At 31.6% G+C, this 144,179-nt stretch overlaps 4 protein-coding genes across 16 annotated transcripts in view; 3 read left to right on the forward strand and 1 right to left on the reverse strand.

Annotated features, from left to right (window-relative positions):
* Nucleotides 1-9,749, forward strand: part of LOC139488213 (uncharacterized protein MAL13P1.304-like) — a 25,574-nt gene extending 15,825 nt beyond the window's left edge. For all 4 annotated transcript variants that reach the window (XM_071273681.1, XM_071273682.1, XM_071273683.1 and 1 more), the window contains 5 exons: nt 1-1,673; nt 3,180-3,273; nt 4,378-4,427; nt 6,842-6,895; nt 7,297-9,749. The exon at nt 1-1,673 is cut by the window's left edge and continues 2,143 nt beyond it. In XM_071273681.1, the coding sequence (XP_071129782.1) occupies nt 1-1,673; nt 3,180-3,273; nt 4,378-4,427; nt 6,842-6,886 (1,862 nt within the window). In that variant the 3' untranslated portion in view covers nt 6,887-6,895; nt 7,297-9,749. The remainder of the gene's footprint in view (nt 1,674-3,179; nt 3,274-4,377; nt 4,428-6,841; nt 6,896-7,296) is intronic.
* A 13,239-nt stretch (nt 9,750-22,988) lies between these two features.
* On the forward strand, nt 22,989-72,091 carry LOC139488217 (myosin heavy chain, non-muscle-like). 10 transcript variants are annotated; one of them, XM_071273697.1, is made up of 41 exons: nt 23,030-23,856; nt 24,992-25,148; nt 29,356-29,383; nt 36,550-36,673; nt 37,459-37,491; nt 39,144-39,161; nt 41,270-41,362; nt 42,073-42,136; nt 42,600-42,698; nt 43,224-43,367; nt 43,950-44,045; nt 44,426-44,544; nt 45,098-45,250; nt 46,152-46,181; nt 48,036-48,206; nt 48,757-48,921; nt 49,209-49,323; nt 53,219-53,400; nt 53,888-54,079; nt 54,632-54,792; nt 55,220-55,328; nt 55,635-55,838; nt 56,183-56,331; nt 56,873-57,143; nt 57,677-57,825; nt 58,475-58,619; nt 58,990-59,202; nt 59,520-59,726; nt 60,260-60,364; nt 61,157-61,309; nt 61,715-61,882; nt 62,241-62,353; nt 62,850-63,030; nt 63,903-64,115; nt 64,275-64,654; nt 64,994-65,117; nt 65,784-65,992; nt 66,727-66,835; nt 67,270-67,439; nt 69,788-69,802; nt 70,898-71,136. In XM_071273697.1, coding segments are annotated over exons 1-41 (5,886 nt in total). In that variant the 5' UTR covers nt 23,030-23,502; the 3' UTR covers nt 70,899-71,136. The 10 variants fall into 10 exon arrangements, with proteins under 10 accessions (XP_071129797.1, XP_071129794.1, XP_071129790.1 ...); XM_071273688.1 differs by lacking the exon at nt 69,788-69,802 and having other exon boundaries at nt 70,898-72,091; XM_071273690.1 differs by lacking the exon at nt 69,788-69,802 and having other exon boundaries at nt 46,152-46,166; nt 70,898-72,091.
* A 4,084-nt stretch (nt 72,092-76,175) lies between these two features.
* LOC139488219 (lysophospholipid acyltransferase 7-like) lies at nt 76,176-91,075 on the forward strand. Its single transcript, XM_071273699.1, has 8 exons — nt 76,176-76,435; nt 79,865-79,991; nt 82,325-82,487; nt 85,233-85,384; nt 85,867-86,075; nt 87,351-87,530; nt 88,121-89,541; nt 90,518-91,075. The coding sequence occupies exons 1-7, from the start codon at nt 76,206-76,208 to the stop codon at nt 88,464-88,466; spliced, it is 1,407 nt and encodes a 468-aa protein (XP_071129800.1). The 5' UTR covers nt 76,176-76,205; the 3' UTR covers nt 88,467-89,541; nt 90,518-91,075.
* Nucleotides 91,076-91,104: 29 nt separating this feature from the next.
* Nucleotides 91,105-97,700, reverse strand: LOC139488220 (carbohydrate sulfotransferase 15-like). Its single transcript, XM_071273700.1, has 7 exons — nt 97,484-97,700; nt 94,465-94,690; nt 93,852-93,959; nt 93,535-93,691; nt 92,766-92,925; nt 92,339-92,486; nt 91,105-91,474 (listed from the first exon to the last, which is right to left on the reverse strand). The coding sequence occupies exons 1-7, from the start codon at nt 97,676-97,678 to the stop codon at nt 91,290-91,292; spliced, it is 1,179 nt and encodes a 392-aa protein (XP_071129801.1). The 5' UTR covers nt 97,679-97,700; the 3' UTR covers nt 91,105-91,289.
* Nucleotides 97,701-144,179: the final 46,479 nt, after the last annotated feature.

The following is a 144,179-nucleotide window of genomic DNA, read 5'->3' on the forward strand; positions in this document are numbered from 1 at the left end:
TGAAGTACACGTATAGTAGGTACAGTAAAATTCATCGTGACATCAACTCACATGTATCTGTATCAGATAATGATACTTTTGATATCTCTGATGAAGAAAGTCTTGATCGGAATAGTTTAGATAGTGACATGAGTAAAGGATTTGACTGTGATATTATACAGTCTCTTCCTAAAACTGTAAATGGCCCTGGTTCAAACCCAGGACATAGGAAGAAAAATTCAGGATCTAAGCCATTTAAGAACAGATGCAGTAGAAATGTCATTTCTGATACTCTTGGACAAGGATCAAAAGATAAGTCTGAAAACCAAAAAGGAAATGGTCGTTCTAAAAGAAGAAGAACTGCCACTTCCAAGTATGGAGATGAAATGTATTTAGGGGATGATTTTGCACTAGATTCTGAAGAAGAAACTAAGATTGAAAGAAAAAGCAAAAGGAAACGTAAACCTAGTGGTGATACATCATGTGTAAGGGCAAACACAAAAGTCAAATCAGAAGATGTTAATCTTGATTCAGATGATGTAGAAGAAAATGACAAAAAATGTAAGAAAAATGAAAAAACTGAGACTAAATTTAATTGCATTATTAAATCAGAAGAAATTATTTTAGATTCAGATGAAGAAGAAGAAACTGGCAAAATAGATCAAGGTAAACAAAAAATGAGTGTTGATCAAAAGTTGCCAAACAAAACTTATAAAGAACCTGATATTTTAGTGTCAGTTGAAGAACCAGAAGTTGAAAAGACTATAGCTACTAGAAGAAAAAGTAAACTAAGTGGTGATATCAAATCGAAGGTGCAAATCAAAGAAGAAAATGAAGACTCACAAATGGATTCCTTAGATTCAAAGGAAATCTGTATCGATATAATAGACAGTTCTGATAACCTAGGTGATGGTTCTGATATTATAACATTTAAGCCTATAACTAAACAATCCTCCTCGTTTCTTCCAGTGGCTTCAACCTCAAAATCTCAGTGTGAAAACAAACCTTTAGTGCAAAAATCTAAACCTCGAACTAAATCGAAACTAAAAGTTTCAAAAGCTGGTAAATCAAAGTCTCGTGGAAAATTGCTAGATGACTCAATTAAAAATATGAAATTAAAAAAAACAATGAACTTGATGAAACAGAATGGAAAAAAGAAGCCTGAGGTGCCAGTTAAAGAAAAAGGTCCTATTCTTAGGATCAAAGATTCTGGGACACCAAAAGAAAAGTGTTCAGTTGTCAATCAGCTCATAGAAGAGAATAGTGATAAAACTGCCAAAAATAAGAGGTCTACAGTGCGGGTTTCAACAGTACAAGTGTCTAAATTACCTTCTGAAAAGTCTGTTCATGTGCCTGCTTCACTTGCAGGAGAGAACACTTCATGGGTTTGTGCTTTATGTAAGAAACATAGTAGTTACAAATTTTTAGGAGATTTATTTGGACCATATTATACGGAAGGTAACTTACCGGAGGACGAGGGCAGTGGTTCTATGGACAAAAAAGGTAAACAAAAAAGACAAAGTGTTAGTGTTGATTCAAAGTCTAATTCCAAAGGCAGGCGAAAAAGTAAGGACTCCATGAAACCTAACGAGATTTGGGTTCATGAAGACTGTGCTGCATGGGCTGATGGAGTCCTGTTGATTGGTGCCAAAATGTATGGTCTACAAGAAGCCACAGATATAGCTTCTTCTACAGTGAGTATAATCGTTCAGGTATCTAGGGTTTTTTTTTTTTTTTTGTTTAAGCTACCAGTGATTACAAAATTGATTTACTTTGGTTTGCAGTCATGCAGTATGATAAATTAAAAAAAAAAATAGCGATAAAAGTCATTATATCAAAGATGAAAATATGTTTCATCTATCATGATCAGTACAATTGAGGAGAAGTAGGATTAAAAATTAAAGAAAAATTAATTTTAAGATAGGAATCCAACAACAAAAATATATGAAGGTCAGTATGTCAGGGTGTATTAAAATGTGAATGGCATGCCTATAACATGTATAATACTGCATTAAAACTCCATTTTAGGACTTTGTTTTTGTTTACTATGTTTGAGATTTAATGTCTGGGTTTAATCAAAGATCAAAAGTATATTTAATTAGATGTAATAGATGTAAATTGACTACTTTAAACATCTCTCCTAGGCTTAAATACAATGAAAATACTGTCTCATACACAAACAATTTGGAGACCTTATAATTAATGTTCTAGTTTTGAATGATATCTTTTTGACATACATGTGACTTTTCTGTAACAAATACATGTTGTTTTGACATGTTGTATGACCTGAACATTATTATCACTCCAGTTGTAATGTTAATGTACAAGATAAGATTTGTTCCTCAGTAACTAACAATAATTGATAGTCAACAATATATATATATAGATTTATGTAAGGAGACATGCATTCAAATATTTATAAAACATATGGCCTTAACCTTTATTTCAGAGTTCATTCACTTTTAAGAAAATATTGAATACTATAGTGTTTAGTGTGGCAGCTCTTGTTTTTATTAACAGTTCAAGGTTTTTACTAGCAGTTAATAAAACTGCTTTTCATTTATATGAGGATAGATACAAGGAAGGTTTGACACAAAACTTGAAAAGGGTTCAGCTTCCCTCTGTCAGTTTTCAACATAATCACCTTTTGGTATATTCAGATAAACTTATTCCTGGTGTAGTTACATCACGATCAGACTGTTCATGAAAAATAATACTTTTTATATCAGAAAGAAAACTCTGGTTTTATGAAAAAATGCAATTATGGATTGTATTCCTATAAAACATGATAAAAAACAAACAAACCAACCAAGTTGATTGACAAATTACAGTTCAGAGGAGTGGGAAAAGTACAACAACCCATGATAAAAAGTACATTTTAATATTAAAAAGATTTAAAAAGCTGTGGTATTCATGAGTGCAAATGAGACAACTCTCTATCCAAGTCACCATTTGTAAAAGTTAACCATTATCATGATTATTAGTACAGCCTTTAACACAGAGCCTTGCAATTGGTTGACACCAAACCTCAAGCTATAATTATAAAGGGCCCCAAAAATGATAAGTGTTAGCCCATTCCAACAGGAAAACCAAGGGTCTAATCTATAAAAAACAAAAAAAAACACTTAAATGCATATTTGTAACATATTTTAGATATTTTATAAATATGCATATATACATGTAACATAATTTATTTGCAGGTTTGTACATATTGTAAAGAAACTGGTGCTATGGTAGGCTGTCTACATAAAGGTTGTTCCCAAAAATTCCATTATTACTGTGGCATTGAATCAGGTAAAGTTCATTCTTCAGTATTGCAAATAAGTTTCAAAATTGTCTAATGAAATATAATATATCAAAGGATTTTTATTTTATCATGAAACATGAGGCTTACTTTTTCTGTTTTTCACAATATCTTTTGTTTACTGTTAGTTTACAAGTTTTAATATAAGATTTAGAGAAAAGAAACTGCATTCTCCGAATAAGAAGAGATGTAGGTATAAGTCAATGAGACATCAACTCGATAACATACAAAAAACAACAACTTAAAAAGATCAATTAGCCATTATATGGTCTTTCACAAAAGACAGGTGTCTATATCATTAGATGTCAAGCTTTTGATGGGCGAAGGGGCTTAGAAGTGTAAATAAATACATGTCTATGTTTTTAAAAAAAGCTTTAAGGAATTCTTATTTGGTTGTTTTATCAATTGATAATAATTGTCTCGCCTTGACGGAGTCAAAAAGCAAGACCAAGGTATGCTGTTTCCGGTTTCGTTGACAGCGACAACACTGTATTAGTTTGTGATTAGGTCTAGTTTATGGTGAATGGCAAGTGGTAGGTCAATAATATTTGGTATGCAGTTGTATAAGCATTGGCACATCTCATTTCCATGGAGATTATTTGGTTATGCCCCCTCAGTTATGGTCTATTGACTTCGAAACTTTTGCTTATTTTACATGTATTAGTTTGTGAATATATCAGTTTAAGATGAACTGCTTACGTTAAGTCAATGATATTTGGTATGCAAATTTATTGGCATTTGCAAGTATTGTTTCCATGTAGATTATATGGCCCCACCCCCTCTTCATGGTTCATTGACTTTGAAACTTTTACATAGTTTACAAGTTAAAATGTTTGTATTTAGATTTGGGAACAGCTTATAATAAGTCAATGGTATTTGGTATGCAATTGTATTAGCATTGGCACATTCCATTTACATGGAGATTGTTTAGCCATATAACTCAGTCATGGTTCATTGACTTTGAATATTTGCATAACTTCTGTATTAGATGTTAGAGTATAGCTATTTGGATTTCAACATTTGCATAATCAAAATTACAAAAAGGCGAGACATATCTGTGATAACAGTTTATTGTACATATTTATATTTTTTAGGTTGTTTCTTAGATGAAGAAAACTATTCCCTTCTATGTCCAAAACATAGAGTAAGTAAAATTGTACAGTTAGTTATCCAATTTAGATTTGAATTAACGGATAATTTAATGAAGCATTTTATAACCATAAGTACACACTACCAACTGACAACTGTCATAAAAAAAAGGTACTGGAGGAAATAAGAATCAGCCTGTCTTATGTAGTGGCGGATCCAGGGGGAGGGTTCTGGGGGTTGAAACCCCCCCCCCCCCCCCCCCACTGTTGTCCTTGGTTGGGAACCCCCCTTTTTAAAATGGCTGGATCCGCCCCTGTTATGTCTGTTTGTCTGTCCTAAGGTACACAAATTTGAAACCTGTATCTAATTTGAACAAAATTTTCAGCATTAAGGGGGCTCGTGGGTCTAAATCAAATTTTTTATTTAATATAGGATTTCTCTATATTTTTCTATAAGTGAACTTTATCTTATACTTAATAGAAAAATGAGATAAAAAAATTGGGTCACCGTTCATTTACGCTCACAATCTGCCTTGAAAAGAAGCATACATTTTTGTTAATGTCCTTTTTTTCTGTTGAACTAATAGGAGAAATAGCGGTAATATCGAAATAAAAAAAGAACTAGATTACAGAAATCACTTAAATTTTACAATTATATAGTTTATGTACAGCGTATTTGAAAACAAAAATAAAAAAATATAGGTCACTGATGAGTTAAAAGAGATATTTCAATTGTAATGCAAAAAATGCCATTTTTGCACCAAAAGGAGACAATTTGGAGCTTTTTCAATGATATGTACATTTTAAAATTCATCTGGGACCAACACAAATTGATTTTTTTGAATTATTTTTGTACCATATAATAAAGTAACAACTACTGAAGGTAATAAATAAAATTTGTAATGAAAAATTAATGTTTTTTAATTTTTTTCTGTAATCTTATACCCGCGAGCCTCCTTAAAGACTTTTCTAGAAGTGTTCCCTGATTTTACAGAATTTGATACTATTGAATCTGCACTTAGTATTCAAAACTACTCATACATGCCTGATCAGATGACTTGAAACTTTGTACATTGTAATATCAAATTAATATTTAAGTAGGACATGATCACATCCTAGTAATGCCCCTTTGAACTTTTTTTTCCTAGTCACTCAATTTCAGTATGCACCTTGGGGGAGCCACTTTTAATATATGCTTCTTCAAATGATATGTACATTGTAACCAGAAGATTAGTAAACAAGTAGTGCATCCAAGGCCTTTGACAAGTCCTAGAGTTATTCCCCTTTCCATGTTGAAATTTTTAAAAAGATTCGGAATGCTTTTTGTGGAGGTGCATGAAACTTTATACATGAAAAATCTTTAATTTTTAAAATGGAAAGTCCTCTGTTGAACTGCAAATTTTAAGAGTATGCTATTCAGAACTTAATAATAATTGTTGATCTATATTTTTGACATTTGAATGATACATTGATGAACCATCTATTACACATCATTGATATTAATATATTAATAAAAAGAATATGAATAGCTTACCTAAGAGGGGAGCCAGGGAGTTACCATGTATTTGTCCTGCTTTGCCACAATCTTTTTAGTCTACTGATGAAGTTGAATGGGACTTTTAAGTTAGCTCTAGGTCTATCTTTCAGTCCAGAAAATTAGTTTTCAACATTTTTTTTGTCATTCTAAAGATATTGACTTGATATTTGTTATAAAGTTTATATATAGGACAATGTATTGCAGTGCAATATTCACAGGAAATAAATTTCACTGAAATGTCCTTTTGGGTAGGGCTGTGGCTCATAACCAAATATAAAAAGGAAGATTTCAAACTGATATAATTTTGTAGTTATTCACTAGTTGTATTAAAGTTAAAGGACCGGAGAAATTATTTTAAATGAAGTCTACATATTTAAAATATGTGTTTTTCTCCAGGCTAAAACATATGCCATATGGTGTCATTATATATTGATGAATATGAGTTATCATATTGATATATGTTCTATCTAACTTAAACAAATGAATAATAAATAATAGGTTAATTCATTGAAATTTAATCCCTTCTGTTTGTTATTTATCTTTCAAATTTTTCGTTTTGAGATGCAAGCAATTTACATCTTAATTTTTCATTCAATATATATTTATATATGTGTACCTTATATTAAAGGGGTAATCCATATGGGTGGTGTTGTAAATAAATTAAAATTTATGAAAAGCATATTTAAGATGATTTTCTATAGATAAAATCAAGATATATAAAATATGAGATGATGGGTGGGGAAAATTGTGTTGTAAATACACAACATGATGGAAGCTTCTTAAAAGTGCCAAGTGTGAATTATGTGTAATTTATAAGGTTACATTTTTCTCTGATTAAATATCGAATAATTTACAATTACTTTATGTTTAAAGGAAGATGATTAAAATAGAGGTCAATTCAGATTTTTTTTTTTTTTTTTTTTTTTTTTGCAGGATAAAAGATTGAAATCAGCAGAAGCAAAGTCCTTCAAGACTTGAACCAGGCCTGTAAGTGTTTAGATTGAGCTGACATCTATTAGCACTTCTCAGAAAGTAATGACAGAATGGTTAAATAAGACTTTTAAAGTTGGATATCATATTTTAAGCAAATATATGTCCCTTCACATGTTATAAATCTGAAGGCAAGTGGCATTTAAGAAAGCAGGGATTTTAAATTGTTTGCTAGTGCTTTTACAAACTAGTCAAGCTGATAATGAATCAATGCTACCACACACAACCAAGTTTTTTACAATACACTCAGTTTAATATTTAGGTGGTATTTAATTTAAATGTTATACATGGAAGTAGTAACAACGAATGTATTCATAAGCAAGATGTAAAAACATTGAATGAACACATTGCAATTTTACTGTTAACGTTCAATCAGATTTCATTGAAATATTTTTCAGGTAACCTCAGCTGGTAAAATTATAGAACTGATGGTCACTATACCATTTGATCTGTCATTGAGACAACTAAAGACAACAGATGAGAACAGAGAACAGAATAACACAGAATTATGGCGTCTCTGCAGAAGACAGAAGAAGACCAAACTTTATGTTTTGTTTTACATTGTGTCTTTCAAACTGTTTGTCATTTAAACTGGTTGTTTTAAAATAGATTATTTTTTTTTGGAGTATGTGACACCAGCATGCTTTGTGAATAGAGCTTCCACAGACCGTTAAGACACTGTTTTGCCTTTGTAATGCATTCAGTGGTTGACATTTTATTAGCTTTTATGTTCTTAGGAGAGTAGGGCTTATAAGGTATCGTCCTCACTCAGTAAACATCAGTACAAGTTTCAATCAAATTTAGATCAACCTTTTTTTTCAAGGTTTGTTAATTAATATGCTTCAAATTAAAAACTTTATATCTTTGTTAGAAAACATTTACTGAATTTTATTGGAATTAAGGCTAAGTAATATACATATACTAGAATACTATTAAAACAAATAGCTTTACCATTCTTCAAAATGTTTGAATGCATTCATTTACAAATATAACAGTGAGTAGTCCGTATAAGAAACTTGAATAAGCATTAAAGGTTCATTTATCTTTTCTTTGATTTAAGGAAAATTGCACTTAAGGGAAATTATATGATACATTTTACATTTTCTTCTTTGATCACAAACATCCAGTTCATAAATTATTTTTATAATTCATGGTTATTTCTTATCTACTTAAACTCTTAAAATTGATTATTTTATTATGGCTATATGAATATAAGGATATTTCTAACTTAAACTCTGTAATATGTAAATGGTTCATATTTAGTATAAATGTATGTCGGAGAAACATATTGAGTATTTTTAAGGTCATGAAGTTTGAGTTTATTTGTTATGTTTAATAACAAATTGAATTAAATTGAGGTTACATGAAATTTTTTTTTACATTTAAAAGCTATGATAGATTTTGGAATGTCTTTTTTTGAGGGTATGTTGAAAATATGATTTGAATAGATGAATACATTGTATACTGTTGTAAAAATTTTACCTTGAAGATTTTTTTTTTAAATACAAAGATTGGGCCAATTAAATTATCCAGTGAAAATATAGAAAAATGTTTTGGATGAAACCTGCTGTGTATACAATATAAGGTCAATGTATGCAAATTATTAACTTTCTGGTGTGAGGCTTAGGAAATGGGGAACAGCGGGTTTTACTGAACTATTCAACGATCCCCATTCTTAATACAAGATAGTTATATTATCTGACATTGACCTGATAGTGTTTTCACTCTGCAATTAAAATGACAACAATTTTAGTTATGAAGTTGTTAATACAGAAACAAAACTTTTTTTTTATCCCTGAACAAGCCCAAAATTATGAAGAAAAGTCATGTGATATGAAATCAATGTTGCCCAAAATATCACTAATACTATATTTAGTTGTTTAAGAAAACAGGAAGTGTTCTAACTACAGTATAAATATTTCTTTAATGATATGTGCAAACATTTGTGATACACATTTATTGATTGTATTATTTATGTAGGATTTCATACATCTCCTACAATTTTAACAGTATTCGAAATAGGTAACCAGTTAAAGTTTAGGTTACCAGTATTAAATTAAGGTTTATTTGGTCTTTCATTTATTTAACATACATTCCCTTCTTTTTCAATCAATATTCTGAGATACACTTGATATCCTATTTAACTTACACAAAGAAGTTCAGTTATATGAAAAAGTCGTGTAGTATATTTTGTAAAATATATTTGGCACATACATATAGTATCGGTAAACATACAAATATGCATACTGTTAAAGATAATATTATCATTATATTCATTTATTAGCATTGTTGAGGCACAGTTTATTACACCAAATTAAACTCATTGAGAATTTATTGAAACTCAAGTTTTAGATCTCTGTTCTTGTTATTTGAATGGGTACAATGACTTAAAATATATTCTCCCTGACTTTAAACCTTGTTAGTACTTATAAAATTATCTAGAATTGTCATCATACATTTTTTACACACTATGTAACAATGCCTTGATTATTATATAATGTTTAACGAATATGGAAATGCTTTGGCATGATTATAAGGCATTATGAGTTTTGGTTTTAGATCTTTTGTAGTTTCATATACCTGCCATAAAGCTTAATACTAGTACAGTTTTGTTTCATTTTCACATTATCTTAATAAGTTCCGCCAATTGTGTATTCTTTGCTGTATGAGTATGACCTGGTGTCTTATGACTGATAAACTGTTTGAAACAGAGATTAACAGTGCTTTCATATAGAAATGTCACAAAATGTTTAAGCTTTATCTTCTCATTTTACAGAGACATATTATTTTGTCTTGTATGTTTAAGTCTATTTATGTACAAACTTCTTAATAAAATAAGAAAATTCATTAACATTAGTGTCATTTATATTTTACATAATTAAACCTGTAGGAAATTATTATAATTTTCAATTTTATAGTGGGATTAAGTTTTTTGTATAAGGCTTGTTCATTTTAAAGATTCACAAAGTTGGAATTGGAAAAGTTTGATAAAAGAAGTAAGAAATTCCCTTATTTGATGATTTTGATAACATTCAGGTTATGAAGATAGGAAGATGTGGTAAGATTACCAATGAGAAATCTCCGTTAGAGACCAAATGACATTGAAGTTAAAAACTGTTGATCACTGTACATCCTTCAACAGTGATCTCTAAAAAAAAAATACCTACTAAAATATAGGTTATTCACCACAGGTTAGTTTACTTTTAAAAAAAAAAAAGAAGTAAAAAATGCAAGTTACTGAGGATGAAACCAAAACATATCTTGAACTTTTTATGGAACCATTTTTGTCTCCCTTTGACAGAGTTAAAAAGCGAGTCATAGGTATGCTGTTTCAGGCACCAACAATGTATTAGTTTGTGATTAGGTCTAGTTAATGGTGAACCACTAGTGGTAAGTCAATGATATTTGGTATGCAGTTGCATTGGCATTGGCATATCTCTTCACCATGGAGAATATTTGGCCCTGCTCCCTTAGTTATGGTTTTTTGACTTTGAAATTTTGTATAGTTTACATGAATAAGTTTGTTTAAAGGGAACTACTTATGACAAGTCCATGGTATTTGGTATGCAATTATATTAGTATTGGCACATCTCATTTCCATGGAGATTATTTTGAAATTAAAAAAAGGCGAGACATATCTCTTATGTTAACAGTTTATTGCACAATTGATTATGATCTGTTTTTATACAACCGCAAAATAAAAAAAAAAATGGTCGTTATATTGATATCACATCGTCGTCGTCAGCCTCATCTGAAGACGGAAGGTTTCTGGATTATAACTTTAGATAAGTAAATAGAAATCAATAAAATTTTAACACAATGTTTGTAACCACAGTAGAAAGGTTGGGATTTATTTTGAGGGTTATGGTCCCAATGGTTTAGAAATTAGGGGCCCAAAAACAAGTACTTCTATAGTTTCAGGACAATAAGTTGTGTATAAGTATTTCAATTGCTCTGATATTGTACCACAATGTTCATACCATAAAGTAGAAGGTTGAGATTTATTTTAAGGGTTATGGGGCAAACAGTCTAGGAATTAAGGGCCAAAAACAAAACATTTTTGTAGTTTCAGACAATAACTTATGTAGAACAGTATGGATCTCTCTGACATTGTACCACAAGGTTCCATATAACGAAGGGAAGGCTTTCATTTAGTTTGGGGTTAATATTCCTGAACATTAGGAATAAGGGGCCAAGAAAGGGCCAAAAAGAAGCATTTTTCTAGATTACAGGCAATAACTTGGGTTTAGGTGAATGGATCTCTCTGAAATTATGCTTCAAGGTTTCTTACTACAAAGAAAAGGCTGGTATTTAGTTTTGGGGTTCTTGCTCCAAGGTGGGAGGGGGTTTCAATAAGTGAGGGGTCCAAATAAGGATTGTAGTTCAGTCAATTACTTGTGTTTAAGTGTATAAATCTCCCTGAAATTATACCACAAGTTTCCATACTACAAAGGGAGGGTTATGGGGGTTAGGGCTCAAATCATTAAGCAATTAGGGGAAAAAAAAGGGGGGTAAATGGGTTTTTCTGGTTAAAGGACAAGTTATACAATTTAAAAGCAGTGTAAGGGAGGTAATGCAATTAAGATTTAAAGAATACTGTTATACATATGTTTGATTACTTGATTACCTCCCTTACACTGCTTGTTTTCAAAAGATTGAAGAAGAAATCTTCAATTGCACAGTATTGTGCAATAGATTTGTCAGATCTTTGACCACATTTATATTGTGACAAAAACCTATATTATGTCAAAAATTTGATCACAATCCAAATTCAGACAGTATCAAGCTTGAATATTGTGACCAAATTTGCCCCAACTGTTTAGGGTTTCGACCACTGCGGTCATATAAAGCTGCGCCCTGCGGAGCACCTGGTTGATTTCTGCTTCCCGAAACATGGGAGAAACTTTTAATTGTGAAGCGATTTTCAGGTTTTTGCAGTTAATTGCTATTCATCCCACAGATATTTGCTCTTGCAGGAAAATGAAAACATGTCTATCCTTGCATGTTTTCTCTCCTTTTCCTCAAACTTGATGTAAGTCTTATGACCAAAAGTTTGGGATGCAACATGAAAAGTGTCTAAGTAGATGGTCAAAATCACATACAGTAAACTTAAAATTGCTCCTTGAAGGTCCATCTGCACTGTGTGTCATCACCACCGGAAAATGGGTACCAACAAAGCAGAGAAAATGGAAAAAAATAAATAAACAAGTTAAGAATTCCTTTAATTTGAATTATTCTACTATTTTGTTGGGGTTGTCGCTTTTGAAACAAGTTACTGTTATATATGGCTTTATTAGCTCACCTGTCCCGAAGGGACAAGTGAGCTTATGCCATCACTTGGCGTCCGTCGTCGTCCGTCGTCTGTCGTCCGTCGTCTGTCATCGTCTGTCGTCGTAAACTATTTCAAGAATCTTCTCCTCTGAAACTATTGGGCCAAATACTTTCAAACTTTAACTGAATAATCCTTAGGGTATTTAATTTATAAATTGTATCCGAAGTTTTGATCTATCAACAAACATGGTCGCCATTGCTAAAAATAGAACATAGGGGGCAAATGCAGTTTTTGGCTTATAACTCAAAAACCAAAGCATTTAGAGCAAATCTGACATGGGGTAATATTGTTTATCAGGTCAAGATCTATCTGCCCTGAAATTTTCAGATGAATCAGACAACCCGTTGTTGGGTTGCTGCCCCTGAATTGGTAATTTTAAGGAAATTTTGCTGTTTTTGGTTATTATCTTGAATATTATTATAGATAGAGATAAACTGTAAACAGCAATAATGTTCAGCAAAGTAAGATTTACAAATAAGTCAACATGACGGAAATGGTCAGTTGACCCCTTTAGGAGTTATTGCCCTTTATAGTCAATTTTTAACCATTTTTCGTAAATCTTAGTAATCTTTTACAAAAATCTTCTCCTCTGAAACTACTGGGCCAAATACTTCCAAACTTTAATTGAATGTTCCTTAGGGTATCTAGTTTGTAAATTGTATCCGAAGTTATGATCTATCAACAAACATGGTCGCCATTGCTAAAAATAGAACATAGGGGTCAAATGCAGTTTTTGGCTTATAACTCAAAAACCAAAGCATTTAGAGCAAATCTGACGTGTGGAATATTGTTTATCAGGTCAAGATCTATCTGCCCTGAAATTTTCAGATGAATCAGACAACCTGTTGTTGGGTTGCTGCCCCTGAATTGGTAATTTTAAGGAAATTTTGCTGTTTTTGGTTATTATCTTGAATATTATTATAGATAGAGATAAACTGTAAACAGGAATAATGTTCAGCAAAGTAAGATTTACAAATAAGTCAACATGACGGAAATGGTCAGTTGACCCCTTTAGGAGTTATTGCCCTTTATAGTCAATTTTTAACCATTTTTCGTAAATCTTAGTAATCTTTTACAAAAATCTTCTCCTCTGAAACTACTGGGCCAAATACTTCCAAACTTTAACTGAATGTTCCTTAGGGTATCTAGTTTGTAAATTGTATCCGAAGTTGTGATCTATCAACAAACATGGTCGCCATTGCTAAAAATAGAACATAGGGGTCAAATGCAGTTTTTGGCTTATAACTCAAAAACCAAAGCATTTAGAGCAAATCTGACATGGGATAATATTGTTTATCAGGTCAAGATCTATCTGCCCTGAAATTTTCAGATGAATCAGACAACCTGTTGTTGGGTTACTGCCCCTGAATTGGTAATTTTAAAGAAATTTTGCTGTTTTTGGTTATTATCTTGAATATTATTATAGATAGAGATAAACTGTAAACAGCAATAATGTTCAGCAAAGTAAGATTTACAAATAAGTCAGCATGACGGAAATGGTCAGTTGACCCCTTTAGGAGTTATTGCCCTTTATAGTAAATTTTTAACCATTTTTCGTAAATCTTAGTAATCTTTTACAAAAATCTTCTCCTCTGAAACTACTGGGCCAAATACTTCCAAACTTTAACTGAATGTTCCTTAGGGTATCTAGTTTGTAAATTGTATCCGAAGTTATGATCTATCAACAAACATGGTCGCCATTGCTAAAAATAGAACATAGGGGTCAAATGCAGTTTTTGGCTTATAACTCAAAAACCAAAGCATTTAGAGCAAATCTGACGTGGGTAATATTGTTTATCAGGTCAAGATCTATCTGTCCTGAAATTTTCAGATGAATCAGACAACCTGTTGTTGGGTTGCTGCCCCTGAATTGATAATTTTTGCGGAAATTTTGCTGTTTTTGTTTATTATCTTGAATATAATTATAGATAGAAATAAACTGTAAACAGCAATAATGTTCAGCAAAGTAAGATCGTCAATTAAGTCAATTTGACCAAAATTGTCAATTGACCCCTTAAGGAGTTATTGCCCTTTAAAGACTTTTTTCACAATTTGTTCATCATGTTGACTTACTTTAAAAAATCTTCTCCTTTGAAACTGCTGTATCAATTTCAGCCAAACTTAGGCTACATGAGTTTCAGAGTATCTAGTATAAATTTTATCTTTTATTTCCTTGTATGTCAAGAAACATAGCTCCTATGGCTAAAATAGAACATAGGAGAAAATGATTATTTTTTTTGGCTTTTGAAGAAAATAGGACGATCCAAAAAACATTTAAATAAATTGAAAAGCCAAAATAATCATTGATGAGAGATTTAACCAAAAGAATTAAGGTGAGCGATTCAGGCTCTTGAGAGCCTCTTGTTTTTTTTATACCAACAAGTAGCAAACAAAGAAAAGATTTTGAGTAATACTCCAAAACTGTGCACTTGGTACCAGAAAATTTCGAGGTCAAGATTTTATAGAGACGATTTTACTCCTATGTCCTATCATGGTCCAATTGCTATTTTGCTAATCAATTTCTTGTCTCCACTCTCATCTAGGAAGTGCATCTAATAAAAATATATTATATGGAGAGGATTTATGGTGAGACCTTGACAGCTAGATCTGGTGACCTAGCTGATGCTCCGGTATCCCAGTTATGTCAGAATATACAATTTAGATCAACAATACTTTATGTATGGACTTCTTGTGATTATATATACTTTTACGAAGATGTGGTATGAGTGCCAATGAGAAAACTCTCCATCCAAGTTACAATTTATAAGAGTAAACCATTAAAGGTGTAAGTACGGTCTTCAACAGCAAGCTATAAAGGGCCCAAAAATAATTAGTGTAAAACCATTCAAATGGGATAACCACTGGTCTAATCTACATAAAAAATTCTCCTTTTGTGTCTGCTTAATTTTATACGTTTTCAAATTTTATTTTTTTCTGGCCAACCAAAAGCTTTCCTTTTGGCCATATATTTCAGTGACTTCTTAAACACTTTGCCAAGCCCAACTGTCTATTACAGCAAAATTTTTATGACTTTTTTTTAATATGATACTTCAGTTTCGATGTAGTTACAACTTTCTTTTTGTTTGATTTGGGAAACATAAACTCCTTTACCTTGTTATTGTGTGAATCTGGGGACTGTTAACTCAAAGTGAACTGGGACATGAAACTGAAAGATGATACATTACGTTTGGTGATGCTTTTAAACTCTAAAGAAATTGTTCATGTGACACTAGCTTAAAACAGGATGGTCAGAGGCGGATTTAGGGAGGAGGGCAGGGGGCCCGCCGCCCGCCCCCCCCCCCCTTTTCTGGGAAAAAAATTGTCAGTGGGCCCCCATTTATTAAAATTTCTGGATCCGCCACTGATTGATGGTTATGGACAACAATAATGGTATTCCACATGCTGTACGTGCATGTTTAATAATTGACATGGAACAATTTGATAGGTCCCTTTACAGATCTTTACACTGGATTGATTCAGACAAAAAAACACTATATTTCTATTTTCATGACAGACTGCTTTGCACACGAGATGGCCATTCGGATATGTCCTGGTTTTAGACCTGAGACAGACATTTTCAGTCACATTTCATCCTTTCAGGTATTAATCGAATGCTTGTTGTGTAGATCTATAATAGGTTACTTAAAGTTACTATATAGTATATAAGATATGTTATGAAAATTAAATTGTATTGACAGAGACATATATACATGTATATATGTCTCTGGTATAGATAACTTATATTTTAAATTGTATTGATATCTTATATATTAAATTGTATTGATATCTTATATATTAAATGAGATATCTTGAAATTCGAATAAATAGAAAACGGCTTGCCATAATGGTAAATACGTAATTTTCTGATGACCTCCTGAAATGTCTATTCTTTTATGCACCATTTGTGGGCATTATGTATTTCTGTCTGTGCGTCCGTCCGTTCGTCCATTCGTTCGTCCGTCTGTCCCGCAACAGGTTAAAGTTTTAGGTCAAGATAGTTTTTTGAAGTTGAAGTTTAATCAATGTGATATGATCTTTTTAATTTTAATGCCAAATAAGAGTTTTTACCCCAATTTCACGGTCCACTGAACATCAAGAATGATAGTGCGAGTTTTTAAATGATCAGAAATCGTGTGATCAGTTTAGGAGTGGATATTTCCTCATCTTCATCCCGTATACAGCTATTTAAATCTGTGACGGCCAATTGCAATGAGTGTGTAGGTTCAGGAAATATCTTTGGTTAGCTTGCTTCCTAGCTGATTTGCGAAGGCATTATTAAATTAGGTAAACTACCCTCCTTTAAAATATTTATGTTTGATTTTCCGTATTTTACTAACAAATGTATGGACTAAGTTTTCTTCCAGTTCACATAACATTCACTCTGTGGTAAAAGTTTTCAAATTAAGATAACTTTCTTCCAGCATCCTGCTTTCATGGATTTTACCAAACTTGCATAGATCTGGTTAATGATCAAAACAATGACAAGGTATCCACAGGAAAGTTTAAGATTGTTTTTCTGAATTTTTCTGTATTTCTCTATCAACCTTTCATACATCTACATTAACACTTTAGTTTTTCACATTTAAATTACTTTTTAAACCATCATGGGTTCATGAGTCTTTTGTAGACGCGCGTCTGGCACTAAGGGAGCTACCATTTGATTTTTATGGGGGGGCTAGGATGAAATTTAAAAAAAATAGGCAGGACAGGAGTTTTGAGTAAAAAAAAAGGCAGGATGAGCATCTTGGCAAAAAAAAAAAGGCAGGATGACAATTTGGGTAAAAAAAGTCAGGATAAACTAGTAAAAAAAAAGGCAGGACCGAATAGAGTAAAAAATAAAAAGGCAGGACAGAGATTACAACTAAAAAAAAAAGCAGGACAAAATTTTTCATCCTAGCCCCCCCATAAAAATCATATGGTAGCTCCCTAATACAAAATTTCAATCCTGGTATCTATGATGATATAAAAAAAAGAAGATGTGATGCGATTGCCAATGAGACAACTCTCCACAAGAGACCAAAATGACACTTAAATTTATAACAACTATAGGTCACCGTACGGCTTTCAACAATAAGCAAAGCCCATACCACATAGTCAGCTATAAAAAGCCCCGAAATGACAATGTAAAACAATTCAAACGAAAAAAACGGCTCCTGACTTGGGACAGGCACATAAATAAATTTACATGAGTTTATTTTTAGCTCACCTGGCCCGAAGGGCCAAGTGAGCTTTTCTCATCACTTGGCGTCCGTCGTCCGTCGTCGTCCGTCGTCGTCCGTCGTCGTCTGTCGTCGTCCGTCGTCGTTAACTTTTACAAAAATCTTCTCCTCTGAAACTACTGGGCCAAATCAAACCAAACTTGGCCACAATCATCATTGGGGTATCTAGTTTAAAAAATGTGTGGCGTGACCCGGTCAACCAACCAAGATGGCCGCCACGGCTAAAAATAGAACATAGGGGTAAAATGCAGTTTTTGGCTTATAACTCAAAAACCAAAGCATTTAGAGCAAATCTGACAGGGGATAAAAATGTTTATCAGGTCAAGATCTATCTGCCCTGAAATTTTCAGATGAATCGGTCAATCGGTTGTTGGGTTGCTGCCCCTGAATTGGTAATTTTGAAGAAATTTTGCTGTTTTTGGTTATTATCTTGAATATTATTATAGTTAGAGATAAACTGTAAACAGCAATAATGTTCAGCAAAGTAAGATCTACAAATAAGTCAACATGACCAAAATGGTCAGTTGACCCGTTTAGGAGTTATTGCCCTTTATAGTCAATTTTTAACCATTTTTCGTAAATTAAAGTAATCTTTTACAAAAATCTTCTCCTCTGAAACTACTTGGCCAAATTAATCCAAACTTGGCCACAATCATCTTTGGGGTATCTAGTTTAAAAAATGTGTGGCGTGACCTGGTCAACCAACCAAGATGGCCGCCACGGCTAAAAATAGAACAAAGGGGTAAAATGCAGTTTTTGGCTTATAACTCAAAAACCAAAGCATTTTGAAGAAATCTGACAGGGATAAAAATGTTTATCAGGTCAAGATCTATCTGCCCTAACATTTTCAGATGAATCGGTCAATCGGTTGTTGGGTTGTTGCCCCTGAATTGGTAATTTTGAGGAAATTTTGCTGTTTTTGGTTATTATCTTGAATATTATTATAGATAGAGATAAACTGTAAACAGCAATAATGTTCAGCAAAGTAAGATCTACAAATAAGTCAACATGACCAAAATGGTCAGTTGACCCGTTTAGGAGTTATTGCCCTTTATAGTCAATTTTTAACCATTTTTCGTAAATTAAAGTAATCTTTTACAAAAATCTTCTCCTCTGAAACTACTTGGCCAAATTAATCCAAACTTGGCCACAATCATCTTTGGGGTATCTAGTTTAAAAAATGTGTGGCGTGACCTGGTCAACCAACTAAGATGGCCGCCACCGCTAAAAATAGAACATAGGGGTAAAATGCAGTTTTTGGCTTATAACTCAAAAACCAAAGCATTTTGAGGAAATCTGACAGGGGATAAAAATGTTTATCAGGTCAAGAACTATCTGCCCTGAAATTTTCAGATGAATCGGTCAATCGGTTGTTGGGTTGCTGCCCCTGAATTGGTAATTTTGAAGAAATTTTGCTGTTTTTGGTTATTATCTTGAATATTATTATAGTTAGAGATAAACTGTAAACAGCAATAATGTTCAGCAAAGTAAGATCTACAAATAAGTCAATATGACCTAAATGGTCAATTGATCCCTTAAGGAGTTATTGCCCTTTATAGTCAATTTTTAACAATTTTCATTAATTTGGTAAATTTATGTAAATTTTTACCAAATATAGTTCTCTGTTACTAATGGGCAAAGTTCATGATAGATATAATTGTAAGAAGCAAAATCGTTCAGTAAAGTAAGAACTTCAAACACATCACCATCACCAAAATACAATTTTGTCATGAATCCATTTGTGTCCTTTGTTTAATATGCACATAGACCAAGGTGAGCGACACAGGCTCTTTAGAGCCTCTAGTTATAAAATATGATAAAACTGTTAATCTATTATGTGCATTCTCCTATCACACTGAAATCATAGACAACAGCAACAGAAGGCGTAGAGACTGGGTTCGCGGAACATTTTCATTTCATTGAAAAGGCAAACGAACGATCTCCATGGCTTTTGTATTGTGACAATTGACCCAATAAACGATTCATTAGTGACTGTGCTATACGGAGGCGCCGTCGTTCACGCCAACTGATAAAATGAAAAATGGAAATTGGGAAAGTATCAAAGAGACAACGACTCGAACAAAGAGCAGAAACAGCTGAAAGCCACCAATGGGTCTTCAATACAGCGAGAAAATCCCGCACACGGAAGCGTGCGTTAGCTGTCCTCTAAACAAAAATGTGTTATAGGTCAGTGATAATGGACGTCATACTAAACTCCAAAATATACAAATGCACCAAAATTCAATTCATATAAGACTAACAAAATCCAGAGGCTACTCACTTGGGGCAGGCGCAAAAAAAAAAGCAACACGGTTAAACATGTTTTTGATATCTCAACCCTCCCCTATACATCTAGCCAATGTAGAAAAACAAACACACAGTAATACTAATAAATGTTTAAAAACTTTAACCACAGACTGTATATATATGTAATAATAACTGGGACGGAGAAAAGCCAAGTCCATTTATATAAAAATAAGTATATGGACAAAAAGGATTTTTTACAAAATTTACTTCTGGATGCTATCTCATGATCATAAACAAACTTCTGTCAAAGTTTGCTAGAAATCCATGATATTTTTAGAAAGATACTGCAATTTCATTAAATTTAACTTGGCCATAGAGTGAATATTTGTGGACGACGCCACCGCCACCACCAATGACGACGCCGACGACGGAATATCTATGTCTCACTTTTCGGCGACAAATGTCGCAAACAAATTATGACGATTTGAATTAACGCAATGTAAGGCGTGGCATTTCAAGTCATGCTTTTGACGATAATATTATTTATAAACCAAACAAATTTAGGAGTTGTCTTTCAAATATGACTCCTTGGATTTTTACACTTTTTGCTCAAGGTTATTATTATAGTGATGTTGTTCAATCTTTAGCTGTATATACCGGGTGTTTTGGAGATTACTATACTATTACAATACTACCTACCAAATCAAAATGAACATAAACATTGTAAAAATCTATTCGCTAATTTCTGGTGTGAAGAAATACTAAAACGTGTCTTTTGCTTTTATGTATAGCTTGAGTACGGCATTGTACACGACTGGCCTGTATTCCTGTATTGGTTGTTAGTTTCTTAACTTCCAGTGGCAAATATTTCATGTATGTTCAGGACAAATCCGTGTACTGCTCGTGATGTTAATATATAAAATATTCTATTACTTCGTTATTTTAGAACTTAATGCTTAATTTCTTGTATCGTTTTTATCATATGTTTACATGTACGTTTTTATCATATGTTAATATGTACGTTTTTATCAAATGTTTATATGTACGTTTTTATCATATGTACGTTTTTATCATGAGTTTATATATACGTTTTTATCATATGTTTATATGTACGTTTTTATCATATGTTTATATGTACGTTTTTATCATATGTTTATATACACGTTTTTATCATATGTTTATATATACGTTTTTATCATATGTTTATATGTACGTTTTTATCATATGTTTATATGTACGTTTTTGTTTCGAGATTACAAAGAGAGTTATCATAGAGTTAAGTTTAAACCCGAAACATTTTCAGTGGCCTGTCGTAGATCAGGAACCTCGTCAGTGGTTTACGTATGCCATAATCTTAAATGTTTATATATATATATATATATATATAAATGGGTATTACTTTACACAGAAACAAACACTTACCATTGCTTACAAACAAAATATGACATGCAATTCGTGTTCGTAATTCATAGACTATCTACTAGATATTTGCTTGAATTTTATCAGAGTTATCCTTCTTTGACTTCGGTTTTGTTTGTAAGAATGGTTTTTGTTCGTGTTTTTTTTTATACCATCACATATACCATCGGCACATTTTTTTTTCAGACAGAAAACTTTTATTTTATGCAACACTTGTATACATACTTAAAGTATTCATATTTTCAACGCCTACAATTTTCAAGCTCAAGTACGAGAGGTATGAAATGACTGACACAGATAACCAGTGGAGATATGTGTCATTTTTCGCAGACATAGTTCCATTCTCCTTTTATCTATTATGGTATCACTTATTGTGACTTGCAACCCGCTGTTTCTTGTCGTTCATGAGTGCCAGCTCTACAGCTGGAAAGCAGGTATCGGTGTTGCCTAGTAATTGAAAAGCAGGAACTGGCTACCCAACCGTCCACCGTCTGTGTATGGTTCGTGCTGCTCCATTTACAGTTTCTTTGCAATGTTTTGTAGACTATTTTTTGCTGTTTTTCGTGTTTTTTATTTCCTTCTCCCAAAGGTTCTTGGTGTTGTTTTTTTATTTATTTGGTTCTGGTTATAATTGTCAGATCATAATTTAAGGTACACCAGTTCTAATCTTTTGAAATGATATTTCACCTCGACAAGCCGGTTACTTAATTTTGTTCTACTTTGAAACTTCAACGTCAAAACTGTAATTTTGATAATGATTTCAGAAATTATAATCAACCCGTCATGCAATAGATGTTGTTTCACTGTATCAAGTCATGGAAGAAATATTCTGTAACATTATTCCCACTGGAACAAATATTACAGTAATTGACTTACTTGACTTGACTTAATCCACTTCGTCCCAAGGGGGACATAGGGCGACTACAGTTTCTCTCCATTTCTTCCTGTCCATGGCTGTTCGTTTTGATTCTTTCCAGGTCTTCCCAATTTTACTCAGCTCGGTTGTAAGTCCTCTACGCCAGGTGTTTTTTGGCCACCCCCTTTTTGGATGTCCTTATGGTTCCATTCTAGGGCTTGCTGCCTTGGAGATGTTTGTGTCTTTTTTTCTGAGGGTATTCCCGATCCACTTCCACTTTCTTGTTCTTATTTTCTGAGTTGTTGGCTGTTGTTTGGTTCGTCTCCATAACTCATTATTGGCCATATTTTGTTTGGCCATCTGATGTTGGGGATGTTTCTCAAACATTTATTGACAAAAGTTTGGATTGATTTGATAGATGAAACTGTTTCTCTCCAGGTTTCTGATCCGTATTAAAGTACAGATTTGACATTGTGGTAATGTTAAGGATATTTACTTTTGTTCCAGCAGGAAACAATATTTGGAATTGTTTCGCTATGATCTTCTATATAAAAAAAGTTTCCAAGGGAATTTCTGTGAGGCGGAAAAAATATTTGTTGAAAGCCAACCCAGCAATTAAGATAAGGACATCAAAACCAGCTGACTCTGACTATTAGAATTAAGATCTTATATACGCTATATGTCACGATTGTCACAAAGTTTTATTAAAAAGATACAAAACTCTGTTCACTAAGTTTTGATCACGTTTATACTTGGCTAAAAAATATCATAAAGAATAAAATAAAAAACAAAGGATAATAAACATAATTCCGACCCTATTTTACCCTGGTTCTATTGTAGCAGACATATAATACAAATTTTTGATGTCTCTGTTTATACTTGTACTAACAGTATAATAGTCCCAGTTTTATCCGACACAAACAGTTGTTATTTATTAAACTGAGACAGCCAAGACCGTCGAGGACTCAACTTCCACATGTGACAATAGTATTGATCAGTTCCACTACACCTTTTTCTATGATATCATAATGACATTGCCGTGCGTAATCACAATTTCCGGGTTAGACCATGATATTTTGCGACCCAAAGAATGTCATTGATCATATAATTTAATGTCTTTGGAATTTAAACGTAGAAGGGGCGTGTCACTAATTTATTTTTCATTATAAGTTAGGTTGTGTAAAAGAATATTTGCTTGTTCAAAATAGTTTTTTATGTGACAAAAAGAAGAATTGAAAACATATTCACTCAGGAAACGTTTATTTTTAGCACATGAACTTTCCCTGTTGCACCTAGGAGTCACGTGACTACTCTCTGATTCAAGTTTTCTCGTTCTTTCAACCAAGGCGGGCGGCGGCCCAAAAACAGATTTGAATGTGTCTTATAAGTGTAGTTTTTTGTACATGAAAAGGGATTATATCAGTAATTTAAATCTTAAGGATAAAAGACATTTATTTAGCTTCAAGAGACATTGAAGTTTGCATTACTTTGGGTAGTTTCTTTCTGAAATAAAAGGCCGACAACATTGAAAATGGCGGACGACCCTTACGGAAGCGTGAGTGCACAAGAGTTGCAGTATTTGGCTGTTGATAGAAATACTATCAATGATCCTATGATCCAGGCAGAATGGGCTTCCAAAAAATTGATATGGGTCCCCCATGAGCAGCATGGATTCTGTGCTGCATGTGTAAAAGGCGAACATGGAGAAGAAATGGAAGTGGAGTTGGAAGAATCCGGAAAAAGAGTTCGGGTTCACAGGGATGATTGTCAGAAAATGAATCCTCCTAAATTTAACAAAGTCGAGGATATGGCAGAACTGACCTGTCTAAATGAGGCATCTGTATTGTTTAACCTGAAAGACCGGTACTACTCTGGTTTGATTTATGTAAGTAATGGATATTATATTAAATCAGTTGGCTTGGTATCATTTTAAGCTGTCTCTTGGTTGAAATACTGATATCAATGTGCAAAAAATGTATCATAAGACGATTTAACAATGACTACGATATAAAAAACCATTTAGTTCTCTGCATTAGGTTAAATATAACCTATCACTATTTCTTTGCTACGACTGGACAGCACAGGGGACACACAATCATTCTCATTAAAATATCTGATGCCATTGCCTTTAAAGTGTCTTAAACTCCACAAGAGGGTAAGATCTATGCCTTCTTTAATCATACACTTGACATAGTCTGACAGGTGCGTAATTCTGTTCATCTGATCAATATTACGTTCAAGTACTAAATTATACACACCAAAAAAACAAAAAGCACAGAAAAATTAAGCAACCCAGACCATGATTGGTTAGGCAGCATGACCGAGTAGTAGTAGTTTACCAGATGCTTGCTAGATTCAGTCTTCACCTACCAGTCCAGATTTGTAAAACTGCTGTAATAATTATCTTCACATAGACCTCCAACTTGGCAACAAAAGTGTAGTCCTTTTTTGTCAATATCATATGATTCAGTAGAAAACTACAATACATCGATATAAGAAGATGAACATGTATGCATGCATAATGGTATAGAAGTCAACTGTGTTAAAAACTGGAAAACAATCTTAACAGAGGTGGTTGCATGGCAAATGCCAATTCAAATCTGAGGTCAATTATAGTAAAGTCCTGAAACTAGAAATTAGTGTCATTGTTAGCTGTTGTTAGATAAATTACATTAATGTAAAAAAGAAAGGACACTTGCTTGCCCTAGAAAAAGTTTGGTAAAAGTCAGTTAATCATAGAATTTTATCCACTAAAAATTCATAAGCAAGACCAGGTACTCAACATTATTTTAACCACAATATGACTACATCCTGAAGTAAAGCTTCAAAGAATTGATTCTTAAGTTGTGCTCTTACATGTACAGTGTATATGATCTGGTTTCACTATAAATCGAATTGCATGCAATCGTATTATGTTTTTATAAACTTTTTCTTGTTGCATTCAATGTACACTGTAGATACCATAATTACTACACAGGTAGATGTTTTATAATGAATTATAATTGATTCTTTCTTTTCAGACATACTCAGGTTTATTTTGTGTTGTTGTAAATCCATACAAGAGATTACCAATTTACACAGATAAAGTAATAGAACTTTACAAAGGAAAGAAACGCCATGAAGTCCCCCCTCATGTGTTTGCCATCACAGACACCGCATATAGAAGCATGTTGCAAGGTAAATTGTTAAGACACTTTTCTGTGCCAGTCTAATGATGGGTTTACATTTGAATTTATAGGCTTGCTGTCCTTGTTAATCTTGTGCCAAAAAAGGCAAATGTTTGCACTTAGATAACAGTTTTTTAAGCAGTGTTAAACAGATTTTGTAGTAACATTACTTTAAATAACTACAGTGTCTTTCACATGTCTAGTAATAAAATAAAATCTACGCCTCTATCCTGAAATGAGCCTCGCAAGCCATATTACAAATGTAATTTTAAGACAATCTATTATGCAAGTTTTGCAGTTTACTTACCAGTATTGACCGCTTTTTTGCCAACATTGTATTTTATCTTTGTGTCACTTTGACTATGAATTTGTTCTGGCTTCATATCCAAAACTTCTATTTTAAACCAGTTTCAAGATTTCATTAAAACTTACATGTACATAGCTAGTACAAATGTATACATATACTGATATACTTTTATGGCATTATACTTTTTGTGTTCCAAAACAAAAAGTAGACTTTGTCATATCTACAAAATGGGGTAGGGTAGTCATCTTGTATGTGCTGGTGGTATGAATGTATCTTTTCCTAAACTGTAAGATGGATTTCTGTGAAGTTGAAACTTGGTCTATATTTCCAACATTTGCCCTTTGTTTTGTTTTTGATGAGATATTTTTGGGTGCTTGCATTTACATCACTATATCCACATAAATCAGGCTATTGAGTATATGACAAGTTATACTGAAAACAATTGAGTTGTTCCAATGTATCTTCTCCATATTTGGTGTATAAAGATTTACCTTTTAGACCATCGAACATAAGAGGCACATCTCTTTAAATTTAATTAATATATGTGTTATATCCTTTACATGCATATTAATGTAGTCAAGGCAGATTTAATATGATGTTTCAGTTTCTGATTAAATGCATCCTATAAGTATAAATGTATGCACATACATGCACAGATATAAAAATAATAAGTAAGGAGATATATACAATGTACATGTATACCCACGACAAACATGTTGAAACTGAAATTTCCAATTTTCATACACTTTGTTTACAAAATGATTGAGATTTACAATTTCTAGGTAATAAAGTATTCACCTGTTTACCTTGTATCTGTTTAGCTAGGTCATTGTTATTTGTCTTTAATATTATAAGCATTTACTAATAGATTTTTATAGTAAAGATCATTATGGTCAAATGGTTAGCTTGATTACTTGTTAATTTCAATAATGTTTGAATCTCTGTAATATGTAAATGTTTACATTATTCTTATGTAAGAAATTTAAGAAGTTATTTAATGACTAGTTTATTATCTGTAAATGTTTATTTCTGACCTGACATTTTAATCTGACATTCTCGTTTTAAATATTAACAGATGGATGTTCCTCTGTTGATTTATCTGGCAACTTTATCAGATTTAAAGAAAAAATAAAAGCATTCCAAAATGACATGAAGGGTTTAAAACAGCTATAAATACATTTTACAAGAAATAAATGCACATTGATGTATGTGCATGCAGTGAATGCTTTAAAGTTTCCATACACACTTTTTGCAACTAAAAGTCCTCTAGTAAGTCTTTGCTTTATACATGTACTTGAATATATACACATCAAGAATTGTTTTTGGCTGTAATAATTTTTATGCCCCACCTACGATAGTAGAGGGGCATTGTGTTTTCTGGTCTGTGGCTCCGTTCGTTCGTCTGTGCGTCCGTTCAGGTTAAAGTTTTTGGTCAAGGTAGTTAAGGATAGTGCGAGTGGGGCATCCATGTACTTTGGACACATTCTTGTTATTAGATATCATTTTACATTTAGTAATCAATTACAGTGTAGATGGAGTTGTCCTTTTTATCTTTTTAGAAATTTTAGAAGAATTGTCCATCAGATTGACCATTTCTTTAATCATTGACGGGTTATATTTTCAAGACCAATGGCCAGTATATGTCTCTTTCATAGATGTTATATTCTGATAAATATTCTTTGAATTATTTTGATAAGTATTCTTAAAACTTATTTTTAGATTGCAGAATTTATATATTTTTGCCATCTGGTATAGGACTGATAACAAATTTCGAGAGGGATTTGAAGAAAACTTTTAGTAGACTTAAATTTTTTTGTTAAATTATAAATTTGTGATGATGATTGAAGACTGGATACATGTAGTGGGATTTCTATTTAAAAGAAAGTATGCATGAAAGGCAAATGTACAAAAATGTATATTGCAACCTTATGTTTTCTTTACATGAGTTGTGCTACAACCACATTTCATATCTTCCTTTATTAAATTAATCATTACAAATAAAATGCTAAACCTTGTTAAGGTTATTCTTCAGATAATAACCTACTGATACATGTACATGTAAGCAGTTCAGCCTACATGTAGTACATGTAAGGATAGTAATGTTACTACTTAAATACTGGGTCAAGAGATCAAGTGTCCATAGTCCTATAAAAGATGAGTTTGGATCTGTGAGATTTGTTAAAATCAACTACTAATTGTTGGATATCTTTAAATAAATGTATAAAATGTATGACCCTGTAAACATTTTATCTTTGGGAAATAACTTAGTCCAATTAGTTGTCAAGCTGTGTTGATCTTAGGCCCCATGTGAATGCGATACATGTACATGTGAAATGTAATTGTTGAAAGCCTACATGTACCGGGTAGGTACAGGTGCAGATCAAGCCTTTATTTGTAAAAGTTCTGGTTCCTATGTCAGATGTTGAGGTAAACGTCTGTATAATATATAAACAAGAGTAATTGTTTGTACACTTATCAGGTATGAAAATGTTATCTCTGGAGGAATGTGATAAAGTTTAGGTAAGAGGATGAGAAGGTTAGATCAATCAATACTATAATCTAAAGTATAATAAAACAGGTTCTCTTAGTGTGTAGAGCAATCAATACACTAATCCTAATGAAAGTTTACAGGTACATCTTCAAGGCTTGGCTTATATGTACTTTTACATGTAGTATGTGTTGAATATTTAAAAACTGATTTTGTTGTGTCCGTGTGATATTTGAAATTTGTCCAGTTTCACCTGTACAATTTTCTATTTTTTCTGAATAAACATCAATAAAACACTTCAGACAATTTTCTCAGAAACTGGAAGGAGTATAATAATAGACAACAAATACATAAAAGCATATGTCTTTCTCGAAGATAAGATTCTGTATGCATTCCCTTAACATGTAACATCATAAGATAATTGTTTTATTAGAAGCCATATCAGGAAGCCTGACATAAGAAGATAAAGTTCCTGTACACTTAAAAACACTAAATACTTATTTAATCAACTTCTTCAAGTATAAACTATTTGTCAGTGAAACTATTTAGCCTGAGGGGAAGTTGTCTTCCCAGCTTAGCGAAAATATTTCCTGTTTGTTCATGTATAGACCATACTTTCACCTTTTAAGTTGTTTAAACATGGATTTTGTAACCCTAGAACACTTTTGCTGAATGAGATATTTTTATTTCAGACTTGATAATTTTTTTTTATTTAAATGGCCATGCTTATTATATTTCTATACATACGTGTAAAATGTAAACTCCATCCCTAAAGTTATTGCTGAGACTTGTTACGAGAGAGAAATTCTGCCGACACATTCATTTTATTTTACAAAGATTATTGTTTTCACAGTCTGCAATAAAATCTTTTCCAACCACTAGTCCAAAGACCAATATTCAGACATTTTCCTTACATGCCTAAACAAAGTTTTGCAAATATTTGGATAGAATTTGTTTTTCACTAGTCTGGGTCATCTGACTAGTGGCTAACAGTGCAAGCTGGATATTAACATATAAATATGCATATTTCTGTAAATACTTGTCAATAAAAAGAACACTAAATGAATTTACTTTCCCTCACCAGATTGATTGCTTTAGAGTTAGAAAACTGTCTTTGTTTACTTATTCATACACCTTATCACTAGTCCTGGCTGACCTGGCCGCTTGAACTTTTGATGCATACAACAATCACTTTTCCATTGTTGCGTCAGATATTATGTTTTATGACGTCAAAATTTTACGTGAACCTGTGTGATATCCAGTAATGGCGGACAAATAGGGATAAGGTGTATTGTTTTTAGGGGTACATTTGTATATGACAATACATGTATATAACTTGTAGAACAGAGTAACAGGGTTTTGTAACTTTGACCTAGCAGTAACTTTTGGAAATTATTGAATGATTTGCTTATTTCTTTTCAGATAGAGAAGATCAGTCCATTCTTTGCACGTATGTATTGTATGAAATAAAAACATATTTCACTGATCTTGAGAAATATCAGATCTCTCAAAGAAGCTTAAATTATATATCTGTGAGGATTTGAAACTTTATAAGATCCTGACGGCCTCTTTAGAGATTAATTCTTAAAATATAAGCGTATACTGTTCGACAGTTATTTTTCAACCAATCCCAGTCACGCTTTCCAAATAGACCAGCAAAACTTAAGTTTGTTCCTAAATAAGAAGAATCTAAATAAGAACCATATTCATTTGTTAAATTTGTCAATGGTAGATTTTGGAAGCCATTGCAAATTAGTGGTTGCTTTTGGACTGGACTTTTTTTAAGCGAAAACCAAAGCGGAGAGATAACATGTTTATCTTTTGTTTTATAACATTGTTTATCTCACAATTGACCTTTTAAAACTTCCAGATTTCAATGCTAGCTCTGATCACTTGGTTCTGTTGATCTCTGACTTTTTTGACAAATAATTTTTCAAAGAAATTTGGTTTTGATATATCTGGTGATCGCAGTTCAATCTTTCATTTTCTGGAATGTGTTTCTCTTGGACTTATTTGACAGCAGATTTGTCTTATGACAATGATCTTCATCCTCCATAAAGTCTAAGTTATTTATGATCTTTTATAAACAAAATGATGTCAATGTCATTTTACAAGAAGTTTTTATAATAGAAAAGCTCCTATATAGAAATTTATGACTGATATAAAAATATTATATTTGTTGACTTGGTATGATGTAGCTTTGGGCTGAAGTGGTCTCTGTCATAACGGTTATTCAACCTATACATGTAGCCAGGTACAAGAGTGATTAATGATGACTTGTTTTTACTGAAAATACCGAAACTTCACATTTTGGACATTGCATTGGAAAATCATTCCAGTGTCTTTAAATCAGTAACCACCACTTCAGGCTATACATACATGTAACAAACTTTGAAATTTTAACTTTTTAAAAGATCCTTACATGTAGTATTATTGTGTATTTTTCACTAGATGTTTTTGCAAAGTTGGAAAAAAAAGCCATATACATTAATCAAAATAGTCTCATTAGCTTTTGGCTTTAGCAGACCTTCTTGTTGTCATAGTTTTAAAACTTTACATATTAAGATAAATGTTAGAATAGAAGTTCTAAAAACATATCCTTATCCTTGTTAATTGAAAAAAAAAGGTGTTTATAAACTTTCAAATACATATATATGCAAGACAACTGTGATTAAAAATAATGTAAAGACAGAAAAATCTTCATATGTTTTATAATGCACTTGACATTTTCATTTCAGTGTTGGTCATTTTGTATCGAATAACATGAGCATGTTAAAATAACATATCTAATTATATACCCTCTAAATACCCTATTATTATTCTTGTTTATATATGTCATAGTAAAGCCCGAAGGAAGAAGATCTTAATTGTCAACATACATGATTGTATTTGACCCATTTTAAAATAATGACCACTTAAATTTAAAGTCTTAACCGGCTATTTGTTTATGGTCATCTCACATTTCAGACCTGGACATCCTAGATATTTTGCTGAGCTTTTAAATTAAATCTTCCAACAAGATAAACTTTTGATAGTTAGATTGCAAAGGAATGTATATGAACCACACCAGCGTATTATATCTATGATAGGTCTAATTTACACATACAATGGTTACATTGAAGCACTGCCATGGACCAAATTTAAATGTGTTTGATGTAGTTTCAAATCAATCTACTTGAATTTTGTTTTGAACACTATCAAAATACTCACTATTGGGGGAAATAAAACATGTTAATTGAATGAATTCAATGGAAATTACTTAGGCCTAGAATATTGAAAGTTTTGCAGAAAAATGGATTAAGATAATTGAAATGATAGACAAGTTTTCTAGCCATATGGCAAAGGGTATTTAATCATGAAGGTCACTTTAGGAATACACTGTTTCTGGTTGACTTGAAAATTATTTTATAATCAAAAATATATGAAATAAATGTTATTGGAAAAGATAAATATAGTAAAATTTATAAACAAACTTTTAAAATGTTTTTTTTTTTATGGTCCATTGAAATAAATATATTATAAACTTTGCCTATCATTAAATTTGCATGTGGTACACAATAAAAGGGTGTAAGATGATAAAATGATAAAGGAGTCATTTAAAAATCTAAATTAAATTTTATTCAAAATGTTTTTATCCATATTCATAGTCCAGACTTGAAAATATTTTGCTTATCCCATAAAATAGACAAACATGCTCTCAGAATTATTCAAGCATTACATATAAAGCATATATAGTGGTTGACATTCCAGAAATACGTCACACAATATAATAAATATTTAAATATTCTTGATCTAATGATATAATAATAATGGGTCAGCTGTGTGTCTTTTACCTTTAACTGATAGTAACGTAATGACTCATTAGTAAGTCTTGCCTTATATGGAAAAATAACTACCGATAGGCAGGTAGCACGATAGGCAGGTAGCACATCTGCGGTTGAAATGTTGACGAAACTTCTATCAACCACCTCAGTGTTTTATGGTTCTTATAACAGTGACATATCACTTTGGGTCATAAATTATTACAATTTCATGTTGCACTTATTTTTTTATGTCTAGATTTTATCTAATGGGATGTTTACCTTTAGATAAGTACATTCATGACTGCTGTCATTTGTGTTATTGAAAAAAGGGTTAAACTGAGGTAAAAATTGATTACACATGAACTTGACAGACGACACAAAATGTAGTGGGATGATAGTCCTATTGAATAATTAATTGCCATTTTAACTATTCAATGAAAGGCTAGTTTAAAGTTTTGTGAAGATAAATTTATAAAAATATTGTCTGGAGAAATAAGAAATTAAAATTTCAATTGACCATTGGGTGCGTTTTGAAAAGAACCATTGTTATCTCTTTCCATTCAGGCTACAGACAGGTGAAAAATTCTGAAAACACTCCAATGTACTTAGACTGTTTAAATCCTGTTGACCAACCCTTAAGCCCAAGACTTGTATTTACAGGAAAAGATAGTAATTTATAAAAATGCAAGAAGAGAAATAGTGTAAACTTTAGTAAAACTTCATACCTATAATAACAAAACCAAGGAAATAAGTTTTTTTAACAAAAAGTTCTAAGACAACCATTGTGGCACTATCGGTCTTATTGTCTAAGTTGAAGCAGGATCTTTATGTCCTTCTGGAGCACCTGAGACCACCCTTAGTATTTGGTATAGTTGGATTCTGTTGCCCAGTCTGAAGTCTTTTATGAAGTGGTTTGTAGACTTATGGTCCTTGACACTTGTACTATTCTTGAGTTATATCCCTTTATAATGTTATATGCAAGCAGGGGCATCATCTCTGTCGCATGGAAAAATTCTCCATTTATTTTTCATTTAAAAGAAGATTATCAATAGCAAATAGATAGCAAATATAACAAACATTTAAAAATTTTATAATATAAAGAAGCTTGTTGGCCTTGTATATGTTTTAAAGCGGACTTTAAACAGGATGAAGAAAATCACATATTTCCTTAATTATATTTTAAACCTGTGGTTAACATGGTTGATTATCTATAATCACTTTGTTCATTGGCAGCATGTTTTAATTTACAAACGGAAATATTGTATGTTTTCATATCCTTTTTCTCTTCTCAGACCTCAATAAACATCCAAATGAAGTGGTGCTCATATTCAGGTGTGTTACACCTTCAGCAAGGCACGTCTACTGCATCCTGCATAAATCTGTATCAAATATCTATGTCCAATTCCACATCTATCTAAATAGCCTTGTAAATTTAGAATTTGATCAATAAAGGTTGTCACTTTCTGACAATGAGGCTGGTAATCAATCTAAACTTAATATCACATAAGGTATGGAAATGAAAAGAGCTGAATCTGCATTTAATCAGAGAATTGGTTCCATGTCTTCATTAGAATAGATTAGCACCTACATCAAAGTCATTTTACTGATGATTGACTGGAAATTGATCACTTTCATCTGGTATTGATGGAGGGATGATTTTATATCTGTTTGAGCACCCTTATCTCAATCTTTTCATATTTCATATTGTTAGGAGAATTTTATGATATTTGTGACATCCAAGTGTTTAGTAAAGTGATGATATAGGACTTTCCCTGTACTTTAAATGTCACAAACAACATTGTTTACAGCTAAAAATGTATGTTTATGGTTTAACAATGACCCACATGATGACCTTTTTACTGTGAATGTTGATAAAAAATGCAAATATTGGCTTTTTCAGAAAAAAAACAAACATTATCTATTTTCTGATCTGTATACAAATTTAGGTCGTAAATGGTAATGATTCAATTGTTGTAAAGATTGCTATCATATTGTGTGTCTCGTTTGTATTGTGTGTAACAGGTGCCCTATGAGGTTAATGGAATATTGTTTTAAAAGTACTTGACTTTAAACCTACTTGAAACTCTTAGTGACTTGAGTTTAGCTATCCCTTGTAAAGAGCAACATGTCATTGGCCAACCAAGCTAAAAGTACAGGTGTATTTATTTACCCAATTTATAATTAAATTTGTAGTCTTGTGGTAAAATTACATGTATTTGACAAAGTAAAGTAGATTTCCCCTTAACATTTGTATATGGCATCGTCTAGTCTTATATTTGAATTGTTTTTAACCTAGTTTTTTTGTATAAGTTATGTAGAAAATTAGATAAGATTCCGTTTAGACAGAATAATGATTCAGGATATGATTTGATTCATTGGTATTAGATAGGATGTTGACTCATGTTTATAGCATACAACAGATTGTAGTCTGTCATTAGGAGTGTAATAGTAACATGTTATATGTAAAGATCATATGTAATTAGGTCCTTCATTAAAATACTAATTATCATCTTTGTTAAGAAGAGAGACATAGATATATACATGTTGACACCCTTTGAACTCTTGTGACTTTAGGATGGTAATTTAAGTTAGGATGAATAAATACATTGAATTGATTGGTTTATCGATTATATAAAACAAATTCCCTTTTAAAAAAAGTTCTGACAGAATTAGATTACATATTGATTGACTAAATAAGCTAGTACAGTATTCTAGAGGATGTGAGTGCACTTAACCTCTAAGTGATTTCTCAGTGTTTATAGTCAAATAACTTGACTTGAAAAGACTTATGATTTTTCTAAGGTTCTACATAACATCAAATTGAAGAACATGAATTGTACTTTTATTTTCCGTGAATGGTCACATGATACCCCTGTCCCTCCTTCATCTTGACTCCCTTTTATCCTCATACCTTTGAATTTGTGCTTCATGTTTATGGGTGTTTGTAGGATGCCTTTGATTATCCTGCAGACTTAGTAATCAGCTATTTGAAAAGAAATAAAAATAGACCAAATGAGAAACACAATTCAAAGAAATATTGATTTAAATGATTCTCAAATGCCCATCCCTTATAACTTCCTGCAATTGATAAATAAGTTAGCATTTATTCTATCAGAGAAACTTTTTTCTGGAGTATTTTTTAAATTCCTTGCAACGTTTTCAATTAAAATGTCAAAAATACAAAATATGTTATATTCCATGCATTCATTAATAGCCCATGAATCTTGACATATTAAATATGAAATGGCTGTTTTATGATAGAAAAATATAATTTATATGTAAGATAGCATATTATAATTATATTAACTACACCTGTGTATACACTACAGGTTCTAAAAAGATTGATTGTGTTCTCATATTTTCTCATTTATTAACCTATGTAATAGACATAAAAAAATGTGCAGGTCATTGGACCCCTATAGATTATAACTCTTGTGTATTCATAAAGGATATTGATATTTAAATTGTACTGTACAGTTTAAATTCCCTGAGTGGGCTGAAATTTGTCTGTTGTAAATAAGTTACATGTCAGATTGTGCATTGCATATTTACATGTCTGCCCATTTAAAATTGACTATTCTATAAGACAGACCTGGTTTTTATCAGAATTTATAACTTTATGTTAACACATTGGATCACCTTTCATGATTGTTCATATAGTTCTGTTGATTAAGCATAATCTGCTTTTGAGTGCAAGTTTTTATTTTGCAATGTTAATTGTTCATCATATCCTGCTATTTTTAAGTACAAACTTCATCTGCAGACATAGCAATGTTTCCCTAATTCTGATCAGAATCACACAAATGGAAGTTTTTAACGACCTTGACTGGCTATACAGCCCTTGCACGGACGGTATGATCAGAATCCCAGGACCAGTTGATTATTTATTTATGATCCATATTTGGTCATTTAATCTCAATTTGTGCTTAATTGGTAAAAAATCAATTAGGGAGCCAACTTTTTCATGTGTATTTATGTCTTTGACATTATGAAATAATGACCAATGAAAGAGAAATATGAGATTGGGAACAGCTGATCCCTATAGGTAGTTTTGAATGCCCTGACAGACTATATATGTATAAAAACAATTCCCTGACAAATGACACCACCTGTATATTAAACAACTGTTAGGTTTTAATGTTTTCTGTACCTGGTAAACATATATTTTAAAAGCTGTAAATTCCACAATAATGTCTTTGTTGTCATTGAAAAATGCTTGCTGAATGAAAGAAAATAATTATATTTTTGTACACATAATTGACATCTGTAAGCAACATAACTTATTCAAGTTACGTAATACAGTTAACTCTGGTTCAAACATTTTTAACTAGCATTCTGAAGTTTATATGAATGCCTGGTTTAGAAGATTTTTACTTTATAATTCATGTGTCTGGTTTACATTAGGTTGCTTTTTTTCCCTTTCATTTGAATCGGTATTTGAAGTTGTGAAGAAGGAAAATAAGCTGGTTCAAATTACAATTAAACATGAATAAGAGCAACATCTATATAGATCTTCTTCAAGAATACCATTATTGCAAACAAATAACAGGACATGTTATGTTTTATAGACGTTCATATTAATCACACATTTCTTGGTTTTATAATTTTATTCGTCCCCCCCTATGCCTTATCCACACAATAAGGACTGCCATGAAATTGCACAATAGTGTTGAATGTGAAGTTTTACACCAATCAATCAAAGTAGACCATGTCTAAACCTGAGCTGTATTACGAATGTATATCAAACCATTGGTGTGACATAATCTGAACATTGTATTGCATGTGTTTGTATATATATTCTTTTATTTTGTAGAGGAGAGTCTGGAGCAGGTAAAACCGAGAACACTAAGAAAGTTATCCAATACTTAGCCTATGTAGCAGCATCTAACAGAACTACTTCACAACAACGTTCATCAGTATCTAATTTACATATACCCGTAAGTATATCAGCTTGGACGGTTGATGGTTGTAGCAAGTCGTGGTTGGTTTGGTTTGGAGTGGATTTGTTTTGATTTAATCTTATTAACGACAAACTGAACTATATTTACAAAGGAAAAAAGGGGAAGCAATAAATCTAATCTTTTTGGGAATGCAAAGTTTTAAAACTCATTAAAGAAGGTTCATTTTCACTATCAGTTTTTCTGTCAAGATAACTTTTTAAGTTATAATGAATGCAGATCCTACAAGATTCAGTTGTTAAATGTTGATGGTGTAATGTATAAAGCAACTTGCTATTATTACATGTTGTTGCCTATGAATTCACAAAAAAGGAGCAATTAGTTAAGAAGTTTTAGTTTGCACATGATTGCCAGTTGTATATTAAGCACATTGGTTATGGGATATTAGAAACAAATTGCTGTGATAAATATATTCGTATCGTAGAAATAGTAGATTTATGCTAATTTGTATTCAGGCCTCTATATTGAATGGAAAAGTAGTGGGAATATAGCTTTTCTGCCAATTAGCAATTTTTAAACATGTCTCTTTTAGTGCCATAGTGGTCTTTGAGTAATGAATATTCCTTGCAAAATTGTCATTGAGTATTGAATTTTGTCTTTCATAATTGTCCATGAGTATTGAACTAGCCTTTTATCAGGAATGATTTTACCACAAATATTTTGTTCCAATTTAGAAAAAAAATCTGAAAAAAGTCTTGTATATCACTGGTCCTTTTGGAGAGGTTTGAAATTCTTTACAATAAAATTGTGCTGTTTATTTAAAGGGTAGTTCAAGTGGGTCAGATCACCATCATTTGGTAGGTGATAGTAGACTTTTATGTTTTAACCTTTAGAACTGTTTCATTCAACAAGGGAAGTAACTGATTCTGCAGGGTATTTCTCAGCTGTTGAAATTTTTTAGTCTTATCTGAATTAGAGAAAAAAAGGACATCAAATTTCTAGTATATTTTTTCATTACCTGTAACCCTGCAAAATTAGATATTCACAAACATAAGTGTATGTTGTTAACTAAATATGTCCAGATTTATGTCTCCATATTGGTGCATGTGTCATAAATAGTTCAGTGTTTATCAATTGCATGTTGTGTTAATAACATGTGCAGTTGTCGAAAACTAATGTTTTAAAACCCAAGGATATAAAATTACTCATACATATTTGTACTCAAGAAAAAATGCACGCATCACAGCTTTTTAAGAATGGCTGTTTGTGTATGTAAAATACTATAAGCTTTTTACCAGGTGAGAAATATTGAGATACGAGGTGTCAGATATGCTTTTGATGAGTTTAAATTCAAGATTGAAATATACAAAATGTAAGTTTCAAGGTCACATCCCAGTCATTCATTTTGTCTACTCGAGCTGCTATTCAACAAGTTGGTTAAAATTCCAAGTTATTACAATTATGTAATATGAAATTATCAATGATATGCATTTAGTTTGGAAGTGCCAGAGGATAGGTGCCTGATTGATGTAGAAGAAAGAAATTTAATTTTTGGTCTGACTCATCATACACCAGTATACAAATTTTCACAGTTCATTAGAGAAGGAATATGCTATAGGGAAAAGTTTTAAAAATATCTATATTTATAATAAATTGTAAGGAAATATTTATATCAATATCATAGTTATCTGTTCTCATCATACATGCTAATGATTTAAATCTGGTCTATTGTGGCTAAATGTTTCAGTGAATAAAAAAAAAATAGCTATCAGAATGTCAATTTTTGTTACCATTTCTGTACAGTCCTACTTACCTACAGAATGTCATTGTTTGTATATAACAAAGATAACGTTATTTTTTTGTTGGTAAATAGTCAGGGACTACCGGTACTAGTAATGCATTCGTACAGGTGAGTTTAACGACGTCTGCACGATCTACATAAATGTACTGAAAATCTTGAACCCGATATTTAAACACTGTTATCTGAAGAAAATATTATGCCAGCTCATTTTCATTTTGACAGTGAATCTGACAATATCCTACTTTCATCCCTGGCATATGAACATGACGGAATATCTCAAACGTAGCATGGTACAGCAGTACAGAATGCATGCGTGGCTTTGCTTCTTTTTTCTTCTCTCATTGTGTGATAGAAGTAGAAATTAAAATGGAAATTGGTTTTAAAAAATATTGGCTAGTTCACTACAGCGCACATCTGTAATAAGTAAAGAAAAATTATATTCTTCTTGATTTATTCGTTAAATTTGACAACTTCTTTTAATTTTTATTATGACAACTTCAAATATTTATAAAACTATCTTACACAATTTTCCATGGATAATCTATTATATAATGTAATCACAAATCTGTTAAAATTTCTGATCAGTAAAGCTTACTATATAGTATTACATTTCTTGTTAATGAAAATATCAGTATATAAAGCATGAGTAAATTATTGATTTTGTAAAGCATGAATAATATTTCTTGTTTCTTTTCTGTCTTGTGATAGCACAAGGATGTAAACCTTGTAAGTACTTTTTATCAAAGGGAGACAACTCTTGTTTGAAATAATCAAGAGGCATTGAACACTAAAATGATTTTATGAAAACTCCAACTAAGGTTAGGTGTTAAAATCCACCAGTGTTTAAGGCCTTTAAATCGTCCGGGAAATTGAGATTTGGACTGTAGAAATAATTTGTTGACAAAAGAATTTTGGATTAACCCATTTTGTCCATTTTCAAATCCTGCTAATGAATGTATCTATGCCTTTCCTCCCCAATTCCTGTAAACGAGGGAATGGAGAGCTGAAAACTTTCATAGATTATTTAAAACGGCTTTATGAACCTGCAAGGGGATATTTTGGGGGTGGTATCCCATAGCAAATACTGACTTTGCTATTTTCATCTAGATATTTCAAACCAATCAATCCAATGGTAAAATTATTGTGCAACTCTTATTTATTTCATGATGAAAGATACATATTTAAGGGTGTTTCAAATCCCAGTTTTATGGGAAAGAGGTATATATCTTTAGACCTGAGATTACATCTACAGTAAATATGCCTTGGATGCTCAGTCCTAAAACATTTATATCTGTCACCTGTTAATTTCAATGCCTCTTGTTGTTTTTAAAGTGCTCTAAAATTGGTGTGCTTGTGTAACATTTTTTTTTTTTAGTGTTACAAATTAAATGTTAAACAAATTTGCATTGGAAGGTCCATTGGTGTAAAAGTTGAATCGGTCCCATTATTCTTAAAATAAAAATCAGAGTTATTCAGAGTATTTGCCATAGAAACACAAATCACAGTGGCTCAGAATTTTAATATTTGAACAAAGATAAATTATTTTATTTTGCACTTATTCTTGCAAACTTAAAGAACTATGACCAATTAAATATTCCTTGGAAATTATCAGTTCGTAATAAAGAAAAGGATCAAAATAAATTGAAAAGAAAGGGCAAGTGTCTACCACTGGCACTTTAAATTTGATATCCCATAAAGCTCCCAATCGACACTATCAAGTAAAGGTTCAGATAAGTTTTATTTAACAATTGTTATTGCATAAGAGGAGACATATTAAATCTGTCTACCTTTCTTTAAAGTAAATGCTAAAATTTTCAATTTGAGTTGATGGATTATTTATGTGTTTGCTTATTGTGTGAAATTTTATAAGTGAAAATGTTGTTTGTCAGAATATATTCAGATAATGTTAATCCTTGATGTTTATGGTAAACTGCAAATCAATTTGCATGTTTTAAAATTTCGTAAACTTATAAATGAAAATTTATTAGGTGTGTCATCTTTAACAAGACCACAAAACTTTCATCTGACAGTGATTAAACAATCAAAACCACACACACATGTATATGGTTAATCATTATTACAAACAATTGATTTGTTAATTCATTCATGTCTTCTAATTTCTAAAGAGATATGAACCACTTGTAGTATTGTCTTCAATAATTTGAAAACAGGTTGATAGTACCAACTTAAGGTTAATTGATTGCAATATGAAACTTTTAACAACATATATACTCAAATTACATTAAATGATGTAAACAGGGCATTTAAAATACAATAAACATGAAGAAATATGACAGCACATAAAAAAAAATGAAATCCGATTTTTGAGAAAATAACATGCAAAAAAAACCCAAAAAAAACCCAAACTGAATAACTCCTGAAAACTATGCATGAGAAATTATGTAAATTTGTATTTGTTTGAAGAAAAAGTGAATGAATATATCTTGCATCTGTTATTCTAACACCTGCATTCACATGTGTTTAATTGTTTCTTGTAGAAAATCAAATCTTTGGTATTTGTTGTTGAATAAGTGATTTGTTTTAGAAATTATCAATTCAACTCTGCATGGCTCTGAGGGAGAAAACTATGATAATGAAGTATTACCTACGGAGAATGAAAATGAACAAATGATATTACAAATGATTGTTGTTTATTACCGTAAGAATGAATTGCCTTCCACGGATGCCAAAATGTTCTGAAGAATTTATATTTTTGCTTCTTATTGACAAACTGAGACTGCAACCTAACAACAAAAAATACTATTAATACTGATGTTAAATATTTGTGAATTTTTTATTAGAATATGCATTTATTTTTTGTTTTTAAATTTTAGGGAGAATTAGAAAACCAGTTGTTACAAGCTAACCCTATCTTAGAAGCATTTGGAAATGCCAAAACCATTAAGAATGACAACTCATCTAGATTTGTAAGTAAAAGTACTTTAATAAGGGTATAATGAGACAGCAACCCAACAACACTAAACCAAATGTAGTTTAACACTTAAAACCTTTAAAGACAAAAAACTAAGACATTGCCATCTATTGTCCTAGAAGAGGGCATAACAAAAAATAAGTTCAGAATAAACTCAGTTTTAATGATATAAACATATATTAAAGCAACAAAATCACAGCTTTATGTGAAACATCAATACTTTCAATAGTACTACATGTATATCGAAGAAAAGAAAGCTACTGTTCAATGCTATATTCTGTCTAGTGAAACAATATTGGCCTTGCCATCAAGTACCAGTTTTCATAATGAGATATATGCTTATACACAGGAAAAATTGCAACATATGTTTTTCATATGTTTTCAAAACATGAAAAACATGAAAATCAAATGTTTTTCATATGTTTTCCACGTTTTCAAAAACATATGTTTTCATGTCGGGCCTAAACATATGTTTACATTTGTTTTCAAACATATGAAAAACATATGTTGCAATTTTTCCTATGTAGTTTCAATATGTAAATGACTTCAACACAATTGTGATACTTCCTGTAAGGAGATCTTTTCTAGAATATGAATAATAAAGAACATATGAAAAAGCCTTAAATATTTGGAACAAGATATGTGGGTAAAGTATTGTTACAATTTTGTATGATATAGGTTTAATTTGTATGTTTTATATTTCAGGGTAAATTTATCAGAATCAACTTTGACTTATCAGGTTACATATCTGGAGCTAACATAGAGACATGTATCCTTTACATTTAATAAAACTAGCACTGTAGGGATGAGCTATAGAACAGACATAACTCAAATGATTTATTTTGAGTTGGTATTGATTGAAATTTTATGTCACTGGTCATTTTCTGGGTAGACAGAAAAAGGGGGAAAATTATGCATACAGAGAGTATTTTTTTACAAAAAAAACTCATTTACCTTTAAAAAAAAATAGAGGTTAACATAAAGTTGCAAGTGTTTAGTATTAGTTGTTAATTATTGAATTCTGCAATTTGATATCAAAGATCTTTTCTAAATACATTTGTAGTTTTTGTTTTTGCTTAAATATTAGTATTTTATTACCATTTTAGGTCCAAAACAAGATGGTTATGCTACCATTTAATCTTTTAAGTAGAGGGCAATGAAAAAGGAAATGATTTTAGTCTTCTTTGTAAACTACATATAGTTCAGCTTTTATACCTTAACCAAATGTACAGATCTGTTAGAGAAATCAAGAGCAGTAAGACAGGCCCCTGATGAGAGATCCTTCCATATCTTCTACCAGTTCCTTACTGGTGCTACACCACAACAAAGAAGTAAGTCACACTAACACAAATAATAATACAATTATATTAGTCAATATGACCTCCATCCATTAAATATGTATTCTTAATTTTAAATTCCTATCATGTATAGCAGCTTGCAAATAAAAAAACCTAGATATTTATTTGACTTTCACTCTGTTAACTCCCGATAAGTTTTTTTAAGAAAAGAGTTATCTAACATTCATAAAGTACATTTTGTTAAACTTTTTAGAGATGTCTCATATTCAATCAGATTTAATTTCCAGAGAAATACTTTCACAGACAAATTTTTTAATTACTGCTTTCTTATCAATGTCAAAATCAGAAGTATTAAAGATATTTTCATCATTCTTAGAAAAGCTGAGTGGATAAACATCACAACAACTAAAAAAGAAACTTATCCCTGAAGTCTAACTTGATTACAGCATATCCAGAGGTCAAATTAATCAGACTTATATTAGTGTTTGCTGATCAAAAATAACATTAATAAATAAACACAAATATCTTTTCTAAATTTGAAATATTTTATTTTTCCAGAGGAATTCCTGTTAGATGACTTTAAGAACTACCGTTTTATGACAATGGGCAGAGTACCTGTACAAGGTGTTGATGATACAGCTGAGTTCAGATCAACAATTGAAGCCATGACAATCATGGGAATCTCACCTGAAGATCAAGCAGGTACTTTTGTAGTGCTATTCTTTTAAGAAAATGAATCAAGACATAACAGATGTGGGTGTTGTTGTATATATGTAGTATTTGCTTTTTTTTAAAATCACTTTTTGTTAAGGGTTGAAATTCTATATAAATGAGCTGATCATATTTGCTTCTGCTGTGGAAAAAAGCACCTGAACATTTTAGTGATGATTTTTTTTTTTTGCAATTCTGGAAAGGATTATTTTTACAACAGTGGAATCTTAATAAGCCTTTAGCATTCTTTCCTCACTTACAGTTAGTGGTATCAAGTTTATAAAGTGAATCAGAATTATTATTTTGTCAGAACAAATAAAAAATTGTTAATTTATTTAATTTTAATTACAAAAACAGTAAAATGTGGGACGATGAAATGCAAAGCTGTGATAGTTCCCCTTTAAAACAACATGGTCAATCTTCATTAATAAATTGAAAATGAATCTCACTATGGTATACTGGTTTATAAGCAATGTTTTTCTTCATGAAACAAACCTTTATAGATCAAATGCACTTTAAACTATAAAATGTCAATGTTTTAAATAAGACAATATTATATACTTATATTTTCAGCCATTCTGAGAGTTATTTCGGCAGTACTTATGTTTGGTAATATGACATTCAAGCAAGAAAGAAGCAGTGATCAAGCTACAATGCCTGATGATACAGGTAAGTTATAGTACCAAAAATATGTGTCTAATAAAGGAACCTTCAATGTATTGTTTTTATAATGGCTACTAAAAATGTACAGGCAAACCTGTATTGAACACATGTTTTTCTTTGTGATTATATTGGTTTTATTAGCTTTTATGGAAATTAGGATTAGGTACAAATATTAAGATGACCACTGAAAAGAGTTGAATTATATAGAGAAGGGTTTGGGTGTGTCTGAAAGTTGCTGTAAAAGGTGGGTAATTGTTGAGACCGGTTTGACTGTATATGTCATTATCAAACAAGAATGGTTTTAGTATTACTTGTTGATTACATGAAAACCAAACTTGTGTATACTTAAATTATTTCTGTTTCTAATTGCTACTTTAATTTTTCAGTTGCCCAGAAATCATGCCACTTACTTGGTCTCTCAGTAACGACCATGGTCCAGGCATTCCTTAGACCTAAAATTAAAGTTGGTAGAGATCAAGTTACTAAGGCCCAAACCAAAGAGCAGGTGAGACACAAATAAAAAAAAATACTGATATTTAACCCAAGAGTAGTCATTTCTATTAAAAAGACAAATGTCTTCCTCTACTGCAAGATTTTAAACTTTGATTACTCACCTGTCTTCAGTATAAAAACTGGCTAGTATTGAATAAATCCCTGAAAATGTAGATGCTGAGTAATGTTTTATTGTATACTGTGTCTTAGTTCTTAATGGAAATAATAGATACGTTGAGAAATGGATGAAGAAATCATATATCAATTTAATAAGTTAGTTTTGTGATCAATTTAATTTGTGACATTTTAGAAAAAAAGAAGAAAAATAAATGAAATTTTCATCAGGAATTTGTCAAACTTGGTTCTTCTCTAAAAAAAAAATGATTGTGAAGTCTGCTACAAGAGGACTTTACATAAAAGAAAGTATCCAAGAAATAAATAAGGTTACAGTAGTTTTACCTCAGACTCTTGAAAGGAAACAATCTGGTTCATAACATTGATTTCAACAATTCATCATATTCATTTTATTTTCAGCCATAATCATGTTCATTTTTGCATTTTGCCAGGTTGAATTTGCAACAGAAGCTATTGCCAAAGCCTGTTATGAAAGAATGTTTAGATGGTTGGTAACTAGAATTAACAGATCATTAGATAGAACAAAAAGACAGGGAGCTTCATTCATTGGTATCCTGGATATAGCAGGATTTGAAATCTTTAAGGTGGGTTTATATTCTATCTGTAGGCTCATTTTCATGTGTACAGTATACAGACATAAGATTAGGTGAAGGACTATATATTGTTATGTTATACATGTACCTATTGCTGCTGTCCATAAGCATATTGTTTTAGTTAATATTTGTGGTCATGGCTTTTGAGTATTAAAGGAAAATTTATGATCAAAACCTTATTTGTAAGATTCAAAGTTTAAATTCTAAATCTGCGAGTTTTTGAGTGTCATGTTAAGGGGAATATCAAAAGAATTTCCTTGCAGGTAGTAATATTTGTGTAATTTTTAAAAGAAAAACATTGACAAAGACGAATTCCATATTTTTATTTAGAGAGGAATTCACTCTTATTGAAGAGAATAGATTTTAAATTTCTCTTGGCATACTTGTATTTCTTTAAGTTGTATATAATTTTTATTAATAAGTTCTAAAGCTCAAAAGCAGATATATTTTTAATAAGATGTGAGACCAGATGGAAACCAGTATAGGTTAGTTAGTGTGAGATTTAAAGTCAAAATAGGTCTACAGATAAATTGTGTTTATTATTTATTTTTTGATTTTTACTATATAATTAGTTAGAAATGAGATTGTAATTAATGTTATGTTGCTGTTAGTCATATTTATCAGTAGTATGTTAAAGAAAAAAGAGCAGAAAATATATCTTTATTAAAACAATGTATGCTTCTGAAAGGTCACAGTCAACAATAGTTAATTGGTTACTTTCCAATATATTTTTTTATGTTTTTTTTTTCAATTAAAATTCAGGCAGGTTGCAATTCTATCCAAGGGAAATTTAAAACAATTTGAAGAAAGGTTGACTGTGACAAAATAACACATGTATATATATGTATATTAGACATGTAAACTGACATATGTGTTGTCTGTTTACCCACAGCGGGCAGAAGGCAAGGTAACCAATGCTCCGGTAAATTTGTTATGATTTGTTTCTGAAGCATGTGTGTTATAATGTCCAGTTTTGTTTTGAAGATAGACCTGCTATAAACCTGCTGTTAAACTTGGTTTCTAATTACTCTTTTGAACATTGGCTGTTCTTTTTGTCTGTTATATCAATTCTAATATTTGTATTAGGCTTTTGAAATTACAAATATTTGACCTGAAGCATCATTGAAGAGACATATGTTGAAGTGCACATCTTGTGCAGTAAAATTGGTACTTGATAATTATCAGCTATGAATTCTGCTCAACAACCATAACATTTTAAAGTGAAATAAGTGTGCATAGTATCCATTGTTTTATAGCAAAATTGTTAAGTGAATAAACTATTGCAGAGGTTTATAGCAGGAAAATAGTGACTCTTGAACTAGGTAATATTTAAGCAAATGTACCAACCCTCTTCCAAAAGTAAACTTATGTACCAGTTATATTTTTCCAGTACAGCCTTATAAACTCAAGAAAGTGTATTATTTAAATAATTCACAAATCTTTATGCATTGCACTGTATATTTTTGATTTTGGGGAAATTTTTGTTAACCACTGAGAAGAGACATCAAGCCATATAAATTATAGTTTCTCAATATACACTGAAGTAGACTGAACTTTTGTAGTTGTGTGTGCGTGTGTGTATTAATGAGATTGTGTATTGTCTCTGCTTTATGTATCTTGATAATTTAAATATACCTAGAATAACTGACTTCAGTAGACTATTATCTTAAAAAATTGCTCAAAACAAATTAAAATATAATTGATCAGGAGAAAAGGTTTAATGACACTATTATTAAATGATATATTTGATAAGAGCAAGACATAGATGTGTGTAGTGGAAGTCATGACTTACTAGGAATGATTATGGACCCATAATGTACAGAAATGTTTTTCCTCAAAGAAGATATTTCAAATTGCTTTTTACCTTAAACAGAAAGAGTATTATTAATTTTTGAGGGAGTCAAAATAAGAAAATTAAGTCTTTGGTCTGGTTGTTTAATACAGGCTGACCAAGGAAATTCTGGCAATTCATTACAAAATTCTAAAATACTTGTAAACCATAAGAATCTGTAGGATCTAAGATTTGCTAATTGTTCTAATTTTACTTTTGATGTTATTTGTGATTGTCATAGTTAATAATTTTATCAATGTGTTTTATGGCTGGAATGCTAAATGGATTTTTTTGTTTAGGATTTTATACAGTGTTGTCAGTTGACATTAAAATAAATATAGCTTTTTTTTTCGTTTTATTAGAATAATAGTTTTTATTTTATTTTTTTACTTTGAATGACAAACTAACATTTTTTTATATAGAATCTAATGTCCTTTTTGACACAACAAATAACAGTGAAATAAACTGTTAGAAATTTTTTGATATTTTATATATTTTTTGATATTTATTTTGTAATTTTGAATCTGTACATTTGTTAAGTGTTGAATTGCATGGAAAGGCATGTTATGTTCAGAACTCAAAGAAAGTTTTTAGTGTGTTTCTGAAAACAAAATAATATAGTATTCTTTATAGTTAAAAAATTGTATGGTTGCAATATGGCAAAGAAATTACTGCTTTTTAAACAAGTAAATTTATGATTAGAATTACATTCTTAAAAATTCTTTTAGAAATATATTCAAATGTAGTTTACTACAGTTTTTGGTGAATGTTCACTAAACAAAAATCATCTTTTAAATGTCACTAATATAATCCTCAATGAATTAAGTTTGAGTATTGAGTGTATATAATTAATGTTAGTTAAATGGATATATACTAAAATTGATAAGTTTTAACAATGATTCTAAAAATTGGCCTTTTTCTATAATTCTCCCTTTTATCTTGCAGATGAACTCCTTTGAACAGTTGTGCATCAATTACACCAATGAAAAGCTTCAGCAGTTGTTTAACCACACCATGTTCATCTTGGAACAAGAGGAATACCAAAGAGAAGGAATTGAATGGAAATTTATTGATTTCGGTTTAGATTTACAACCTACCATTGATTTATTAGAAAAGGTTGGTGGTATTTAAATTTACAACATTCCATTGATTTATGAGAAAAAGTCTGTGTTATATTAGATGCACAACCTGTCATTTATTTATTAGAAATTGTTGGTGTTATTTTCATTTTCACTTGTTCATATAGACAGACAGATAATTGATTGAAACATACAAAGCAAAATCAATAAGATATTTAAACATGAATTTTGATATACACCTTGAATTACTCCTAAAAATGAATTCAAATAAAGACATATTTAAAAAAAACATGGAAAGCGAAAAAAAAATGTTGCTTATGTTTGCAGATTATAAGTGTGACAATAACTGCCTGAAATACACACAGACATGAACAATTTTCCAAATTCTAAGAAGTTTGTATTTAATCCAAAAAATTTAGAGATTTCTGTTGCCAATCAGGTATCACACATTTAAGGATATATCTATTATGATAATGTTAAGATTGCATATTATAAGTTATTGATGTCCACCTTTCTTACCTCAGATTTCTTATGTAATTGAATATTTTAGGTAAAACAGTAAACTAAATGAATTTTCTTTTTTATAGCCAATGGGTGTTCTTGCCTTATTAGATGAAGAGTGCTGGTTTCCTAAAGCTACAGATAAATCTTTCATTGAGAAAGTTGTTTCCCAACATTCCCAACACCCCAAGTTCAGAAAACCAGACTTCAGGGCAGACGCTGACTTTAGTCTTATCCATTATGCTGGACAGGTATTGATTAATGTTTAATCTTTTTTTGTTTTTCCCTGGTTTATTTTAATGAAGGAAATGCCAAATTGACAGTTTGTTATGTAATACTTTAGGACCTTTACATTTTGGAAAGTAGTATATTGATGATTTCTGGCTAAAAATATTAAATAAGGTACCTCTTGGAACCTATAATTTCAGATGCTCATAACAAAATAATGAATATGAATTTAGACCTGTTTTTAATATTAACCAATTTTGCACATTTGAAAATCATTTTATTTTTGTTTTATTATTATTTTGTTTTACAGGTGGATTACAGTGCCCAACAGTGGTTGATGAAGAACATGGACCCTCTTAATGAAAATGTGGTATCCCTTCTACAGAATTCCTCAGATTCTTTTGTTAGTGCTATTTGGAAGGATGGTAAGTTTGATGAAAATGATTAAAAAAATGGTCAAGCGATTATCACAAGCTTATCAAATATAGGATATCCCAAAATACATAATTAGACAGCCTTGATGTTTTGGCTTATGATTTGCAGAAATATAAAGTCTAGAAATGAATTTACATGACCTGGTAGTCGTGCAACCGTTTACCGTAACATGTAAATCAGTTGAATAAAGTTTACCATAACTAAGAAAAATTGATACTGGAAAGATATACTACAAATACAGAATAACTCTTATTTGCTGGATACCGTATAACTTTTATCTACCAGGAGCTGTTAATTGTTTGTTTTGGCACATCCTATTTTTTATATGCATTATCACAAGGTTATCTGATGTGAAAAAAGGAACATGCATGGAAGCTAAGTAGATTAGAAAAAGGTCTTCATTGCAGAATTTGTAAAGTAGATTGAAATTATACCAAAGTTTTGAAAAATATTTTACTTGAACAATATTAAATCGTGTTTGTCTGTAACATATTGGAACATTAAAGTTAAATGTGTGGTCATTTAAATAATATTCTGAAATAAAATGTTGATGTAGATTCTATTAAATGTGTGTTATTGAAGATGAAGATCATTTTGTTCTAGTTTGTCCAGCTTATAGATCTGTGTGAACACATTTTTTACCAAAGTATCATTGTTTTTGGCCTATTTAATAATCATTTTTTGTATTCAATTTAAGCTGATAGTAAGTCTAGCACATTAAATTATGTTATCATATAAAATCTGCATGGAATATTAGATCTCATAGTTTCATAACTTCACATTTTTCATAGTATTTTACTATTTTTTCCTGCTGTCAACCATGTTTTATGTTATGTAATATTATACAATTATTGACAATTGACAAGGTTGGTACAATGATTTATTCATAGAGGCCAACAACTGAGAGTGACTGTCATATCTGTGGGGTTGATAAGTCATTGTTTTAACCCATATCAAGAGTCAACAATTGTTTTATTATTTGACTTTTTTCCTTCTCTAATTATCTAGTATTTGCACAAGATCCTTTTTAACTGCTCTTTTTTTATACACTGTATATATCAACTAGTTTTGCATTTGCTAACTTTCATTTTCATAAGTTGAGGTTTACTAAAAAAAAAAGTACACTAAAAAAAAGAGAAAAAGAAATTCCATAGAAAAAAATATGAAAAATAAAAACAAACAAGAATTTGCATGATTACATAAACCCACTGACATTGCCTTGGAATATCTATATTTAGGTACACAATAGTTGATCCAAATCTTATGTTAACCTCTCAAGATCTCTTTCTGTGAATATAATGTTTTATCAGAGAAGACTGTATGCTTTTTGCCAATGAGAAAAGAGAAATATTTTAGTCATATGATAAATGTTGTTAATTTTGCCTTAGTATGTTAATTTTGCAATATGGATTAATTTATTAATTTAAAAGTGAATTTTATAGTCTAAATATATAAGAATATGTGCAAAAATGGTGGTTTTACAAATGTACTTACTTAATTGCTGTAGCCAGTAAAAGAAAAATCAAGATTTTAACAAAGTATCAATGAATTGTGATTTTTGTCGAGCCTTCGACTTAAGTCGAAAAAGCGAGACATAGCGATCCTATATTCCGTCGTCGTCGGCGGCGGCGGCGTCCACAAATATTCACTCTGTGGTTAAAGTTTTTGAAATTTTAATAACTTTCTTAAACTATCCTTGAATTGTACGAAACTTTGACAGAAGCTTGTTTATGATCAGGAGATAGTATCCAGAAGTAAATTTTGTAAAAATAAAATTCCATTTTTTCCGTATTTTACTTACAAATGGACTTAGTTTTTTCTGCGGGGAAACATTACATTCACTCTGTGGTTTAAGTTTTTAAAATTTTAATAACTTTCTTAAACTATCCTGGAAATGTACAAAACTTGGCCAGAAGCTTGTTTATGATCAGGAGATAGTATCCAGAAGTAAATTTTGTAAAAATAAAATTCCATTTTTTCCGTATTTTACTTATAAATGGACTTAGTTTTTCTGCCAGGAAACATTACATTCACTCTGTGGTTAAAGTTTTTAAAATTTTAATAACTTTCTTAAACTATCCTGGAATTGTAAGAAACTTGGCCAGAAGCTTGTTTATGATCAGAAGATAGTATCCAGATGTAAATTTTGTAAAAATAAAATTCCATTTTTCCCGTATTTTACTTATAAATGGACTTAGTTTTTCTTCCAGCTAACATTACATACAGTCTGCAGTTAAAGTATTTAAAACATTTTTAAGATTCTTAAACTAGCCTGGATTTTTACCAAACTTGGACAGAAGCTTCTGACAATCAAAAGATAGTATCGAGAGGAATAATTTTATTGATTTTTTTCATTATTTTTGATGAGTGTGTGATTAACAGCAAAAGTAGGCGAGACACTGGGTTCCGCGGAACCCTTACAAATTTTTTTTCTATGCAATTAACAGAAAAGCCACATGTCAGGCGATGCAAATGAGTTTTACATTAAATGAATAGAAAATTAACCGATTGGGTATTACGTTATTAAGTTAGGTTTTGTACATTGTTGACAACTTCTATGTTATTTGGTCTCTGGTAGAGAGTTGTCTCCTTGGCATTCATAAAACATCTTCTTATTTCTATATTAACTGTATCTGAAGATGATACAAAGATATCTTTAATCTGATCTAGATTTCTGTTTAATTCCTTTGAAAATCTTACTGTACAAATATAGTTCAAACTGATGTATCTTTCTAATTGTTTATTAAAATATAGAATATTAGTAGAATAAGTCTGGTGATTTAGCTAAAATATATGGAAATAAAATATAGAATGAATTTGGTTTTACAGCTGAGTTTGTTGGTAATATTATATATTGATAGTAATGTTGTGGTGTTCCATTGAGATTGTTGGTAATAAGATATTAACAGAATTTTTTTGATGTTACAACTGAAAAAGTTGGTAAAAAGATATTTATAGAACTAAGTTTACAGTTGTGATTGCTTGTAATTAAATATTTATTATAGAATTAAATTGGTTTAACAGCCAAGTTTGTCCCTAATGATACTGTAAATTCAGCAATTATTGTGTGCATTTATTACTGCCATTTTAGAATAGTGAACAAAAATGTAGTATCAATTATTGTGATTTCAACTAAAAAACTGCATACAGCTATATCAGATATCAGATATCAGAATGATATCATTGCTATAAACACTGAGTCACATTATTTCTATCAATTAAAATCTTGCTATTTCTGAATTTACAGTAGATATTTATAGAAATAATCGAGTGTTTCAGCTGAGATTGTCATTAATAAGATATTGATAGATTTTATTTGGTATTTTAACTGAGTTTGTGTGTAATAAGATATTAATAGATTTTATTTAGTTTTACAACTAAGATTGTTGGTAATAATATATATTAATTGATTGAATTTGGATTTTAATCTGAGATTGTTTTTATAACATAGTAATAATTTGGTGCTTCAGCTGAGATAGTTGGTTATGATAGATTATCAATGTTTTTCAAACAAGAGGTTGGTTTTTAGCTACAATCTCGTTGAATGGTGACAGCCCTAAGATGAGATGTTGCTATGAAACATCAATGAGTTTGAAAGACCATTGATAACTTAATCACTATTTTGCCTATTACATCGTTGACATTAACATTGACAAAGGCATGTATGCACTTAGTTTCTGACAATTATTTCTATCTCAAGCTAATAGCATGATTTGAAAAGATCAAAGGAAAAATATGCAACATAGCGATAATATTAGATATTAATAGATTTGATTTGGTGTTACAGCTGAGGTTGTTTGTTATAAGATATTAATAGATTTGATTTGTTGTTATAGCTGAGGTTGTTTGTTAAAAGATATTTATAGATGTACTTTTGTGTTACAGCTGAGATTGTTGGTATGGGAGCTACAGCAGGAGGAGATACAATGTTTGGTTCAAGGACCAGAAAGGGAATGTTCCGTACTGTTGGACAATTGTATAAAGAGCAATTGGCCAAACTAATGGCTACTCTACGCAACACAAATCCTAATTTCGTCAGATGTATCATTCCAAATCATGAAAAGAAGGTATTATGATCAGAATATTGCAAAGTATAAACCTTTTTGATAATTGTCAAGTCTACTTGACATTTTATTTTATTGTAATATAGACTTATTTCTCGACAGGTCCAACTAGTATTTTAACAAAATTGCAAAATAAGTTCAGTTATCAGAAAAAAAACTAAATTGCACCAATTTGGTATGGTAATTTATATCTTTAATTTGTTGCAATATCTTTCAAATTAAAAAAGACAGTTATTCAGATGTTGAGTTTACAAAGCACCAAAAATTGTGTCCAACATTATAGAATGTCATGATATGTAGATATTCAATTTTGATTTACACATGTTCAACTTTCCATCAAGATCTAAAATAGTAATTATTGATGTGAAGAATAGGATAAGAGAAAATGCTCATTGAGGGTCTTTCATTATAGATGTTGATTTGAATGTTTAAACCTTGGAATTTTCTCTCAAAGGATATGAAAAGTAAAATCTGTTATTTTATGTTGTAGGCTGGTAAAATAGATTCACCTTTAGTATTAGAACAGTTAAGATGTAATGGTGTATTAGAAGGTATTAGAATCTGTAGGCAAGGATTCCCCAACAGAATTTTGTTCCAAGAATTCCGTCAAAGATATGAAATATTATGTCCAAATACCATTCCAAAGGGATTTATGGATGGAAAAAAAGCTGTAGAAAGAATGGTAGGTTTTTAACTATATTGATATTAACTACATTTTGTTTGTGTGATTGAAATGATTGTAAAATTCTGAATAACAGAAATGTCTTGAATAATTTACGGCTTACTTGTGAACTACAATTCAAATTATCATGTGTTTATAAAAAAAAAAACCAAAAAAAAACCACCTACCAGAAGTTTGAACCAATATTAATTAATTAAAATATTTGATTAGAAGACCAATTTTGTGCATGCATATTCTGGAAGTTTCACTCTTAATATGGTAAATGTTCTGTGTACTGCAAAATTGTTTGCAAAGAACAAGCAAAGGCTGAAGGCAAACAATATTGTGGTGTATTTCTGATTTTAGGGTATTAAAGATTTTATTACCCTACCTTTTACACAATTGTTAGGGGGCCTATTGAATTCTGATCTGTGTATCCATAAGTCTGTAAGTTCTTTTGTCCCATATGAGGTTTAAGGTAGTATACCATCAAATTGTGGTCATGTCAACTTGGAACTTATTTGAATGAAATTCTAGAAAACAAGATGTTAAGTTTTAATATGAATATTTCAGATCCAGGCGCTAGAATTAGATCCTAACCTGTACAGAGTAGGACAAAGTAAGATTTTTTTCAGAGCTGGTGTATTGGCTCACCTTGAGGAGGAAAGAGATCTCAAATTGACAGATGTAATTATTCAGTTCCAGTCATTGTGTAGAGGTTTAATAGCTAGAAGGTAAGACTCAATTAGGCATAGACTCACTTTGAACATAAAAATAAGATGTGGTATGATTGCCAATGAGACAACTCTCTGTCAGAGATTAAATAACGTAGGAGAGCCAATGTTTAAATTTGGTTAATAGGAGGATAAAAGTGTTCCTTTTAAAATAAACCTGATCATAATTTAACTGAAATACTGTAAAATCAGAAATTAATGTCAAGTACAAAAAAGATATTTTAACAAAAGTAAAGAAAAAAAAATGAAAGAAACATTCCCTGACCTAAAAAGATATTTTGCCTAATTCAACCAACATTGATGTCTACTTTTATATTTGCTGATTTAACAGTTTCTGACTACATCATGAACTTTCCCAACAAAAAATTGTAGACAAAAACTACAATAAGAGAAAGGATTTAGTAACTAAGGGGATTTGTATTTACAGAAATTACCAGAAACGATTACAACAACTTAGTGCAATAAGAGTTATCCAGAGAAATTGTGCAGCTTATCTCAAGCTAAGAAACTGGGCATGGTGGAGACTTTTTACAAAGGTAATAGAAGTTTGCATTCACAACTCAAACCAGGTTTTGTTTTTATGCCATTGATTGATCAACAAAACTACAACAAAAAAACAATTAAAGAATTTTAAGAAAATACTTATTTTAAAGGCTTTAAGTGAAGTATACCTAAATGACCTTAAGAATATTGTATAAGAATCAGATAGCATTCTTTCCCAAACTATAAGATATTAGTTAAACTAAATACTAATGTATTATTATGATGATGTCCAAATCATTGAAATGTGATACTGACTCTCGTGAAGTGTTTTGATAATCATATGTTTTATTGTAACATAGGTGAAACCATTGTTGCCTGTAACAGGTCAGGAGGAGAAATTAACAGTAAAGGAGGAAGAACTGAGAAAAGTTGTTGAAGCGTTTGATAGGTCGAAAGCAGAAGTGCAGGAATTAGAGCGGAAATATGCTCAAATTATAGAGGAGAAATCTATCTTAGCAGAACAACTACAGGCAGAGACAGAAATGTGTGCAGAGGCAGAAGAGGTAAATTTTGAAGATCAAAATTTTTACAAATTGTTTTCATTATTGCAAGTGGCAGCAAGTTTGTTTTATTTAAAATATCGGAATAGTCATGTCATTTTTGTTACGTTAATAGCTGCATAAAAATGGCTAAAATTCAGTATGATACATCAATATAAATCGAAAGATTGCTTTTTGTGAATGCTTCATGATATTATATATCACCACTCTAAATCATGTAGAATGTCTCTGAAATAAAGAGGAATTGGTGCAATAAGGGTTTATTACATTTTCTCTTTAGTTTTTTTTTTTTTTTAAAGAGATAAAATCATATGTTGAAGTTAAACAATGTCTTCTCTTTGATATAGTCTCGATCAAGAATGTCAGCAAAGAAACAAGAGTTAGAGGATATTTTACATGACCTTGAACTCCGGATAGAGGAGGAGGAAGAAAAATGCAATCAACTGATTGATGAACGGAAAAAATTTATGCAAACTGTTGCTGACTTAGAAGAACAGTAGGTTTATAGTTAGCAAATAATGTTTTGTTTGATATTACTGTAAAATATTGAAATCAAGTAGGGATAGAGGGAAACTTTTAAATGGGAAATCGATAAACAAGCAAATTGAAACTACAAATTGGCCTTTGTTTCGCATAAACACACGGGAAAAGCAGTATTTTCAAAACTAAATAATAATTTGTTTCCAGAAGAAAATAACCAGACATTAAGACCATGCCAAATCCAAATCTTGTTTGGGATTCCCTGCTTGTTGGAAAAAGTCACCAAGAAAAATATTCTTTAAACCTGCATCCAATGTGTTCAGAATTTTTATTTCAAAATTTTTAAGTAAGTTGTGCATTTGACACAAATCAAGAGCTACATGTTAACAAATAAAATTAAACACGTCTTCAAGAGTGATTATTCATTTAGCCAAAATTTTAATGCAGAACATGTTTTTCGAAAATGTTTAGGATAGTTGTTATACATTTTGAGTTCTTTTCAAGTAATATGTTTTAATGTCAATATGACTTTCAATGTATGTTGATTTGTAATTCAGGTTAGAAGAAGAGGAACAAGCTAGACAAAAACTTCAATTAGAGAAAGTGTCAGCGGATTCTAAAATCAAGAAATTAGAAGAGGACCTGGCTATTCAGGATGATGGCAACCAAAAACTGTCTAAAGAAAGACGTTTCTTAGAGGAGAGAGTCAGTGAAATTCAAACACAACTTGTGGAGGAAGAGGAAAAATCAAAACAAATGACAAAATTGAAAAATAAATATGAACAAATTATTAAAGAATTAGAAGAAAAACTTAGGAAAGAACAACAGGTATACTTCTTATTTTATATCCATTCTAGTGAAAGCTGGTTGTATGTAATATTCATTTTGTTTAAAGACCATATTGCAGGTAATTGTCGCGGATGTAAAATTTCGCAAAATATTTTGGCGCATTCAAAACTAATATCAATACCTTGCATGTACACTTTTAAATTGGTGGAATTTATTTTGGCGATTTTATTCAATCCGTGAAAAATTAACACCCCACGAAAATAACTTGTATACGGTAACAGACACTACCTCTGTAACTTCTGAAGTGATTACATCCAAACTTGATATTTTATGTGGGTTTTGTTATTATCAAATCTGTATAAACTGAAAGTAAGACAAACCTGTAATTTGTGACAAATTATCAATATATAAAAGAATAGTTTAAAAATAACAGCTTGTGCATGCAAAAAAAATTCAGATGAAGGAAGTAGATAATTTGAACATTAAATAGTTGAAATTATCTAAGCTGAGTATCACAGATTTTATAATTTTTTAAAATTTACTTAAATTAATATTTTTATTATTTCCTTCAGGCTAGGCAAGAATTAGAAAAAATAAAGAGACGATTAGAGTCTGAACTAAATGATCTTAGAGAACAATTAAATGAAAAGAGGCAACAAGTTGAAGATCTACAATACCAATTATCTAAGAGAGAAGAAGAGGTTCAACATGCTCTTCAGAGGTAAAAGTTGTGATGAATACTGTAAACCAACTTATCTTTGTGGATACTTTATGTCGTGTTTTTCCCTTTTAATCAGATTCTGGGCAATTAAATTTCACGATTTTAACATATTCTTGATGTAATTAAATAAGGAAAGGTTCATGTTTATAAATTTTGTGATATTTTTCTTCTGGCAAAAGTTGCGAAAATAAATCGCTTTCTAAGTTTAGTTGGTTTACAGTATATATCAAGTGTTAAAAGGGAGATTTGGTAAGGAAAGCATGGGACACTTGGATTATGTAATATTTCTCATAAGAAATTGTCTGTCTGACAACTTTGTAAAGGGCAGTATACCTAATGATTTTCTGATTACCTACCAAATTCAAAATGTTAACTTAAAAGAATATTAATAGAATAAGAAACCTTCTTGCTTGCGATGAGTACATTAACATGGGTAAAAAAAACTAGCATAAGTTTGCACAATTGAGATGATGAAATTCAAGATTTTTGATAAAATGAGTTGTACACAGGTGTATATAGAAATAAAAACAATTTTAAGGAATCAAAATCCATGGTATCTTTATTGTAACGAATAACAGGTTAGAAAATAAAAGGATTAATTATAGCTACAAATGCCTTTATACTAAAAGTAATTGTCTTTATTTTTTAGTGCTGAAGAAGAAAGTGTCAGTAAAGCTTCCTCAATGAAACAAATGAGAGAGGTACAGAACCAAATTCAAGAACTACAGGAAGACTTGGAGGCCGAGCGGGAGAGTCGGAACAGGGCAGAAAAACAAAAAAGGGATATTAGTGAGGTAAACATATAAAAATAAAGAGTTGTGCTAATGAGGCAACTATTCTCAACATTCAATTGATGAAGATAAAAGCAATTTTAGGTAACAGTATGGCCTTCATAATGATATAAACATATACCATATAGTTAACTTAAGAAGGCCCCAACATGAAATTATAGGAAACAAGATTTAAGTGAAGACAAAGGAATGAAAATTAATTTCATCAAAACAAAAATATAATTTTTGAAAAACACAAAAAGAACAAAATGTATTATTGAGATAGGGAAAATATAACTCTGTATATGATAAAAAGTTTGCTATTCTATGCTAGTTATCTTCAGTTATTAGATTTAGTTATAAAGGAAATAAGATGGTTGTGTCTAATTTTTAGGAATTAGAGGCTTTGAAAACAGAATTTGAAGAATCATTAGATGCTACAGCTGCTGTACAAGAACTTAGAAATAAACGTGAAGAGGAACTTAGAGACTTAAAAAAGGCCTTAGAAGATTCACAAAAGAAATATGAAGGCAATTTGTATGAAGCCAGATCAAAACATAACCAACAAAATGAAACATTAAATGAAGAATTAGAAAATGTTAAAAAGGTAAGTGATATTTCTTAAATATATTCTTTATTCCACAAAGCAATACAGCTTATAGGTATTAATTTTTATCAGATATAGTCCAGGGTAAATGTTAGGAAAGACAAAATAGAAAAATTTAGAGCATAAATAGTAAATTGGATACAATAGAAAACTAATGTTAACTATTATTTTGAATTAATCTAGTTAAGAAAGAAAAATGATTAAGAACTTCACTTTTTTTTTACTAAAATTTTGATAATGAAAATTATGGGAAAAAAATAAAAACATAACTAGTGAAATACATTATCACAAATTGCACTTGTCTTTTTTTTTTATAGAGTAAATCTTCACTAGAAAAAATGAAACAGACATTAGAACATGAAAATGCAGATTTAGCAAATGATTTAAAGGCTGTTCAAATGGCTAAACAAGAATCAGAACGTAAACGTCGACAAGCAGAACAGCAGGCTCAGGAGTTGACAGTCAAATTAACCGAAATGGAGAGAGTGAAAGGTGATTCAACTGATAGGGCATCAAAACTCCAGGTTAGTTCAAATTGCTCAGGGGCGGATCCAGGAAAAAGGGGGTGTTCCATCTATATTCATTCATCACCAATGATTAGAATCGAAATATAATCATTAGTCAAGAAGCAAATTTCAATATATATATATATACTACAATATAAGTTTTGGTACATAAAATTTTATAAATGCATATACTTTATATCGATTATTGTTGATTCAATTGTTTTAGGAGATATTTATTATATTTTACATCACATTTCTGCCCTTGACAATTGTGAAATTTTTTTGTTTTGTTGTCTTATGTATTCTTTTAAAAAATGTATTAATTTTTAGGCAATTTAAATTCTTAGTCATGTGGGATAGGTAAAAATGAAATCACTATGCACACTGTATAATCAAACCACTCCATTTACACTTTAACTTATGAAATACTATTAGTAAAGTACCATTGCTTCATTATTTTGCAAAACAACATTTTCATTGCGGAAGTAAAAATTGAATAAAAAAGTAAATATTTTGTCTGTATAAATTATTATAATTATATTACTTTACAGAATGAGTTGGACCAAGTTACTGCACAATTGGAGCAAACTGATGCCAAATTGTTACAAGTCGGTGCCAAGAACTCCTCTCTAGAAGCTCAGCTGGCTGAAGCTAACGTAAGTCATCTTTAAAACAAATTGGTGAAAGAGATAGAACCAGTAACCACTAGTCCTGCCTTGAGGGATTATCTCTGTATGTTGAAAATGCATAAATAATGAGACAACCAGTCTGCACCAAAAACTTTTTAGTCCGAAGACCAATATTCTGACATTTTTCTTATTGGTCCAAACAAAGTTTTGCAAAAACTCACTAGTCTGAAAGAAATTTTACTAGTCTGGGGCATCAGACAAGTAGCTAACTGTGCAAACTGGACAACAGCGCTCTTAATTTATTGCAAAGGAGTGATGGGGATCACAATTTTAAAATTTTGATACAGAAATGCAGGAGAACTCGCAAAAATATTCTTCAGAACCCCCAAAAATCTCTCTGATTTTAATATATATTTGTTAGCTTCAAATCAGTGTTCTATTCTATATATGTTACATCATAGATATCCCAAATCTATGTCCCTTTTTCAACAGGATATGCACTGTCCTATGAGTTGTATCAAAACTTTAAAATACCTTATGCTTGAAGATATCTGTAATGTTGTAAACTATATAAAAGTGCCAACTTTTTACATTTTTTTCCCTATTAAATGGAAAACGTGCTTGTCATTTATCATATTTTATCATAACTGGATTTCTTTTTAATATCAAATGAACTTTTAATGTATGGAGGTGCAAAAGATATGAAATCAATAATAACTTTTAAATTCTGATAATGTCAGGAATTATTTTCACTTTTTTGTCTGTTCAGTTGAATGTTTTCAGTTTTCAAGGGTTAACAAAAATTTATATTGCTTTCAGGAACAATTGCAAGAGGAGACCAAAGGTAAATTGGCAGTTCAGTCCCGGTTACGACAAGCCGAGGATGACAACCAAGCATTGAAGGACCAATTAGAGGAGGAAGAAGATCAAAAAGCAGCATTCCAAAAACAATTATCTGATATGCAAATAAAGGTTAGTAGGAGGAATCTATTACAGTACATTAAGTCAAAGAATCTGAAAATATGTGAGAGAATGCGATGTGCAAACATATAAAAATTTTATAAAAAAACATATTTTAAGTCTCCTGTAAAGTTACTGCAGAAATGCCTTCAAATTTTCTTAATAAAAAAAAAAAGAATACCATCAGCATATAATGGTTGATGTATTTACCTTCCAGCTATGCAGAATGTCATGAACTTGTTTATTCAACACCATTTACAGTTTCTTAAAAGTATTGAAATTTCTAGTAATTTTCTACAGTAATCAGTGGATGAATCTTATCTTTTTCAATGAGAGCAGACATGTCTTAATATTCTCTATATAAATATATGAACATTTTATCTGTTTAAACTATTAATTTATTAAAATGATCACTAGGTAACAGAATATAAGAAGAAAGCTGAAGATGAAACCAAAGTACAAGAAGCCTTGGAAGAATACAAGAAAAAGACAGACAGAGAAATGGAGGCAATGAATGCCAAATTAGAAGAAGCTAAAGCAATAAATGACAGATTGGAAAAATCCAAAAAGAAACTACAGCAAGAGGTAATATACTGTTAATGAAAAACAACTGATTTACTTTTTAAATTGGCATTGATTTCCTCTTGTAGTTTGATTTTTCTGTTATTATTTGCAATTACATGACATAAATTTGAAAGGTCTTTGTTTGCTTATTCAACTTTACAATATAGTTAATGTATCAATGTTCTTCAAATTCTGTGAAAGTGTTATTGCTGTTAACTTTTTTTAAGTGTACCTAGTCTTTAAGCTAAAACTACCACCTTTAAGCTAAAACTACAACCAAAATTTATCTCTTAAATTTAATTTTCATGTACCCTGTCTTTAAGCTAAAACTTCAACCAATATTTATCTCTAATTTACATTTCTTGTTTGCTGTTTTCAGGTAGAGGATGCTAATGTAGAATTGGAGAGTCAAAGGTCAGCATTTACACAGAGCGAAAGAAAACAGAGGAAGTTTGACCAGTCATTAGCAGAAGAAAAGGCAGTTTCTGAGAAGTAAGTCTTATCTTAACAAATATTGAATGAGCAAATGTATTAGATAATTCATTAACAAAGAATTGCTACGGCTGACCTTTGAAAAATGTAAAAATGTTCAATGTATTTATATAATGATCTTCATAGTCTTTAACTGTAAGTAGGTTAAGTTTTTAAAAGTTTTAAGTTAGTTATATGAAGATGGATTGCATGTGGTTTGGGCTTACAAATGAAACCATCTAATGACATCCAGAAAGCTTTGCCCTTTCACAATACCAATTGTTAAATTTTTTGTTCATGTTGCAGTTTGAATTTATGTACTTTGAATTCATTTAAATACTGTAGTTACCAATTTATTGCAGAGTTAAGAAACCTAAGTTATATTGTAGATAATTGAATTAATGTTTTATTCACAAATTCTTTGATTACTTTTACCAAGACTTCAATATTTAAATAAAATATAATGTTTAAAAAAGAAAGATCTGATGGATAAAGTAGAATCTTTGTATTTTATCAGATTAGCACAAGAGAGAGATTTGGCTGAGAGAGATAGCAGAGAAAAAGAAACAAAGATCCTGAACTTGACTAGAGAATTAGATGAATTAAGGGAATTGTTTGACAAACAGAAATCTTTGACTACATCACAACAGAGAGAGCTGGACGACCTAATGTCCTCTAAGGATGATGTTGGCAAGAGTGTAAGATTGAACTCTTTTAGTACTAAGATTTACACTATATATACAGTACACAGAAGTCTGTACTTGGTCTCATTCTTTGGTGAATCAATAAAGCTTCAAATGTCAATATGTTTACTTGCAAAACTTTTTGAAGTGCTTTAAAACAAAGGCAAGGAAATTAAAGCAAAAATGTCCCAGGCACATGCTTTGAAATTTGTTTTTCATCGTAAAGATAGACATTGCTTTCTTGTACCAACATAGGTAAATTGGTCAAAATAACCTTATTGACAGGAAATTTTGTCAGATTTCAATTTTTTACTTTTCACTATATTAGTTTTTATATGACAGCAAAAAAAATTGGGTTGTATAATGGTATGTTGTTGTCATCCAAAGACACATTTGGTTTCCAGACAATCACTTTAGTTTAAGTAAATGGATCCCTATGAATTTTTTTTAAGAAGGTTCAGTAACAGAAAAGGAAGGTTGGGATTGTTTTTTTTGGGTTATGATACCAACAGTTTAGGAATTAGTGGCCAAAAACAAGCATGTTTGTACTTTCTGGACAACTACTTGTGTGTAAGTCTATAAATCTCTCTGACATTGTACCACAAGGTTCCATGTCACAAGGGAAGGCTGGGATTGAGGTTGGGGAATTGTCCCAAACATGCATGAAGGGCACAAAAAAAAAGGCCTAAAACCAGCCATAATGCAAAAAATTGGATCACAATCCAAATTCAGACTGTATCAAGCTTGAATATTGTGTCCAAATTTGACCCAACTCTTCAGGGTAAGACTTCTATGGTCCAATCAGATTGACTCAGCGAAGCATTTTATTATATTTGGATAGTTTCCAAAATGTTAGGTGCATATTAAAATGTCAATCGTAATTATAGGTTCATGACCTTGAAAAAGCAAAGAGAGCAATGGATGCCATGCTAGAAGAGCAGAAACAGAAGATAGAGGAGCTGGAAGATGATCTGCAGACAACAGAAGATGCCAAGTTACGTTTGGAAGTCAACATGCAGGCCATGCGGGCTCAATTTGAAAGGGACTTACTTGGTAAAGAAGAAACTGTTGAAGAACAAAAGAAATCACTTCTGAGACAGGTAGTTACTTTTTTTAATAAGCAAGTTTCAAAAATCATTCATAAATTTTAAGCCAAATAGTTCCAGTGACTTTTTACTTATGTAAGTTGACGTTCATAACAAAAAGACAGCACATTTAGAAGGTCAAACATTCTGTAATTTGTTTTTAACCATTTTCAGTTGAGAGAAATGGAGGCTGAATTAGAAGATGAACGTAAACAGAGAGCTAATGCTGTTAACAGCAGAAAGAAATTAGAAAATGACATTAAGGATCTTCAACAACAAGCAGAGTTAGCAATCCGTGTAAAGGAAGATGCTGTCAAACAGCTCAAACGTGTACAGGCTCAGATGAAGGACAATCAAAGAGAACTTGATGACGCTCGCCAGAGTCGGGATGAAATGCAAGCCTCCATGAAGGATATAGAAAGGAAACTGAAGAATTATGAAGCTGATGTACTGAAATTACAAGAAGATTTGGCAGCTTCTGAGAGACAGAGAAGAAATGCTGAGGCTGAAAGAGATGAGCTTCAAGATGAGATTGGTAGCAGTGCTGCCGGAAGGTAAGTTATTAGTAGCAATAGCTGATATTTTAATTTAAGAGTTAATATTCTTGTACTTGCTGAAAAAAACATTATAAGACTTTCTAAAGGATTCTTCAGAAAATCAATAAGATCATGACTCTTTACCTATTTCTTCAATAACCCATTCTGGGCTATTTGTTAAATAAAGCATAATGTTGTAAACTTATTTAGCAAGTACAAAAAGCTATGTCAGGATTTAAGTTCTTTTTGAATGTATTTTAGACATCTGTGTGCTAAACCAATATTTGCATATAATAGCAGTTTTACTCTACCATATCCAGAATAGTTTAAGTAATTTTAGAAATAATTGTATTTTAGATCTGCATTCCTGGATGAAAAGAGGAAGTTTGAAGCTCGTATTGCACAGTTGGAGGATGAATTAGAAGATGAACAAACCAATAGTGAAAGCTTGGTAGACAAAGCTAGACGAAGTCAGTTACAGGTAAAGTTTCAGCTGATTTTATGTTTAAAAATATGATTTGCAAAAGGTTTATAAGATTAAGAATAAAAGAGTACATTTTCATGATCCATTTGGTTTGCATTCATCTTGAACACGACAATCGGAGGAGCCACCCTTTACTGGTTGTTTTCCAAATTTCCATGGGTTATACGGCTCAAACTTGCATTTTAATAACAGTTCTATAGATTTGTTCTAAAATTTACCAAAGTATATATTTTCAATAAATACACCTGATGCCAGTTCAAATGGAAAAAAATAATCATGAAAACTGCCCACATTGGTTTTTGTCTCGCTTGACAGAGTCAAAAAGCGAGACATAGGTACGCTGTTTCTGGCGGCAGCGGCGTCAACAATGTATTAGTTTGTGATTAGGTCTAGTTTATGGTGAACCACTAGTGGTAAGTCAAAGATATTTGGTAACCAGTTGTACAAGTATTGGCACATCTCATTACCATGGAGATTATTTGGCCCTACCCCCTCAGTTATTGTCTATTGACTTTGAATATTTGCAAAACTTGCATGTTATAGTGGTGCTATTTTAATTTGAACATTTGCATTATCGAAATTACAAAAAAGCAAGACATATCTCTGTGATAATACGTTTATTTTACATGGCCATTCAACTTTCATTTCTTTTCGTACACATAGGTAGATCAGCTGACAGCTGACTTGAATTCTGAGAAGACCGTAACACAGAAATTAGACAACCAAAGGACTTCATTGGAAAGACAGAATAAGGAAATGAAGGAGAAATTAAATGAATTAGAAAACACATTACGTACTAGAACTAAAGCTACTATTGCATCATTAGAAGGAAAGATTAGTAGTCTAGAAGAACAATTAGATATAGAATCCAAGTAAGTTTACTATTGCATCTCTAGATGGAAAGATTAGTAGTCTAGAATAACAATTAGATATAGAATCCAAGTAATTTAACTATTGCATCTCTAGACGGAAAGATATGTAGTCTAGAAGAACAATTAGATATAGAATCCAAGTAAGTTAACTATTGCATCTCTAGACGGAAAGATTAGTAGTCTAGAAGAACAATTAGATATAGAATCCAAGTAAGTTAACTATTGCATCTCTAGACGGAAAGATTAGTAGTCTAGAAGAACAATTACATGTAGATATAGAATCCAAGCAAGTTTACAATGGGGAATTTGATTCTTTATTTATCTATCCATTTGTCCCATGGATATTTTTCTTAGCATCTTTCTCTTGATCTACATTACAAAGATTTCTGAAAATTGGTTTCAGGATTTATATGAGTCTGCTATACTATGTAATGCGTTTTCAGATTCATCACTCAACAACTTCCTGTTCACCTTTTTATTTCAGCAGGGGTGTCATTAGTGAGCTTCTTCACTTGTTGTATTTTTTTGACTTGAGAATATAGCTATAGGATTATAAAAGAGGAAAACCTAATACAATTTTTACCAATATGGCAAAACATTAAAGCTGAAAATTGACACCCTTACAATTGTACTTAAATGGATTTTGGGATAATTTCAGATATTGATACATTGATATTTTAAACCGTACATAGTTTAATCAGTCTCTTCATAGTATTAAATATATTCTATTATAGAGAAAGAAATGCTATGCAAAAGGTTAATCGTAGATTAGAAAGGAAATTTAAAGAAATGACTGTACAAGCTGAGGAAGAGAGACGTCATGCTGATCAAAACAAAGAACAGGTATGCTTGATTAGTTTTATCATACCTTTGATAAATGGGAAATATAACTTGTACAGAATAATGTAATTAAGGCCATTTATTGTACTTTTTCAGAGAGGGCATGGATACAACAGAATGAATTTTGTATTACATGTAATAGGATCAATTTTTAAGATATTCTGAAAGAACTATTAAACACAGAATTGTTAAGAAATAATGCATGGATGGGAACTACATGATTTTGTTTAATGTTGCAAAGCTTCCAAAACAGACATTATAAATGAGTTATCTGATAGTGTAGTTTTAAAAAAATCTGATTCATCTCCATAGGTTTTTAAGTCTGAATATTGAAATTAAATGTCTAGTAATAAAAAAATAAAATTTTTATCTTCTAGTTTAAATTGAATTTCAGTGTCTTTATGTACTAGCAATAACTATGATTTTATGATGTTTAGGCTGATAAAATGATGAACCGTGTTAAAGCTCTGAAACGTCAAGTTGATGAAGCTGAAGAAGAAATTACACGGTTGAATGCACAAAAGAGAAAGATACAGAGAGAATTAGATGAACAAATGGAACAAAATGAAACAGCTTCTAGAGAAATTAATCAATTAAAGAAATACAGGTGAGAACAAATTGAATCTGCTGATATCTCAGTTTTATCATCAAAATTGTGCTCAAGATATCATGTTTGGAAATGGTAAAGATATGGAGTCTGTTAACATGATAAACAAGAGAGTAAATATAATTTAAAATGAAAAAATCATTAAGGTCTGTTAAAAGTAAAATGTTTGGGGTAAGCTCATATTGATTTTAAGTTATTGTTTCCACCATTTGCATGAGGATTACACAGCAGTATAAATTAACACATAGTTGCATGTTATTTAACTGTTTTGAATATTTACACACATATTTTGAAAAGCACTGTGTTCAAATGTGATCTGTAAGATTATTTATGTGTGTGGATACCAATTTTGATGGTGTTTTTTTCCAGAATAGTGTCAATTCCAAAGGTTGCAATGGTTATTGCCTACATTGCATGCTTCAAGTTGAAGTTGGGTATCCTATTGCCTCAATCAAATCAAAAATCTGAACACCTTCAAATAATAATTGCATTTTCTACATTGTGAAACTAGGTCAATTCTCAGTTGAATTTTCAATAGAGAGAGGCTATTCTGTGTAATTTATTTTTCGAACAATTTTATAGCCAGAGCCTTTAATTTTTTTTTATGCTGCCTCAGCAAGTATCTCATTTGAAACGAGTTTACCTAGTCTTTTATCTCCATGTACAAAATGTCAGTTAGTACAATTTGGTTTTATTTATGAGTTGATTCAGAGATTTTTCTGTATTTCAACAATTTTAATAGTTTGATAAATTCTATATCTTCAGGTCTGATCGCTACATTCACTCTTTGAGATACATGTAAATAACAGTGTATATATTGTTTTTAATTTGTGTGACAAATTTCATAACTTCTAAAACATTTATACTAGAATTTTAAATTAAAAATGTGTTGGATTTCATATCAAATTTATGTGATGTTATTTCTGTAGATAAAAGTTTGACTGTATTACACAATATTTGAAAGGAAACTTTTAAAAATAAGTTTAAGCTGTGATTGATTGACCTTTACACCACATGTTTATAAGTGAATGTGTAATAATACTGTTTAAGGATGTATGACAATGTAATAACCAATATTACATTGTTATAGTAGATAACAGTGGAATGTTAATATAGAAATAACATTACAAAGTTCTAACATATATTTATCTATAAATGGTGTGTAGTTGTGGCTTCAGATATATGTTTATGTGTGACTTACAAAAACTTTTGAGATGACCCATTAGTTACTGTACTTTAATAAAATTCAATTGATCCAATGAAATTCATAAAACAAGATATCATTAAAATTCAATTAAAACAGTTCAAATTTCAGATGTAAATGAGAATGAGAAGTTTTCATTTCATGTTGAATATTTGAAATGGAATCAACAAAATGTAAGAGTACACTTGTTGTGATTTAATTTATTGATTGTTGTCTCTCTAACATCACATTGACACACAGTGGATTAATATTGCCACACATTTCTTATATGCAGCCCTTTGTTTGAAATAAACTTTGATAAATTTATAACATGCTGCCATAAAGTTTTTTGTTCAATGTAAACTTTGTCTAAAAATATATAAAACAGTGGATCCAATGAACTATTACTTGTCTTTCAACTCCATTTCATCTAGGAGATGAGTACAACCCTAGAGGAATTCAATATTGATCTAATGATGATCAAAATTCTGATCATTAAACTGTACATGATGGTTGAAACCATGCTGAATTCATACAAAAAGTACATAAAGTGAACATATGAAACTTAAAATGGCTAAATAGAGAATAATGTATAGTTTTTGTTGGTAATGAAATGATAGTATCTGACTGACAGTGTAATTAGTAGAGAGGTGTTGGTCCTTTTGAATATTTCAATAATTGAACTATCAATTGCAAAATAGAAAGCATCTATGAATTGGCATGATTGTTGAACGAGTTTTATGTTCTTCAAATTATAATGAACTTGAGAAAGTATTTTCCCATTTAAACAGGACTAAACAATATTTTCAATACTCTTAAAAACCTTTGATTTGTTATAATTTAATTTATTTTTCATCTCAGAAAGAATTAATTTAAAAATCTGAAAAAGAAATTGAAACCATCAAGGTATTCCCTAAAATATGAATAAAGCTACCCTGATCCCAATGTAGCCCTCTCTAATAAGCTTCTTTGGAAAGATTGTAAACAAAATGACATGTTATGGTTTCTTGCATCGGAAGTGTAGTTTGACCACTAAGCTAATAAAGCTCTAAGATGGAACTGAAGTTGAAAACATGAAAATGTCATTAATATTGTATCCACTGTAAAATCTGAAGTGATCTGTAAGGCAGTGATCACATTTATAAAGATTTGATATTATTCTTAGTGTTAATGCGAAATGGTAAGTTCTTTGCATGTTGCATTATCCACATGCCCGTTTCTGCAAATTTGTTTGGTAAAATGTTAATCATTTGTGCATGGATTTTTTTTCCTCAAAAAGCTTATTTAATATTACGTTTTTTTCTTCAAAATTCTGTTTATACCTCAATTTTTATTATATTTAATATGACAAATGTTTAACACTTTACAAGACATTTACTTTAAATAGCATATTTGAAGTGTATTTGCTTGAACATCAATAAATTAATCAAATAAAATCCTTCTTTCAATTATTTATTGATTATCAGTTGTATATTTCCTTTGCCAAAAAATTCGCTCTGCATATGGTAGCAGTTTTAGTTGGTATGCCTAGCAGTTTTGTTGGCAGATCTTTATACAAATTAATTTTGCATATAGCATCACCAAGCTTGAGCATCCATGATTGGATAATAGTATCTTTTTGGCTAGAAAAATAACGTGCACATAACTTGTAACTTTCATGAATAAAGAAGTGCAAAAGGCTTCATTAAAATAAAACTATGTTCATCTTTTTGTGTTGCCTTTCTATGTTGTATGAATGTCATGTGTGTTTAATTTTTCTTGCTGTGCCTAAACTTTGTGTAGTGTATATGTATATTGATCATAGTAATATAAAGTATTTAATTAATATAAAATGCATTGATCTATTAATAAACTTTTAGTTCAGTACCGAAAAGGTATAAACTTGATGTTTTATATAAAAATAATTTATTGTAAACTTTTTGTATAGAAGAAAAGTTGAACTTAAAATGTCATTTGGAATTGAAATTCATTCAATGCATTATTTGTTCGGAAATTTTTTGTCACACATGGACATGTATCTGTTTTGGGGAATATTTGGCAGTTATTGTTTCGTATGGAGGTGAAGTCGAAATCACCTTTTCAGTCTCTTCTCCATAAATATGTCTTGGAGGTTAAATGATGTCTGTAAACCTTTTTTGCATGTTTGAAACACTAAACTAATGAAGGATTTGTCACAAATTACTTACAGCATGGGTAGAGCATGATTTTGGAAATATTTTCTGATGATTTACATTTTAACCAGCGTTTTAATGTTTATTATTATCATTATTTTTAGACCAAGTGCTTCAAGAGCTGGATCTCGTTCAACTGTCCTGTCTTCCCTTAGAGCTGGTGATCTTGATGATGACGATGATGCTGATGACACTAAAGAAAATGCCGAAGCATAACCATAATAACTATTATACTTAATTATTTAGTTGTTTATATTATTTAAATGTTATTATAGCTCTCACAGCTTTGCCGATAAAAACAAATTTTGTTTTTGTTTTCTTTTTTGTATGGTCTCATGTGACCTTTGTTTTGTTAAATTTATGTGAATGAAGTATTTTTATACAAAAGAGATCTGTAAGCCTTTGTTAGGTTTTCTATAGAAAGTGTGCCAAGTATGGTCAAGTTGCAAAGCAGATATTAAATTTAGAAAAAGCATTTTTTTATGGCAGTGCTATGGATATTATTGCTTATAACAATATTTATGTATATTATGAATCATATTTCATGTTTTTGAAAATATTATTATATATTATAATTGAATATATTATTGTCAGGATTTCCATCTGCTGAAGATCTTATGAAAAACTAAAATTGAAATTTTAAGAAAAAAAAAAAGATTCATGTCTGCAAAATGCAATATTCTATCAAGTGCTATATAACTATTAAATAGTTGCTATTGAGTTGTATATATATTAGAAAAGTTTCATCTTTATATGGACCATTTGTCTAGTACCTCTAGAGACACATGAAGGCTCACCATGGGCTGTATTTAGGGCCTTCTTATGTGATTGAAAAGTAACATTCTTGACATTCTTAACAGTATTTATTTCATATCAGAAACCATTTGTTGACAATTTGAAATGCTGGAATTTCATTTTTTATTAGTAGGCAATAATTTTGCTATTTAAATATTCTTCCTAATGATTAATTTGGGGGAATAAGGTAAAATGAAGAATGTTTCATGTACATTAGTTTCCTAACCTAGAACCATTTTTCATACATGCATTCCAGCAGAGTTTTATTTGTCCACAATATAATCTTATTTTTATAAATTGTTAGTGATCGGTCAGTGATATGCAATGGAATATAGGGAACAATATTTTGAGTATTTTTTTGTCATCTTTTTTTTTTTGTATAAATTGATATACATTGATTATTTAGATATTTAATAAAACATTGCTTATTGCTAGCTAAAATAATATTCATGGTGATAGCTCTGCTATTTGGATGGACATCTTGAATAAAGAAATGTAACCAATTACTTGTGTTTGATTTTACTGGTTGGTATTTGTCATCATTAAGAAAGCAGAAAAAGGCTATGTGGGCCTTTAACCATATTGAAATAATATTTACAATATAGGAATAAGGAGATCTTGTATGATTGACAAATATCCAAAGTTCAAATGAAGTTGATGAAAGCAAGTATAGGCAACCATACAGCATTCAACAATGAGAAAACCCATTTCGTATGGTTGTCTTTAAAAGGCCTCAACAATGTAAAATATGAAACAATTCAATTAAGAAAACTAATGGCCTAATTTATAAAAAAAAAACATAAAAAATTTCACCAAAACAAATATGACAGATGTGAACGAATGACAACCACTGAACTACAGGCTCCTGAATAAGAACAAACACAAAGAATGTTGCTGGGTTAAACAAGTTTGTGTGTGCTCAACCCTACCTCAAACCTGGAACAGTTGTGTAATACATCTTACAAAAACAGAGTGGATGTGGACGGGTACTTAAATATCCCAACAACAAAAAGACAGACCTGAGAGTACTCACAATTACTTGCAGCTGGTTCAAAGCCAAGATCAAGTAACAAAAAAAATCCTGTATTGAAGACAAAATATCAATCATTATAATGATTATACATCCAACATCCAATGGATTTAGTGTCGAGGTATAATTAACATTCAGAGAAAAAAATGGCCTACTGCAATGCCAATATACAGATATCAACAGATTGTAGTACAGTGAAAGTACATGTATGTAATATTTGGTATGGTTTTGAATTACTGGTAACGAGCATTTCTTCTGTCTAAAATTAAAAGACACCCTAATTTCATCAAAAAGACAAAATAAACAGGAATTTGGACATTAGTATGTCATAAAACAATAATTATTTTGAGGGCCTCAGGGAAGATTAGTTATTGTAACTAACTGTGTTTACCCTCTTTAAATAAAGAATTTATTATTATTATTATTATTATAGTCTGTCCAAGATTTTATATGACCGCAAACAAATTTTTGTGTCTTTATAATGGTATCATTTCGTCTGCGTCATCGTCTGAAGACACATTTTGTTTTTGGACAATAACTTTTGTTTAAGTGAATGGATCTCTATAATTTTTTACCAGTAGGTTCAATACCACTAATAGAAGGTTGGGATTGATTTTGTGGGTTCTGGTCCCAATAGTTTAGGAATTAGTGGGCCAAAAAGGGGGCCCAAAATAAGCATTTTTGTAGTTTTCAAACAATAACTTGTGTTTAAGTGTATGAATCTCTTTGAAATTATACCACAAGTTTCCATATCATGAAGGTATGGTTAGTATAGTATTGACTTTGGGGGTTATCGCTCAACATTGTTTAGAATTAGGGGAAAAAGGGGAAAAACTAGGTTTTTCTGATCATATCAATGTACAATTAAGACAATTTAAACGCAGTGTAAGAGAGGTAACTCAAAAACATTTAACATTACAATGTTGGGTATGTTCTGATTTAACTCCCTTACACTTCTTGTAAATTATGTATAAAGAAAAACTTATTGCAAAAAAAAAGGGGAGGGGTAGCTTTTTTCAAATTTTTTACCCAAATTTCTCAAATTCCAAATTTTTAAAAAGTTTGAAGAAGAAATCTTCAATTGCACAATATTGCACAATAGATTTGTAAGATCTTGACATTTATTTGGTGTCAGAAACTCATATTATATCATCAAGCTTGAATGTTGTGTACATACTTGCCCCAACTGTTCAGGGTTCGACCTCTGCGGTCGTATAAAGCTGCGCCCTGCGGAGCACCTGGTTTATTATTATTAGAGACACACCAGAATAAGTTCTTATGACACCGTTAAGAATTAACATTGCAGGAGTACTCAATTGAAGGTCAATTACTGTCCTTATTCAGTAGGCTAAGGGATATCACTTGGAATTTCATACAGTTTACCAAATCTCCCACAAACTGATCAACTGGTAAAATATTTAACAAATTGCTTCAGTAAGAGTTGTTAGTTTAAAGTGAGTGCAGTGAACTAAAAAATTATACTGACCATGGTGTCTGTCAAAAAATTCTCAGTTTTAATTAAGTTGTTAAAAGAATCATATCATACAAGCTTTATATGAAACAAAAAAGACCAGCTTGTATTGAGCTTTCTAACTCCTGACATCCATCCAACTAATAATGAATAGTTTACTGAGGACTGGAAAAACTAACAACCAAGTAGCAATTTTAAAAAAGCACACAAAGCATACCAGTAAAATAAAACAAATGTACTGAAATAATGCAATAAAACCTGTCTGTGGAGCAGTGTACTAACTTGCAAGATAAGATCCCCATACCTTGTGGATTCTGCACTGATAAGTGCCAATAAATTTGTATCTTACTGTTATGTTGCTTTACATTTGAGCCTAATAATAAAAAACGTGGCGCTAAGCTGATCGTTATTTAAATTTTCCACATTCATTAATTTATTCTTCTTGCATACAATATAGATCAGAAGATGAGGTATAAGTGCCAATGAGACAACTCTCCATCCAAAATCACAATGAAAGTTTTTTTTTAAGTCAACAATTATAGGTCAAAGTAAGGTCTTCAACCATGAGCCTTAGCTCGCACAGAACAGCAAGCTATAAAGGGTCCAAAATGACTTGCATTAAACAATTCAAACAGGAACACCAACAGTCTAATCTGTATGAAAAAAACACATACACCATGAACCACCACAGGTTTTAAATCAATCTAAAACTCTAAAACTATATAACAGTAGAATAAAATTCCATTATATTAATGACAGCAATTGGTGAACAAAACAAACAGACAAAATATGAGACGTTATTTGACATAACACTGGTTCAGAGACGTTTAAGTCTGAGTAGCAGCTGCAAACTCTACCGAATGAGTTGGAAAATATATCTGGTGAAATCGATATATTGTGCTACTAAGCTTAAAGTTGAGGAAATTGATAATTTCAAAATTAAAATCCTCTCGTTTGTTATATATATTCTGTTATGGATTTAGGTGACATCCTATGTCAAATTCGAGGTATAAGTATGAAAATGATGCAGTGGAAGCCGTGTCTGTTGTTTTAATTTTTAGCTCTGAAAGATAGACAATAGACAATATTTCTTAACACAAACACATTTATATTAAAGGGTTATGGCATACAGTATTGAAACATATTGAGTATATTCTGAAAGATATATATAAATGGATTATCCAATCAGAAAAGTTTGGATTGTTAATGGAAAGAACATTGTCAATACATTTAAATGTGAATTATAGTATAACTAATCGCCGTATTTGAATATAAAAAATAAGACAACGCGTGACCGAACGACACATGGATTAAACAAGTGAGCAGCTGAATAAAAGCATGTTAATATAAAAGTTTGGAATGATGCCATAGATTGATAGACAGTTCCATATGGTCTTGATGCCTCGTAACCAGATCTTCTCTTCCCATACTTTGTCGTGGTATAACAGCTATGCCGTAATTTGTACGTAATATAATAAGTATTTCTTTAATTGCCGTTATCAAATTCTTTCAAGAATCCAAACTGAATTTATATACTTTTTTATGCCACGATTCCCATACTTCGGATTTTTAGTGCTAGTATAGTTTAAACTGTTTAAGTAGGGTGTTGCAAGAGAATTGAGTCGTTGTCCATATATCTGTGTTTATTTCCAATTCAGTCATCAGCGGTTGGCATAAATATTTACGACAAGTATTGTGTAGGATTGCTACGGATGATTCTGGTGACAACAAATGTAGGCGTGTTATACATCATTGTAAAGATAAATCAATTTAGATTTACGATATAACAAGTTTTAGTGGGAATGACAGTCTAGAAAGCGGTATATATAACGGAATTTCGTCACCGCCTGACATTTTTCACTAAAGACATTTTTCTAAAACGCAAGTTAAGTACCTTGTGTTATATTAAGGTAAATAGGAATTTTTTTTCTGAGACAAGTGCCTGTGAGCTCTTTTCATAACTTTCATATGCGGGTCGAGATGAAAATTTTGGTTAACTTTTGGGCGATTTTTTGGAAAGTGGGGCGAGTTGGTGAAAAGGTGGGTCGATTTGCTAGTGGGGCGAGTTGTCTTACTTTCGGAGAATACTATTCTAAATTAGAAGTTTTAATCTCCAATGTGGAGGCGTTTTTGGAAAATGCAGGACGACGTGATTTATGGAATTATACTGGTTGTGTCTTTTGGCATTGGACTATTTGTTAGACAAATAACAGACCCAGACAGAAAGAGACTACTATGTAGTATAGCAGGCGCTGTTCTTGCTGTTGTGAACTGTCACATACATATTTACCACTCCCTGGTATTGGTAATCGGAAGTTGTCTACTGATAAAAATCTGTGGACCAAGGTATATAAAAGGGTGTTTATATGGGTTTCTGGAACCATTTATTCCAAAATTCAAATCATACATATATATTAATTCAAGATCGATGAATGAAAGCTGATATGAAGTACTCTATGTTATTGTTAAAAACTGTAGTAGTGAGTATCTATGTATGTACTTCGAGATTCTGCCAATTTAGACGCACCCCTTGATTGACTGCAAGGGTACAGGGAGTGTCCCTAAGGATTAATGGAGATGTGTCCTTTACAATATTATCCCATCACCAGAACAATCCCCACCAAAAACCGCCCAAGGGAGCGTGTAGGACACCGGGAAGTCTGTTATTATGGTGGAGGAAGCTGAAGCACTCGGAGAGAACCACCGGGCCACTCGGTGGAAACAGACAAACCAGAGAGATATCAGAAGATTGATCTCCAGGTCAAAATAGGGGACAACTTTGACCAACCGAGGCCCCCAAAGTACCCATTCTAGTTTAAACTCCGGTCTGGGTACCAGAGATGTGTGTGAGAGGGTGAAAATTACCCTTCTGATGTACTGATATTTTTAGCAGTGAGTGAGAATCGAACTCGGGACCTTCAGCACTGTAGCCATCGGTCTTAACCACTAGACCACAAACTCACAAAGTAGCTTTCCTAAGCTTCGGCTTCCTAAGTATATATATGCTGTCTGCTTATTTCCTTGTTCAGGGTAGTTATTGAAATAAAGTAGATTGAAGGGTAGTTGTGATTCTGTTGCTAGCTTGACTTTGCAGATTTTTCTTTTGTGCCCTTTACATTTAAATCTTAAAGTCTAACTAGTAACAGACAAATGATGGAACCACTGGCACTAACATAAACAAACAAGCAGACATCCCACGGCCCCAGCTTGTCTGAAAAAAAACACCTTTGGACATCAAACTAATAGTTATCAAGCCTGCCAACACAACCCACTTTTGGAGTCTGTACCAAGTCAGGCTATTGCTACATACATATATCTTATCTTATCTATATATGATATAATATAATATAAATAGGAAGCAATTTCTAATAAAACATACTAATTAATTTGATTGGATTTGTTTCTCAGATAATGAAAGTACAATGTCAGCTATTTCAGATGTTTAAAATGATAGTTTTAGTATGTATCTGTCCATTTGTCAGGCTACATGTGACCTTGTTGATAATGTACAGTTCATGAAAGACCTTGCTCTTAAAAATGTTTAACTTAAAAAAAATCAATCATATTCATTACATATAATGCAGTAGTCAAGAAATTTCAGTGTTTTTACTCATCATCTCATGTTTTGAGTACTCAGTAACAGTTGTTACATGTACAAAGTACTTATTCTTGGATAATGAGTGGATGATGGAGTAGATTCAATCTACAAATTAGCATTCAAAATATTTAGGTTAAATACAGAACTTATAAATCTGTAACTACATTTTTATACGACCGCAAATTTTGAAAAAAATTTCGTCGTATATTGCTATCACGTTGGCGTCGTCGTCGTCGTCGTCGTCGTCCGGCGTCCGAATACTTTTAGTTTTCGCACTCTAACTTTAGTAAAAGTGAATGGAAATCTATGAAATTTTAACACAAGGTTTATGACCACAAAAGGAAGGTTGGTATTGATTTTGGGAGTTTTGGTCCCAACATTTTAGGAATTAGGGGCCAAAAAGGGCCCAAATAAGCATTTTCTTGGTTTTCGCACTATAACTTTAGTTTAAGTTAATAGAAATCTATGAAATTTTGACACAAGGTTTATGACCACAAAAGAACGGTTGGGATTGATTTTGGGAGTTTTGGTCTCAACAGTTTAGGAATTAGGGGCCAAAAAAGGGCCCAAATAAGCATTATTCTTGGTTTTCGCACAATAACATTAGTTTAAGTAAATAGAAATCAATGAAATTTAAACACAATGTTAATGACTACAAAAGGAAGGTTGGTATTGATTTTGGGAGTTTAGGTCCCAACAGTTTAGGAATTAGGGGCCAAAAAGGGACCCAAATAAGCATTTTTCTTGGTTTTTGCACCATAACGTTAGTATAAGTAAATAGAAATCTATGAAATTTAAACACAAGGTTTATGACCATAAAAGAAAGGTTGGGTTTGATTTTGGGAGTTTTGGTCCCAACATAATAAGGGGCCCAAAGGGTCCAAAATTAAACTTTTGTTTGATTTCATCAAAATTGAATAATTGGGGTTCTTTGATATGCTGAATCTAACTGTCATGACTGTGTATGTAGATTCTTAACTTTTGGTCCCGTTTTCAAATTGGTCTACATTAAGGTCCAAAGGGTCCAAAATTAAACTTAGTTTGATTTTGACAAAAAATGAATCAGTTAGGTTCTTTGATATGCTGAATCTAAAAATGTACTTAGATTCTTGATTATTTGCCCAGTTTTCAAGTTGGTCCAAATCGGGGTCCAAAATTAAACTTTGTTTGATTTCATCAAAAATTGAATAAATGGGGTTCTTTGATATACCAAATCTAACTGTGTATGTAGATTCTTCATTTTTGGTCCTGTTTTCAAATTGGTCTACACTAAAGTCCAAAGGGTCCAAAATTAAACTTAGTCTGATTTTAACAAAAATTGAAATCTTGAAGTTCTTTGATATGCTGAATCCAAAAATGTACTTAGATTTTTTATTATGGGCCCAGTTTTCAAGTTGGTCCAAATCAGGATCTAAAATTATTATATTAAGTATTGTGCAATAGCAAGTCTTTTCAATTGCACAGTATTGCGCAATGGCAAGAAATATCTAATTGCACAATATTGTGAAATAGCAAATTTTTTTTTAATTAGAGTTATCTTTCTTTGTCCAGAATAGTAAGCAAGAAATATCTAATTGCAAAATATTGTGCAATAGCAAGATTTTTTTTTAATTGGAGTTATCTTTCTTTGTCCAGAATCAACTTAAATCTTTGTTATATACAATATACAATGTATATTCACTTTTTACTACCAACTGATAAATTAAAATAATCTTTACCATTCAGTGATAACAAGCAGTTTTTTTACATCTTAATATTTTATGATGTATTTAAATGAGTAGTTATTGTTGCAAACTCCATTAGAAATTTTAATTGAGATTAGTTTTGGAATAAGGGAAAGGGGGATGTGATTAAAAAAAATGGGTTCAATTTTTCTCATTTGAAATTTCATAAATAAAAATGAAAATTTCTTCAAACATTTTTTTGAGAGGATTAATATTCAACAGCATAGTGAATTGCTCTAAGAGAAACAAAAATTTTAAGTTCATTAGAACACATTCATTCTGTGTCAGAAACCTATGCTGTGTCAACTATTTAATCACAATCCAAATTTAGAGCTGAATCCAGCTTGAATGTTGTGTCCATACTTGCCCTAACCGTTCAGGGTTCAACCTCTGCGGTCGTATAAAGCTACGCCCTGCGGACCATCTGGTTAACATATTGTTTTGTTTTTTCAGAAAATGTCAGCTGTTTGGATATATATGGTGTTTTGGGTACCTTGTTTTCTTTAGAACTTGTCATCATTTTGGTTTACCTAAGCCATCACCAGTGTCCAATGCATTGCAGTTATTTTTAACATTGAAGGTAAGTTGTTGCATAACAAAATCTCAGCCACAAATTTCACGCAGATATTTAGAATAGGATCAAGAGCCTACACAGTTGTATTAACAAAATAAAAACACACAAAACATAATGGATTAGGTAAAGAATATTTTCTAAGTTTTTTTTCGCATGTAGCACTTTTCATGAATGGCTATAATGAGCTGTTGTCATCACTTGGCTGCAACTGAATTGACACGAAACAAAGCCATAACAATCCTAAGGATCTCTAGATTCAAAAATGTTTGATTTTTTCATATGACCACTGCTACCAAAAACATAAAGATGTGCACATACTTTGTGTTGTGCACTATTTCTAATACCATGGCTACTCTTTTTAGCTCACCTGGCCCAAAGGGCCAAGTGAGCTTTTCCCATCACTTTGCGTCCGTCGTCGTTTACTTTTACAAAAATCTTCTCCTCTGAAACTACTGAGCAAAATTAAACAAAACTTGACCACAATCATCATTGGGGTATCTAGTTTTAAAAATGTGTCCGGTGACCCGGCCAACCAACCAAGATGACCGCCATGGCTAAAAATAGAACATAGGGGTAAAATGCAGTTTTTGGTTTATAACTCAAAAACCATTTATAGCAAATCTGACATGGGGTAAAATTGTTTATCAGGTCAAGATCTATCTGCCCTGAAATTTTCAGATGAATCGGACAACCCGTTGTTGGGTTGCTGCCCCTAAATTGGTAGTTTTAAGGAAATTTTACTGTTTTTGGTTATTATCTTGAATATTATTATAGTTAGAGATAAACTTTAAACAGCAATAATGTTCAGCAAAGTAAGATTTACAAATAAGTCAAACATGACCGAAATGGTCAGTTGACCTCTTTAGGAGTTATTGCCCTTTTATAGTCAATTTTTAACCATTTTTCGTAAATCTTAGTAATCTTTTACAAAAATCTTCTCCTCTGAAACTACTGGGCCAAATTAATCCAAACTTGGCCACAATCATCATTGGGGTATCTAGTTTAAAAAATGTGTGGCGTGACCCTGCCAACCAACCAAGATGGCTGCCATGGCTAAAAATAGAACATAGGGGTAAAATGTAGATTTTGGCTTACAACTCTAAAACCAAAGCATTTAGAGCAAACCTGATATGGGGTAAAATAATCTATTAGGTCAGGATCTATCTGCCCTAAAATTTTCAGACAAATCGGACAACCTGTTGTTGGGTTGCTGCCCCTGAATTAGTAATTTAAGGAAATTTTGCAGTTTTTGCTTATTATCTTGAATATTATTATAGATAAAGATAAACTGTTAGCAGCAATAATGTTCAGCAAAGTATGATCTACAAATAAGTCAACATGACCAAAATTGTCAGTTGACCTATTAAGGAGGTATTGCCCTTTATAGTCAATTTTTAACCATTTTTCTAAAATTTTAGTATTCTTTTAGAAAATCTTCTCCTCTGAAACTACTGGGCCAAATTTAACCAAACTTGGCCACAATCATCATTTGGGTATCTAGTTTTAAAAATGTGTTGCATGACCCTGCCAACCAACCAAGATGGCCGCCATGGCTAAAAATAGTACATAGGGGCGAAATGTAGATTTTGTCTTATATATCTGAAACCAAAGCATTTAGGCAAATCTGACAGGGGATAAATTGTTTATCAGGTCAAGATCTATCTGTCCTGAATATTCAGACAAAACAGACAACCTGTTGTTGGGTTGCTGCCCCAGAACTAGTAATTTTCAGGAAATTTTGCAGTTTTTGGTTATTATCTTGAATATTATAATAGATAAAGATAAACTGTAAACAGCAATAATGTTCAGCAAAGTAAGATCTACAAATAAGTCAACATGACCAAAATTGTCAGTTGACCCATTAAGGAGTTATTGCCCTTTATAGTCATTTTTTTCACAATTTTCATAAATTTTTGTAAATTTTTGTAAATTTTTAGAATATATTTTCCACTGTAATTACTTTGCCAAGTTCATTATAGATAGAGATAATTATAGCAAGAAGAATGTCCAGTAAAGGAAGATCTAAAAACACATCATGATCACCAAAACACAATTTGGTCATGAATTTATCTGTGTCCATTGTTTAATATGCACATAGACCATAGTTTTGAATATATAATGCTAAACACAACAACATTTTAATATCATTCCAGGTGTCATGCTTTTGACATAATGTGGATATAGAACTATTTATAAAATAACATATTTTTAATTCAGAAATTATCATGATTATTGATTGCATTTTTTGTTGTAATTTTTGAACAGGTTGAAGGTAGAACAAAAATGTGAGAATTATGATTGCCATTACAGGGAACTAAGAATATGTTATTCATTTACAGCTGGTTGCATTAGGTTTTGAGATACATGATACTCATGAATTGTCTAAGAAAGGTGATACTCAAGAGGAGGAAGAATCAACTCTTCAGAGAAAGTACAGAAGTATTTACCCATCTTCATTAGATATACTACAGTACTCATATTGTTATATAGGACTGTTTACAGGTCAGTATAATGTTTTATGTTGTGTCCTTGCAAGCTGTAAACTGTAGGTAGAGTTTCTACAGAGAGAGTGGGGATGGTTTGCACAAAACTGTGTTTCCTTGAAAGAATATAAATGAATAAATGACAATAACCCAACAATGAAAATAACCGAAAGACAACTTATGATTAACATGCAGTCAGAACATTAGACCTGTATAATACAATATATCATGCTCTATATCACCTGAGTCCTAACAGTTGTTAACATAATAAACAAATCAGTTGTTTCCTGTGAAGTTTAATCAGTGGACAAAAGATACATTTACATTATTAAAAGAACTTGCAATGAAAGTCTGTATGGAAAAAAACCCTCTGTAATAAAGGTATATAAGATGAGAAAAACACCAGAAAAAACTACTCAATACCATATCAAAGTACGTTAGGAGTAGTCAAAAAAGCTCAAACTTAACCTGCTGTTATGAAATCATGCTGTGAGAAATACACTGGAATATCAGTGGCATACAAATATTAATGTCATAAACATATAGAGGAAGACATGATCATGTGCTATGCGTAGAACAAACCAGAACAGAACTTCATACACAAAATCAAACAGAAACTTTTAGTTTTGTTTTAACTATGATATAGCAAATTGTTTTTTTTTTATACCAGCCTGAAATACTAGACTAAATAATTGAACAACTATGATTAAAATCTTAAGCAACAAGTCAATTGGGTCAAAAAGATTTAGGACACTTCCTTAAAATTTTGACCAATTTATGTTATCTATATCCCTGTTGTAAAAGTCAACAATAGACAAGTGTCTACAAAATATGTCCTGATCTGACACCATAAATCTTTAAAAATTGTGGGAACAATATGGGTTTTTTGAAAAAGTTTAGTTTATTGTGCACTGGTTAATGATTTATTATTAACTTCCAGATTGAAAATACGTGTAGAAGTCATTTAAACTGAGATATAAAAAATTGGAAATTCAGTGTGGCTTTAATGATCAAGAAAAGTGAAGCTTTTGATCAGAGGGTTTTAGGTTTTTCATCCAATTCTTAAAGGAAGAATATTGGTATAAAAAGTATGGCTTTCTCCTACAAGAATGCATTAGAAATAGAAAAAAAATAGAAACATCTAGGTCAATTTTACAAAACTTTTTATACAATACAATACAATACAATATTTTTATTGTCAATCAAGGACGCCCTAAGAGAGCAGTATAATTACAAACAATTCATTACAATGATTATTATTAATTCTTAATGGTATATAATGACAAAATAAAGAATAGAGAAAATAAACAGAAAAGCAAAATTAAAACCGCAGATATTTATATATATTCAACATATAAAAATGGTATTCAACTGTTAATGGATACCATTAGTGCCATAAAAGTTAAATTTGGTCTGAATGATTCACTGGGTCAGTAAATTGGCATCATTTACATTTTTTATCAAATTATCCCTCTCAGTCTAGAGACTGATTATTAAATTACATAGGTGTTTTAGAACTTCTAGATTCTCACAACCCATTAGCTATATAAACATATTTTCATTGTTACATTTCTTTAGATTAGGATAAGAAATATAAAGTTCTTTAATAAATGTTATTCTATATGTTTCTAATTTTTTTGCATCGTAGGAGAAAGTGGATCTCATCTTCCACCTCCTCCTCACAAAGTTTACAAATACGCTCATGAGCTGGGATGTTTTTGTGCCTTCCTGTTTCAATTGCAAGTTGATGGTGCCCAATTCTTAGTTTTGTTAATGCCTGCCTTTGTTTAGAGTTAAGCAGGTTTAAATAGGGTTCAAAATCGAAATTGAAAATAAACGAAATGTACAAAGTTTATTTTTTTAGTTATTAATACTTCTTACATCATTAAAAATGTTAATTTTCCATTCTTTAATATACAATCCTTTAAGTTTTCCCATGACTATTTTTTTAATACAATATTTACTCTTATGTAGTAAACTGTTGGGAGTGAGATCCAGAAGCTCCAAAACTTTAATAATATAACTATACCATGAAGTGTGACCTTTTTCGTGTAGGTTTTTGGATAGTGCCAGTGCTTTATTTAGTAAAATGTCTTCAGATTTTTCTATAGTTATCCAATATTTAAGGATGCTTAATAAAATAGACAATTGTATTGGTAAATGTCGCACTTCTGCCATGACAGCATTATTTGTGCTCTTTCTGTTCACACCAAGTGTATATTTACAACTTTTTACATTCAATTTTTCAAGTATAAAATCATTACATAGTTTATGAAAAGAAGATGAATCCTCGAGTTTCGAGGGACTGCCAGCACCCCATATTTCTGATCCATACAGTAAAATTGGATTATATACATGTACAAAACAATTTGAGATACCTGTTTTGAGGTGTTGGTTAACCCTTAAAACAGAATACTAGTACATATAAAGTAGATATATTGAGTTCTCACATCTCTGTTTACTGATATATTCAAAGAAATGTTAAGATTGTTGCACCACACCCTGAGACCACACCCTGCTACCTGCTATAAATACAGTGTACACAGTATGATCTGTTTTACTTATTGCTATCTAACAATTTGCAATTGTGTACATTTGTACATCAGGATTTTGTCATCATTTTATTTTGCTATTGCAATGGAGTGAACTACTGCTGTCATGTACAGAAGATTTTGATCTGATACTGTTAATTAATCTGACATACCAAAAGTTTGTAATAGGGTCTATGTACACAGATATTAGGTAAAAGAAAATGTTATTTCAGGTCCATATTACAAGTACAGAACCTATGAAGATTTCATACAAAATAGGAACTCTCCAAACATACCAGTAAAAGAGTTTGTTATAGAGAGGTTAAAGTATATCCCTGTGATAGCTGTTACATTTCTGGGAATGTCCCATTTCTTCAGTATTCAGGTAATTTTACCTTGTTAATCAGATAAATGTGTGACTTGTATATGTCAGACACTCAAATAAAATACTGGGTTTGAATGACACCACAATGGTTCCTGTACGATATGGGGCTCATAATACAAAATATCTGACACCACAATGGTTCCTGTACAATATGGGGCTCATAATACAAAATATCTGACACCACAATGGTTCCTGTACAATATGGGGCTCATAATACAAAATATCTGACACCACTATGTAAAGGTCATTGTTATAGGACATCAATAGTTTAAGCGGTGCATATTCTTGGGTCAACCAGCGCAGATTTCCAAATAGTGATAAGGTGTATTAAAACCATTAGGAAATTGTTTAATGTGAATTTATGCTAGTGACATCTGTATAAGACTTATTTTATATAGAAGATGGATGTGACTTATGGTTTGTCTGTAACTTAAGAAAAGAAAACTACTTAATTTTGATGTTATGTTTTAAATTTGTTACAGTATGTAGAAACAGAAGAATTTTTTGAGCATCCATTTTGGTTCCGATTATTTTATATGGTGCCTATGTTTATGATATTCCGTACCAGACTTTACATGGCCTGGCTGGTATCAGAGAGTATGTGCATGACTTCTTCATTAGGGGCCTACCCAGTAGAGGCAAAGGCAAAATATGGCCAGGGTCCTACTGATCTCTCAGGTCTTGACCAAAGGTAGTGTATTCATTGTAGAAAATGTAAATATGTAACATTTTATAAATTTTGAATGATCGAAGCACCTTTTTAGAATTAATAATTACTTCCTTCATCAGGATTGTTCTAAACCAAATATTTGAAATCCGAGAAGATATTAATATCTGAATACATGAAGAGCTATACAAACCACACAAACCTAAAAAGAATTAAAAATATCATTATTAAAAATTTAGTCTGATGCAGTAGTAAACTAGTAACCTTAGAAACACTACATTTTCATAACAAATGATGTTGATGAAATGAATATGAAACTGGTTAAATGCATAGTATTTTGGTTGGTATTATGCCAAACATATAACCTCATTGTTATAAACCATACAATACAAATAAAGATTTATTTTGATGATTTTAACATTTACAATTCAAGAGTTATTCCCCTTAGTTTCCTTAACATTAGAAATTTGAAGGTTTCCTGCTGATAATAAAAGATAAATTATTTTTTTTTTGTTTCTGGATAATTTATAGACCACTAAATATTTTTTTTTAATGATGATGGTCCCAACCGTTTAGGAATTAAGGGTCCGAATGGGGCCCAAAACTAGTATTTTTGTAGTTTCACGATAATAACTTGTGATTGCTCTGAAATTCTTCCTTAATGTTAAGTATCACAAGTAGAAGGTTATAATTCATTTTAGGGGTTATGGGGCTGACATTTTAGGTATTATGGGCCCAAAAGGGGCCAAAATCAAGCATTTTTTCTAGTTTCCAGACAATAACTTGTGTTTAAGTCTATGGATCTCTCTGAAATTGTACTACAAGGTTCCATACTACAATGGAAAAGCTGGAATTGAGTTTTGGGGTTATTGCAACAATGGGGGGTTTCAAAAAGTTTAGGGTGGGATTTTTCTTAAGGGATTCATATTTTTTTTCAAAATTTTGAATTTTTTAAAAGTAATCTTCAATTGCACAGTATTGGGCAATAGATTTGTAAGATCTTTGCCTAATTTTATTTTGTGTCAGAAACCTATATTATGTCAAATATTTGATCCCAATCCTAATTCAGACAGTACCAAGCTTGAATATTGTGTCCAATTTGCCCCAACTGTTCAGGGTTTTGACCTCTACGGTTGTATCAGGCTGCGCTCAGTGAAGCATTTTATTTTTCATAGAAATGACGACAGGTCATGGCTTATTTATTAAATGTTTTGTGACTGATTTTTGTCTTAAATACATATTTGATTATTTGCCCCTTAATGTTTTAAAAGCAAACATAAATAAATCCTTTTTTTTTAGTTTATCAACATCTAAATCCGACCAGAAGTATGATTACCAGACAGTGTATAATTTAAGTATTTACGGATGTGAATTAGGAAGGACAACCAGAGAAGGATTACGTAGCTGGAATATGACTGTTCAGTACTGGTTAGCAGCATTTGTTCATCGAAGAATACCAAAACATCTTAAAAGTTATGGGTAAATATTTACTGGATAACTATATCAATGATATTTACTTGCCTAATACCAATTTGATTGGATTCATTTGTCATATTAGTCATATGTGTATTTCTTTTTTAGCCATGGTTTTTTGACTGTTTTATTTTCGATTAATGAGTTTGAATGTCCCTCTGATTTCTCACGCCCCTCTTTTAATATATGCACTACCACAGGGAACATACATACATATATACATGTAATTGTAATAAGACTTAGGCAAATAGAAAAATGTTGAAATTAAAACAATGAAAGAACTAGCATAACTGACCTGAAGTGTACGAAAAAAAAATACTGTAAATTCAGAAATATATGCATGCGCTTATGAAATCTTAACTAATGCAATCACAAAAAATTTATGATGGAAAAGCCGTTATGAAAGTTTCTAATTTTGCAAACCTGACATTCACATTTTTCACAATAATAAAAAACGTCTGTTAGTATCTTTAGGAGCACTCTTTGATGGAAGAGAAATGCTATAATGTGAGAGAAAAAGAACAGAGCATGATCTTTTTGACTTCAGTTGATTAATTCTAAACTTGTATATGATATCATATTTTTTCCTATTTCAGAGTTGCCATTACAATGGCGGTGAGTGCCTTTTGGCATGGTATACATCCTGGATATTACCTCAGTTTCATGTTAGTTCCCGTTATAGTGTTTGCAGAGGATGCCATGATTTCAGCATTCCGTAAAAACAGTTCCGAACAAATACAATATTGGTTTGACTGGGCTTGTTTGTTTTTTAAAATGAGAGGGTTTGATTACATGTGTATGGGATTTTTGTTACTTAAACTTGACTTAACTTTAGCATATTGGCAATCCATCTTTTTTATAGGACATTTAGTTCCCATATTATTTATTATAATTTCTAAAATATTTAAACCTAAGAGGAAAAAAGAAGAAAAGAAAGAATAAGATATTATGAAATTTTTACATGGAATATTTTTTTTTAATTCTGTATACAATTGTTTATATAATTTTTTCTATACATATACACTTATAATATATCAGGCTTTAAATTGTTGAAAAGAAATACATGCACAACAGAAACAGTTCTAAGAATACAAATAAAGGTTATCAGAGATATCATTTCATAATTGCAACACAAGGCTAGGAATAAGTATGTAGTACATTTGTACTGTGCAATATAAATAATGAAAAATTGTAATTACAGGAAATCAGCAAAAGTAATTGAAAAATGTTTAGCTACAAAGTTTTAAGTTTGCTGATCTTTCCTTATCCTGAAGATTATATAATTGTTATAAGAATGGCATAATGATTTTTTTTTAATTTCCAAAAAATTAACAGGGCTTAGTAAGTCAATACATTCATTTATCTATTGTGCCTAAATGACTTACAGCCGATTTCAATGAGTGTGTAGACAAAGGTAATATCTTTGGTTAGCTTGCTTGCTAGCTGAACCGTGAAGTCATTGTTAGGTCCGGTAAACTACTCTCCTTTAAGAGTAGACTAGTCCGACATGTAACCAATCTATCTGTCTGTTGGTCTATGCTATATTGAAAGGAGGGTAGTATACCTGAGCTAATAATAACTTCAAGGTTCAGCTTACAAGCAAGCTAAGTTAACTTAAGATATTACCTTTGTCTACACACTCGATGAAATCGGCTGTTAGCCCAAATAAAGACTGAGATCAGGTTCGACATCTGACTGCACTATGGGGGTGAAACACATGAAATGTTTGCTGCTGTTTTGGAAATAAATTGTGTTAACATATTTTTTTGTGACTAAGGCATTGGTTAAAGCCTTGCAGAACAAAATAAAGTAATTGCAGCACTTACTACTGCAGAAATACTGTGAGAGATCACATACATATCACAGAATTCAGTTTCATATAGATGAATAATGAAATTTTCACTTTTATTGTAATTTAACCGTAATATAGGAATGAAAGAGTAAATCGTTGAAGTATTGAAATTGACTTAAACAATATAAATTAAATGTATCGATTCATTTCACATCATGTAATTAGGCCAGGATTTTTTAATTTGTTGGTTTACGGATCCGCCGACACCATTTTGCCGATTTCCAGAATAAAAATAAAATTGATTTTTCATGTTTTTTTATTCCCCCCGACCCTAACAAATGCATTATCCGTGAAAAATTAAAATATTCTCTTTTTATGAAATGATTGCATCTATCACTAACAAAATTAATAACACTTTCTGTACAGTGAAAAACTAAAACTTCCAGTTTACGTTTCTAAAAATAGAGAAATCAATTTTAACTGACCTTGAAATGTTGTTTGCGCAAATAATTTTGCAAAACAAAACCTGTGTTTGAAACCAATTACACAATAAGTTCGTTTCCCGTATTTGTCATCAGTCTGTAAGATGATAGAAATAGACTTGTCCAAATGTGGACAGGTGGAAGACATCAAGTTAAAGTACTGAATATTAAATAATCATTTGGAATTTTCTTGTTTCATAGATAATAAAAAAATACCGTCCATTTGGATAAAAATGGGATTGCATGACAACAGATTAAGCCGATATTCGTGTTTTTCCATTGGACGAGTCTATTACGTTTTTGAAACATGTGTTGAAACTTATTTTCGTACAACGATTTTACATTTTTTTCTTTATCAGTTTTCCTGCTTGAAGATCATAATTCACCAAGTTTTCTGGAATTAATTAAGAGCTACGTGAATCTGTTTTTCTTGTTTGTGAAATGACGATTTAATTTCGTCTTTGTGCGTGTACCCCCCTTTTTTACGGGACATTATTAGAATGTCATGCGATGTTTATGACAGCTGAGCAATAAAATTTCATCGAACTAAAATTAAAGAAATGATAACAAAATAGCATAACAAACATATTGTTAGAAAGGTGAAATATATATTTATTTTGCATATAATTTTTTTTCTTTTTTTTTCCCGACTGACCGACCTGACTTTTTCATGGGGAAAATCCGTAAACCAACAAATTAAAAAACCCTGACCTTATAAGATTTGATGTGTATTTTTTGCAAATAAATGGTGTAATTCAATATTTATCATGTTAAACTTGTAATGCTTGATAAAAAGTAAATATAGCATTGCTGTTGTCTTGAAGCTTGCCACATATCTTTAATTTGCATTTTTCTTCACTAGTCAATTCTTGTAAAAATTGAGCAGTTGTATAATGTAATGTGTTTGCTATAAAATCATTATTTTCAATAGAATATTATGTTAATGTTTGAAATTATAAGCCATAATAACATGTTTAAATCATGTCTCTGTAAACCAATTTAAAATGCATATATTCAGGACATTCCAAATTTCAGTCATGTCTGGGTATTTGGCAGTATACTAAGTGACAACACAAATTATTGTTTTCCATAGAAGACATCAAGTAACTACTAGCCTCTAGTAAAACATTGACAGCTTACTGTACAGTTCTATTTCCATAACCTTATATGATATGACAATTGTATCACTGATATTATGAATATTTGTACTGTAACACTTACATTGCTCATTATTTGAAAGAAGGCATTTAAATGAACAATAAAAGCATTTCAAGACATATAATCTTAATTTATTTTTGTATTTGGTAATTCAGGAGCATGATCAAGTAATTAGGTTTATGAACCTCTTGTACTGCCCCAAAATAAGGGTTAGGATCAAATTACACTACTATTCGCCTTCATGGAAGGACTTTTATTTGTGAACATAAATCAGGTGTGGCCTTTATCTCAGTGGTCAATGTGATGCACTGTCATTTGTCCTGTTGTTGTCCATCAGGTGTCCCACATAAATCTGGAGTTGTTCAGTAAATGTACTAGATCTTCATTGTAAGGCTTGTAAAACTTATTTAGTAAATCTTTTGTTCGTTTATGCATTGGTCCCTGTTTTTTCTTGAGTGTTGTTTTATAAGCTTTTTCTATTTTGACTATTCTGTCAAGATCAATTTCAGATAGTTCTTCTGAAAAATTATATTCAATTTATATTGACATGTGTTGCTTTCAAATTTGTCCTAACTAGGATAAGTGATAGAATGTAGATAAGTAAATTTGCAATCAAATAAGAGATGGTCAATAGAAAGCTGTATTTCATTGTTAATAGTATTTGTTATAAAAGCAGAATGGTAATGCAGGACAATGGGAATGAGTCAAGACAAATCGAAAAAACAAAAAAGAGACATCTTTCACTTATTCGAATACACCACACAATTTCCATTGTGTTTGATCAAAGCATTTCTAATTTTTGTACAATATGTGAACAGACTGACATATGTACAAGGCTAGACTTTTGTATGGATTATCTAGCTATTCTTCTTTATGAAATAGGAGTTTTACTTAGTGCTTATTTGAATAACATTGCTGTCTAACATTCTGAGACATTTGTAAAGTCTAGACACTGTAAAAAAAAAAAAGAATATGTAACTTGAATATAATTATGGTTAGTGAAGCAGTCAATTAGAGTTATTGGACTTTTCATGTCGGATTCTATGCAATTTTTCACACTTACTCTTGTATGTATGGATTGATTTCCTCAAACTTTACATAGTTGTTGGGATTGCTTAAAGGAAGCGGCGTTTCAATTTCAGTATTACTAGACTATATGTAAGATTTAAATACATTTTTCACATGTTTTACTAGTATTATAACTTGAGTATGCTTGGATCTATATACTTAAATCAAAATGTTTTTGTTGGAATTAGTGCAAGTAAAACACTTTTTGATAAGATATATGACTTTTGGCTAAGAGATATCGATCTGGGGTCTGTAATCTCAATATTAATTATCATTGAAATTTAACTAATACTAATTGCTAACAGTAAGGTTACCCAGTTGCAGGAACTTGAAAATCTGTTTTAAAGTTCCTTTTATATTTTCTGCATAGTCTTCAGTCTTTAGAAACAAGATTTGTTCTTTAGGGAATACTTTCAACCATTCTTTAAGGTAGACTGCATAAAATCCTACATGTATTCTAGCCTGAAAAATATTGGAAATAGTATTTTCAGTTCAGATTTGTGGATAGATAAAGTAGTAACAGATGTTATTTATGAATTTGTAGATTGTGTATTATCAATTGAAAATATAGATGAGAACAAAATATGTGTATCTTAATACTAAAATGAATACAAAAGAAAAGATGAAAATTAAAAAAAAAATATTGGTAAAACCGTTGACTTCAACATAAAACATAAAAAAAACATAACTTGGAAATAAAGATGATTTTTATTTGGAAAAAGCCAGTGGCATCTATGTTACCTTATACATGGCAATATGTTTCCTATCATACAAACAGGATTCCAATGTTCTCCTTTTCATACAATACTTGAGAAAAGTGATAGAGAATTGAACAGCATCATGGAATCCTTTACTCGTTCTTGTCTGACCAAGTTTTAGGAACATGTAATCAGAATATAATCTGTAATGAAAAAATAATTCAGATTAATGTGTATGTCCTCTATATTTTCAATTTTTATTTGAATGTTTTTATTTTCTATTTCGAAATTTAAGTTAGTTTGTTTGTTTGTTACCTTTGAATGCAAATGATGTTTGTTTCTGATGGTAAACAGTAAGACTCGTCATTTCACATATTGAACGTGAAAATAACATTTTGTTTTAAAATTTTGTGTGTGTGAAGAACTTTTTCCGAATTTACCTTCAAACGGAATTATCAAACCATTAATAGAATTTGATAGCCAGAGATGGTGTACAAAATATATAGAAATGGTCATATTTTTTTAAAAATTTCAATTGGACATTACCATGGGTTGCTGTTGTAATTGTATATGGGTTTCTCCTGCTGTATCTTTACGGCCATATAATAAAATATTATTAGATTAATATGACAAATACACTGGACTAGACAGTCAACTCGGTAAACAGTTGTAATAACCGGTTTATAAGAGAGAGAGAGAAATAAAAGACTTCTATTTCTTTATTGGTTAATTTTTTCTTTTTAATCATGTATGTATTTTTTTTTATTAGCCATTACAAAATTACATCAACTTAAATGCATCAACTTACATACCTACTGGTTGGATCTCTGACTATAATGATCAGTTTAACTTTTGGATTCATATGATGCATTAAGTGTGGTGTTAATATTTTAGGATGGTTTAATCGATGGTTTTGTTTGATGTTTTTCCAACCTGTGAAATCCCAAAAATCCATTGGTGTCCCATCACCTATATTGAAAATAAATATTTATAGGGTTTAAAAATTCATTTATAAAATTGACCCGTAAACTGACAAAAACCTTAGAGGCTTATACTAGAAATAGTTTGTATAATAGTCTTAGTGAAAATAGATAACTACCTTAATATAAACAAGTTTAATGAACCATACCTGTAACTAGCTTATTGTTGCTTGAGATATTTGCTGCAGCACCATCAAAGTAATTTAGATAATCGCCGAAGGATTCACGTGGATGTTGGTACCTGCTTAACCATAAACCTGCACATAAAATATAGTTAAAGCAAAAATGAAATTAAAAGATAAAAATCAATCCCTATAATTTTTGTATAAGCACAAATGCACACCGGCGAAAACGTTGAAAGCAAAATTTTTATATAGAACATATGTTCTTTTTAAAATAGTCCCTAAGTTAAGTTATTTCTTATTTGATTTGATAGAAATTATTACCATTTAACACAGAAACATTTACAGTTTCTTACAATGACTGAAATATTTGTATGAAAAATACTTTCAAAGAAATCATTAAAACAAATTCGTTTAACAAAAAGTGTTTCATATGAGTCTAATGGGATGGATTGTGAACTTTCTATTAAATTAAATATATTTAAGCATTTTTTTTTATCCTTTGAGCGACTGATATTCAATTGAGAGCAATATGATACTAATGCTTCTTGAATATTCCAATTTAATATTTCTCTATTATACTGGACAATTTATTTTCATTTTACTAAAACTAAACAAATAAAATTTCGTAAACTATTACCATATCGTCTCCATGACCACCACATTGTTTCTTTGTTCAAGGATCCATCATTGCCCAATATATGTGGATGTTCCAATAGACGAAGAAACAGATCCGTTGACCCACATTTATCTACTCCCAGTAAATGGAAGTATGGCAAGCACCGGAACTTTGTTCTTGTTTCGTTTGTTTTACAAGTTTCATAGAAGCACGGGTTCTTGTTACTGGTTTCATACTGAGGTGCCGCCTAAAAGAAATTCATTGTCTATCATAACACAGCTTCGTTTGCATGTATACTACTTGATAACTCACCTGACCCGAAAGAGAACAAATGATACAAATTAAACAAACATAGGTCACCATACGACCTTTAACAATGAGTAAAACCCATTAGTACATTTCAGGTAAAACAAAGATTTTGTCAGTCCAGTACATGTAAACTGTTGTTGAGTTTGGATGATTTATATTTCAACAGACAATCGGTATTCCAATAGGTACTAATTGTGCACCCCTGCTGGCTGATTTGTTTTTGTACTCGTATGAAGCAGAATTCATTCAAAACCTTCTAAAAGACAAAAAGAAAAAGCACCTTGCGAAATTCTTTAATTTTACTTTCCGATATATTGATGATGTTCTATCATTGAATAACCCATACTTCAGCCAATACTTACATCTCATATATCCCAGTGAACTTGAAATTAAGGATACTACTGATACTAGAAGGACTGCTTCATACCTTGATCTTGTCCTCAATATTGACGTAGATGGACGACTTCACACGAAAATCTATGACAAACGGGACGATTTCAACTTCCCAATTATCAATTTCCCATTTCTCAGCAGTAACATACCATCTGCCCCTTCGTATGGTGTTTACATATCACAATTGATACGTTATTCACGTGCTTGTTCACACTATACGGACTTCATATACAGGAGTGTGCTACTTACGCAGAAACTTCTCCAACAAAGTTATGAGGAGGACAGATTAAAATTGACACTCCGTAAATTTTATGGACACCATCACGAATTGGTGGATCCATACGATGTGTGTTTAACCAAACTAGCTAAGGACATTTTTACCACATGGTAGATTGTGGTTTGTCATTATGTCGTCTAATCTTTTAATTACCAAACGTGACTTATTCCCGATTGTGACTGTTTTGCTGAGTGTGAATTCGCATTATTATAAGACGTGTTACGGTACTTGTCTATCCCAAATTCATGTATTTAGTTTAAATGTTTAATGTTATATTTGTAATTCTCATCGGGTTTTGTCAAATGTGTTGACGTCTTTTCTATTATATTTATGTGTTATGGAAACAAAAATTAATCACCGCCGTCATTTATTAGATTTTATTTTGGTCAACATAATCTGTACGATAATTTACGTTTGAAGTTGGATTCATAACAAACTGCATATATATAAATGCAATATCAGTATTTAGTTCTATTTTAATCTTTAATCAATCCTAATTCTATCTTACTTTTGAGATATAGTTTTTCATATGTGACGTATTTTTCTGCTGTTTCAGAAATTTCATAATGCCTTTTCACCATCGTATGTGACGTAATTTTTAATGCCTTTTCACCATCGTATGTGACGTCATTTTCATAATTTACTGCGTTGAGGCCTGGACTTAGTCGGATGTGTCTATTCTGTGTTGGTCACTCATTATGTATTCGTGTTTGTTTTATGTAATGAGTTAATACTTCAGTTTCATTATGTATATCTGTTATATTCATTTGATAAAATTTACTGTTTGCAATAGCATTAATTGTTCTAAATAATAAGGATGTTTTTATCCCTAGCATAAAAACTTAGCCGTATTTGACACAACCTTTTTCAACTTTTGATCTTCAGTGCTGTACAACTTTGTACTTTTTTTCGCTTTCGATCTTTTATATCTGGGCGTCACTGGTGAGTCTTGTGTGGACGAGGCGCGTTTTTGGCGTATTAAATTTTAAACCTGATGCTTTTTGTTATTCATTAATCATGTGTTTCTTTGTCTAATACGTTTTCCTATTTATTTGTATTGTAGTCCTGTAATATTATGTTGTCATTTCTATGTTATATTTAACATTGCCATTAAAGTGCGAGGTTTGGCATGCCACAAAACCAGGTTCAACCCACCATTTTTTCCTTTAAAAATGTCCTGTACCAAGTCAGGAATATGGCCATTGTTATATTATAGTTCGTTTTTGTGTGTGTTACAATTTAACGTTGCGTCGTTTGTTTTCTCTTATTTTTGAGTGTAAATTGACATTGCGATAAGACGTGTCACGGTACTTGTCTATCCCAAATTCATGTATTTGGTTTTGATGTTATATTTGTTATTCTCGTGGGATTTTGTCTGATGCTTGGTCCGTTTCTGTGTGTGTTAGTTACATTGTAATGTTGTGTCGTTGTTCTCCTCTTATATTTATGCGTTTCCCTCAGTTTTGGTTTGTTACCCCGATTTTGTTTTTTGTCCATGGATTTATGAGTTTGAACAGCGGTATACTACTGTTGCCTTTATTTTGTACTTTCTTGAAGATTTCCAATTAGATAAGAGAGGAAACGAACTACTATATATTTATATACCTTTATAGTATAGTACTACAAAACGGAGGTGAAAAACTAGTAATTCAAAACATTTGTAGTTCTGAAAAATGTAGTATTATAAAAAAATTATACTGAAACCGTGCAAACGTTTAGAAATACTACACCAGCACATTTCATATTTCATTTTTAGTAAAGATTGTGAATTTTAATAGTACTGACAAAGTGCATGTGCAAAAGAAGTGGTTTGAATAATATTTGCCATCCAAAACAGCAAGAACAAGTCATAAATATGAGAACATCACACTTATACTTTAATTTCTGTAATGCAAAGCAATTTTGATTAAAATAATCTGATCTCTTATATATTGGCCTTATTAAAAAGTAAAAATGTGTTACCATAAAAATGTTAATTTGGAATAAAGAAATAATTTTATCACCAGGCAAGAACGATTGTAAGCTTAAACTTTTTGACCTGGTAGAACATTTTATACTCACCATCCACAGTAAATCTTCGATTCTTGTTCGTTTGTTTTTGTCCGCTGGTAAATAACAAACATTGGTAGCTGTTTTTCTAGCATGCAATTCTCTAGCTTGTTTTGGGTTATTTCTCATGAGAAATCCATACAAAAGCATGCAGTTGAAAACGAAAACACATTGAAATAATAACTTAATAAACTGCAATCGGTTCATTATTTATACCAATGGTGCCTTTGGTGTGAATATGATAAGACGGTTTAGAGTGACCTATAAATTATTATCCTTTTGCAATAGGACACACTAACCTTATCTTGTTTTTGTTATATAATTGATTAAACTTGGTCAACAAGAAAGAAATAGATATACTGCAATCAAATACAATGGCCAATATGTAAACCATGCATTAGAACAAAAAAACTAATTTAGGTTTGTACTTTACGGTGTACAAGGTGACAGTAACCTAGCAAATACTATATTGACTGTATACTATTCCAATCAGTAACACAATGACTAATTTTGGTGTATAAAGTAAAATCACAAAAATACTGAACTCCGAGGAAAATTAAAAACGGAAAGTCCCTAATCAAATGGAAAAATCAAAAGCGGAAACACATCATACGAATGGACAACAATTGTCATATTCCTGACTTGGTCCAGGCATTTTCATAAGTAGAACATTTTGGATAAAACATAAGTATAATATACTTAGACAATTCCGGTAAGGACTGAATTAAGACTCCCATGAGAGAGACTTAACATTGCCATATCAATTGGGTGTTTTTTCTTTAAATGTCCTTTACCAAGTCAGAAATAAGGCAGTTGTTATCAAATAGTCTGTTTCTATATAAGTTATGTTGGCGTTTGTTTTTGTTGCAATTCAGTGATTTTGTTGTTCCGTTTTTTCCCTCGGTTTTAGTTTGCAACCTGGATTTGTTTTCTCTCAATCAATTAATGAATTTTGAACAACGGTATACTAGTTTCCTATATTATTGTTTTATATATATAAACATGTACAGTGCAAGGATTTGAAAATGAACCGCAAACTTGCAAACAAGACGCAGCACTTCGTAAAAATTTGGAGAGCCGACGATATTGCTTCTGAAGTTGATAAACGGAGAACCACTACCACTTGTGTATATCTTTCGTTAGTTTGTCGAAAGCTTCACCAGTGGGTTAATCTAGGGTTGTAACACAGTATATGCTATAACGTGGCTTGGGATTTGCTATTTCTTTTAATAATCGGAAATAGAGTGTTTAGAACAATATTTACATATAAAACTTTGTTAGGCTTTAGTTCCATAGTTATATGTCGTTTTAATGATATTGAAAAGAGTATTTCATCTAACTAATTTATCTGTATATATTTTTGCGTCTAAATTGGGGTCAGTGATTTTTCACACTTGAATTTTTGTAGGCAAACATCTTATCATTCATTGTGTTCGTCCAAATAATTATGACAGCGTCACAGCATTTATATAAACCAGCCCTCGATACCGTCCTTATCATGATAATTGTTTGGAATAATATTGTGAAAATAATTGCATGAATACCAAAATCAGATTTTCCTCCCAAAAATACGTCGCTGTTTGTTTTTTCCTGTCTGTCATTAATGGAAGATGATCGTTGTTAATTTGCGGTTTACATGTTGTAAAGATTTTTATATTAATAATCTAAATATTTCTCTGTGCCGAGTATTCTTGCTATGTTCCTGTCACATAACGTTGTCATTTGAGCGATGTTTTTTTTTAACATTGCCATATAAGTGGGAGATTTGGCTAGCCATTAAACCAGGTTCAACATACCATTTTTCCTGAAAATGTCCTGCACCAAGTAATGAATTTGGCAGTTGTTATAAAAGAATTCGTTTCTATGTAGGTTTGCGTTTGTTTTTGTCGCACTTCAGTGTTTCTGTTGTTTCGCTGTTTACCTCTAATAGTGGATGTGGTTCCCTCGGTTTTAGTATGTTACCCGGATTTGTTTCTCTCAAAAGTAAAATCACAAAAATACTGAACTCCAAGGAAAATTCAAAAAGGAAAGTCCCCAAGCAAATGGCAAAATCAAAAGTTCAAACACATCAAACGAATGGATAACAACTGTCATATTCCAGACTTAATACAGGCATTTTCTTATGTAGAAAATGGTGGATTGAACCTGGTTGTATAGCTAGCTAAATCTCTCACTTGTATGACAGTCGCATCAAATTCCATTATATTGTCACCGATGCGTGAACAAACAAACAGACACAATAGGTAAAAATGTCAAAAATAGGGGTACAGGGGTCAATCGATTTATGACTTTTGAACAGCGGTATACTACTGTTGCCTTTATTTATAAGCTAATACAATTCATTACAGATAAAACGTGAATAAGTTAAACATACATATATCGAAGTTGTAGGATTCGTTTTTTACAATGATTATGGTGTACCTTTTTTATGTTTTAGAGAATAAAGCTTGTAAAATATAATATTTTTTAAAAAAGAACCCTGTTACTGCAAACATGTATGTTTGGAGTTTAAAAAATTGCATTGAAATAAAAGCAGTTTTTCGTCTAAGGGATTGGGAAAAGCTTCAAGAACAATTTTACAAAAAAGATAACATCTGGCAATATTAAAATGTATAAAGTAAAATCTAGACACTGTAGTTTAAGAAAAATAACGTTTCAAGAAATCGGTCTTCCAAATCGTGGTTCTCGTTTATCTTCTATGTACAACCAAGCAGCGTTCATGAAATAGTCTGGAAAACTGTGATTGTATTATCTGTGTTACATGTTTACAAAGAGAATACATCACAACTGTTCGTTTTCATTTTATAAAAAGTTCTAAATTTAAAACAATTGTAATAATAAATATTAAATATATATTCCATCAACGGTCATTTGACGGTTGAGTTCCGATACAATCACAAGCACAAAGTCGTCTGTTCTCAAGTGAATCCTGTAATTTGAAATTTTACTAAGAAAATTAATGATAATTCACAAGTAAGTATTTCTGTTGTCTGAATTTAGGCTTTCCAGAAATATAGTACCTTAAGCAACATGTGAATATTCCTAAATCACAAAAGAAATATACAGGTAAAACACGTATGTCTATTGAATTACAATTTAAAACATTAATGTAACAAACACTAAAGTCGACTAAGTGTCTTGTCTTTTCTTCATGCATTTGATATTTTTTTTATCTGAATTTAAAGTTTGGCCCTATGCCAAAAGTCATTATGTTAGTCAAAGGAATAACACTTATCGCTAAATTTCAGTCATGTGCTCTTGATGTAGTAAACAATTTCTCATGGTTTGAGATTGAATTGTTAGAAACTCTACATTCATTGTATGATCGGACTATTTGGATAGTGCAATGAAAGTATAGAATAATAAAATAAATGCAAAGCCTAAATATACATTAAAACAATTGAAATACTAAAATGTTCTTTAAAAACTAATTTCATTGCACTGTCCAAATAGTCCGGTCATAATTGCACCGGTTAGGGACACTTGAAACGAAACTAAGCATTACCCGGACCATAAGTGTACGGTCCAAATACTCTATGATCAAAACAATTACATTTTTCAGGATCCTTTTATTTCAATTATATAGATATATGCTGGTGTCTTTCCGTGTCAAAAAATTTCTAAAACAGAAAATAACTCAGAAATACACTACATTTCTGCAAAAAGAAGTTAATAGTAAAATAAGAATGTCTGTCGATATCCATGAAAGCGAGGCTGAAATGCCTTCATTCATTTGATGTTTACCTAATAGCAGACGAGATTATTTGCTGTTCTGAAGGATGTAATTGAATATAATGATAGCAAAATAAACATTAATTCTAAATTTTGCTATCTTTCCAAAACCAGCTTTCTTTCATTACCTTAGCTGTATTTGGCAACACTTATAAGAATTTTGGATCTCAATGCTCTTCAACTTCGTACTTTATTTGCCTTTTTTTAACTTGTTTTTATTCGAGCGTCACGGATGAGTCTTTTGTAGACGAAACGCGCGTCTGGCTTATATACAAAATTTAGTCCTGGTACCTATGATGAGTTTATTTACAACCACTGGGTCAATGCCACTGCTGGTGGAGATTTATTACCCCGAGGGTATCACAAGCCCAGAAGTCAGCACTTTTTGTGCTGACATGAATTATCATTGATATTTGTTATATTTATAAATTAACTGTTTTGAATTTTTGAAATAATAAGACTTTTTTTTACCTCAGGCATAGATTACCTTAGCTGTATTTGGCAACACTTTTAGGAATTTTGGATCTCAATGCTCTTCAACTTTGTACTTTATTTGCCTTTTTAACTTTTTTTGATTCGATCGTCATTGATGAGTCTTTTGTAGACGAAACGCGCGTCTGGCGTATAGACAAAATTTAGTCCTGGTATCTATGATGTGTTTATTTAGATAAAGTAATTACGCATCTATAAATTTTTGAAATGTGATAGAACTATGATGTTGCAATTTTAGGTTTTGGTGAGCATTTACGATCCGTTAAAAACCGTGGTATTCTTACCAATATTTGTGCGCAGGACGACGGAATAAATTAAACAATTTCACAGATATATGCTCTCATTTCACTACAAGCCAGGTTATTCCAGTCGAAGTGGACTATAGATCCCATGATAAGACAATTTTCATTTCCAATAGCAGCTGGTTCTTCTTTACCCCAATGAAATTCAGTGATTGGAGTACCATCAGCAAACAGCCAAGTTGAACTATGTTTTGTTATTTCATCAGATCCATCAATTCATAATCCATTAAAAGCTAAAATGAAAAGTAAAATAAAAAGTCAATTGTTTGAGACTGTATGTTAATTGACGTCAAATGTGAATAGTTTAGTTTTATGATGTCGGGTTGCTGTTTCATTGACAAAACCCACATTTTCATTTATGGATATGAAAAACGAAACTTTTAAAAATTAGGGAAATATAAAGGACAACGAAGGAACGAAATATCAAGAATGCAGAGAACAAATACATGATGTTTTACCTATACTTAGCTGCTGAATACCCTCCTTCAATAGTTCATGTTATCTTGCCGTATCAACTCTGACCAACCGTTGACCTTTGGATAAACAGTCTGCCATAGCTTCAGTGTGTGTCATCAATGTTGTGGTGTACAGTTGGAAGCAGAAGTTTTCATCTGGATACCAGTCATAACCACTATCAGCACATTGTACAGCTAGCTCTAAAAAGTAAAATCACAAAAATACTGAATTTCAAGGAGAATTCAAAACCAAACGGCAAAATCAAAAGTTCAAACACATCAAACGAATGGATAACAACTGTCATATACCTGACTTGGTACAGTCATTTTCCTATGTAGAAAATGGAGGAATGAACCTGGTTTTGTAGCTAGCTAAACCTCTCACTTGTATGACAGTCGTATCAAATTCCATTATATTGACAACGATGTGTAACATAGATTAACAAGTTTAAAATTTGCATACTAGTATTTATATAACGCTTTTTAATTGATTGACAAGTTTAAACTTTGCATATTTATAAAACGCTGTATAGTTATCAACACTAACCTTCTCTTCATATATAAGTACTTTTTCAGGACAGTAGGAATCTTTGTTTATCTTTCGTGATTTAGGAATAAAAGAATTGCAACTAGCTTTCAATTGTGGCATAGTTACAAAAAGAGAAAAAAAAAAATCATTTTGATCATCTTGATCTTTGAATTTTGCTTAATAAATCTTTACATTTTGTGTTGTGGTGAATTATTACTAATTCATTCTTTAAAGCATATCACAATGCTGGTCTTTTTCTCTTGATACAGGTCAACTACAGCCCTACTAGTATCACATATAAAAAAGCCCAAACGTCCTGTAATTTAGTTTAGGTGTATCAAAATATAAAGCGCAAATATTCATAGTGGGTGGAGCATAAATGCCCTTTTTCATTACTGGTAAAAAAAAAATTACCTAATAATTCAACTAAATTGATCTGACATTTTGGCTTTTTGATTATGATAGTTTTCTGAAAATATCCTATACCAAGTTAGAAATATGGTAGTTGTTATTAAATAGTGTGTTTCCACATATACAGTGCAATGGATGTTAGCGTATGTTTTGTAGCAGTTCAGTGTTTCTGTTGTTTTGTTGTTTTGATTTCCGACGCGGACTCGTTTTCGCCTAATCGATTTATGACCATTGAACAGCCGTAAATGACTGTTGTCCTGATTTACCTGAAATCGTAACCAAAAAAGTCATAGAAAGAAGTTCACATACTTTTCGAAAATTATTCTGAACAAAAGACAAATTTAGACAAAAAACGTTCGGATAAACAAAAGTAAACATGGATAGAACATTTAAGTTTTGCCTATATAAAATTATTCAAGTAGCTTTATTCAATTCGTGAATTAAAATTGGATTTATATTCCTCTTATTCCATTATATTACATGATATATATAGTCCGATGAACTGTAACAATATGGTTGGTCTAAATATATAAAAAAAAGATTATGGTATGATTGCCAATGAGACAACTGTCCACAAGAGACCGAAATGACACAGACATTAGCAACTATAGGTCACCGTACGGCCTTCAACAATGAGCAAAGCCCATACCGCATCGTCAGCTATAAAAAGCTTGTTTCGTTTCAATTTGTGAAGACCGAAATTTGATTGTTTAAACCCAATGCTGGTCATAATGACTTAATTCGGTCGATCCGGTTTGCATAATCAATACCTACGGGATTATAGTTAATTTGTTCCCATCCTAAATATTCCTTTAATCGTTAAACAAACACCAATCAATCAATACATGATGATAACCTGTTTAATGTCAGGCCATCAACTGTCCTATATTGAATGCCTCTGGTTTCTGTTTAAACATGTAAAACACGAAATATATACCTTCGCTGTATTGTTCGACAACATATCCCACTGTTTGTACTGTCTGGTCTGTGACAAAGTCATCTAACGACGACGAACGAATGTAACATTTCCGCGAAAAGCCATTCCAGATAAACGATTTACAAGGATCAAGCACCAAACATAGGTGACAACATTCTATTTCATTCTTAGTCTTGAAAACTCTATCTGTAATGGCTGAGACACTACTTGAGCTGAATGACCGTCCACACTTTTGCTGCATGTAAACATTACCTGAAACTGACAATGTTATGTTTAGATACAGAAAAAAAGCTAATAGATATCAACAAAATAGAAGACTGTAAGAACAATTTTAAAGGAAAATAAGAGAGAACACAAGATATCTTAAAAATAGCATTTCATCTAAAAAAATAAAATAAAGCTTAAACTACAGAGATGCTCCTTATCTTCACTCGCCGAGGGTAACGACCCAGTCCCCTCAACTAGATTGTCATACTCGACTAGCGAAGATGATGTATTCCTGTACTTATCAATGCTGCAGTTCAGGCTGCTTGATGATTTAATAAATCAATCATCTAATTTAATATTTTGTAATACGTTTTAAAACATAACATAGAAGAAGTATTCAACCTGATAAATCGTGTGGTAAATTTTCCTTTTTTTCGACTGTGACTATATTACTTAAATTAACATTTTCTATTTAAGTAAGTGCCGTTCTCGACTTTTTTCTCAAATGCACTGTGATCTATGATTCACTTATCATACTTTCGATTTGATCATTTACAAAAAACCTAAAAAAAAAACAAACCAGAGAGGTGATGATTCATGAATATAACGACGCGATCCCATATTTTATATCAGGCTCTCATGAATGTTGATATCAAATTTCAGAAAGCTCTGATTTAAAGTTCTTGAGAAACATTTTTTTGTGACGGACCAGTAGGCGGATACACTTACAGGCAAACGGACAGATAGACGTTAACCAGTACATCCCCTCATTTCATAGCAGAAGTATAATTAGAATAATCATGTCTTAATATGCAGAAACAAACTAAACTTTTTGACTCGTACTTTACTATTTTAAATATAATTTTGTGATTGCAGAAACAGAAAAGGCTAATTGATGTAACAGTACAAAATAATCTTGTTACAGCGACACTACACATACATGTAGAAAAAAAACCATACGTCCATAAATTCATATCATTCACAAGTCATTTCATTCATAAGAGTTCAACAACGTACAGCACATATATTGTTTGTATTAAGCTAAAGTACTTAACAATACATGACGATGGTCTGAGATAAAAACCTTAAAACATTATGTACTAAGCTAAAGCAATAAAAAAAAACTTATTGTGATGCATTACTCTAAAGCACTAAAAATATTTAAAACACAGACAATTTGAGTGTATAATACATGTCTTTCCATGAGTTTATTAAAAATTTGAACTGGTCGAATAGTGTTTTTTTTTTTTTTTTTTTTTTAAATAATCAGAGCGATCGGAGTGAGAAAATATGGTATGCAAGTGTAAATAATCGTGTTAAATTTTGTTATAGCCTGAAAGGGCTTCTGTGATTAGAAAATAAAGAATTTGAATTTGAATTAAAGCGGTCTGGAAACTCGTTCTATAATTTAGAAGCAGCACATCGAAATTATGTCAGTTCATACATAAGGGCAATAGTAGTATACCACTTTTCAGTAGTCATAAATACCTGGTTGTTCATGCTGCTCGTGTTTCGATTTTGGGCTGGTATCTACAATGATATTTAGTATCTTTAATTTTAATAATATCAAGTAAGTAAGAGGAGCGAGATTGTAATCACCTCAATTGTACTGAGTCTACTTACTTTTAAAGTTGGAAGTGTAGATTTTATTGAAAACTCATCGTATGCACTAGTATGGTCATTATTATTATTAGTTTGGAATTTCGCTTGAATCGCCTCTATCTCGATCCGAGAAAAACCAACCAATCAATGCTATACTGATTCTTTTTAATGCTCTAATGTTTCGTTTTCATCAGCAAAATTGCATAGTGTAGTGTTTGAAGTGAAATGAAAGATTTTATTTAGGACTTAGGAAGAATTTGAAGTAAGATTTATGTCGCTGTTATTCCCTAAAGCACGCCTATGCTTACCGTACTTTGCAAAAAAAGAAAGAGAGAGAAAAAGGATTCAAGATAATATTGTTCCCTTACGGTGAAGCTTTACATTTCTCTGTAATATCCTTCATTTTGTTGTAAGAAAAACCACTGAATCAATGCTCTACTGTTTCTTTTTAATGCTTCAATTTTTTGTTGTCATCAGCAAAATGGTTTAGTGTACTGTATAAAAAAAAATGAAATACAGAATTCGTTAAGGGAGACATTGAAAGTCAGATCTCCGTTTCTGTTACATTTAAGTTATGCTCTAAAGCTTTCCAATGCTTACCGTACTTTGAGATAAGTAATGATACCATACAAATAATCACAGTCCAGTTCTTCATTTTTCTAACTTAAGGAGTACAACGTAGCGAGATCTCCATGAATGTGAGACAACTGAAGATACTTATATGCTATGAAAAGTGCAGCTTGAATAAACTTTCAGTTCTACTATTTGCTTAACAATTATTAATGCTACATTATTGACATGACAATTTACTGATGTACATTATATCAAATCCGTTTTCAAAGGTGACATAATTCAGTTATTAATGTGAAGACCAGGCCCTCTAAACCAAAATTTCAATAAAATACCATTCTTGCAAGCATTAGCAATATCAACAATTAAATGTATGCTCCTTTCGAATAAACAATAAAACAGTTCAACATAGTACAACTCACTTGTTTTTTTAATATATTTCAAAAGGATAGTATAAGGTTGATAATTACCAGTTATCTATTTTTATGCAATTATTGACGAGCCTGCAATTTATTGGTTGTCGTTTGTTTGCTTAATATTATATTATTCTGCACCTGATTACTTGTTTACCTGTTTCGACTAAAATGGAAATTTCCAGTTTTAGTGTATATCCACCACTTCAAGCAAAAACTTTACAAATCTTCCTTTTCCACTAAATTGGTTAAGTGTTTTGTTGTTTTTCACGTTGTTCATGTTTGCATATTGGTCTCTTATGGACATTATGCAGGGATCGCGTTATGGAAAAATTGTTCTTGTGCTGACGTTTCCTTTTCCTCTTTTTCTGCGAAAAATTAAAGACTATTTCGTTGACTTATTACCAGGTAAGCATATGACATAATTTCAACAATGTCCGTATCGTTCTGGGTAATTTGATTAACTGTTTGTTATTGATGTTTGATGTATTATTTTCGTCATCAGTTTGATAATCTTCGGCTCCGTTTGGCTTTACACTGCTCTAAACAGTTTTTGAGTTGCTGTATAAAATAAAGGATGTGGTATGATTGCCAATGAGACATACAGAACTTGACATGACTTGTTCAATACCAAAATACTAAATAACAATAATAAAATTGAGAATGAAAATGGGGAATATGTCAAAGAGACAACAACCCGACCATATTTCAGACAACAGCCGAAGGCTAGATGTGTAGGATAATGATCTTGATACTGTACATATATAGCCATTCTTTTTCAAAAATTTAATAGATTCTAGTACCGATTCAACAATATTTACTTAGGTTCTGGACTGATAACCTTACAGAATACTAGTAAGTTTATTTATAGGATAGATCATTGTAAATGCATTGAAAACGCATTGCACCTGCATTTAAAGGCATCACTGAAAACAAAATCACCGTTTACTTTCATATCAAGCTAAAACGTGATTACAGACACAGTTATAAGTAACAAGTTGTGAAATACACACATCGTAAAAATAGGCCCAAATGACCGTCCAAAAATGGAATAAACTGTTTTTCTTTCAAATTAAAAAGAGGCTATTCTGAGCAGACATTTTTTTTAATTGAGTTACTCAGAGTTGCCCTCTGTATTTTTATACTTACTCCAGGTTACGAAAAATCTTCGTTCGAGTTGCTCATGGTTGCTTCCGACATTTTTGGGAACATTCCAAGCTGCTCTTTATTGCATGCGTGCTAATTGAGACGCGTCATATAATAAGTAAAACCTTTTAAAGCATTTTGAAAAAAAAGAGCGCGGATGAGGACACGACGAAGCTTGTTATGATTTAATGACGACTAAACCTTTATTTTGAGATAAGATTTTTCAACATGCTGTTATAACTTAGGAAGTAGTTAAAATATTTTCTACGCATGCGTTTTTATTAAGCTTTACGATAGCCATCGATTGTAACCACGTTTAGCTTATTTGTTTACGTAGATTACGTGTTAAGAAGTGATCTTTAGAAAGGGAATGGTGTCATAGGCAATGCGACAGAAATTTCTCCTTATTAGAAATATCATCATCATTCATGGGATCGGACCTAGCACCAAATCTCAACGGTTCTCATGGTAATATTGTTTGGATTTGGTTTTCGTGTTTGTGGTCAAGCTTTGAGACCAGTCATTAAATATGACATCGTTCTGGACGAAATATTCATATTAGCACAAGTAAAAAGGATGCATACCAAAAACTAAAACTGGACAACAACAGAGCACGTACATCCATAAAGTGAAACGCTCATTTGATCAAAATGTAATGCAGATGTTTCAAAGGATCTCATTCAATAGCCTATACTCTGTTGCTGATCTGTTCAAATTCACAATTAAGGCAACAGTAGTATACCGCTGTTCAAAACTCGTAAATTTATGGACAAAAAACAAAATCGGGGTAACAAACCAAAACTGAGGGAAACAACATTCCGATGAGAATAACAAATATAACATCAAAACCAAATACATGAATTTGGGATAGAAAAGTACCGTGACACGTCTTATAGTAATGTGAATTCACACTAAAATATAAGAGAAAACAAACAACACAACGGAAACACAACGTAAAAATGTTACACACACAGAAACGAACTATGATATAACAATGGCCATTTACCTGACTTCGTACAGGACATTTTTAAAGAAAAAAATGTGATGCAGTTGAATACGGCATCGAACTGATAACATATTAGAGCGCCGAGTATTACATCGTTGCAAATAATTGCATCGCTGCATAGTATTGTATATTAATCTTTGTTTGATTGACTATTTAGTTGTCTATAGTCAATACACGTTCTAAATTTTATGAAATTCGGTTAATCTTTGACAGTTTCCGCTATATGCACCTTCATCGTGTCTTTACTGTAAGCTATGAGGAAAGGGAAAAATGACTCAATGTCAGTGCTTCTGAATTGCTTTACTGAATTTATCGTCACTAGGGAGGTTCCAAACCCAACTAATGAAAGTTAAGGATGAATAAAAAATATTTCGATACATAAGTAGCCATATGATCAAAAGGGACACTAAGAAGAAAGTGTTAAATTCGTTTTAGTTCAACTTTGACTTAAAGATTAAGATTTGAAATCATAGTTTTTTATTATAAAAACTAAATATATCGACGGAGATATTTAAGGTGGTACCCAACACTTTCACAAAAATTAATTTGGCTCGTTTAATTTTCATAAAATTTTGACAAAGTATTTACTTTGACACTCTGACAAAAATATAAAATTTAAAAAAAAATTGAACCAAACATTTTATCAGAAAAATTACACTGGTTATAAAGCAGTTTGACAAACACTAATTTTAATCATTGAAAAGCTTATTTTTTTTAACAACACAACCTAATTAAAACGTTTGACTAATTTTACAGAGTTATCTCCCTGTAGTGTTAGGTACTAACTTAAGACCGGGACAAGAAAATAAAAAAACTTGTAGACAATTTGTTGACATGTAAATGTTCCTCCTTGTTTTTTTGTGTTCCTTAAAGCTAGGTTCACACTGCCGATCAGATCAACTCGATGATCCCGATTGTCCAAATTTCCACGACCAAGCTCAACCAAATTCTTAATCGGGCCTGTTTACGACTTCTACCTGACCGCCATCCGACTGTACACGACCTTTACTCGACCATTCACGACTCCTTAATGACTTCATCAATACTCCATCCCGACAAAAAAATGAATACTTATTCGATAATTCCGATCAATTCACGATCTTTACACAATCTTTACTCGACTAGCTAGACCAGATCAACTATTCACGATCTCAGCCTGATCTCGACCAGACCAGATCGATCTGATCGTATATCGGTCAAAAGGATAATCGGGAATTGGTCATGTATGCACATTTTTAGTATAAAAACGTCCGAAATTTTTATTCCCCGCCGCTTTGGAGAGGGCATTAAGTGTTATCCTTGTCCGTCCGTCCGTACGCACGAACGTTCCAACATGACCCTTTATTATATATTATATATAGTAGCTCGGGCATTATCAGTGTCTCATGGACACATTCTCCGTTTGTTTAGTTATATTCAGTAGAAGGTCCGAGTAAAATCATACATTTAAGATATCTACATAGAAGTATATTGATTTGAGGGCAAGGTGCATCGCCGCTGAGAGGGAAGTGGATCATAACCCTTGGCTAGCGAAGTTCGGGCAAGGTGGTAAGAGCTCAGAGAGACAGGTTAATAGCTGTGACGGGGCTTGTAGAGTGACGAACAAGAAGTTGTAGACAGCAACAGACGCCGAGAAATCTAGGTACGGCAGTGGCTGACACGACGACCACTGTATTGTCAGTATGAGAGACTTGCACTTATTCAACAAAGAAGAACCCAATGCTTATAAAACTTCCCCATAGTGGACGTTGATATACTTTGGTAGTTTTATTTCTCGTTTTTGGAAATGACACCACAAAATGAGATTTGTCACTGGATTAGCAATATACATAAACTTTACTACCCCATTTCCTTGCTTTCTTACAGATAAAGCGTACTGTTTGTCAAATATATGTGCATAAGATATGTAAGCAGTATTTTTCATAGATTTGATTTGCCTAAAAAATATTGCAAAAAGAGGGCAAAAATGTCACATATTTCCCCAAAATTTGATTCAAAGTAGAATTTCAATCCCCTGGAGTGATTCCTTTTCTGAAACAGTTTACTTTTCATATATCTATCAAGAGATAAAGAGTGCATTTCATTTTTTTACCAAAGTTTGGTAAACGTTGTGTGCCGTTTGTTATAGTTTGTTAAATGTTGAAACAAATACATCGTTTGGTTAGAGGGGATTGAAGTTTTGAGTAATTTTAGACAATGTTTTGAGTTATGACAAGCAAGAACACGTTCAGATAATTGACAAACGACTAACGACAAACTGTAGACGCATTTGCAGCGAGTTTATAGTTTGTCAAATTTTATGCAAAAGAATGTTAGAAACAAATGATCAAAACGTGTGCTCGCTGAACAGTTTGTATCGTTACTGTTAGAAAGAAATACGCACCAAATAAAAAATATTTGTCTTTCATCTCATGTTTGTGAAATTACGTCAAAAAAATCGAATGAAAACAAATGACTGTAAGGTGACCTATAGTTGTTATTGATAATTTCTGTGTCGTCTGGTGTTTTGTGAAGAGCTGTCTCAATGGCAATTGTACCACATTTTCTTTTTTTCTGCTACAAACATTTCTGGACAAACGGAAAATACGGACAGACAAAACAGAAAATAGCCCATAAAACAGGTTAAATATAATCTTGATGTTCTTATAAACCAACTTTGAAAGATAAATTAGTCATCAGCAGTCTAATAATGAATATTATTGCACAGTTACTTTAATACTTGAAAAATCCGCCACTGCCAAAATTGCAGGATTTTCTTCCCTTCTGGAACATCCGAGATCATCCCAGGTTTTGTTGGGTTACGTGTTAATTGCTAAGTTTTTAGTTTTCTATGTTATGTGGACTGCTGTTTGTCCTCTCGTCGGTTACCTTTTTTCGCTATGGCTGTGTCGGTTTGTTTTCAACCTATGAGTTTGATTGTTCCTTTGGTGTCTTTTGTCTCTCTTTTAAAATGTTACCTCTCCTAGCAAAAGTAAAGACACGTACTGTACATGGAGGTATTTTTGTACAGTTAAAAATAATGTTGCCAATATATTTTTGCGGAAGCAGAGTTGTGAGAGTTATTCAGATCTGCACACACTTTTAAAAAATCGTGTAGCAGTCATGTTTTCTCGTCTATGGCCGAGAAGAGATCGAAGAGTGGTCGAATGTGGTCGCGAAGGTATCGGGTATTGGTCGAGTTGGCCTGGGATAATATAAATATACAAGTTGCAGTGATCTGGCAGCGATCGGGCATTGGTCGAGTTAATCTTGAAATGATCGGACATTAGTCGATCAAAGGTCGAAATGATCGAGTACTGATTGGTAAAATTTTAGTTTTCCGACCAAACTCGATCTCTACAGGATCCTTTCCCGATCAATTCAAGCGCTACTCGACGAATTCTCGATCTCTTCTCGAGTGACTTGCTTCTAGATCCTTACTCGAATGTTTTTGACATGTCTAAAACTCTGGGGTAGAAAGTCAGATCGATGACGAGCAAGATAGACTATCCCGAACATTCTTGTCGATTGAGTCGGATCAGTCTCTCGATCACGTAATTTGTCTTGGTCGGGCTTGATCGAGTTGATCTGATCGGCAGTGTGAACCTAGCTTTAATCAGATCTGCACACACTTTTAGAGAATCGTGTAGCAGTCATGTGTTCTCGTGTATGGCCGAGTAGAGATCGAACAGTGGTCGAATGTGGTCGCGAAGGGATCGGGTATTGGTTGAGTTGGTCTGGAATCAAATAACTTTACAAATCGCAGTGATCTGGAAGCGATCGGGCATTGGTCAAATTAGTCTGGAAATGATCGGACATTAGTCGAGCAAAGGTCGAGATGATCGAGTACTGATCGGTATTTTTTTTGTATTCCGACCAAACTCGATCTCTACGATCCTTTCCCGATTAATTCGACCGCTATACTCGACAAATTATCGATCTCTTCTCGAGTGACTTGCTTCTCGATCCTCACTCGAATGTTTTTGACATGTCAAAAGTTCTCGGGTAGAAAGTCAGATCGATGATTAGCATGGTAGACTATCACGAACATTCTTGTCGATTGAGTCAGACCAGAATTTAGGTACACACTGCCGATCAGATCAACTCGATCAAGCCCGATCAAGACAAATTACGTGATCGGGAGACTGGTCTGACTCAATCGACAAGGACGTTCGGGATGGTCTACCCTACTCGTCATCGATCTGATCATCTACCCAAGAGTTTTTGACATGTCGAAAACAATCGAGTAAGGACCGAGAAGCAAGTCACTCGAGAAGAGATCGAAAATTCTTCGAGTAGCGGTCAAATTGATCGGGAAAGGATCGTGTAGAGATCGAGATTGGTCGGAATACAACAAAATTCCCGATTTGACGAGTAGGATAGACTATCCCGAACATCCTTGTCGATTGAGTCAGACCAGTCTCCCGATCACGTAATTTGTCTTGATCGGGCTCGATCGAGTTGATCTGATCGGCAGTGTGAACCTAGCTTTAGGTAGCACTCCACAGTTAGAATATAAAATTACAAATGAGTCACAAAATGTTTCATCAAGTCCTATTTCTGGATTTCTAATACATTAACCTAACTGTTTGTGTTGTACATGTGCATATGTATGTTACCAGTATCTTCCATAGATTTTATTTTCAAAAGTTAAAAGGGTGAAAAATAATTCCTTTTATGTGAATCCATGGCAATATTGTGCATTTATTTGCCATAAAATATTGCAAAAAGGGGGGTAAACATGTCACATATCCCCCGAAAATTTTGATCAAACTATAATTTCAATGCCTTTGAGTAATACCTTTTCAGAAACTGTTTTCATAAATCTTCCTAATGATCAAATAAAAGATGGGTGTCTTTCGTCTCATTTTTTTCGTAAAATCTAATCACAAAGTTCGTGCGACAAAAAGTTGGAAAAAACATTACAATAATTGCTGCACCAATCTATGGTATGGACATACAAATACGGACTATCATACAGAAAACAGCCTATATTACATACATTATATGATCTTGTTGTTCATATTAACCCAATACGAAGGCTATTTTAATACTCAGCTATCCAAAAATGAATTTTATTGCACACTAGCTATTATATTTGAAAAATTCAGGGGCCAAAATGCGAAACTACACACCTAACTGTGGAGTGCTACTTTATATTTAAGTTTACACACATATCATCTTATTCGTATGTCTAATCCTCATCAATTTTGTACGGCAGAGGCGTGTTTCGCGTCTACAATAGATTGATTGATGTCGCCCGAATCTAAATACAAGATTCAAACGCTGGAGGAAATTTTGTTGTACCAAATACGGCTATGGCAATATATTTCTGGTGGTGGAACATCTTCAGTGTTTCGATTTATTACTTTTTATGAATATAAATTATAGAAAATAAACCTGTTTCGATTTATTACTTTTTATGAATATAAATTATAGAAAATAAACCTGTCCATCATAGTTCTTGCCTTGATATATATTTCCCATTATCAAAGCTAAACTCGAAAAACTTCAAAAAAAAAGCTTTCGAAATAAAAGCAGCAATCGATTTTGCAGTATTTACATCGAAGTAGCTACCGAATTAGACTATTTACCGGATTTGTAATAACATAAGCAACACGACGGGTGCCACATGTGGAGCAGGATCTGCTTACCCTTCCGGAGCACCTAAGATCACCCCAAGTTTTTCGTTCCTCTTTTATACAATATTCAAGGAAAATTGTTTTCTCTTGGAATGTACATGATACAAAAAACTAAGAAACTGAACAACTGGTTCGAAATGTTAGTGTTTGAGGGAGATGTGAAAGTAATAAATGCGCAACAATGATTCAGAAAATGGTTATGTCTATTTTATGTCACAATTCCGTCATCATTTTATCAAAACTATTACAAAATTGATATTCTCAATGAGCAGTAAGAAAGATATAACTACTAAATAAAGACATCAGTTTACTAAAACTGGTGCAAATTACTCATCTGATGCACCTGAGTTCCCCCATGGACTTTGGTTTGTATGTATTGTTCAGTCTTTAGTTTTCTTAGTAGTTTTTTATGGACTATTGTTTTGCCTTTTGTATTTTATTCATTTAGTGATATAGTAGTATGTGCTTTTTCGACAATATCTTATGTAGACGAAACGCGTGTCTGGCGTACTAAATTATAATCCTGGTACCTTTGATAACTATATTGCTTCCTTTATTTTTTTACTTCTATTTATTAATCACTGTTTTAAAACAAACCGGTAAATGGATAAATAGGATTTTTTTTTATAATCCATACATACCGCAGAACAAATCTGGTGTATGTGAATTAAAGAAAAAAAAATTGGTCGATATATTTTTAACAATTACAGATGCCTCAAACTCGATGACAATAATTGGAAATATTATACCTGGTGTTTTATTATAACGTATTTTAAGACTCTAAATTAAATTTCATTCCACTAGGCGTTCAATAGTAAAATCTTATCAATTTGAAGAATTGGTTTACAGGCAACAACTAAGATCAAATTATGCTTTGATTAGAAGTTATTACTTCTATAAAATTGATGTTAAAATTAATTTACACTGAACCAAAAGAGTCCAATATAAAGCAACGCTGTAGATTCAAAACAGTTCATATGATATTTATAGGCCAAAGAAAAGTTTTTCATCAGGTAAAATATGATTTACTGTAACGATCATTCTTTCCTTTCGTGCTGAAGCAATAGTATTTAGTCACCAAAAATATTATAGCGTATTGTTTCTACAAAAAAAAAACCGCATGTATTTCAATATTATACGTTATAAAGTTAAACATCCCTCCGATGACACGAATGGCTTATACCGCAAATTAATCCTTCATTTGGCATTTATACGGTTGACCCATTGCTTTACTTCATCGTTCGTTTACTACTACTTCATTTCAGTGCTTTTATATCCTTTAATTATCGACGTTATTAAAATAAAAAAAAATAAAAAATAGAACGAATTGCTGTAAAATGAGATTCTTAAATGCTTATTGGTAACACTAAGTTAACAGTAAGTCTTAACAATAACATTGGCGCAACACAAAAGATGGAAAATAGAGGATTTCGTTAATACTATACAACTGAGTCTGCAGCCCCGACTAATTGATTTTTCTCGTTGACTGTTAACAGTTGACTGATTGCAGGATATAATGACGTACAAGACGCCATGAGATGACGTATCGTAAACTTTAATAGTGCGAATATCTGTTTCAGTTAGAAAAACACGAAAAATGAAGCGCAAAAATTTTCAGTTAACAGCAGTAAAATACTTTAATAGTGCGAATATCTGTTTCAGTTAGAAAAACACGAAAAATGAAGCGCAAAAATTCCCAGTTAACAGCAGTAAAATATATCTAGAAACAAATTTATCTTTCTTATTTCCAAAGGTTGAAAGCACACCCACCTGATGTGTATTTTTTATTTAATGATAAAAGATTCAAAACCTGGTCTATTTCAATCTCATTTGATAAAGCCATCTTAATGTTATAAGATGAAATTAAACGATGAATTTATTGTATTAGATTAATTTTAAAGATCAGGTTATGATCAACTTTGGGGAATATCATAAAATAACACTTCCGGCAGATCAGTAATTAAAATTGTAAAACCTTTCGTGTGTGCAATAAGACATTTCAATAAGGTCTATTTTTTGTAAACCGTCAAATGATGTTTACCTGACTATATATCAGTTCCTGAAGAATTTCAAAACAGAAGGAACAGTTAAAAAATGAGTAATTTTACTGAAGGAAATTTTACCTTAGAAGATTTGAATAACGACATGAGGAAAAAACTGTTGGCTCCTCTAGTCTATTTAATAGTTTTGACTGTTATTGGTATTCCTGGAAATATATTTGTGATAATTATTTTCCAACAATACAAGAAAGATGTATTCAGAACTATAATCCTTAACTTGGCATTAGTTGACATTGTCTTCTGTGTTATAGGAATACCGTTCAATATCGGGAGAATTCTATATTATTACACATTTAAAATTACTTGGATTTGCCAAGTAGCTGCCGGTATTCTAGACTTTGGTATTATGTACTCTTCACATTTATTAATGCTGCTTTCAATACACAGATTTAGACAAATATGTACGCCACTTAAATCTCAGATAACACTCAAAAGTGTAAAATACTTTGTTCTTTGTTGCATCTTGATAGGATTTACTTTATCCGCTCCACAAATTGCAGTTTTGCAGCCATTAGAGAAGGTTCAATTGACAAACAATATTACTGGATTGACATGTGCAGTAACTTGGAAAGATTCGCCACCATATTGGAGAGCATACAACTTCTTTCTGACTGGGTTGTTCCTATCTTATGCATCAATTTTGTTCGTTATTTACACGTATATCGGGAAGAAAATTATCTTTGCACACCGTACAAGGCAGAAAACAAAAGCGTCTGCTTCTGTAACTGAAACATTGTCAAATAAAATGACGAAAATTGCATTTACCGTTAGTGTTGTATTTGCTATCAGCTATTTACCCCTGTTTATAAATGAGCTAGTGTCAAAAGGGGTAAACCAATCTGAGCTTACGCCTGTACAGTTTGCGACATTGAAGATAACAGAACGGTCTTATCTCATAAACCATGTAGCCAATCCATTTATATATGCTGCATTTGACAATCGTTTCAGATATCATTTAAAAACATTATGTCGATGCACAAAAAGTACTAGCCAGAATATTCGAAACGCTGATTCTAATACTATATATGTTGTTAATCTTTAGAATTGCATGTTATTGTTTTTACAAACATGAATAATTGTATTTATATTGTTTTAAACCTTGTAAGTGTCTATGTCTGTCTTTAGCGTATCGTTTTACATCATTTGATCATACACCTTTTAGACATGCTGTATTCGTTGGACAATTTATTTCTATTACCGTTTAAGTAAGCCTCCTTTGCTTATAACACAATGTGTTATTTGAATGATATAAAACTGCTATAAATCTAAATTGTAATTCAAGAATAAAGTTATATATTGCTTTTTCCCTTCTGTTGTTGAAGCAAGATTTTCATTTTTTAACCCCTCTCCGTAGTAGTGTTTAATTAATAAAGTATCGATAAAATCTGAACCACACTGACATCCTTTGGAAACCAATTAGATAAAATCCAGAATCAAATTTCAATTTGTAATTACAAATTTTGAAATGATTATAATTGACTAAATCTGGATTTCTGTTATAGAGTTATTAGCGATAAAAGTTCAATAACTCTAAAACTACAAAGCTGGGAATAGACATTTTGAAATAAAAACTACTCATCAAAGTTATCAAGATTATTTTAAATAGGACATCAAACATTCGTTTCGGTTACTTGAGACTCATCAGGTCAGGGAACACAGTTATTGTCCCTTGATTTTTGTTGTCCACGAACATAGTCCCTAGTGTGGACAGTGTGTTAATTGCCCTTTTTTTTTATACATCTTCCAAATGTATTACTTCATGTTTTATATGCCTCAAATAGCAAGTAAGGGGATGAAATTTCACTGTAAAAAACTTGGGTGATGAATTTTAAAGTGAAGTCGTGATTTAATCCAGCTCAAAAAGGTTAAAAATTAGCACTTCGGAAGTGGTCAAAAGATTTCAAGACCCCCTTAACATTAAATCGTCCATAGTTTGAGTTAGAGCCAATGAAGTTTTTTTTTTATAATTTTGATAAATTGGTCCCCAAAGTAGTACAACACACTTTAAACATATTATTGAAAAAGCGCAGGTGGGATTATTTTTATTATTTTCATTTATTGTCTAAAAGAAATGAACTACGAAATAACTGTGTTCTCGGACCATCAGGGGTTTTGAAGGGCAAGATCCATTCAAGCAAACTGATCTAACCATGAACATGTTTCTCAATTTAAGTCTAGTAACTCTTACACTACAAACACACAAACAAATGTTTAAAGGACAAAAGAGGAGCGAAAGATACCAGAGGGACAGTCAAATTCATAGATCGAAAATAAACCCCATGACTTAAAAAGAAAGACAAATAATAGTACACAAGACCCAACATAGAAAACTAAAGACTAAGCAACACGAACCCCACCAAAACTACAATGTGTAAAATGTACAAAATACAATGTATATAAAAATATCCATTAAACTATTTAACAACATGTTATAGTTTTGTATAGGTATTTACATTTTCGGCTTTCGACTTATCTCCTATTTATCATTCACATACTAGTAAATCATTGTATTTTTGTTTAATTAATATTTTTAAAGTATGCATATGTTGCTTTAAAAGGAAACTTACTTAAGGTCCACCCTGATTCGAAGAAATACATATACAGATCATATATCAAGAAATATTATCAATCAACATTCTTGGTTTTTTTTAATCGATTACGTTTTAGTTGAAATCGATAAAACATGTTTAAACAGTAGAGAGGAACATCAATGCACAACGAGGTTCCCTATATATCTTTTCGCAATTTTATGTATATAAGTTGAAAAATATACAATCAATAAAAAGATTGATACTCAAACCCATCATGTGCACATTTTAACGCTAGTTTATGCTATATAAATGATTTAAAGTAATAAAGTTGTTTGAATATAGAACAACATTAAGAGAACTACTGAAACAGCGAAAAATGCTTCATACCTAGATTTACCTTTACGAAAAGACGCAAACGGCTGTTTGAACAACAACGCTTGAAAAAAAGTAATGATTCAAGTTTCCAAAAAGAACATATCCGGTTTTGATAAACATAGTTTTGCATCCCCTGCAAATAGAAGTTGACCACAGGCGATACAGACTTGGTATCTTCTTGCATGTTGGTATAATGTCTAATCAGCAAATAGATTTCAATAAGAAAACAATTCTTGTTTTCAAATCAAATTATCAATTCCTTGTTATATAAAAAAAGATTACAATGGAACATTCAAATGCAAGTCGAAAACAACCTGATAACACCATGGCTAAAAAGTAAAAAGACAAACAGACAAACAACAGTACAAACAAAATAAAACACCACATATAAAAGTAACGACTGAGCAACACGAAGTCATAAAAAAAACTGGGTTTGATTGCTGGTTCTTAGGAAAGGTAGGCAGATCCTGCTCTTCATGTGGCACACATCTTGTTGCTCATATAAGTCTTAAACAGGTGATGAGTATAGCGTGGTTTGTCACATTTTGAAGAATGTAAAATGCATTCCTGTTTGTCTGATAATCATAACAAATGCACCAAAGTTGTGTTGTGTTTTATGTTGTTGACCCATCCATCCGTCAGTCCTTTACTTGTCATCGAAACGCCTCTGTAACAAAAAAACATAGGAGATGTGCATATCGACAGGATAAGTATTGTTTTTCTAAGAGTTATGAACCTTTGAATTTATAATTTTGGCCATTCACTTTGCATTAGTTTGTCAATTAAACTCATTTGAAACCACACACCAGAATTTACGAAACTGTGTAGATAATAAGAGCATACGGTGTCGATACAGGAAATTATGAATCATTGGTGTTATTTCGATAATTTACGTCTCCCCTCCATGAATTTAAAATTTTGACATGAAACAAAACTGCAACAGTTTTTCTTCGCATCAAATATTAACCACTTAACACAATTTCATGAAACTGTGTAGGTAAAAAGTACACTTCATGTAAAAGTGATTTTCGATGGCAAATGTTTATTCAATATTTTTTTAATATGTCATGATTTTAAGAAGGTTATCATGGAAATCTGCATATCGGCAGCAAATTTTATTCATTTTTTTCTAGATGTTATACCTCTTTTGACTTAGAATTCTAAGCCTTAATATACTTCTAGAACAGTTTGTCAGCACAACTCCACTTAAACCACACAACAGTGTTTCAGGAACTTTACAGTCAATGATGACACAACATGTAGTTATGTGTTTTAAGAGGAAAAAATACAATTAGGCATTTAAATTAGAAAGCTAATATCATAGGGAACATGTGTACTAAGTTTCAAGTTGATTGGACTTCAACTTCATCAAAAACTACCTTGACCAAAAACTTTAACCTGAAACATGCACTTTCATTTGCTATGTTCAGTGGACCGTGAAATTGGGGTCAAAAGTTTAATTTCGCTTTAAAATTAGAAAGATCATATCATAAGGAACATGTGTACTAAGTTTCAAGTTGATTGGACTTCAACTTCATCAAAAACTACCTTGACCAAAAACTTTAACCTGAAGCGGGACAGACGGACGAACGAACGGACGGACGGACGGACGGACGGACGGACCAGAAAACATAATGCCCCTCTACTATCGTAGGTGGGGCATAAAAAGTAGTTACTACAGAACTAAGTACAAATCATAAAGGAATGGGGACGAGCTAATAAAAGAGGGACAGTCAAACTCATAGATCGAAAATAAACTAACGAAGCCATGACTTATCAACTAATTCCATATAGAGGCAAACGAAAAAGTAAAAGGAAGATGGTGGTCTAAGGCTAGAAAAGAATTTATAAAAAAGTTTGTCAAAAGATTTCGACAGCTTTAATTAATTAAGATATTGCAATCATCAAAAACAAATCCTTTCGCTAAATATAATATTGATTTCATGTACATATGAGTCATATGCGGCACTCATCATAAAACAGTTGCGAAGGCTTATCAGAAACGTAGTTAAAGAGTATTTAACAGCAAATATTCAAATGAGTTGTTAGGTTAAGATCATCTATGCATATTAAACTATAGTCAAGCGAAAATGAGAAAATGATAAAATCAACTAGTTTTAAAGATATGCATTCGTTAAACAGGAATCAATTGTTATTTAACTTTTATTTAATTAGGAAATATCAATAAGAAACGGAATTTAGCTTCATGTTTCAGCTAATCTAATCTATCATCGCCATCTGCACTTTTCAGAATAAGGACATAAATGGAAAAACAACATTTGCAAAGAGCATGAATATAATGGAAACGAGTACTACAGAACACACGGATAAATATTTGATAACTTTTAAATTGAAGTTTTGATTTTGCTAGATATGATTTTATTGACGTCATAGATCAATACTATAAAGCTTTTTTAAATCACATATAATGATTAACCAAATAGCTACTAAAGTCTATGAACGATATATCAGATAATTGATTTAAGGAGCGGGGTTGTTTATATCTAGTTTACCGAGTTTACCGAGTTTGGTTTTGGTATAATATTTGTTAGCAATAAACAGAAAATAGTAGAAACTTATCCCGGCCTCGTTAAACATAACAACAAACAAGTATATAAAAAAACTTGTTTGTACTTGTTAGCAATCCATATGCTGAAATATCTATTACTAAATTTTAATATATGGAGGCACATAGTTCCAATGTAAACTTTATTATTATTTGCATCTTTACCAAATCTACCCTGCAAACAGATAAAAAGAAATTGACAGGAATAATGAATGAACGGTTTTTTATTACAGTTTTTCCTTTCGTTTCTATTTGATAAAAATTATGATTGGACAGATGACGTACTGGATTCTGATTTGCCGACTTTATAACAGCGTCCACTCAGAAACCCTTCGTTGAAGCTGTGTGTGCCAAACTGTACGAACTAAATTTGAGACCGTGAAAGGTGAAGATTTACTTTCTTTTGTTTCGTAGATGATATCAGCCATATTCCACTAGCACTGATTGTGAGATCATAAAATGCGTTTTATCAATAATAATTATTGACTATTCCTGTTGTTTTTTTCTTCTTTTTTGTCCATTGCTATGTAAATCGTTTCTCATGTTAAAATGTATGAAAGTTATCTTGACACTAATTATCATTGATATTGTCATAGTTATAAATTAATTGCTTACATAACTTTGATTGTTACGAAACATTAAAGATTTCTACACCAGGAATATACTCACTTTGTTGTTTTTGTCAAAACTCTCAAAATTTAGGGTTGTCAATCCCAACTTTGAACTTTCTCTGGTCTTTTCTACTTTTAATTTTTTAATTCGAGCATCACTGATTTGTTTATTTGTAGACGAAATGCACGTCTGGCCTACACAAATTTTAGCCTCGTATCTATGATGAAATTAAGAAAGGAAATGGGGAATGTGTCAAAGCAACAACAACCCGACCATAGAGCAGACAACAGCCGAAGGCCACCAACGGGTCTTTAATGTAGCGAGAAACCCCAGCACCCAGAGGCGTCCATCAGCTGGCCCCTTAAAAATTATGTATACTAGTTCAGTGATAATAGACGTCATACTAAACTCCGAATTATACACTAGAAACTAAAATTAAAAGTCATACAAGACTAGCAAAGGCCAGAGGCTCCTGACTTGGGATAGGCGCAAAATTACGGCGGGGTTAAACATGTTTATGAAATCTCAACTCTCCCCTATACTTCTAGCCAATGTAGAAAAGTAAACGCATAACAATACGCACATTAAAATTCAGTTCAAGAGAAGTCCGAGTCCGATGTCAGAAGGTGTAACAAAAGAAAATAAACAAAATGACAATACTACATAAATAACAACAGACTACTAGCAGTTAACTGATAGCCAGCTTCAGACCACAATTAAACTGATTGAAAGATTATGTTTTCATCATATGAATATCAGGCACAATCCCTCCCGTTAGGGGTTTAGTATCATACTATCATAAAATATATGAGAAGAACATAACCCGTGTCATGCCAACAACTGTTTTAAAAAAATGTGTTTAGTTCCGGTGCAAAGACCCTAGAAGTGAATCAATACTAACGCCAAAATATGCAATCTTTAATAACCTGATAACAGTATCGTAACTATATCCCTTTTTAATAAGTCTGTTTAAAGGTTTTGTAAGTTTTTAAGGTGAATACTGACTTTTTTTTGCTTTGTTAAGAATATTACCATAAAAGATTGGATGTGAAATACCTGAACGTATAAGATGTCTGCATTTCCTTATACCGATGATAAAATTTAGAAAATGTTTTGACTAGTTTGTGATATCGAAAACCCTGGTGAAATAATTTTTTAGTAATATATAAATTTCTCTCTCTAAAATATAATACGTTGTTACATACACGAGGATATCGTACAAGTTGAGATATATAAACACCATAACATGTTGAGAAGGGAACGTCACCATCTAAAAATTGATAATTAACGATAATTATCATAAAGTTTTGTATGAAGCTTCTCGTTAATGATATAGATATCAAGATCGAGGAAAGGGCAGTGGTCATTATTAGTATTAGTTTTACTTAAAGTAAGTTCAACAGGATAAATACCTTTAGTATACATACTGAAGTCGTCATTATTGAGAGAAAATATATCATCCAAATATCTAAAAGTATTGTTAAATTTCTGTATCAAATGTTGTTTCGATGGGTCTTTGCTAATTTTAGTCATACATTGTAACTCATAACAATACAAAAATAGGCCCGCAATAAGTGGTGCACAGTTAGTCCCCATTGAAATTCTAATAACTTGATGATATACGGAATCTTCAAAGCGAACAAAAATGTTATCAAGTAAAAATTCAAGCGCAAATATAGTATCAAAGCATGTCCAATTAACATAGTTCTTTTGTTAATTGCTACTAAAAATGACCTAAAAGAGTTTGAACATATGGATTCGCATTCTGACTTTTTAAATGACCAGTTAATTATGGATGTGATTTTTTTCTTAATAAGAATATGAGGCAAAGTTGTATATACGGTAGAAAAATCAAAACTTTAAACAGATTCAAAATCACCAAAAATGCAATTCATCAAGTACTTCCAACACGTTTTTGACACTCCAAAAGTAATTAATTCCACTTTTTCAATGGTCTTATTTGAACAATTAATTATTAGGGTTTTTTAATTGTACCAAGTGACTAGTAAGTATAACAAACAATTTAGTAGTGGAACAATGGCTTGAAAATGAAATAAATCTATATTTATAAGGTTGTTTGTGTAGCTTCGGAAGCCAGTACATAGTTGGAACTTTCATTGTATTTGGTTCTGCTTGTAAAGAAGTAGCTAAAAGTTTATGATTGTTACAGATGTCGTTTTCTGACAATGAAGTCAGTTGGAATGTTGGTGAATTTTGTTATCAGTTTATTCATTATATAGTTACAATATATAAAAAAAGAAAGGTGACATATTCATTTGCTAAACAAATTTATTTTATGGTAGAACTAGCAACATCTATTTAACCTAGCGTTATACTTGATTATACATGAGTGTTGTTACGTGTATACATTTATAAAATGCAGACAGTAATTAGATAAATGATTTTGTGTAGTTTGACTGTTGTACAATTGACTTTAAAAAATATTGGATCACTAAACGTGGACGAGAGGGGTTTACCGATTTTCAAGTTCCCGGAAATCGTTTAGAAATTAACAAATAGAAACTGAGGGAATCACATTTACTACAAACTACAAAAAAAATCAAAAAAATCAGCTGGGGGCCATGGTAGGCGTCTTCTGCTTCTATGTGTTGTTTATTCCTGATCAAATTAAAGATGGAATTTTAAGAGACTGTCCAAGTAAATATCAGGCAAATCTTATGATATGGGTGGCACAACATAATTTTTTTCCCACAGACATTTTGGTTCCAATGCAATGTTTATATCATACAAAGGATATATATGTCAAAGATATAATTGAATCAACAGTGGATGGCTCAGAAAATGATTTTAAAGTTCACTATTAATGCAACAAAATTTTGTACAAAAGTTATCTCCCAATTTCAATGAATTTTCAGTGCTTTCTATATATTTTTTTTCTCTTTATTTGTTGCAGTTAATATGAAAACACAATTTAACTTTGAGAAAGATTGAATTTGTGATATGAAATAGATGAAAAAAGTTTGAAAACAAAATATGTCATGTGCCATCCACTTCCTGGTTTTTCCATGGACACCCTCTTAAAGAAATAAACTATTTTCATAAAATCCTTATATAAAGTAAAACATATATCTATTTTGTTAAACTGCACACCTTATATCAATTATATGAGTATAACAACTCAAAGCCCATCTGGCGACTGAAAATTACAAATTAAAATGATTTTTTTTATCATCTATTTGAAAACGCAAGAAAAATTTCACGCATACTAACACAAATGTGTTTGTTTTAAATCACCGAACGAGTACCAAAATTTAATGGTCGTCCATATATTGAAATATTTAAATGTTAATTAATTTCAACATGATAACAATTCTTCAATTGTCGTTCCCAAAACATGTATCCTACAGGCTGTTACATCGTAAATATCAAAATTCAAATTACAGTCCTTGGCTATTAAACGCCATTAGCATTTGTGATTTAGTGGAAAAGTAAATGTACAATTATCCATTTTATAATGTATAAATCCAGGTATAACACCGACAATAATACGTATGAATACAATTGGAATGGCCATGAAACTCGAGGTCTCGCATGCATTAAACATTGTATGAAATTGAGAAAATGCTAACAAATCTAAATTATGCATATGACTTTTAATTTACTAGCAGACATGATTGTCAGTATTAAAATGATATTTCTGGTGATTGTTATCGGGATTGGATAATATGTTCATGTAGCAGTAAGGCAAGGACACAGACATATCATCTGTGTGATAAAGGTGGATACTGCTAGGCAATTTAACTCGACTGATAATACAAAATAAGAAGATGTCGTATGATAACGGATCAGACAACTATCCACCGAACCCGGACAGCTTTCAACCATGAAAAAAAACATATACCTCATATGACAAATGTAAAACAAGTCGAATAAGAAAAACTAACGGTCTGATTTATAAAAAAAACAAATCACAAATATAAAATATATCAACAAACCACTACCACTCAGTTACATGAATCTTATTTGTATCAGGCACATACAGAATGCAGCGGGGATGAATATGTTTCAAAAACCCTAACCTTTCTCTGACCTGAGAAATTTTGTAACAGCAAAACAAACAAAAATATGCAAAAAAAGACTTGACTAATTTCAATGACAAGAGGCAAAAAAAAAAAAAAAAAAAAAAAAAAAAAAAAAAAAAAAAAAAAACCACAAAAATACACTTAATACACATAGTAAGATCTGGTAGTACTCACAATTACTGGTAACTAGTTTAAAGCCTATAACTACTGATATAAACATCACGTATTAATGACTAATGACAGTTGTCAAGCAGTACACATACGCTTGATTTATTATAAATACGTCATAAATAGTCACTTATATTTAAGCATACCCTTTTTTTTAATAAAACAAAATGAAGAATAGGAGCTTAATTATGATAAACAGTTGCCAATTGGTTATGTTACAGATTATTTTATAAAATTTACTGATCTTTAACAAAACATTGTGATTTGCTGATAATCTTACCTTCCATTGTCCACTTTACTCTCATGAAGATATTAACACACATAAGACGACTTCAGGCTATAATCCACAACAGACATGATAATTTCCACTTTATAATTGTAAAATCCCAAATTCTCAATAGTAGTGTACCCTCTGCCTTATCATATTGAGTTAACTTATAATATTTGGTATCTTTGGCCTCTCTTTGATATATTTTAGTTAACACAGACTTTCTAAGAGGGATGTGTTTGTTGTCAATATAACGGAATTTTGATGCGTCTGTCATACAAGTGAGAGGTTAAGCTAGCTTAAAAACCAGGTTTAATCCACCATTTTCTACATAAGAAAATGCCTGTACCAAGTCAGGAATATGACAGTTGTTATCCATTCGTTTGATGTGTTTGAGCTTTTGATTTTGCCAGATGATTATGGACCGTTTTTAAATTTCCTCGGATTTAAGTATTTTTGTGATTTAACTTTTTCTTTTGACAACAAATGAATACAGCCACTTATATCAACACTTCATAATTTTTGTTGTCACTATCACAAATCGGTTGACATATAAGATGTATTAGTTTCTCAACTATCATCATTATTTTATTTAAAAAAATGGTAATTTTACCGATTGTCTTCTTTCCTAAATATGACATTATTACTGACAGTGGATTTGCATGACGGGGAGAAATTTAACGTGTCAACACATCCGGTATCGTTCCCATTGATTTCCTTGAATTAGGGTTGCTGCTCACAAGGGAGCTATTAAACCAAGAGTTCAAATGGTTAAGTTGAAATCATCCCTTCGTTAATTTTACTGACGCCATCACGAGTTGGTTGACCGTTATGGAATAACCGTTTCACAGATGACATCGGAAATGTTCCTTATTTGGTAACTACAATCCACTTCCCTTTTCGCTACGAATGTGACCTACCGAATTAGACTATTTACCGGTTTTGTAATAATATGATCAACACAACGGTGCCACATGTGGAATAGGATCTGCTTACGCTTTCAGAGCACCCCAAGGTTTTGAATGGGTTCGCGTTGCTTAATCTTTAGTTATCTATGTTGTGTCTTATGTACTATTATTTGTCTGTTTGTCTCTTTATTTGTTAGCCATGGTGTTGTCAGATAATTTCCGATTTATGAGTTTTACTGTCCCTCTGATATCTTTCGCGCCTCCTTTGAAGCTGTTCAGATTCCCTCAGTTTTGTTCGATACTTTGATTTGTATTGGCTGTATGCTTTTTGAACACTTGAAAGACCGATATATATGATTGTAATAACTTAAACCTTTTTTTTACTATTTTCCTTGACCGCGATAGATATCAATTAGCACACCTCGTATATATGAACGATAATTATGCCAACCTGGTACGTTTTAAGGGCATGTACATATATTTAAAATGTAATTGATATAGTTAGCAGATAACGACAGGTAAACCGATACATCAATTTACAATTCATTGAATCAATTATGGACAGTAGACAGCGTTATCGAAACCATCCTTTGTTATATAACGAATATACAGTATGTTAATGGTTAATTTAAATGATTCCTGTTGCAGATAAATGATAGCTGGAATACAATTCGAGAGTCAATAAACATGTACATTGATGGTTTACTAATAGATTGTAAAATTTGAATAATCAAACATTTCATCAATGACATTGTAAACACAAAAGTCAGAAAACGTTGCAATATAAATGTAGTATTTCAGATTTATTACTCCTGACTAACAACTTTAGTATTTGCTTTATTTTACTTGTGGTGAAGCAAATGGTGAAAAATATTTAAGAACGTGTCGGTTTCTTTGATTCATTATATGAAAAGGACATTAGTGGCATCAATGGAAAATGATACAACAAGAACTTTGGAAGAATTGAACAATGAAGTAAGGATTAAACTGTTGGCACCACTGACATATCTTCTCATACTTACAATTATAGGAATTCCGGGAAACGTCTTGGTCATTGCCATTTTTAGGACTTACAAGAACAATGTTTACAAGACAATAATTTTGAATATAGCAATCATAGATTTTGTATTCTGTCTTATTGGAATACCATTTAACATTTGTAGAATTCTATTTTATTATACATTCAAAATAACGTGGATCTGTCAAATGTTAGTAGGAGTTCTTGATTTTGGCATAATGTATTCCACACATTTGTTGATGTTGATTGCATTGCATAGATACAGACAACTCTTTATGATGTTAAAACCACAAATAAATACAAGCAATGTAAAGTACTTTATCTTGTGTTGTTTTGTTATAGGAATAGTATTAGCGACTCCACAAATTGCAGTTTTACAACCACTGGAAGAAGTTGAGCTTGGAAGTAATATTACAGGAACTATTTGCGCCGTAAGTTGGAAGAATTCCCCATTTTACTGGCAGGCGTACAATTTCTTTTTGACAGGTTTGTTCTTAACTTACGCTGTTATTTTGTTCGTAATTTATGGTCGAATCGGAAGGAAAATTATCGTTCGACGTATTTGGGGAGCAAAACAAAACTCCGGAATGAACGTGTCAAAGCCAAGTGGTTTGTCAAATAAAATGACAAAGATTTCTTTTGCAGTTAGCATTGTATTTATTCTAAGCTACCTACCACTATATATCAATGAACTTATTTCGAAAATTATAAATGAATCAGAACTTAAACCAATAGAATTCAGTGTGTTGAAGATAGTGGAAAGATCGTACATTTTAAACCATGTTGCCAATCCATTTATATATGCCTTCTTTGACAAACGTTTCAGAATAAAGCTTATCCAAGTTTTGAAATCCTGTTGCGTGATTTGTAAAAAGCGACAAGAAAATCAGAGTGAAAATAGTGGAAACAATATATGTTCTGTTCAGACATCTGTTTGTGAAATATCGAGCACATATTTGTGATATAAAACATTTGTTCGTATCTGTGGCTCGGATTATAACAAATTGCGTATGGTGAAACATTATTTTCTATTACTATTTAACATATTATTTTTAAATAATATTTAAATATCCTATTTACATAGAAACGCCAGGAGTTAAGAAAAATTAATTATAATGCATGTTTTGTCCAGAGGAAAGCTTTTTTTTCATATCACTCATTCAGGAAACACCATAATATGGGTTTTCACGAATTTACAATGATAATCTATTTCTGCAAGAATCTTGTATACGCAATCAATAATCTTGTATCCTACTTTAAAATTCAAACGGAACTGTTGACAGTTTTATTTATGATGTTTCGATTTATAACTGTTTAAGTAGAAAAGTCGAGTCTTTGTTCTCGTATGCTGTAAATTAACACATCCACAATATCAGGATTAAAATTTGTGCGTTTCTTTCTTTCTAAAATAAGTATTCAGGTAAGGATATGACAACGAATGTTTACAAAGATATCAACAGTAAATCTTAACGTTCAGTCTTCAAAAATAGAGATCTTTGTTTAATATTTTATATAATTAATCAACCTAACCTAAAAAATGTGCAGTCCAGCAGTTTTGATAGTTCAATTCGATCTATATTTTCATTGACAAGTTTCATCGAATATTTTAATAAGGCCTATCCTTTTCTTCTTATTTTAGTTATTTTACTTATAAAACCCTCATCAAGAAACAAATGACCGACATAATACGACGACTTTTGAATAAAATCTATGTTTTAATCTTGCACATATATATTAGTCTTAAATCAAAGAATGACATACAAAGCAATGCCTATACAAATAATTAAAATGAGTTTAATTGAAACTGTTTCCATCTACAATTGTTTACAACTAACAAAAAAACACTTTCTGATGCAAAACAAAAGTACATGGCTTCGGTTACAAGCTCAAAATATGTTTCATATAGCTTTATGCGACCAATGCTTTTGGGAGATTTGAATTTTAATTGTTGTAAAAGAGGGACGAAATATACCAGAGGGACAGTCAAACTCATAGATTGAAAATAGACTGACAACGTCATGGCTAAAAATAAAAAGACAAACAGACAAATAATAGTACAAAAGACACAACATAGAAAACTATAGACTAAGCAACACGAATCCCATCAAAAACTGGGGGTGATCTCATGTGCTCCGGAAGGGTAGGCAGATCCTGATACACATGTGGCACCCGTTGTGTTGCTTATGTTATTGCAAATTCGGTAAATCGTCTTAATCGGTAGGTCATATTCGTGAAAAGGGAAGGGTAAAAGTTCTTTAATTTTATGTACAGGAAGTATAACATGTCATACTTAATGAAACAATTAAAAGTTCATGCTAAATATTGCCTACATTTGTTGTTTTGTTGTTTGTTAATTTTATAACTTTGTATTGTCAGATTACACCTTTCATCTTTGTATAAAACTTCTTTATTATATCCGTATTATTTCAGACTCGTACTTTTTGATACGGCTGGAATAGTGAACTGTATTTTTATTCGTGTACCAAACGCATTTCAAAGAAATGAGTTTGCGACAAAAGATGACTTAGTATATCGTTTAAATATTGGGTGAATCAGTCAATTTTCGGAATGAAAGAAATATATATGGTTAAATGCCTTTAATATATTCTATGATACTATAAATCAAATAATGAAAAAAGAATTGAATCAACATTGACAGTCAAGACAAAACAACTATCTATGAGGAACTTTTAAGAATTATATGTAAATATTGAAGTTATCAGATAAATCTTTGCTCTTAATCATTTCCAGCAATGTCAACATGGTATTTAAAAAAACCAGCATTCCAATTCTACTATTGTGAAGACATATATCTGATACGCCATTCCCACTAAGGGTCACTCAAGAACACTCTGCCACAGTCTATTCTAATGTGATTTCAATAACGGATCCCCAAAACATGATACTAATAACTAAGGAAAAAACTTTAAAAATGAGAAGACCGTATGGAGAGGTCTCTTTTTTCAGAGAGTTTCGATATTGAAGTATTAGAGGTAAGTAAAGTTGTAGTTGTATTTGTATATGTCAATAGAAAAGAGAGGCGAAATATACGAAGTAGATTATCAAAGAACCACCAGTCAAATAAAAACTGACAACAAAATGAAGAACATAAGAACAAATTAATAGAAAAGGGAAGTTTTAGCAACAAGAACCCCACTAAAAAACAAGGAATGAACTCATGTGATTGGAAAGGATACGCAGTGTCTACATCAAATGTGTCATCTGTCGTATTACTCATGCAAGCAAAATCGGATGAATAGTGGTATTCTGTTTCTGTAATGTCACAATCAAGGTATAGACGACGAGATTTAGGTCGCCTGTTAGAGATATTCTATAATAATCAACTCGTGGCGTCGGTCAAACTTTTAAGAGATAAACTCTGCATTTTGATATTTTTGATTTGTTCTGTAGAATGCATTTGTTTTGTTTTGTTCGTTTGTTATGGTGATGCATATGCTTGATATAGATCCACAATTTGGAGAAATGTTAACTTATTCGTTTCAATAAGTGTAAATATTTTACCTACAAATTATTCGATTCCGAATTTATGAATCTGTAGCAAATCAATGTGGTAATCAGTTCATAACTGAACCTATTTAAATATTTTCTGTAGTAAGAAGTACTTATAGATTGTTTGATCTTTGTATCCATATGACGGTCTATTTCTTGAAGATGTTAATTTATTTATTACCCTTTATTTCTCTTTCCATTTGTTTATTTAATGCTTATATTATAATTAAGTGACAACATCATCGCTCGAGTATTTGCCTTTCTTTTTATTGCTTGCTTTTAACTTCGCTCACACAGCTGTGGTGGATCTTATTTTTATTTCAATTTAGCATTGTCGGTTCATGTAAAAGACAAATTTCTTAAAAGATATAACCATTGGATAGCGTATATATCAAGTATCAACATAATTAGAAAAACTGTAAGGTCATATATATATTTTATCCATTGATCTAAATGGTCTTTTGTTTTTACAAAATAAGTAAACTCATAATTGATAAAGAAATCAAACACATTCGACATTATCTCTGTTATTTATATTTAAATAAAGGCAACAGTAGTATACCGCTGTTCAAAACTCATAAATCCATGGACAAAAAACAAAATCGGGGTAACAAACTAAAACCGAGGGAAACGCATTAAATATAAGAGGAGAACAACGACATAACACCGAAACGTAACACACACAGAAACGGACCAAGCATCAGACAAAACACCACGAGAATAACAAATATAACATGAAAACCAAATACATGAATTTGGGATAGACAAGTACCGTGCCACGTCTTATCTCAATTTCTCAAAAATAAGAGAAAACACAAACGACTCAACGTTAAAATGCAACACACACAGAAACGAACAATAATATAACAATGGCCATCTTCCTGACTTGGTACAGGACACTTTTAAAGGGGAATAAAAGTGGTGGGTTGAACCTGGTTTTGTGGCATGCCAAACCTCGCACTTTAATGGCAAAGTTAAATATAACATTGAAATGACAACATAATATTACAGGACTACAATACAAATTAATAGAACATATTAGACAAAGAAAAACATGATTAATAGATAACAAAAAGCATCAGGTTTAAAATTCAATACGCCAAAAACGCGCCTTGTCCACACAAGACTTACAAGTGACGCCCAGATATAAAAGATCGAAAGTGAAAAAAGTACAAAGTTGTACAACACTGAAGATCAAAAGTTGAAAAGGTTTCGCCAAATACGGCATTGTTTTTATGCCCGGGATAAGAACATTCTTGTTATATAGAACAATTCATGCTATTGCAAACAGTAAATTTTATCAAATGAACATGAAAGAGATATACATAAAGAAACTGAAGTATTAACTAATTACAGAAAACTAAACCCGAATACATAACGCCCAGATATCAAAGATCGAAAGTGAAAAAGGTACAAAGTTGTACAGCACTGAAGATAAAAAGTTGAAAAGGTTTTGCCAAATACGGCATTGTTTTTATGCCCGGGATAAGAACATCCTATTTATATAGAACAATTCATGCTATTGCAAACAGTAAATTTTAACAAATGAATATGAAAGAGATATACATAATGAAACTGAAGTATTAACTAATTACAGAAAACTAAACCCGAATACATAATGCTATTAAAGTTTAACACAGAATAGACACACCCGAATCAGTCCAGGCGTCAACGTAATTACAAAAATGTGACGTCACATACGATGGAGAAAAGGCACAAACGTTATGCCACATTTGAATTTATGAAATTTAAAAACAGCATGACGTCACATATGAAAAACTATCAAAGTGAGATAGAATTAGGATTGTTCAATGCATCGTTCGACTAATTTTAATGATTTATCCCGTTCCATTAAAAAGTATGTCTTAAATATAATTTCAAGCAAATGTATATTCAAAGGCATTTTATACAAATGCATCTGTTTTTAAATTTGTTCAGGAATAATAATAATACTTATAATATCTTTATTTAGTGAGAGTAACTCATTTGGATTACACCAATTTTCAATAAAGCTCTCTTAATACAACAATAATTACATTTAAATAAACAATACATTTCAATAATAATGATAAATAAGCATTAAATACAATTTAAAAATACAATAAACAATTTTGATATGGCAATACAGTACAAATATCATGGTAATGTTAAAAGTACATTGATTTGTAGTTATGTTTTAATTCTGATACTGTATTTGATTTTTTAGTTGAATTAGGAAGAGCATTCCATACTTTTGGTCCAGTGTACGACAAACTAGACTTATACAACTCTGTATTTGGTTTTGGAATTAAGAAATTATCTGAGGATGAATATCTCGTATTATATTTTTGGTTTGCAGAAGCTGATAAAATAAGACTGGACATATATTCTGGAGCTAAGCCATGTTTTGCTTTATACATTAGTAATGATTTATGATAAAGTATTCTTTGTGTGATCGGCACAATGTTACATTCGTGAAATAACTCGTTTGAAGGTTTGGTGTAATCATGTTCGTCTAAAATTATTCTTGCTGCCCTTTTTTGTAGTTTTAGTAAACTATCTAATAAAAAGTTATTACAGTTTCCCCATATTGAACAACAATAATCTAAGTGAGGTAAAATGTAAGCGTTATAGTACATTTGTCTAGCTTTGTGACTTAAATATTTCTTGATCCTTTTTAGTAAAGCTAATGAAGAATTAACTTATTTTTATTATATGATCGATATGAGAAGACCAAGATAGAGATGCATCAATAAAAATACCTAGAACCTTTTCATATGTACTCTCTTTAATTTGTTGTCCATTTATAGCAAGATTAATGTTTTCATTTGATGTATTAGAAAAATTCTGTTTAGAGCCAATACATATAGCTTTCGTTTTAGATACATTTACAGCCATTTTATTGTCATCACACCAGCGAAAAATGTCTTGTAAAATCGTTTTAAGCTTTTGACTGATACAACTTTTGATTTGTCCAATGACTGATATGGTGCTATCATCAGCAAATATATCTGTGTCATGATTAGGATTAGACAAAGGAAGATCATTGATGAAAAGTAAAAACAACACCGGTCCTAATATGTATCCTTGAGGTACACCCATTTTTTTGTTTTTGTAAATCTGATAATGTATTTGAATAGATACCATCTGATATCTATCAGCCAAATATTATGTAAACCAACGTAATAAAGTATAAGCAAATTTGTATTTGTTTAATTTTTGAATAAGCAGTTCATGATTGAGAAGATCAAAGGCTTTTGCTAGATCTAGAAACACTCCCCAAACAAGAACGCCATCATCTATGGCTTTAAGCCATTCATCTAATAAGGCTGTTAGCGCAGTTTGACAAGAATGGTTTGCTCGAAAGCCTGACTGCAATATTTACAATAAGTTGTATTTATTAAGATAATTTACTAAGTGTATTTTCACATGTTTTTCAAGGATTTTAGAAATGAATGGTAAAATTACAATTGGTCTATAATTAAAAACATCTTGCTTTGAGCCTTTGTTTTTATAAACTGGTATGACTTTTGCCAGTTTAAATAGAGATGGAAAAATACATTTTTTAATACTTAAATTAAAAATATGACAAAGTGGTAATGAAATAGCATGAGAAGACATCTTTAAAAACTTTGCACTTATGGTATCAAGGCCTGTTGCATTTGATTCATCTAGTGCTTTTAGTTGTAAACACACAAACTCATAACTCATAAGTGGTATATAAAAATACACGTTATCTGGTACATGACCCGATATGAAATCATCAATTTTGTTAAAACAACTACTAGAATTGTTCATGTTTTGATCTATATTAAGATTATCTGTTATATTTGTGAAATAAGCATTAAAAACATCAGCAATGCCTTATAGTTCTAAAATTTCCTTTTTGTTACAATCACTTATGATTTTTATACTGGTATGATTGTCGGTACCGTTGACAGTATGTAGGTGCTTCCACTGTTGCTCTTTTTGTGTTTTATGATATTGGTATAATAATTTTGTGTAGAGTTTTCAAGGAAATATTTGACTTTGTCTCTCCAGAGTCTATAACTATACATATCTTTTTTCTTATGATAAAAACCACGTTTTCTCATGCTATCGAGAATTTCATCATCTGGGTCATCAATTTCTAATACACAATCAAATGAACACTGTGATATGTGATTGATAAAATATTTTTCATTAAAATGTTTTGTAGATCTGAACGTAATATATTCATGAATTTTCTTTTTCGATTTTAACCCTCTTTTGTGAGAAATGCATACTGGAGAGTGGTCACTGATAGAATACTTCGGAACAGATATAAGATGAATATTATCTGGTTCATTACTATAAATTTGATCTACCAAAGTGGAAGATGTTTGTGTGACTCGAGTTGGAACTGAGACTATTTGAGACAAGTTGAAAATGTTTTTCAAATGGGACCATTTAGCTCGACTGTTTTTCGACGCCAAATCAATATTAAAGTCACCCAAAATAATCATTTCCTTATCTTCAATATCGACATTTGTTAACATTGATTCAAATTTTGTAATCCACTCTGCATTTCTATTTGGTGATCTGTATATGTTACCAAGTAATATAGGTTTTTGATGAATACAAATAAGTTCGACCCACATTGATTCTATATCATCATTTTCTAAATCATATCTTCTAAATGTGGTTAATATGTTAGAAATATAAATTAAAAACTCACTGATTTTCCAATTCTGTCTTTTCTGTTTGTATCATAACCATTAATATCTATTTCTTTATTTATATCTATTTCTTTATTTTGGACAGAATTTGACAAAAATGTTTCACTTAAACACAGCACATCTGTGTTAGATTTTGATAGCAAATATTTAATTTCAGAAAACTTTGGCAATATATGATTTATGTTTAAGTGACATATATTAAGTGACTTGTTTGGAAATATAAAAGGGTTTGTAAATGTAGACGGTTCGGATATAGATGATAGAATATGTATTGCAGTACATAAATACAAAATAACAATACTGACAATATTTCCTAAAATAGAATTACATGTTCTGGTAGTAGAAAAGTTATTGGTTAAATCCTTTACCTCCTGTACGTTTGACTGAACACATTTTGTTTTTTGAGTTGTTGTGTTGAATGGTATAAATCTCCTCCCTGTTGACCTCACCGATTGAAAATTTGATTGAGTTTCTGATGTACAATTTGAGAAATTAAATAAAGTGTTCACGCACGAGATAATGTTGTGGCTTAAAACTTTCGCACCAGCAACATTTGTGTGAACATGGTCTGCAAATAATGTAAGGTTGGGCTGGTCTCCATATAGAAAATCTTAAGTATTGTCCAGAATTTCCACATGTTGTTCCTCTAGAGATAATAGACAATTGTTGACATCGTAAATTGTACGATTAGCTTGATAATGAGTTGTCCTTGGTAGGATTGAAGTAACTACCAGCTTAGTTGTTGGTAAGCTTTGCCTAACTGTACAAATTAAATTTCTGAAGTCGTCAATAATCGCATGAACAGAGTCTCCATCAGATACATTGTTAGTGCCAACATGAATAACAATGACAGCAACACAGTCGAGTCTGCCTTCTGATATGTACTTAATTATGCAATCTTCAATGTCTCACATCCGTCCTATCCGAATAGTCTTTACTTTGACATTAATTTGTTGCGTTGACATTTTCCTTGGAGACATTTTTTGAGAGAAGAACTTCCAACAAGAAATAAGTTTTTCTTCCTAATAGAACGATGAAAATGCGGATAAACATGGTTGACTTTACGGTCCGTGTATTTTGTATTTATTGGTGATCTTTGTTTTTCGACATAGGAAGGACTTTGCGCATCATGATGGTTACCTAGGTTTGTTCTATTTAAAGATCTACTTGGTAATCCACTTCTTATAGCGTTGTTGTATAATCCAGGTGTTGGTTTATTTGTAGCTGTAATTCTTTCCTCTCTTTTTCGATTTGGTGTTTCGGTCACGGTTTCTGATAATACGTTGACGTGAGATGATTTTTGAATTAATAGATTTAATCTCATTTGAAACGGCATTCAGTTTGTCCCACAAGCTGTTTGATTTATTTACAAATGCCTTGTTGTTTATCTCGATATCTGATCTAAGGAGCTGTGTTTGTGTAAAAAGTTCTTGAACGTAAGTTAAAACTGAATTTGTTTGAACTTCAACCGTATTTCTTAATGATGCAAATTTATCTTTCATTTCTTGAAACTGACTGTTTGACGAGTCAACATGACAGTTAAGGGCATCATTTAAATTTAAAACTTCCTCAGATGTTGACAATATAAGACTTTCAATTCTCCTGAGTGTTGACATTGTGCTGAAAGACGGAGAGTTTGCCTTAGTACTAGTTTTGCGAAACTTATTGTTCGAGATAATTCGACGTGGGGTAGCTACCTTCATTGGTATAGTTTCCTCTTCGTCGTCGCTCAATTCAATGTTGTTGCATACACTTACGATACTTTGATTATTTGCTTGAACGGTGTTTCCAGACGATGTTTTAATGTTTAACGCAAATTTAGTTTTGATAGTTTATTGGCTTCAATCTGACCGATTTCAGGATCACGAGCAACGTGCACCCACGATACGTTTATATTTGATAACAAATGATCTATGTCTGACTAGAGTTCTTTGTTTTTCACATCTTTTCCGGAAGATTTAAGTTTCCAGTTGTTACTTTTCCAATAAGCAATGTCACTTGTTATACCTCTTACTGAATATTCACTGTCGGTTGTAATGTTAATGTTTGATAATTGATTGTCGTGTATTTGTTGAAGGCATTTTACTGCAGCATAAAGTCCCCCCGTATTGTTTGTTTGCTTGTAAGTTTCAGGAACTGGTCCATTTATATTTTTCATGCTATTTGGTTCCCAAAATATACCATAACTGGCCTTTGCCAATGGCTTGCCGTTATTCTTGCATGCTCCATCAATGTATACTTCCGTTATTAATTGTTCGAATAGTTCAGGAAAACGTCAACGTTGTTTTCGCGGGCTTTCTGATATGACGTGATGGACATGGTTTCGAATTATAAATATTGTTTTGCTTGTGTTTTGTTACTATAAAAATGTTAATAATGATAACAAATAGTAAAAATGGCCATACCGTTATACATTTTGAAGTCAATCAAACAGTAAATCCATCCTAAATCACGAATCGAGTTTTCGAAACAACACTAATCGAGAATTTAGGCAGCCATTAGTCCTTCGTGACGTCATAGTCCCATTGTCAACAAAGAGGTAAGGAAATTGCCTAATTTATGAAATATTTAAAATACGTCACAGATATGAAATTTATATGACAATCATTTTAATGACTTATACTTTGTAGTCTTGTCTCCAATTATATTTAAAATGTTATGTTATAATAACATGTATATCGCGAAAAGGCGAAAAGGTGAAATCGCGAAAACGCAAAAAGGCGAAATCGCGAAGTCAATAACGTGGAGTCGAAAATGCGAAAACGCGAAGTCGAAAACGCGGAAACGCTATGTCGAAAACGCGAAATCGGAAAAAATATTTCGCCTTTTCATGTTTTCGACCTCGCGTTTTCACCTTTTCGCCTTTTTCTTCATATAATATGAAGAGCGAAAATGCGAAAACGCGAAATGGCATTAACCGGTCACCAACGTCATAAAACTAACTAACATAATTTCGGTAGAATCTTCCTATTGATGCAGCTAGCTGAAACCACATTCTAGGGCTTATGTTAAATGTTACGACAAAAGAGATGATTTCAGCTTTCCAATTGTGAACTTTTCATTTCTAAGTAGCAACATTCCAGCAGCACCTGCATACGGGGTATATATCTCCCAATTGAAACGATATTCCCGTGCTTGCATTTCCTATCATGATTTTCTTGATAGAGGGTTGCTGCTCACAAGGAAGCTATTAAACCAAGAGTTCCAAATGGTGAAGTTGAAATCATCCCTTCGTAAATTTTACGGACGTCATCACGAGTTGGTTGACCGTTATGGAATAACCGTATCACAAATGATATCGGATATGTTCCTTACGTCGTAACTACAATCCCCTTCCCTTTCCTGAATGTGACCTACCGAATTAGACTATTTACCGGATTTGTTATCACATAAGCAATACGACGGGTGCCGCATGTGGAGCAGGATCTGCTTACCCTTCCGGAGCACCTGAGATCACCCCTAATTTTTGGTGGGGTTCGTGTTGTTTATTCTTTAGTTTTCTATGTTGTGTCATGTCTACTATTGTTTTTCTGTTTGTCTTTTTCATTTTTAGCCATGGCGTTGTCAGTTTGTTTTAGATTTATGAGTTTGACTGTCCCTTTGGTATCTTTCGTCCCTCTTTTAAATGAATACTATGATTTTCTACAGAAAATGCTGCTGTTAGTTGAGTAGAAACTGCTTACCCTTCCGGAGAAAAGATACGATTTTTTTGTTGAATTAATGATTTTCAATCTTTTGCTTTAGGTCTTGTGTTGTGTGAACTTTTTTTTTCTTTCTTTTTTTAGTTTTTGCCATAGATTTTAACATACTCTTGGACTATTTTTCATCATGTTTTGTTTGTGTCTATTTGACATGGAAAATCAAAATACTTTATCTTATAATGTTACCACATTTTACTGATCATGATATGATGGATGTTAGATCTTTGAACTGGTGTGCAGTATTTTACTAAATTAAATTGTGTTTCATATTTCTTTTTTGCTGCTTATTTACTGATGCATATTATGAACTGCTTTGTTTGAGTTAAACATTAGCGTTTTAAATGTATATATGGAGTTGTGTGTTTAGTTGTATCATATGAACTCTACTGTTGCATGTAAATACATTTTCGATACATTTTTATCTCTTAATCGAACACTTTGTTAGTTGATACTAGGTATATAGAATGCAATTACTGGCTGAGTTACGTATTTTGATAGAATAATGATTAGTGGAGTATCATCCCCGAGTGTATCATCAGCTCAGTAGTCAATACTTCGGTTCTGACAAGATTTAGAACAAACCATTTTTCAATTGTTCATTTAAATAGACATTATAGAAATTGATATTAGAAACTTGTTTTTCAATTCGCTTCTTCCATAGACTGTATCGGAAAAGATAGGAGAAGTTTTTAAACGGTTCACCTTATAAATAAGCATGTTATGTTATTTCTTTTTTATTTGCACCAATGATTTGTAAAGTTATATACTTAGTTCTTATTATACAAATTCTTGTCTGCACAGATATGACTTTTAGATTGTTATATTCACGAAAAGATATCATTTCTGTATTGAAAATCTACGTGACATAAGTAGATCGGTGTACTCGAAAAGTTTAATATGAAAAATAGATATATTTTGGGAAATTGTAACTAAAAATGTTAAGCCTCGGTCACACCTTACCGAATAGCTCGAACGGATGCCTAACGGATAACTTTTCTTCAATCCGTTCATGTCCGTTAGACGTCCGTTCTTATCCGTTAAACGTCCGTCCATATCCGTTGCATGTCCGTTTAGCGTACGTTTTATCCGTCGACGTCCGTTTTGTCCGGTGGAAAATATTGAGCATGTTCAAAACTTTGAACAGACGTCCAACGGATGAAATATCCGTTAAACGTCCGGTAGGCGTCCGTTTTGTACGGTATTCGTCCGTTTCGTTTCCGTTTTGTATCCGTTACGTGTCCGTTATACATCCGTTGGAGGTCTGGCAGATACATTCACAAACGGACTTCTACCACACGTCTATCGGATAAAACGGATGTTGAACGAATGTGAAACGGACCTCTACCGGACTTATAACGGAGAAAACGGTTAATGAACGGATCTGAATCGGATAAATGCCAATAAAAAAATTCACGTCAGAAATGCCAATTAGATTTTTTAAGGTTCATGAATTCTTATTATTCATAATCGATCTTAGAGTAAGGGCACGCCTTCACAATCAAGCAACTCTTATTCAGGCCGGATACTGCCAATTGGCGGCATTTTGAAGAACAAACCCAAACTAGTTACACAGAAACATTTTGAATATTTATGCGATTTACATTTATCATTATTGTCGTCTTTGATTTTTCGAATATCTTGTTCATCCGTTTTATCCGGTACGCTTCCGTTAGGTGTCCGTTTTATGCGGTACTCGTCCATTTGATGTACGTTCGACATCCGTTCTGTCCGTTACGTTTCCATGTCTCGTACGTTGCATATCCGGTGTGTGTCCGTTATGCATTCGTTACTCGTCCGTTTTATTTGTTCAGTACATCAACGGACTCCCAACGGAAAACAATTTTGTCAACGAACAACTTTTATTTTCATCCGTTAGGCGTCCGTTCGTGCTATCCGGTAAGGTGTGACCGAGGCTTTACGGACGATGTGGAACTCTCCGATTTTGTTTTACCTGAAAGATTTTAAGATTTGTATGTTCATGCTTATTTCGATTTGTTTTATCAATATACAGCAAAGATTATTATTTTTTAGAATTCAGCTTTACAAGCTACATATGTAATTATCTCTGTAAATAATGATAATAAAACAGTTTGTCGTTGCGTGCATATTTCTAATGATAAATGAATATTTTATAAAAAAGTATGATTGTTATTTAGAAATGATTTCTTTTTATCAGAATCAACACTATTGATATTCTCGACTTTTTTATAAGAAAATTGAGTTCTTAGTCATCAGCTTAGCCACTGCCTTCAGAGTGCTTTAAATTCATATATCTTCCTGTTTGTTACGTAATATAATTAGGATCAATAAGTATTTACTGATTTTCATGTTCTTGTGGGTGGCATATTTACTACGAATAAACTAATATTTTCACAATTTCTTTAAGAAATAAACTGTCAAATACATTATAATAAGAAAACCATAATTTTTACATATACAAATTATAAGTGTTTACGTACATACAAATTATAAGTTTTTCCATATCGACAAAATAGTTCTAAAGGAAAACACAAACAGAAAAGCAATCAAAAATGTACAAACAAATAACTGTCGATCTCATAAATAAATATAGTTATAAGTAAGTAGCTCTGGTCGAAGATGTTCTAACTGTATAGACATTATCCAACGAAATATTGCTGTTCTCGTTGTCCTTTCTGTTTCCATTGTGGCGACATGATTTGAGAATTTCCCAAAGTTTACCCCGAAAACGAATGTCAAAGCAGGCATACACGAAAGGGTTAGCTACGTGATTCAAAATGTATGATCTTTCGAAGATCTTAAATACAGCAAATTGTACAGGTGAAAGCTCTGATGCATTTACTAGTTTTGCAAGTCCTTCACTAATGTAC

Source organism: Mytilus edulis, chromosome 9, assembly GCF_963676685.1.
Source record: "Mytilus edulis chromosome 9, xbMytEdul2.2, whole genome shotgun sequence".
Taxonomy (NCBI): Eukaryota; Metazoa; Mollusca; class Bivalvia; order Mytilida; family Mytilidae; genus Mytilus; species Mytilus edulis.

Excerpts from the sequence above, each read along its gene's own strand:
- LOC139488217 (XM_071273688.1), top strand. The coding sequence starts at position 23,503 with ATGGCGGACGACCCTTACGGAAGCGTGAGTGCACAAGAGTTGCAGTAT. Across the intron at positions 48,207-48,756 it reads CCATTGATTTATTAGAAAAG|CCAATGGGTGTTCTTGCCTT; the intron begins GTTGGTGGTATT and ends TCTTTTTTATAG. Across the intron at positions 65,993-66,726 it reads CAATTAGATATAGAATCCAA|AGAAAGAAATGCTATGCAAA; the intron begins GTAAGTTTACTA and ends ATTCTATTATAG.
- LOC139488219 (XM_071273699.1), top strand. The coding sequence starts at position 76,206 with ATGTGGAGGCGTTTTTGGAAAATGCAGGACGACGTGATTTATGGAATT. Across the intron at positions 76,436-79,864 it reads ATAAAAATCTGTGGACCAAG|AAAATGTCAGCTGTTTGGAT; the intron begins GTATATAAAAGG and ends TTGTTTTTTCAG. Across the intron at positions 85,385-85,866 it reads CCCATTTCTTCAGTATTCAG|TATGTAGAAACAGAAGAATT; the intron begins GTAATTTTACCT and ends AATTTGTTACAG.
- LOC139488220 (XM_071273700.1), bottom strand. The coding sequence starts at position 97,678 with ATGAACCGATTGCAGTTTATTAAGTTATTATTTCAATGTGTTTTCGTT. Across the intron at positions 92,926-93,534 it reads GTCAGAGATCCAACCAGTAG|ATTATATTCTGATTACATGT; the intron begins GTATGTAAGTTG and ends TTTTCATTACAG. Across the intron at positions 92,487-92,765 it reads AACATATTGCCATGTATAAG|GCTAGAATACATGTAGGATT; the intron begins GTAACATAGATG and ends AATATTTTTCAG.